We start from the raw sequence: 108,440 nt of genomic DNA on the forward strand, positions 1-108,440 counted from the left end.
GCAATTATATAAAATGAAATCCTTAATAAAATGGGTATGCTTGTGGTTGCTAGAGGGAGTAAGTTTTACCTCCTCTTTCTCTCTCCAAAGATTTCTTGTGGCAATATAGTCATTTGTTAAAAATTGTGAACATTAGAGCAGCTTACAGATGGACATTGAACCTTGTGAGAAGGGAAAAAATAATTACAAAGCCTTAAATTTTGTGGCCTCCAAGAGAAAGAGAAAGAAAGAGAGAGAGAGAGAGAGAGAGAGAGGAAGTAAGAGAAGGGGAGATGTGGAAGTCTTACCTTCCTTCTTCTTCGCCTACATTTCTGTGCTCTGTCCCTTCCACTCCCTCGGAAGAGGTGGCCGTGACTTCCCTTCTCTCTCCTCCCTCTTTTCCTATATTGCCCAATATGTACATTCCTGCCCTAGTGAAGCAGCTATCCACGTATTCTGTGCATGTCCTATGTTACTACAACATGCACGTATTAGATAAAGAGAATATTTTCCAAGAAGAGGCCAAAGCTTTTACTTACTTTACTTTACGTGTTTGAATCACACAAACCTTTTTGTTCACTTCCTCACCCTTCATCAACTTGAGTGCTCCTCTCCGATCCGCCTCATTTTGCTCCTTTTCTCTTAAATTTTCGATCAAAAGTTTTTTAGGGTTTGACTAGTATTGTGTCTATATCTTGTGGGCCATTTCATGAATGCAGATATAACGGCTTGAGTTTGTTGCTTCTTGGGGTGGGGGGTATAGATGAAGCTAAGCTTGAGAGATCATTGATGTGCATTACGCTAGTCATGGCTTTGCATTGAGATCTGTAAAGGGTTCCTTGAGCACAAAGGTTCCTAAGATATACTTGTGATCCATGTCCTTTAAACAATAATATGCGATTAGAATTTGCTGCTAGATGTGTGCAATTTTGAAGGCCTTTGAGTTGAATATTCCTGAGGGCCTATTTCATTTTTGGGTCTCTTTCTACTGATCTTGTGCTGCTTTACATCTCATAATTTGATATAAATTTAACAAGTATTAGCCAATTAGCATGTGAATGAGTTCTCTCATTTTAACATACATGAAATGGTAAATGGGCATTTTTATTAGTACACATAACCTAATTGCTAAAGATATTTTGCCTTGGCCGTCAAGAAAGGATCCATTAGTTAAATATATATGCATCACATGTTATTTGTAATACTCAAAAAAATCAGATCTGGATACCCTAGATGTTATAATTATGAATCCATGATTAGGTCTGATTATTTTGTACAAACTTGTGAACATAGATCGATGAATGAGATTCCTTTAATTCCAAGTATTACGCGTGTCATGGCACGATTACGGAGAACATGGCAATAAAATGATTTCGTTGCGTAAAAGCAGGGAAACCTCATTGTTGTTTCATTGCTCACCTCGTAGTTCATTGCTCATGGCACCTTGTAATTAACAATAGCTTATGAGTAAGTTAGCATTGATGTAAGAAGTCTAATATTCTCAACAACTTATTGATACATGGTTAAATTGCAACAGGTTAATTACAAGATTTATAATTGAAGTCTTTGTTGGACAAACTGGAGGCTATCTAAGCTCTAAACTTAGGACAACAGATACTGCTTTAAGGAGAACTCTTCTTTGGGATCTTCTTTCCTAGCTGCTGCGTAGAAAATGATCCAACACAATGTATGATCACAGAATCTGCAAACCATCAGATCTCTTGTTACATATTTAGAACCAATTGTACACTCTTTTTTCCTCCGATTTTTCTCATTCTGCTGAATGTGGCTAAATAAACTCACTTGCAGCACTTACTAAATGTTTCTAGGGTGTAACCTTCCTAAGCCTCATTTTCCTTTTGTCATATGTAATGCTGCGGCCCAATTGTTTAGCTCAAATCCACTACTAATTTCCTCAAGACGCATTACTAAGATGTGCAACAATTGTTCTTTATCATAGATTATTATTCAATCTATATATATATATGCCGGTATAACGTGTCCAAGTTCTCCATTGTGTGAATCGGTGATTTTCTTCTAGTCTTTAGACAAGTCGCAGATTTGGATGCATGATCTTTGAATATTAGACAACCTCAGTACGTGGATGGAAATCATTAACAAAAATTTTCTAGCAGGGACCCTTCTGTCATCCTTTGGCATTTTCTTTTCCTGATAATGACTTCAACCTTGCTGAATTTTCCTGGTAGCTAGTGGCAGGAATTAATTTCTTCAATCTGCTGAACTATGAAGAAAGCCATGCCGACAAACACTTTGCAAACATTATACAAACAGTGGTAATATGACGTCATTTTTTACATTGATATAAATAGTTGTGAGATAGAGAGAGAAATTATTAAGAGTTGATAACTTGTCACAGCATGTTAAAAGCATGCATGATATGCATTATTAGTACATCACCTAATGATTTAGGCTAATTTTTAGATAAACTGATTATCTAACAGCCACATGTATGATAGAATTTTTGTGAAAGTGCTTGTAACTATAACATAGCTTAGCTTATTTATTGTTCACTGTTGTTCAATGCCCCACGTATTAATTCTTGAATTAATTCCTCTCAATAGAACCGTCAGTGAGGTCATGCTAATTGCTAGCAATTTACAGCCGGCAATTTAGAGCAACAAATTCCATCACTAACTTTCCTTGAAGCAACCCCGGTTAATTCCAAAAATTGGTGCAATTTTGCTATGTCCCACATTTGCTTACCAGAGTTGAGTTGGCTTGTCGGCCACAGAAGCACGAGGTGACGTAGCGACCTCACGTTTTCTTTTCCATTTCTAGGCCAAGTGAACCGCCGTCAAAATCCAAATCCCCTAAGGTTGACCTCACCTTCTCCCATATACTTTGACCCTTTCGTGATGCCAGGACTATTCCAACTTCTTTCCGCGCGCTAGACTTCGCTATGTATAAAACTATAAATAGAATTCTAGAGCCTAACTTCCAAGACAAAAATCAAGTTAAATTTCTCAAGAACTCGTATATATAAAGTGATGCCCGGTCTTCAGACAGTGGAGGTGATCACCACGAAGATCATCGAGACGCAGTTTGTGGAGACCGACGTCGCAAATTTCAAGACCGTCGTGCAGCAGCTCACCGCGAAGGACTCGTCGACGGTGGTTAAGACGGCGCCCAAGATGCCGTCGGCACGCAGAGCAGGAAAGAAAGTAAGTTGTGCAGAGGTTAGCAGGGGGACAGAGATGGAATGTTGGAGGGAATTGGCACCAGAAGATGCGATGGTGGGTAGTGATCAATTTGCTACCGAGTTGGAAACCAGGGAGCCATGCTTGGATGAGTTGCATGCGATGTTAGTCAGCGAGTTCTCGTAGTGTAATTAACTACTTTGACATATAATTAATGAAATAGTTATATAATTTATTTATTTTTATTAAGAAAAGGAAATTGTTGCATGGGAACATGGCGCAGATCAAAGATCTGGCCTTCTAACTTTGTTCAAGTATTGGGCCGGCCCACATTGGGCGAGCTAGCTAATTTTATGTCTCATGTCTCAAGTACCTCTATTAAGGCTATCATTAGATAGTGTTTTAAATGGGCCACCTGTTTGGTGAGGGAGATTATCCGAGATAAAGCCTCCTCTATCCCAGAAATCTTTGCAAGACTGGTATTAAAAAAATGTAATAAACTATCCCATGTTGTTAGTAGGATAAAGAAAATTGGAATAAGTTTTGTGATGAACTATTAGCCCGACAAAAGGCAAGCTACACGATCATGAGGGTCGCCGGTCAAAACCCCGTCAACGGATCAATTTACTCACAAACTCTGCGACAATGAACGACCAAATATTGATATTTAGAATATTAAAAAATATTTTTATATTTATCTTTTACAGGATCGAATTCATATTAGACTTGTGCACTAATCTATGTTTAAAGCGGGGCCCACCATCCGTTAACCCAATATCTTGTTTCTTTTATCTCAATCTAATTGTTTCGTATGCAGGGTTTCATGTTACTTTAAATTCCTCTCTGTACGGCAACAATCATTCCTCATCGCTATATAAATTTGTTCTCCGTTAAATTGTCTTCGTCGTTCCAATATGAGCGTCTCTTTTGGTAATCTCCTCCGCTCTCTGTAGTTGCTAGTTGATTTGTTGTTCCAATTTAACTTCTTCTGCTTAAATAATCAGTAGTTTATTGGTATGGAGCAGTGGATTTCTCTCGCTCTAGGGTTTTTGCATAAGATTAAGTATTATAGTTCTATTCATGAGTTACAATATGTCCAAAACCTAGTAGTAAAAGTATTAATTTATTGTAAAATGAATTATTTAAGAAGAACTGTTCGAATCTTTGATTGTATACTTGTGTGTGTTTTTTAAGAACTTCAAAGTTTGTAGATTGATTGGATTTATGGTTAAAGGAACATGATGGTAGCATGTGATGAGCGCTTTCAAGAAGTTTTAGCCTAGGGAGAATTTACATGCATTCTTGGTCTTTTCTTAGTGAATATTTTGAGAGTCCGGGACTTTAGGGGTCACATAGCATCAGTAATATTGGGGGTCATGGACTGATCATGCTGAAAAGTAAAGATCATAAATCATGGTTAACATTATCTGTAGAAGTTGTCATCGAGGAGAAAGTTTGACATGAATCAAATACATTAAGAGAAGTTCTGGAAGATTCAGGAAGAGAGGTGTTGGAAGTTCCAACGTTTGTTGAAGTTAAAATATACAGAACAGGTTGAAGTTCTTTTATTTGAATGGATAGTTGTCACTTGCTATCTGGATATTATTTAGTTTCATATAATTAGATTTGCCATCTCCATCATGCAACAGCTCAGTACTTGTGCTATGAGAGCCTGGATAATCCTTTGCTCTTGTTAAATTTGGTAAAGGTGGTTCTGTAGATGGCCTTTAGATCTTTTTGGCACACAACAACCACTGGCTACAATAGGTAGGAAAATCCTTTTCTCTTGTTAAGCTTTGTAAAGTTGGTCCTGTATATGGCTTTTAGATCTTTCTTACACACCTTAACTACAGACTACAAGATATAGACAAAACATTGGTCATTTTGGTACACAATAACAACTGACTACAAGAGATATAGAATAAGTGTATGACGGATTTGAGAACATGCTATGCTAGGGTATAGAGAAAGCTCCATAGAGCACGAGGCTCTTGAAAATGCAAAACAAGAAAAGTTCTGTGAACTTCATTATTGGAAAGATTGTTCCCAAAGAATTATCTTTAACACTAAGTAGAACAAAGCAAATCTTGAGTGAAAGCTAACATAAAAGAGTAGTCGAATAATATGAGTGATTTTATGTTAAGCACGTATTTATGTTTTTTTTTAACTTTTCTATGTTTTCTAGTCATTTCTTCTGTTAAATTCTTGACCAATCATACATCAGGTGTTTTTGGCACTTTGCATGTTTAACTTTCAATGTGTAAAGTTTGTTTTTGTCATTCAAATCATCATTTGCAGCTGCAGATTAGGACACTGCAATCTGAATAATTTGTATGCAAAGGAGGCGGACAAAGAATTTGTTGTTCCTCTCTCTTATAGTAAAGGTTTCACATGGCTACATTTGGAGCATTGGAAAACATATTTTATAATTTGGAAAAACTCCATGCATGTAAAGGAAAAAATGTCCAGGTCTGTGTTTGCTATCATATACTTCATTTCAAATTCTCTTTCTGCAGATATTTTCTTTTGGCATTATGGATGGCATTTTTTGCACTCTCAACTCTGATAGGATTTAGCACTCTTAGTTTAGTGATTTATTTTATGTTTCTGAGGAGGTCCTTTTCTGCTGCGTTAGATCAACACCAACTGGTTCAATGTAGCTGATAAAAATGTTAGAGAGCTACCTGATGAGGTTTCAACTGATTGGTATGAGAGTCCTACTGGTGGTAATGAAGTGCCAGTTGAGGAGTCATTTCCATCAAAGATTAAAGGTTTTATTTTCTTAGCCAAACAAATGATATTTTTGATGATGCCTGATTTCCTGACACCTTTTTGAACTCTTCTATGCTTTTCTGCTAGTTCCCGAAGTCTTTTTTTTATCTGAATATTCCCAAAGAATTTAGTTTGAGCTTTTTTTTTCTTCTTATTTTAGTTTCTTGGAAGTTCTTGCATGCATTAGATTAATGCTACCCTTGGTGGAATTAAAATTACTTCAAGATAAAGGATTTCTATGCTCCTTCCATTCATATGCTTGTTAAAGCCTAATCTATTGTCAACGTTTTGGACTGACATGGTAAAGCAGAGGTACTGCTGGTCTGCCTTCCTCACGGAGTATATCAACATGCCTTTGGTAACTAGTATTGACTCACTCATCTTGCAAATGATAGGGAATTATGCAGGATTTGAAGCATATTACATACCCTGTTCCTAACTGATTGACCTTTTGGCTTAACAGTTCTGTCTACCTATATGTTAAATGTTCGAGGAATTTGGACAATACTTCATCTTTGTTTTTCTTCCATTAGCCAACTCGCAATTTCTGTCAGTTGCATTGGCTAGCAGTTAAGCAACCAGTTATGCACAAACTCATGTTCATTTTAATTGCCTAGCTAGTCCTTGAAGGCAACCGTTCTGTGCTTATCTTTTTTGAATTAAATGAAGAATCCATCGATAGTCTCCACTTCTCTTATCCTAGCTCTGACGGGAGGACTGCACCTTAATAAGAATTAACTTATCATTCCACAATCCCCTCCTTCCTCCATGTTTCTTTTGTAATATGTAATTTATTTAGGATGTAGGCTCATAATTAGTTATTAACAGATTTCTGAGTGGGGATCCATCGCAAATACTAAAGCAAAATCCCCTCGATTGGATTTGTTCTATTCTCATCTTACATCTGGGGCTGCCAGTGGGCTGAATTAGTTTGTGCATGATCAGGATGGTCATGCAAAGTAGTGGCTGAGCTCAATCCAATACGAAACAAGCCCGACCTGATCAGGCTTGAAGATGTACCAGGCCCAATAGGCAGTGTTGGGCTGGGGTGCTAGTCTGTGCTATAGCTGAACATATTTCTATTCTGACTTTTCAGGCTTCCGTCCGTATTGACACCCTATGTACATTAACTACACAAGATACTAGTTTAGTGCAACTAATTTTCCGGCACCAAATGTCTACCAAGTGATGTAGATGATGCTAGTTTGGGTTTTACAGAAGTCTCGCTGTCACACCATGTTCGTAAGCATTTGCTCTACATGCTTTAGAATTCATTTTGTAATTCTTACCGCTGAATTACTCTAGCAGTTGTTTCCATCTAGCATGGATGTGTCCAATGTAGTTTCTTAGCGAAGCTCTGTCTTTGCAAAGTTGTTTGTAATTCTCATACTAGCTACTATTCTCAGAATGTTGATCTGTTGTGGGCTGAGGTTCATATTATCCTCCTATAGGGCCATAGATGTGAATACTGTTTGTAATTCTCATATGCTAGGTACTATTCTCAGAATCTTGATCTATTGTGGGCTAAAGTTTCATATAATCCTCCTATAGGGCCATCGATGTGAATACTGTTGGCATCCATCCACGTACTTGATCCCATGTAGTTGCAACTACTCCTTTATTTTTTTCTTTTTCTTTCTGTTCTTGCTTGTCGCCGTAGTACATACAATAATGATAATTATATAATCAAGCTACTTCATCTTCATGCAGCAATGTAACTTTGTGGAGTATAAATACGGAATTCATGCATCCACCTTCTTATTCATTTTTGTGATTTTGTAACTTCCTCCCCTTTGACAACTCAATTGTTAACTCACTCATTTAATTTCTACTAATTTATCACATATATAAGAATAACTAATTTATTTAAGTCATGCAACATTTTGTATCAATGAGTAAATCTGTAATCATTTGCTTGTTATTATCATGATCATCTCTCCTTTCATGATTACAGCTTCTCCAGAAATACCGTATAGCTTCAATACAGATGGAATATTCATCGATATTGATGTGACTCATCTAAAAACAGAAATCACAGGAGAGTTTGAGAATGTAGATCTTCAGGATATGTGGAATGATGATGAAGATAATAAACTTGCATTGACTTCATATCACGAGCACAAAAGTAAACTCTATAAGGTAATTTATATTTTTTTCATTTTTTATTAAATAACAATCTTAGTGCAGGTGTTAGATGAAAATTTTCACTTTTAACAGAGAAAACTCTGGCTCCCCTTTATTGCAAAATTGGGACGGTCAAAGGACAACGAGGATGCTTACCATCTTATTGATGTGGGAACACATAATGAACAAGGGATTTCCCCATCATCGGCTTCTACCATTCTGGCCTTCGATGATTCAGCGGAATCACTCTGGGAGCTCTTGTAAATCATCGAGAAGCTCCACATAATTAATATTTCGATCAAAGCTATGATCTCTTCTAGCCTAAAGACAGGTATATCGATGCTGTTTTAAATTAGGTCATGACAACATATCTCACATAGAGTAGTCTGCTGAAATACTAACCGTAGGTGGTTGAGTATTAAGGATATTGTAATACAGGACAAAATCCATATCATTTCAATAGATTAGGTTATTTGGTAGTACTTTTGCTTGAAAGTAAGGCCTTGATGATTAATTTTCGAAGTTGATCTTTGTTAAATTTAGAAAACAACAATGTAATATTGCTTATTGGAGGTGTCTGGTTCCAGGGCCAATGCTAGTTTTCTGTGCATCAAATTTCATCTTGGTGTGCGAAAATCTTACTCGCTTCCAGATTGTGCGGTTGGTTAGGTTGAGAATAAATTCATGCTCATAATCGCAATTTATTTGCACATCACAGTTACATGTTTTCCTTGTGCAAAATTACTCTTATATTTGCCATTTATTATCTTGCATTCCTTTTTGCAAGAGGTGCTATAAGAAATGGCTCCTATCTTAGAATGGATGGATTACAGTATGGCCCTCTAAGCCAACCATTGGCTATGTATCGATGGGCCGCCTCTGTTAAGTGAATCCCATCCCAGCTTAGATAAGAAGATGGATTGGGGCAGGCACTTGCACCACTCATGCCACACCTCTCTCTTTTGTTGTAGTTGTATGTGCCTTGCCCTGCTCCACAGCAAGTTCTAAGAGCATATCTAAATCCTGCAGCATTTGATACAGTTAGAAAGAGTAGATTGAGAGTTTCTTGCAGCAGTGTTCATTGGAGAAAAAAAGAAGAAGAAGATAACTTCAAAGTTCTGAATCAAATGAATGAATTCTGGACCTCCTGCTCCTGGTATCAGTGAGAATTTGAGACTTTTTACAAATTTTAAACTTGTAGAAGATATATGTACTTAATCTTCTATAATCGATCACCAAATTAGGAAACCATTAACCCCGGGCAATTTTCATGACATAATAATCCAATACAAATTTAAAGGCTTTAAATGCTGTCCTAATTAATCTTTTCCAACCGTACACCTCTAACGAAAGCTTCTCTTTTACTTCCACTGCATATGTACCAATAATAACTCATTTAGTACTTTAAAATTTAAGCAGTTAGAAAACGATAATTTTATATTTTTTCTTCTAACAAAAACTATACCAAACCAAAAAAAATTAGGAAAAATAGATTACTATAAACTAAGAGTTGTTACGGTTACTATCTTGAGTCAGATGGTCATATCCTATCTTGGCTGGAACTAATGCCGTGATAATTAAAATTGCGTTATATATATATATAATTGATTTTTTACGTAGATATCATTTTTTTTCCCGGTGCCGGGAGAGGATTGGATTGCTGGGTTTGGCCAGCTCACCATCGCATGTACACAGCTTATAAGAAAGAGGCACTGAGGAAGACTCTAAATTTGACGTTCTAACTTAGTATTCATCTGGAAGACCCATTGAAGTGTAGTAATTAATACTGGGTCAAATAAAATAAAATAAAATAAAAAAACAAGTAGCATACGAATGAAATAAACATACCGAACTTTTGTGGATTTTGCACCATTTCCATGATCTGGTTGTAGAAATCTCCATACATAATCCTCGTCGATGGGTACTTATTTTGTAGCCTAGCTAGTGCTTGCCTGAGCAATGAGTTGTGGTAGGTAGACAAATTGTTGAACCTTCTTAAGCATCCATTCTGGTCATAGTCTCCTTGGTTAGAACTTGGGAACAATGTGAGGTATAAAGGGAAGCATCCAATCGGTAGAACTCCAGGTACCACCAAGTCCACTGCCCCCAGATTAATCAATTTCTGTACACCAAAAAAAAAAAAAAACCGAACGATGAATAATATTCCGGTGATATTCCGGCCTATGTCATGTCGATCGACGATGAATATTATTACCTCGACTCCGTTGGAAATGGCATTGATTACATTAGGCACGTATCTCCTCACTACGTCCGGACTCCGACCGGAGAACACATTAGCATTGTAATCGTTACCTCCGAATTCTCCGACTACGAACAAAGAGTTACGAAGGTACGCTCTGCAGTCTGTAATCAATCGACATCTATTCAGGAGTAGAATTGGAAGAATTAATTGTTGAAGTTTCTAACAGAATGAGAAATAATTCTCACTCACTCTTTGCGGTGGAGCAAATAGAAGACCTGAGTTGCTCGAACCATTGGATCTGGGTGTCCAATGGACCATTAACCCAATTGTTCCGAATTTTGTTACCAAGTCCAATCGATTGGAAGAAGGCAAAATCGAGTGAGGTAGCACCTATTATAGCCATATTTGCACCTCGTTGGAAGTTTTTGCCACTGCCTTTAGATGGTGGAAGTAATGGCAATCCAAATGCCTCCGCTAAATAGTACAACAACGTGCATGCAAAATTATGAGAATATTTATTTATTTATTATTTATAATAAAGAATGTGTAATTTGAAACATAAACACATATAATTAAATTTTTTTAAGTAAAGTTGTTTTGGAACTAGTATCGAATGTAAAAGCTAGTTATTATCCGTTAGATTAAGATTATAAATTTTAAAAGAGTATTAAAATATTTGACTATATATATATATATACATAGGATGACAATGTGCATAGGCAATTTAATACCAAGGAAGTCTACGACCAAGCGGCCATCCGAGCAGCGGCAAGTAGGGCGGCCGAAGAAGGTCTCGCCGTAAGGCCGCTGCGCCACAGTAAGCGACGAAGGCTTTTCTGCGATGCAGAGGTTTCCGGTGTCGGAAATCGAGTCCCCGAAGCTAAATATAGCATTGTAAGTTTGAGAGGAGGAGGGGGCGAAGCAGTAGGAGAGAAGGAAGATAAGTAGTAGGATCCTCATGTTATGTTGTAGAATGTTTTGAGACATCAGAATTAATTAAGCCAACTGCTATTTATATACAAGCAGTACTTCTACTGTTCGGTTGAGAAGTCCTTTTTAATTACGTGATATTCCTTCTTTAGTTATCGTCTTCACCTTTCAGTAAGATCATGAGGGAAATTTAAGATCATCACGTAGTTCTTGGTTGAAGCTGTTAGTGAAGAAAGCTACGTCGAACCAATTAACCAAAGAGAACAGGTGATCGAGTCTTCCTACTTTGACTATGATTGCACGCATGTGGCAACTATAACTCTCATCCTATCTTCTTTTTTATATTATTTATGAGCTCGAATGTAAAGAATCAATCTTCCCTAGATAATAAAGCACTTAGGCTACTCCAAGATTTAGTCCATATAGTAAATTATCTAGTCTAGACTTTAAGCTATATAGTCTAGGCTTCAAGCCATCCTATCTTTTTTTTTTATTCATGAGCCCGAAGGCTAAATATGAGCAAAATAAAGGCTAACCGTTTCTAGATACAGAGGCACTTGGGCCCCACTAAATTTTTAGTGGTCTAGTCTAGTCTTCAAACTATATGCATCGCCAAATAATTAATTCGAACCAAACGTCTTCAAGACTTGCTCCAAGCCGTCTCGCTACCAAGCTATTCCTCCAAACTAACAACACTGTCGAGCCATCAACTGACTCGAGCCAAGCCACCAAACCATCAATATTGGGGTTGAAGTCGAACTCATGACCTCCTTGGTTATACAAAAGGTACCTACCAACTCCACTAGAGTTGCTTGATGCTTCAAGCCATCCTATCTGTTTTTTTTGAATGAATAGCTTGTATTAGCCATGAGTTACTCCATTACTAGCTACGTTGGCAGTAGTCAAAATTATACATAATTCATGGGGAAAAGGCCCATGTGACCCAATCTGGTAAAAGCATGTCCCTCTCTTTCCCTGGCTTGCAGCCTAGTCTGTAGCCATATTACATTCTCTCCTGATATGTTGGACTTTAAATTTACTGAAGTTATTAAACAACACCCTGCATTCTCCCACCAGATTCTTGACTCTCTAGGGGATATCCATCTCTTCGTTGATGATCTTGAAAGCCTCCATCGAGTCAGTTTCTAGTATAATATTTGACCCCCCATGGAGCCAACCGAAGGCCCAATCGGATCGCCCAAACTTCCGCTAGTAGAGCCGACTCGTTGGGACACGGCTCCCAGGCAATTACACTAGCTCTGCCTTGGTCATCTCGGATAACCACCCCTGCCCCACCTTGGTACTCTTCCATGGAAAATGCTCCATCAGTGTTGATCTTAAGCCAACCAATCTCCGGCGGTTCCCCTTTCTTACTGCTCTTGGGCTTGATCTGAGTTCATTTGCACGGCTTGATATATTCTTTAGCAAGATGGATTGCTCTGGCTGTTATCACCTTAGGGCCGACTTTCTCTCCTCGGAACACCTTCTTGTTTCTATGCTTCCATATGCTCCATAGGGTTGTAGCAATCAAACACCTAATGTTAAGGTTCTTGTTTGGCTCCTCATGCACCTCCTCGGTAAGCCAGTCTTGACCCGAGAAGAAAATCTTCCTCGGATGGAGTTGTCTCAGTTCCTCCCAAACTGCCATGGCAAAGCGGCACGTGAAGAGAAGGTGCGCCACTAGTTCACCATGCAAGCTGCAAAGGGTGTTCCTGTCATCCGTTGCCAGCTGTAACGCATGCAGATAGGACATCATCGGCAATTTGTTTCTGCAAACCTTCCAATAGAAAGTTTTGATGCGTCGGCAATCTTTTACTTGAGATGTCATTGAGAAAATTGTATATAAATTTGACTTTTGGTTTTCTTGAAGGATGCATGCACCAAATCCATTTATCATCCAAACCTACCCTTTCCCATGCATAACATCAATCTGAAAGGCTAAGTCATCACCTCCTTTCCGTCCAGGATTAGAAAATGCTAGTCTATGTTGTCAAATCGATCAGATCGATCAGATCATTTGCAGACCTGGCTGTATGAAGTTCCTGCAACTGTGGGGCGAGGCTAGTGAAATCTTATAGCTCTCAACCAATGGCATGTGTAGCATATTAATATTTTTTTTATTGTTAAGGAGCTGTACCCAGCTATGCATTAGTTAGCTGTCGACACGTAACCGCGTCGACAGCAATAAGTTTACAAAATTCTGGGGGTGCGTGGCTTAGCCGCTCGAAAGAGCTAGAGCTAGAGGCCACGCTTGCCTTAGCAGCTGCCCAGTCAGCAACTTTGTTTGCTTCTCTACCTACGTGAATAAGCCTTACATCCAGACATTCGTTCGCGAGCTCAACACAATCCTGCACCAGGTTCCGAACGCGCCAAGGGCAGTGCTCTATCCTCTGCATGCATCTGATGGCCTCTAGGCAATCCGTTTCGATCTCCAACCTGCAGTCTCTTCCGGTCGCCTTCAGTCCTAGTCTGATGACCCATAGCTCAATTTGTAAGGCCGAGCTTCGCGGACACGGCTCCCATATCGCCTGGACAAGCTCCCCGGTTGCATCACGAAAGACACCCGCTGCACCTCCTTGGCAGGCGCCGGCCCTTAGCACGCCGTCGGTGTTGACTTTGATTCACCCCGGTTGCGGTGGTTCCCATCTCTTCCTACTACTCACTTCTTTCTGTTTCTTTTCTTTGTTCTTATGCCTGTACTCCTCCGCTAGCGCTATTTCTCTTCTCACCACTACTATCTCCGGCGTCCTCTTCTCACCAAAAACAGCTTCATTCCTACTTTTCCAAAGGGACCACAGTGTGCAGGCTATCATCCCTTTGATCCGTCGGTCTTCCTCCTTGTTTGAACTCCACTCTCTCATGATCCATTCTTGATCTATCCTTGCGATCTCCACCCCTTCTCTGGTTCGCAGAATCTCCCACACCTCCCAGCTGTATCTGCACGTAAACATGAGGTGGTCGACCGTCTCGCGGAACAGCCCGCACATTGCACACCCTTCCTCTGATCCAATATGAATATACTGGAGATAAGCTCGCGTTGGGAGCCTGCCCCACAGGAGTTTCCAACAAAATATTCTGATCCTTGGAGCTACCGGTAGCCTCTAGAGAATCCTCCACCCTTCCCAATGGTGCTCACTCTGAGGTTGTAGGGAGTGGTAGATAGCTTTAACAGATGGAGTTCCCCTTGGGTGCGGCCACCAGATCCACCTATCCTCACTGGTGGCGGTGCCCATGGGGAAGGTTGATATCTCATATGCCATATTCGAGCCCGCCTCGCTGCACAGCCTCGCGATGGTCCATCGTTGGTTGTTGGTGATGTCCGCCACTCTCAGGTTTTCATCCATTAGAGCACTCGCGAGCTCCCTCGGCTGTCTGCTCCACGGGGCCTCCTGCATCCATGGGTCGTAGGCGGCTCTCGTGCTTCTGCCATTCCCAATCAGCACTCTACAGCCCATCCTTAGTTGCTTGGCTGTTTGGGTTAGAGCACGCCACACCTATGATGCATTTTGGCTCTTCTTTGGTTCCCACAGGTGCAGGCTCCCGTACTTGGCCTGCATTATTCTGATCCATGGGGCCTGCTCCCTGTTTAACATCTTGAAGACCAGCTTGCCCAAGTGAGCTGTTCTTGCATCTCTAAGACGTCGGACTCCGAGGCCGCCCTGTTGCTTGGTTGTGGTAACCTGTTCCTAGTTCATTAGGTGTAAGCCGTGGCCTTCACTATTTTTCCAAAGGAAAGTCCGAGCTTGTTTGGTCATCTCCTCCAGCACCGCGTCCAGCACCCACGTGCTGCCCAGCCAATATGCCGGGATCGCCAGCAGGGTTGCGTTAATCAGGGTTAGTTTGCCGGCTTGGGACAGAAGCTTCCTTTTCTAGTCGGCAAGCCTTTTGTCGATGCGTTCCACCAGCACCTGATGATCTTTCACCTTCATTCTCCTCCCCGAGATAAGCACCCCGAGATATTTGAAAGGCATGGCTGTCACCTTCAACCTAAGCTTCGCGCTGAGTTGTTTGCCCTCTTCCGCCCCGATCCTGGTTGGCAGATACAGTTCCGACTTACTATAATTTACTCTCTGGTTGGTGATTTTCTCATAACGGTTAAGGCATTCTAGGATACTATGAGCACTATCAGTAGATGCCTCCGTCATTAGCAGAAGGTCATCTGCATACAACAGGTGAGACAACTGAACCTCTCCAACCCTATACCCTCGCAGCAGCCCTTGGTCCACCTTCTTGTTTATGATCCTCGTCAGAACTTGCGTGACGATGATGAAGAGATAGGGTAAGAGTGGATCTCCTTGCCGCAGACCACTGTGTGGCGTGATCCAGTTTGTCGGACTCCCGTTGATCAGCAACGCAAAAAGGGGGGACGTGATGCACGCCTACACCCAGTTACACCACAGCGGAGGGAAACCCATCCACTGTAGCGATCCAACCACCGCCTGTCAGCTAACCCGATCATACGCCTTTTCCATGTCCATCTTGATCATCATGATAGGCTCAGCAAGGTGGATTGTCTAATATATAGCTTCTATGTGCTGGCATAGACCATTGTCTAATATATAGCTTAAAAACAGGACAATCCACCTTGTTAGAGAACATCGAGATTCGAGAGTACATATAAGTAGTGAGTCGTTCTATTATTCTAACTTAATTAAAATAGCAATGGAGTCCATTCGTCGGTGCTTAATTTTATTGACCAACAAACCAAGCTATACTGCTAGGGTTTGGCGGAGAATTTTTCTCCTCCCTCTAAAGAGGTTTGTCCCCTTGCCTATTACCGGTGAGGCTTTTCCCACTCCCCTTCCTTAGCCAATGGGCTAGGGGAGGGGAGGGGAGGGGAGAAAATCCCCTTCTCTCCTCTTCTTTTTTTTTCCTCTCTTCTTTCTCTCCCCTTCCTCAAAAGCTCGAGATCTCCTCCCTCTCACCACTATGTTGTTGTCGATCAACTCCGTTGTTTTTTCCGTCACCACAATCCCTTCCAATGTCGCTTTTCGCCACTACCCTTCTTCTTCTCTCCCTTGCCGGATCTGAGCCCATTGCATCCCTACCCTTTGCTGCCTCCCTCATCGGACTTGGATTTATCCAAAATCCCTTCACCATTGCTGTCTTCACTGTCGCCGTTGCCACTCTTCTTCTCCTACCCTCCCTTGCTGATCCCAAATTGGTCTCCACCTTTTCACCAGTGCTTTGCCCGTTCTGCTGCTGGTATTGTAGTGCTGCCGCCGTTGATTCTCCCTCACTCTTGGTGCTCTTTACCCAACAGGATTCACTACTTTGTCAGGGAGATAAGGCCCTCTAGGTGGGACTCGTTCACAGTAATAGACTATGCTGCTAACATCTGTGTCTATTAGGCTACATATGTTATAACTTTTAGTAGTCCTTGACTGTATAACATCATTATGCTTTGTAGTAGTATTAGGGTGTTCTTAGTATTCTTCTTTTAATTTATGTTTTCAGGTGGATGATCTCCGATCCTCTTGCCTTGTGGATTCTTAGAGCAGTGTCTTGAACTACTAGATTGACAGAAACTATAATTACTAGGCTGATAATGTTGTAAACCAAGCGTGGAGCTTGTGTCAAAGAATCATCATTCTATCTCCTTTACTCTTTATGTATCAGACTTTTCATTGTAATCCTTACTCGTTAATAAATTATTTTGAATGGGCTTTCCCTCAAAAAAGAAAAAGAAAAAAAAAACCAAGCTATACAATTATAATGACAGGAAAGTACATCCAAATTAGCAATGTGTTTAGGACTCGATACTTAACGGAATCCAATCCAACATAAAAACATAAAGAATGTAGTGCAAATTAGTATAACAAGGGATCGATCTGAGAGGCCGGCAGTGCCCTGAGCACGAATCTAATTAACAAGGGATGTAAGAGGTGAATCACTTCATGACGTGCAGAGGGCCTTTGATGAGCTGGATGGGCAGCTCAACCACAGCACAAGCAGCATGAGCAGATGACAGCAACAACCAACGCATAACACGTGGCTTCATGCATGATAAGCATTATTATATACGTACTTATAGGAGTACATATGTAACAATAACAGTATGATTAGAGAGTAGAGATTGATGGTAAGACTTGCAGAATTACTTATCCTACGAAGGGGACACCCATCTTTTTCTGCTTACTACTACACATGATTACTTATCCTACGAAGGGGACACCCATCTTTTTCTGCTTACTACTACTCTGTCTCTCTCTCTCACACACACATACACACACAATCGCAATCCAGAAGCTTATTTCTCTCGTTTATACAATTAATCATGTGTATAATGGCACTGTACCTAGCTAACTATAGTTTACTTCAGATTTTTGGCTGTGCTTATATTATTAATTTCCTTGGTTATAGTATTTAAAAAAAGGATATAGATGCTATGTTGTTTCCTTCCTGCTGTTGTGCTGATCAAGAGAATTAGATCAACAAGATTGTAGCTCATTGAGCCATATAATTAGAAGGGTTAGCTCGATCATGTTAGTTAATCTATCTTTCCTACAGGCTCATTATCAGTTATAAATATAAATAAGTAGATTCCACAGATATATATATATATAGAGAGACAGTTAGTGCGAGGCCCACATTTCACAAATGTTTTTTTCAGTCACCGAGCTCAACTTTGCAGCCTAAAAGGTATATGACATTCGGAAGGATTCACTATAAACATATATCTTAAACTTCGTAAAAGATAGTACTATAGAAGTTTTTAATTCCACAATAGTACTATAGCAGTTTTTAATTCCACATTATTGAATTTATTATCAAATTCACAATTAATTAACTTCCAAACACTTGCATCAACTATCATGAAGGAAAAAGTGCCATCACTTTGGCCAAAGTGAGAGTGCACTCCAACTAACATTTGTTAACTATTAGTTTGCTATGAGAGCTTCACGTTTATTGGATACATATGGGCTCCAACTGCTAGGGATCATTAATTGGCAGTTGAAATGAGTGCCTTTTAATTTGCAATTCATAGTTGCATCTGACTTTGAATACTTTAACTTTTATATGTAAATTAAATTATTGTGCAATTATAGATGCTGATGCCACTAAGTGAGAGTTATTAAGCAGACCAAAAACGCTTAACATAAGGACTACCTGCATGCTACATTAAGGCATATATAACTAAAGTCCATGGTTAGTGCTAAATAACTGGCTTTCATGCATAATTTTGATCTACTAAATTTATCGGGTATAGTTGCTTTTCTTAATGAACATCATCTACCTCTTAATTTACTTCCCCAGAAAAAAAAACATAAAAATTAATAAGTTGATGCTTTCCGTGCATAATATTACATGGTAAAAAATAATAATAATAAGCATGGCGAAGAGCTCCAATATTCTCACGCATGCCGAAAAGTTAGTAAAATTTATTAAAATAAAAGCTCTGCTCGAATAATAAGAAAGAGAACATCACACATCACCATATGACTGATGGATATATACTGAGATCTTCTAAGGTACGTAGTCCGAGTTACATTATACCAATCCTAGTTTTAGACACCTTCACATAGCTAATCCGGGAGCCAATACACTTAAAACTCCAATTACGTAAGAGTACTAATCACAAGCAATCCGACCATAACTCTCTCAAAAGAAAAAAAAAAGAAAAAAGAAAAAAAAAGATATATATATATATATAGAACCACTCGGACAACAAAGAAACTTATGCGCTCTAATGGTGCTGAGGGTCCGGGCCGCCAGGGCTCTGCCTCTTTGATTCATCGAAGAACACCTGATCATTCGTCTCTCCTCCCAATGTCGGCATGAATGCCGCCACCGATTCCTCCAACTCTCGGCGGTGAAGTTGGCGAGGCTCAGAGTAGGGAAGGGGTGATAAGAGAAGGATGAGACAAAACCAAAGACATAGTATTGAGCTGCCCATTACTAGTATAGTTAGTAGCTTCACAATGCAATATCGTTAATGGAATAATACAGAGTTTAGGTAGGTATGCGATATTTATAGCCAGGCTGCTCCTCTCTTCGTTTTGAGGCCATGCAAGTGGATCGTTAGAATATATGGTAAACATCTGCCATAATTGCCTCCTATTATTCTCTTAGTGGAAGCATATCACGTGGACTGATTAGTTCTATATGGATATGGATCATATGAGCGTCTAGTGCACGCGTCATACGCTCAAATCTTCAACTGGCTGTGAGCATCGTACGTATATATATATATATATATCAACTCCTTTCCAGAATAATAAAGTAACTGTCTTGGAAATTAATCAACAAAAGGACCTTATTGTCATATTACACTACACTTCCATGTAGTGGATTCTGAACATGATCAATCGAACCCACTAACCATAGTTGCATCGACGAGAGAAGCAATTGCCATTAGAAATTAAGGTGGCAACTTTTTTGATTTTGTTTGTCAAGTAACCACCTACCTTCTGTATATTTAAAAAACAACGCCTCCTTTTCAGGTAACCACCTCTAACTAGCTTATAAGTAATATGTTAAACATGTTCTATCTTCTTTGATTAAATTGTTTTTCTTTTCGCACTATTATCTTATGAAAATATCACCGCACTTTTGTAAGAAAACGGTAGAGAATATGGAGGCTGTTTCTTGTAAATATGTTCATAGAAAAAGAAAAGGAGAGTGTAATGTATAGGTGGTCATCTTGCGAAAGAAACTCTCAACTAATTCCACTGATGAAAGATACCTCGGACGCTTTCTTGGATTCTCAAACGGATCCTGCCATCCTATCTTGGATCTCCTGGTCTCTTGCTCTTCTTTTTCTCTCCACTTGCTCGCCTATTTGACCTGCCCCTCTTCGTGACAAAAGAAATAGTGCAAGTCTATTCACCTTGTTCGTTACGTGGGAATGACTAAAGAAGAAGGAGCTAACTGTACGTGCTCTTTAATTACGTGGCGAGCTCTTCTAAGCATTCCTATTTGCTCAATACAAGCTTTACCTGGTGCCCTCTGGTGCACCTCCACTCACTAGATCGTGTCTGTCTGACTACAATCCATTCTCTCTCTCTCTCTCTCTCATACATACATACTTTCTTTACTTAATTTGCTTATGACTTTGGAGCCAGAGCAAAGCAGCTCACAACTCACAATCTTGTCCGATTATTGGAGGATTGGATTTTTATCCTGACCGAAGAAATTAATAATTCTGGCTTTTAGGAGCACTCGATGGCCATACGCGGCGCAAAGGAGGATTTAGCACTTCCATGCCAAAGATTTGGAATTGGTGTTATTCCTGCAACCGTCTTAATTAAGCACTCAAAAGTACTCCGGCCCAACTTTGTATAGCTAACTGTACATTAATTAGATTACAAATTAATAGACCATTATTTCATATTAACGTTTGTGTAAAAAACCGATTAGGAGTCTCTACAATTAATTAATTACTTTGACGTTAAAGAGCATCCATCCTATTCTTACACAGGAAAAATTTATGGAAATCCTAAGGTGCCGAGTTCTCAGGTGACACCTGTACGTTATTACGCGGACTCCATCAAAACATTTTACTACAAAAACGATCGAATAATGCTACACTTTTAGTATGGTATTCTCCTAATAAAATAGTTTTTTTTTAATTGTCAGAGGTTAAACTTATCCAATAGTAATATAGTTTAGCTATTATCACAATCATCACTGTAGAGAACTCCGATCTAGTGGTTCTAAACCATGGCAACGCGATGATCGGAAGTCCTCCTGCCAATCCGACGGTGGGAGTTACACAAACACTATGTTATGGTGCTACCACTTCCACGTCGCCTTCCTCTTCCGCCACCTAACCACACCCCCCCTCCGTCCACCAAAATCTCCATTACAACCTAATTAAACTCGTATTCTTCACCCAAATACACCACCTGCAGTCATGGAGGAAGTGGACATCATAGAGACTATCCTCGTTTCCCCTTCACCTCCTCCCGTTTCTCACACCCTCCCACTCTCCCACCTCGACTCCGACCGCAACCTTCACGTTACCTTCCGCACCCTCCGCCTCTACTCCCCCAACAAATCCTCCGACCTCGAGCCCTTCCACGTCATCTCCTCCGCCCTCCCCGCCGCCTTATCCCTCTACTACCCCCTCGTCGGCTCCGTCTGCCCCCGCCCCTCCGACTCCCGCCTCGAGGTCCGCGTCTGCTCTGGCGATGCCGTGCCGTTGACACGAGCCACCGCGTCCTTCCGTCTCGACCGGCTCGACTTGGAGAGGCCCGGTTCGCCCCTCCTCGACCGGCTCGCGCCGGACCGGGACGGGCTGGCCCTCCAGGTCACGCGCTTCGCGTGCGGCGGGTTCGCCCTCGGGATGTGCATCCACCACGCCACGTGCGACGGCGCGGGAGCCACCATGTTTTTGTCCCACGTGGCACGGCTCGCGCGTGGTGGAGCCTCGCCGGCTGTCGAACCGATCTGGGAAAGGGAACTCCTCGGGCCGCGGAGGCCGCCACGCGTCGAGATATCATTCGACGAGGTCTTGCGTTTTGATCATGACGTGGCGTCTTATGGGCCGTACTCTAAGGTAGGTGGTGGTGGGGACCAACTAGTCGTAAGGGAATGCTTTCACGTGAGCGACGCGTGCTTGGAGCGGTTCCGGGAAGGACTCGCGGAAAAGGCCGGCATGAGTTTTACAACGTTCGAAGCTTTAGCCGCCTTCATATGGCGTGCCCGGTAAGTACTATAAGCTATGTAGGTCATATTACAAGCTCTAAAATTAAAAGCATGGCTAAGTGGACTAGTAATTAATGAACCAGAGTGAAGGCTTCTGGAATCGAAAGCGAGGAGACGGTAAAGATGGTATACTCGATGAACATAAGCAAAGTCCTGAAACCGGCACTTCCTACAGGATACTGGGGCAACGTCTGTCTCCCCGTATACGTCAACCTCACCGTTACGCAACTCGTAGAGCAACCTCTCTGGGAGACAGCAAGCCTGATCAAGAAGAGCAAGCACGGCGTGACTACCGAGTACGTGAGGTCATACATCGACTTCCAAGAAGTGCACTACGCGGGAGGGATCACAGCCGGTGAACGAGTGAGCGCTTTCACGGACTGGAGAAGGTTGGGGCACTCCGAGTTGGACTTCGGGTGGGGCGGTCCGATTACTACATTGCCTCTCTCGTGGAGGTTACTGGGGAGCAGGGACCCTTGCTTCTTCTTGCCTTATGGGGCAATGGATGGACGGAGGAGCCAAGGGTTTAAGGTGTTGGTGTGCTTGCCTCAGAAGGCGCTGCACTCTTTTAGTCTGGATATGGAAATGTTTGGTGGATGATACGTACGTTTTATTTCTGACATTAATATATATATATATATATTATTGCAATTCTGATCAGACTTTATTGGTCGAGAATACTCAATTTTCACTCGTATCTTTTTCTATATATTTTAAGGACATACTTTTATGATCAGAATAAATAATTCAGCAAAAAGTTAAGATATTTATTTTATTTTTTGTTTATATTTTTTGTTTATGATTCAATTAATTTTTGATTAGAATCGTTATATTAGTTTCTTTTTCAGCAACTATATCATATATTCAAAATAAATTATTTATTATAAAAGTATGCTTTTCTAAATTGTATAGTTTAGCATTATAGGTGAAAAAATATATCTACTTGTTTCTTTCGATGAAAAAACTATTCGATGCTTGCGCTAATAGTTAAAGAATTGAACTCGTCAGCAATTCATTTTCTAAATAAACTACCGATGTAAATACTAACGCGACAGAACGAGACCATTTTAGTAACTAATTTGGTATAAAGAAAAATTACTGAGATATACTAAACTATTATTAAATATTGCAGGTCGCTACGACGATGACACATCAAATTTTTTCTCGAAATCGTAATGCCAAAGTCGTTAGCACTGCCACGTATTAGCTAAGTTATATTCGATAAATACTACTGTAATTATGAGACTTATATTCGATAAATACTACTGTAATTATGAGACTCGAACTTATCTACTATTTAAAAGGTTTTGAGCTTATCTACTGCTGGATCGATAAGTGCTAAAATTGGTATCTACTTTTTTAAATATCTTTATTTTTATTTTATCTATTTATTTAAATAGATAAAAAAATATTTATTAGGATAACTTGATTACTTATTTTTCATATATAATAGTTTGAACCCACTATTTATAAATATATTTAAAATAGAAAAAAAAAATGAGACCAGTTTTTCAGTAAGCGTCAGTGAAGGCTCTTTCCAAGGACTTACCAAAACGTTGAAAAATCACAAGTGGTGTACTTGGTGGGACCCACACGGTTTAAGATCACTCCTCTTTGTGCCGAAAGATTCGCGTCATTTGCTCGTTTTTTTCCAAGCGAATTGACTTTTGAGAGGCAGTGTACCTACTACTAATACCCCATTTAACACGCTCAACACCGCATCGTCCGGTTTCATCACCCTTTGGCCTTTTCCTACACTGCGATCTCCATCACTTGGTCCTCTCAGAGCCGCGTCACCAGTGCCTAACGGTCAATTAAAGCTAACTTTAAGTCATACACAATTATTCCGTCCGAATTCTTAGAAACGAGTTCTAAAAGCATCTTATATGTATGTAGTTCACTCTAAAATCTAAATACGATATTTGTTTAATTTTCTAACAATAAGATGTTTTAGTTTTACCTTCAAGCCAACATTATTTTACATGCACTCTTCAACTTAGTATTAAAAATTGTAAGCAAGCAGACATATATATTCTCTTTTTTTTTCCTCTGTACACCACCTATATATGTTTCTGGTAGGCATTTTATCTTACTGCTAAAAAAGACGTAGGTAAGCCAAAACAAAGAAGAGGTTTATGATATGAACGAAACAGAGGACTTTAAAGCGTTTCCACACACAAAAGAAAACCCTACATATTATATCCCCGACTAACTCTCCAGTTCCATCATCTTGATAGAAGCAGGAGAGAGATCTATAGAGGGAGACGACCATGTCTACCAACGACGGGGAGCAGCAACAGCAACCGAGCTACGCCATGGACAGCAAGGTCTTGCTCACCGCAGTCATAACCCTCTTGTCCGTCGCCATCTTCGTCATCTTCCTCCACCTCTACGCCCTCTACTACCTCCGCCACCGCCGCCGCACCACCTCTATCACCACCGCCAGCACCATCGTCTTCCATCGCTCAGGAACCGGACTCGGCCGTGAAGCCATATCAGCGCTGCCCACGTTCCCATATAAGAAGAGCAGCAGCACGACATCAGAGTGCACCGTGTGCTTGAGTCTGTTGGAGGATGGGGAGGAGGTGAGGTTGCTTCCTAACTGTAAGCATACGTTCCATGTCGAGTGCATAGACATGTGGCTGCACTCTCATCCGACGTGCCCTATTTGCCGGTCCGACGCCGAGGCATCCAAGGTTGTCGAAGAGGCGGAGGTGGGCGACGTGGCGGCTGACATGGACGGTGCATCGAATGCGAAGGAGGTGGCGTCGACGTCGCGGTTGGGCTCGTCGTTGCGGAGGATGCTTAGTGGGGATTGGTCGGGGAGGAGGATGCAACCGGCCGACGGAGTAGTAGAAGATCTTGAGAGAGGAAGTAGTGGATTGATTATTAGTTAATTAAGTAAGTTAGTCTTGGATTAATTCATTGTTTCAAGAATTTAATCATATTGATTGAGATAGTTGACCGGCTTAATGGCTTAATGATGAAGCTAGTGGATTGCAATCTTCGTTTTTCGTTTTATTTATTTTATTTTTCTTGACACGATATTGGACTGGCACGACACTCTACTCGAATATTTGTTTCCGAAGACTTTGACGATCGATTAACGTATCCATTACCAGTGAGACAAGTGGACCGGGCCGGAAAAACGTTACGCGTTTGCACCTTAGGACGGTTGGTTCGAATGGATAATTAATGTCAACAAAGTCTTGCCACTTACGCTAAACTGTGAGCATGCTTAGGTCTATTATAGCATATCTTTCTTCTCTAATAATATGTATAAAAGTACATATACGTGATCTAGCTAATTCAAGTCATGAAGTTAGGCAGATGCTTGACCAAGAAGTACACCTGATGACCTATCCTTTTTGGACGGGGACAAAAATACTGTTTATGGAGATTTAAGAACTAAAAAATAATAATTTTAAGAAGATCTAGAGTTTTTGGCTAAGTTATCTCCTGGAGTGGAATAAGATCAATTTTAGAATAATTATATTAATTTTTATACTAGAAGAGAGCTAATATATTTATAAGTTATTTTAATGTTTAGTTGTATATATTTGTATAACAGATAATAATTATATTTAATATGGTATAAAATTAATATTAAAGTAACAGTTAGGAAATTTTATTAGGAATTTGTGAGGTTTTCTATCAAATAATTAAAATACTCTTGATTGGACTTAAACAAATACTAATACTTAATAAATCTATATTTATTTATAAGAGTGCTGATTATATTCGTAATATGCATGCAAAGCATAAAAAGATATATACTCTTTTCTGCACTACCACAATATCCTGTATTACCTTAGTGCCCACATGAAGAAAAACTTTCCCTGCACCAATGCACGATAATATTTTTGGCACCTCAGTAACACCCACATAATGTTTACCTACACCGTAGATTTATTTTATTAAAATACAGAGAAATAATCACACAATGAAAGCTACTATATTTTCACAATGTGGAGAAATAATCTTATAGTGCTAGTAAGAACCCTACTTTCTATGAATTCGGCATTGCAGATTTATTTCTCGTATTCATTGTAACTACTCAATATTTTTTAATAATCTTAAATAATATTGACAAAATTAAATAATTTTGTTTCATGTATTTACCTTATCTCCAAAAGAATCCTTAAAAATCTTTTAAGATATATTTATATTATTTCTAAACAAATCAATAGAGAATCTTTAAAAGAATATTCTACTTTATCATATAAAGAGGTTTTAATCTAACCTTAGATGACTCATCTATTATTGATGTTATAATCATCTTCTAGAGGCTATTGAGAATCATTTCTCAGCTTTACGCAGAATATGCTAAATCACTCACAACTCCGCATATCTATATAAGATCTTGGAAGAACTACATTTCAAGGTAGATTGAATGATGGATTATTGAGGTTTGAAAACTTATCATGTGAAACTATGTATCACAGGGTCTAATGAACAATGTTGGTACAGATTGAGTCATAGAGATTGGCAGGTAATTTTTGAACTTATTGTAAGTAGCATCGATTTAAGTTTGAATTTGTAGTTTTTTATTCGATTTAGAAAAATTTCAAATAAAAAAATTTGTATTTATGGTTATTATTTTCTGTATATTATTATGGATTACGTTTGATGAATTCTATCTCCATGTTTCTTATATATATTTTTTTAAAAGGATTCTCATTTTTTTTTTCTTAACTCTACATACTTGTAAATTCATAATGTATCGTATAAGTATGCATTGAATAAACAAAAGCATTCACAATAAATGATACAAATAGATCTTGTAACAATGATAGCTTTATAGATGAAAGAAACATATTTAAAAAAATTAATACGGTATACAAAATGGGCTCATATCAGAAATGAAAATGACTTGTGGTTCTTGGAGGTAGCAACAATAGATCTAGTGCTATAACAAAAATATCTTGTTTGAACAAGCAAATGACGAGTGGGTCGAGCTCCTTCCCTGAGTAAATTGTAGGTTGTTCGTTGATCAAACAGGATGACCTCTGCTACCTTTTTCTTGCTTAGTGAGAGAGTAGTGCTCTTGCAGCAAGATTGGTGTTGAAGCCTCGTTGGAGGAGACTGAGTGGTGCGATTTCACCATAGGAGGAGAGAGCTCGGTAGTGGGAGAGTTAAAACGAGAGCTTGTTTGAGGCTTCAACACCCACGAATTCACTAATGATCGGCTTTGGAGAGAAGATAGAGAGTTAATTATAAAATAAGTTACAGATTGAGTGTTGTCCTATCAACCTGTAAATCAGTAATTTATTTTTATTATTAAATTAAATAATTTAGGTGGTGTATAGAGTGAGAGAGGAGATAAATAGAAATTACAATATCAATATAAACCTATGTGATTGTTTAGTTGCAATGCTAATATAAAATATATATATATATATATATATTTTAAAAAGGATTAATTTTTATTGGAGAAGTGAAGGGAACCTAAGTGCGCACATCAAATAAAAATGTATCCAAGATCCAAAAGGCAAAGTGGATAGACACAATTAACACATGCAACCAAATTAATGACGTGGAAAGGGTGAAATTTAATTTGTTTAATTTCCTCTCCAAGCACATGAAACAAATCAGAAGCAAGGTAATCGTGCGCAACGCTGGGAGAGGTACACCGTGCAGTCGTCCTTGGGGACGATGGTGGGCACGTACGCGATCTCATTGCAGCCGTCCGTCCGGCAGCGCTTGAAGTCGATCAGCGAGGCGAAGAGCGCGATGAAGAGGATGAGGTAATTGATGGCGTATCTCTGGCCCACGCACTGGTGGGGCCCCGCCCCGAAGGCCAGGAAGTTCTTTTTGTAGACCCGGTCCTCCTCCCGCCCCTCCATGAACCGCTCCGGGTCGAACCGCTCCGGCTCGGTGAATCCCTGGAACGATGACTCGTACACCGACGGGAACACGATCGCCCCCTTCGGGACCGTGTACCACTCCGTCAGCTCGAACGCCTCGCCGGCTATGTGAGGCACCATCGTTGCCGGCGGCCGGAACCGGACCACCTCCCTCGCCACCGCCTCCGTGTATCGCATCTCCCTCAGCTTGTCGGCGGAAATCGGCTGGCCGGAATCAGGGGACCACAGCGCTGCCACCTCGCGCCGGACTTTTGCGAGCACCTCCGGGTGCTCGTCGAGGAGCACCACGGCCCAGCAGAGGGACGACGTGGAGGCGTCCTGGGCGGCGAAGAGGAAGTCGAACAGGTGACCGCCGATCTCCTTGTCGCCGCTCTCCGGCGGGGGCGGGGCCCCGGCGGCCGCCGCGTCGGCTATCTCGCGGAGGGTCTCCTGCGTCCAGAAGTCGATGAGGCAGGTCGGCTCCCCGCCGGCGAGCATCCTCTTCTTGCTGGCCGCGGCGCATCCTGCGAGGGTGTTCGCCAGCCGCGAGACGGCGTGTTTGGCTCGGTGGAAAGCGAACCCGGGTAGATTGATCGGCATTGCCATGACTCCTACGTTAAATAGATTATAGTATTTGTTGAATCTTCTCCGGGCCTCCAGTGACAGGTACTGCCCAACAAAGACGGTCTGCGAGGTCTCGAGATTCATATCCCGGCAGAACAACCGCAGAGAAATCGGAACAGAGGTAGAAGATTTACGGAGCCATTGCTCTAAATGTGACAAAATAACGCGCTGTTGTACGAGACTATAAGCAGCGAGAGCACGAGGGGTGAAGTTGGGGGCGATGCGGCGGCGGAGATCCTTGTGCTCTTGGTCGAACATGTAGATAAGGTTGTGGTCACCAAAGAGCCTCTTGCCGAAAGGGTGGCCGACGAGGTGGAATGCGTCGGGGCGGACGTTAGAGAAGACTTTATGAGAGAGCTCCGTGGAGCGAATAAAGAGGACGAAGCGGCCGACCATGAAGTTGGCCGAGAATCCGAAACCTGAAGACTTGGCCAGCTCCGCCTGCCGAGCCCAGAAGCGCGTCGGGTTTACGACCATGTGCAGAGCGCCGCCGACGAATGGGACGACGAAATGCGGGCCCGGGAGAGGGCCCTTCTTGCGGAGGTAGGAGAGCTGCTCGAGGAGGAGGAGGAAGGCGACGGCGCAGAGGAGGAAGGGTACCATCGCCGTCAAATTGAGCGCTGGCTCCATGTTAACTCTCGTTGTTACTTACTGTGGACGTGGCTATTTAAAATTGTAGTAGGAGGGGAGGGAGCGGAGGGAAGGAGAGTGCAGGGGAACTGGGAAGGGGGTATAGAAATCTGGGTTTGTCTCAGATTCTGAGTCAGTGGGTTGTGCAGCGAGTGTCGTACTGTGATTGGGTATTTTTGGGTCAACGTTCAAAAAGGGTAGAGCACGGAGACTGACCCAAAACAGGAAAAAAAGGTCAGAAATGGAAGTGAGCAGAGAGTGAGGCAGAGGTCGATTTAGAGAGAGAGAGAGAGAGAGAGAGAGAGGGGAAAAGCATGAAGTACTTACCTACTACAGGAGAGAACTGTGGGCGGAGGAAGAGGAACGAGTCCGAATAAGATCCGTCGGCTTTACAATTTAAAAAACAAAATTTAACTGCAATTGCCAGCTGGCATGGGGGTTGGATTAGTGGTGGTTGGGACCTGGGACCTGGGGCCTGGGGCCTGGGCGTTATAGGATAAAAAAAGGAGACATATGGGGGGTGGGTTATGGGACCACCAGCAGGTAGCTCAATCCAAGATCTAGAAATTACTTCCAAAGTGTTAATTCAAGTTGAGCCTCATAAATTTATAGATATCCACCTTCACTTTAGCTGTTTAATGACAGCATTTTGGTTTCAGACAACTCCAGAATAATCCAACCAACATCTCCGGTTCCTGGATCTGGATCTGATTTGTATAATATTGATAGATTGATCTTTTTTTTAATTCTACACTGTGGGCGTGTTCTAGCTCAGCTTACTCAGCAATGACTCGTTAAATCTTATTGCCTGATTCACGCACAGTCACGGCTTTCTTCAGCTGAGTGAACCTCTATAATAATCTATGATAGAATTGGAAAGTAAACCCAATTATTAGTAAGCATTTGCAATTTTGCATACATATCCAGAGAAGCCATTTCAGTGGCATTGGATACAAGTTTCCAATAGCAAATGGGAGGCAATAAATAAATAAATAAATACATGCCAATAACAGAGAGAACTCAAGAACTTTGAAAGAGAATCCTAGAGGTTCCCACAAAGCCAAGTGCCAATAATTGTTATGCTGATTAAAGAACATGTTATTACTCCATTACTAGTGTCCAGTCTAGCATGAGGAGAATTTCCAACTACCATGGATTTGAGCATGAAATTTAATTTTAATCAGGTTTGGGTACAAAAGTTGATAATGAACAAAATCAAAAATCTAGCTGCTAAACTAAAACAAGAGGCCTTTTGAGTCGCAATATCCCTGCCATTTTCATCTAACATTCAGCATGCCTCATGGAACTAAAAATTTATGAGGCTCGACTTATATTCAGCTAGGGATCACCATAGTCACTTGGCTCCGCTAAACTATAAAATCTGACCATCTATATCTCACAAAATCCAGAAGTATGAACAAGACCATCTTTGAGATTACTCCAATACTTCCCATGTAAACTAGAGTTGCTTGCCGAAACAAAGGGCTCAGCTGAAGAGGCACGGGCCTTTTCTGGAATCCTTCCTCTATGAACATTGCCTACAGGTTGAATTGGAATCCAAGATTCCGAGACATAAGCTGTGCCCGCTGAAAAGAACCTCGTCTCGGGCCTACAAGATGAGGACTCTGTACATGAAATGACATTACTGTGGGAATACTCTGCCCCATACATGGGGCTAAATATAGATGAAATGGGGTCAAGACTAGCATTGTCTCCAATGTCAACTGTGCTGAATGAATCTCTGGTACTCTCAGTGGCAATGGATGATTCATCAGAGCTCGTGAAAAGGGAACAATCGCTTGATGTAGCATCAGAGAACTCCAGGCTAATTGAATCTGTAACTATTTCTTTTATAGGATAGACACTTCTGGAGCTCAAAGTGAAATCTATATTTTGGCCACTAATGCCCCCTCTATTTTCTGGTCTAAAATCATCTCTCTCATTTATCGGACTTTTGGATACAAACATCATGTCTGTCTGTTTTTTGTGGGGTTTAGAGGTGTTCCTCTTAGCAGAAACTGGAGCATACAATGGTGCTTTCTCAATGTAAATCCTCGGAGGCCGCGGAGAAGACCTAAGAGAGGCAAAATGAGAGTAAGCCTTGTGAGTGTCTATACATGAATAATATATGAATGAATTAACCTAAGAAGTTTAAATGTGTCAAACTTTGCTGTACCTTGAATAAAATAACATATATGCCCCTTCTGACATCACTTGACTTAATGGAACGGTCTGCACCTATTGAAAAAAAAAAAAAAAAAAGGTAACCCGAGACAAGCCTGACTGGCAAAAGAGTAAGCTAATACTGATTTAGTTTTTGCTAAATACTGATTGGCAAAAGAGTGGCTGAATGAAGTATGCAGAAGAGTAAACTGGAGCATACAATAGTGCATTGCCAAGATTTAGTTTTTGAATAATGAATTCATCTCATTCATAACAGATCTGATCATTTTTGCTAATACTGATTGATAAAAACATCACTACCTAGTGTGATGACTCTCATCAACATGTATCTGTTTATAGCTATATTAAACAGAGTGCAGATTGCTTAGAACATATGACATGTTTAATCCTAGTCTACTAAATATCTTGTTTCAAAGCACAACTTTCATGTTCTGAAGAAAAGCAAAATTTTGTCTATTAACCTTGTCAATAATAAGTTTTTGCTAACAAAGAGTTATTTAATGAAGAAAGATCTAATACTTTTTATGATGCTGATGTTTTAGTTAAGATATAGTCTAGCAACATGTATTTACTTCTAGAGCAGCATGTAAATTCCGATGCAGATTATTCAGAATATAATGTATTATGTATGGGTAGTTGTCACTCGGACAATCAGCCACAAGCAAATGAATCTATTTTCCCTCCTTTTACATCATGTTAAAGCTTCATATAGTAATAAAAAAGTGCATACATGCATACTTCATTCAGCCACATAATAATAATAATAATAATAATAATAATAATAATAATAATAATACAATTGTTGTGGAAAATATTTACCTCAGAGTCATCAATTCTCAACCATGTTCCTTGCAGATCTTTAACATATGAGACATAATGCCCAGTGAATGACGCATTCTGAGAATCCAAATGTACAACAACCGCATACAACAAATAAAGTGGAGGGCTATCAGCAGCGCCAGTCACAAACGGAATCATATCCAGCATATCAGGGAAAGTAACACATTTATTTATTTTTCCATATTTCCCTGTCTAACAAAGTAAATAACTAATTAAAGTCAATAAGGAAATAAAGCGATAGATATCAACTACACAAAAAGGGAGTAAAATAGTTTTAACAACATAAATTGCTTTGATAGACATATCACTAGGAAGAAATAAAAGAGATGATTGCATGGTTATTTATTTTTCCATATTTCCCGGTCTAACAAAGTAAATAAGGAAATAATGAGATAGATGTCAACTAAACAAAAAGGGAGTAAAATAGTTTTAACAATAACATAAATTGCTTTGATAGGCATATCACTAGAAGAAATAAAAGAGAACATTGCATGGTTATACCATAAGTTTACGTTAAATAACAACCTGGTATTATCTATTTAACTGACTTCAAGGAGCAGAGTAGAAATAAACTCCTTGAGGACACATCAGACAATATAAAAGAGAGAGCGCCCTGAGCATGAGGCTCCCGTCTAGAGAGGGAAGATATACGTAGGATTACCCTCAATTTTGACGAGGTTGTTTTTAAGATTTGAACTCACGGATATTGGATACAAGGGGCATGCTTACCATCACACAATGTGATGCCTTCAAGTTAGAACAACAATATAACAAACTACATACTCATGACGATCTTAATACGTAACATCACAACTCATATAATCAATAAAGTTCAACGAGACGAGCACTTTTGGCATCACAGAGTTACATTTTATACCAATCAGATTAGGGATTTTAAAGTATATTAAGAAACGAAGAAAACTAAGATTCATAGTTCAATTAATATCTAATAAAATTAACGATATTTAGAGAAAAACAAAGGGTTGCGTGAAATTGGGCTGCTAAGAAAAGCAAATCATCTCATAATTCCTCTCAAAATGGGTAATTACAATAGAAAGATCCCTGAAAGATGTATATGAACTTCAAAACGACTGTAAAAAGATGGTAGTTCTTTTGGTTTTCCTGGCACTTCTTTCTGGAAATTGATGTAAAGCCACAGCAGCTATTAGGTGCTTTCCTTCTATAAGAGATCATGAGAATGATTTCATAGCTGAATGCAAGATGCAGCTTGTGACAATCTAATATTCTAGTCCCATTTGTCAGATCCGCAGATCTCCATTTCCTTCTCAAGTATGGGATACGAATTTTCAAGTTCCAAAAAACACATGAAACCTTTTATTTCCTCATGAGAGGCATTACCAGCTAGACATCCCAAAATGACAGAAAATGGAAAAGAAAAAAAAAACACAATCTTGGTGTCTGTTGCACCAAGACATTGCCATATCTGGTTTGCAGGCACGACTACCCACTGAAGGGTCTCTTGATGTGTATTCAGTAGCATCGACAAAATCAGATCATGTAGTGGAAGGCCTAGATATTCAGTACATATAGATTTGAAGTTGTACTAAACACAAATATAATTTGTTGGATTTCTGATAATCTTTGCTTATCTTGGAACAACTAATTCCTTATATCAGATGTGCAGCTACTAGTAAATTAGTCCCTAAAATAAAATAAGGCATATTGGCATGTCATTCAAGTGACGAGAAGTTACACAATATTTTAAGTTGTTTTTGAAAAGATATAGCACAAAATTCTAACTATTTGCTAACATAGTCAAAGTTTAACTCATATAATATGTTCATATCTTGTATGAAATTAAGAGGATATTCAGAAAATCTTGCCCAAAAGAAAATATGTAAATAGAAAAAGGAAGCAAATCATTTCTTCTCACATGGCATGACACAAGATGAGAGTTAAACCAGGAACTAACACCCTTAGATTTCAAGCAAAGACCACATTATAACCTAAAATTTACCTGAAATCTCTTCAAAACAATCGTTAAGATGTTTGGCACCTCATGTACACTCAATTGCTTTCTGGCTTTGACATATGCACAACATCCTCCACATCTGTACATGTTCTCTCCATCTAAATCCTCAGGAGCAGTAAATTGTGTGAGTGCGTCTTCCAAAGACTCAACCCAACCATGTATCTCCAAAGTAAGATCCATTATATTCTCATATCTTTCAGACTCAAGATGGCATCTGAGGCATTTAACCTTGTTCAATTTAGCTAAATTAGTTAGTACTATAAATTGATTGCTAAATATGCCAAAATATCAAACTGAAGAAAGGACATAGCTGAAAGTCAAACCTAGAATAATCACCTTCGATTTAAGGCGACCACCAAAAATCTGTTGTATTAGTGTTGTCTCTTGTAGTCTTGAATCGACTTCTTTTTCACCTCCAAGAGCCTCCAGACATGTAGATTGCATGGACATAACAAGAAGCCTAATGATATATCATTAATTTATATAAATATCAAAGGCATAGACAAAGAAATATATCCAATATAAATTATGGAATTTGACAACTACAATGAACTGATAAATATATGTAGAATCTCGATCTGGAAAAGAGAGAAAAAAACAAGAATCAAGGACATTGCATGTTTAGTCGTTTGACCTTAAAAACTCATGTGCATCTTCCTGACTTCCACCACCCAAACGACATCCGATACTTCTCATATTTGACAGGATCCTGCTGGGAGATAAAGGCCCTCCACCTTCCCGTAACATAGAAACATGTTGCTCAAGTTCACACATGAGGCACCAATCTTTTGCCCAACCTAACGTACAGAAAATAATTAGGTAAATGTTGCATAAAGCATCCAGATAGAAAGTATTACGTATTTGATTGTAGCTAAAAGTATAGCATAAGAACTGAGACTTACAGCTCCTTGAGTGCAATCTCCGAAGAAGGTAAATCATGAGAGGTTTTGTGCAAGTAAGACACTGTAAGACAGCATTAGCATAGCAACTGAAAAAAAAAGAGGTTATGCAAGTCAGATTTAGAAGTTTCCACTACAAAAGCATTTATGTATAGCTCTCACTATTTTGACTTTAACACAAAGTTAGGAAGCTGAATATTATTGAAAAGAAAAAAAATGCTGAATTTTTTTTTTAATTTCCTGCATTTTTTCTGATTCCTGTGACTCTAGAAACTTAATATACATATAAAGGATGATAAGGATGAAGATGATTATAATACATCTAGGCTGCACTTGATCGGCAAAAACCAAAACAGAATATATAAATAGGCAATTTTATCCTCTTACCCGTGGATTCCCTGGAATAGCACATTGTAAGTAAGGGTGTAATGACTCGATATGGGTGTAATGACTCAATCACCAGGTTTGTACCCATAGACAGCCATATTTATACCAGAGGCATTGGTTGGAATCAAAACTTTTGATTGCCGAAGCAACAACTTCTTTAGATGCAAAGCCATGTCCCAGCCCATCTCTCTTTCTCCCATATAAAAAATAATGAAATACTTTAGGGGATATTTAGCATAGAAATTTATATGCTTCTATTAAAGATATGCAATAATTACTGTATATCTTGGCTTTATAATATATGTAACACCACCTACATGAATGCTATGCAAAAATAGGAGTTCACTAATATTTATGAAACTTCCTTGAAAATGCGAAGTCTTGTAGAATGTCATTGAAAAAGATCTGTTTCTGGGGTACCTGTTTCCACAATTAAGGAGACCCCTAGGAGAAATGCCCCACACCTCACACTGGAAGAACTTCATAAGATCCTCATAAGGAAACAACATCTGAATCATCTAAAAAATGTGAAAAAGACAGATCCATTAGCTGTTGCGGTAAAACAAAAAGTCGATGCCTTGACATGTGCATTCTTTTTTAAAAGATCATGTTTCTGTAGAGAAAAGCACACACCTTATTCTTTTTATTATCATTTATCAACCCCACAAGATTCCGTTTAAGAAATTTAGTGGAACCCTTTGAACTTTGAATCTTCAGGTCTCCTTCATATGAGATCCCATTGCCCTGCAACTGGTCGTTAACAGAACCATTCACTTGGGCAACTCCTATGGAACATATAAAAGAGTAAGGAAGAAAGGGCAAGGACAAGTAATATGGCCAATATATATTGCATCACAAATAACATAGCGAGTTGTGAGTGACTTACTAGACTCATTTTTCTTGCAGGCATTCCTTTCTATGCCTTGAGAAGTGTATTCTCTTTTATCTGCTGAGTTTTGTGATCTAAGATCTGTTTGCTTCAATTTATATGGGGGTTTCTTATTCATCATGCTTCCTTTTGTGGAAGATCTTTTAGCTAAGCTCCTATCTACTTTTTCAAGGGTAGAAGAAAACCCACTCTCACAACAATTTACTTTATCTGAAGTGATATGGCTTCCAGTTTCACATCCATTCGTTGTATTTTTATCCAATTGGGATGGAACTGATATTCCAGCCTTTCCAGGAGATGTGATCTGGTTAGATGCATTTCTTGTTTCACTTGCTGCATTCCTTGTTTCACTTGCTGATTTATAAGAGTTCTGCTGAATCTCTTTGACAAAGTCTGAACAGGTATCTTGATTGCTATGAGTATCCCCAAAAGGAGTGAATTTCCCAGTCATTGACTGAAATCATTATGGAGGAAAGCATGGTGATTAGAACTTCTCAAGAAAATCAGTGAAGGATGAATTAAATAAACCAACTAAACTAAATGGAGAAAAAACCTCATGTCCAAAAGAAGCATCTTTTGGGGAAATCTCTGTAAACAAAGTGCTGTCATCCTCACTGTAGTCATTGGTTTCATCAAACACACAAGGAACACTACCACTTTTATAGATAACTTGGCTTAATTTTGTGGTGGCTCTTCTATGTGATAGATTGTTTGTGGTTATTGAATCTTGCGATGTAGCAGTTGTCATGACAGACATATCATCTGATAGATCACAAGGAAGACCACTCTGCTTGGAGTCTTTGGTGTCAATTCCAGGGAACAGGGAATCCAAGTCATTCAATAAGGGCTGCTGTTGTACAGCTTCTACGACAGAGAAGCCAGCAGATGCTTTTACAACACCATCATGCCATTTCTGGCATTCTTGCTTGTGTCCAAGCCTCCAGTGGATTATTTGACATTTCCCAGAACTACAAACATGTGAAAATTCAACTACTGAGATTGAAGTTACGCATCAAAACAGAATCTGCAAATTTGACTTCAAAGATGCCAGCTGTTATTCATTTATTAGTCATGTTAAAGTGATCTCTTTGTTTATCGAAATAAAAGAAGATAGTACTAGTTTCCTCCAGTTACATGACCAATCTTAGCGCATACCTAGCATCTCCTTATGTGACTAAAAGTGAAGAAGATAATTATGACTGTAATAAGATTGAAAATGTAGTCATAATCTCAATATTTATTGTGGAGAAGTCTCAGATAAAGGACAAAATAATGAAGTAGGCCGTTCCAATATATCTTCTTATCATGACTCTCTTTAGGATCAAAAGATAAAGGATAAATAAAGGGGGAACGTATTAAACACAGATTTGGAATCCTAGTTATAAGTTGTGAATTGATCTGAATGTCAAAAGTTGAAGCATCATTATACATGTCCTCAAATTTCAGTGATTCCCCATAAGCTTTACATCTCTTTTGGGCCCTTCAAATGTACAAGTCAAGTTTTCTTTTTCTTTAAGGATATAAGATTAAAAGCAACACTAAAACAAGATGATCCAAACAAGTAGAAACGTAGAACAATGATATGCACCATCTTTATACCAAAAAATAGAATGCCAAGAAATAAATGTACCAAGAAATTTGTAATCAGCAGAGAAACATTATCCCTGAAGGAAAGTAGTTCAGTACTATTAAGAATATTCATAGTGCACTAGGTTTTACTTGCAGCAGAAAGCTGTCATATTGATAACTTATCAGCAAGATATAAGCAACCACATACACAATGACAAAATCAGCATGATCAACAATGCCATTTCCAATTGCATACATCGGTGTTGTCCTTCTTTCCTTTTTTGATATGATAGCACATGCTTGGAAACACTTTTTAGATGCAGTAAACTAGTACTCATACTTCCAATGTTAAGCGGTCAATGGCCTTGTTAGCATCTCTGAAGATGCGAATAAAGGTAATATCATCAAAATAGGTACACACGCGATACTAGTGGGAAACTACATAATGAATTTATTGGAAACAGTGGAATATTTTATGTAGATGCTTCCTATGATTTATTGATGTTGTACTATAATAGATAATCAGACTGCTAAAAGAATGAGGGGCAACATTTAGCATATGATACATTTCTCACTTCCTCATCATCATCTAAAGTCATTATTACATGCAGGAGATATTGAGTTTAGCAGGGTCCACCGACTTTGAATAAGACAGATTCAAAGAGATCTAAATGTGATAACCTGCATGTACAGAAGCGGACCGCTAAGCACCTGCAGTCCAAATGCTGTAGGACCTAGGTGCAGTTGGGCATAGTGAGTTACAGTAGAGATGGAGTGATCAATCATCATACATTATAAGTAGGTTAAGCTTGGATTGTAGATATTAAGCTACCTAAACACTTTAGCTGGCTTTTATTCTGATTACTTGTTGATTCATAATTGTTTCTTGCATCAACTATTTTGAAAGTTTGACATGAACCTTTGTTATATCACAACATTCTATATAAACTTAAGTAGGCTTTAGAAGATCCTTATTTTGCCTTTTTCTCTTCTTGATTCTTTTATTTGATTCATTTTTTAATACATATGTTACATTTTTACCGTACATGTGATGTTTAATTGTATCGAACTAGACCATATATGATGAGTGCTATACAGTACATTGACTGCATGCATACTACAGTTGCCTTTCAGATTATCAGCCTCTTTGTTATGGAAGCTTACTAGTGTTTGGCACCAACATTCTGGCATAAGACGGGGAGAGCCCAAAGTTGTCAAAATAATCGAATCTTGAAGCACCATCATTCTTACAGTAAGGTAAAGTGCATGCAGCCAACTGATGGTTCAATCAAGCAACAAAGAAATTTAAGACTAAGATATTCAATAACAGCAACTCTTATGCCTATTGAAGAGGGGGGGAAAGATGAATCAATAAATAGACAAAGATGCATACCAGTATCTGACAGACTTGCATCTAGAGCAACGAGTTATAGCAGGGGCAAGGCATCTGGCACATTCATGAAAGCCATTTCTTAGAGAAGGCCCAACTGGCATAACATCAGCACATGCCATTGTTTCTACTCTGTGAGCTTCTTCAGCAGCAAGTTGAGCAAGCATAATAATCCTGGCCTTCTTCTTTGTAGCCTCGTTCCATTTGCCGAGACAAATATAAGAGACCAAAGGAAGCACAACAAAGAAAAGAAAAAGGGCAGGTATATTGGCTTCCCTTGGTTGGAGCATGTCCCCACCAACATACTGATGACCTGCTCCGAAAGAGTACTACTCAAATGGTACCATTCTACATCACTAATCGCTTCAAGTTCAGTTTCTTTATGGGCCGCAAGAAGTGATTCAACATCACCCAGTTTTTTACCAAAAGGAAAACTAATGTCAAGATCTTGTACAAATGGCTTTCCCCTTTCCTTTCCAATAAGCTGATTTCACTTCACAAAATCAAGCATTAAGGCTAGTGCAATTCCAGAACTTCACCTCACTGAATCCTTGTCACCACTGAAAATAAAAGGGAAATCCCCTCGAAACAAAACACTTCAAAGGGAAAACAGAAGTGATGAAAGGAAAATCCGACTGGAAACAGCAGCCTTACAAGTCACCATCTTATTTTAGGATCCCATATACAGAAGGTCCAGCTTCATTCACCTTGCATTAGAGGTGGTTCTCAAGCAAAATATTTAAAGTCACTAGAAAATTCTATATTCTGGAATAAATAAGGAGACCTGAAAAGATGAGGAGAAGGACCCAAAATATGCATTAACAAGATAAACATAAATCACAATCTGAAGTTTATAGAGGTAGTAACTTTAAAATAAAAGAATCTTTTTTGAGCAACCTCTCAATCATTTGACCATAAAGCCTACCTCCGCACCAGCAAGCAGTACCAGCGATTTACAGACAACAACTTTAAGATGTAAATTAGCTATAGCCAAGATCAGCATCTCAACATCTTCTTGTGAGAAAAAAATTGGAAAGAAGAACCGGGGCGTAGATTTGGAGAAGGCCCATTTCACCCAGGACCTTTATTTTACTGCCCCAAGTCGAAAAGAATCAATTCAAAGTCCTATCTCCGACAAACCCACATGGTCTCTTTCCTCACTAAAAGAAAGGCTCAATTCCCCGAGCTCCTCTAGTAGCAGTACCAAAATGACAGAGACCCAACAAAGAATATGCCCATTTAACCATAGAACCAGGATCAAACATACCATTCCCGAACTATTTCAGAAGAAAAATATTAAGAAACAGAGAAGAACCCGTAAAAGAAAGGATCTTTCTCTGACCAATCTACAAATCATCCAGCATTCTTTACCAGGACGAGATTCCAACGGGGGAAGTGAAGGCAAGTAAAAAGTAAAGCGATGGGCTTCAACTCTTACCTCTTGATATTAGAGACGCGAAACTAGAAGGACCCAACTCCGGATCTCTCCCTAGATTCGTCCATTCCGCAGCAAGAAAGAAGAAAAGGAGAAGTTTTTCTTCCAAGTGTTCTTCCGCACTCTCTCTCTCTCTCTCTCTCTCTCTCTCTCTCTCTCTCTCTCTCTCTCGCCCCCCTCTTCTGCCCAATGGAACAAAATAACGCATGATAAAAAGAGACACATTAGTAAAGAGATTCTCTCTCTCTCTCTCCCCCTCTCGTTGCTGTACTGCTCGCTAAAACAAAAAACAAAAAACGATATATAATTAATGAATAGAGATCTATCCAGATTCACTATTTACCTCTTTTAAACTTTTCCGTATAAATTCTTGTTTAGTAGTACGACAAAGAAACTTTCACCATTTTTATTTTTGCCCTTCTCTTCCATTAACCTCAGTAAAATTATTACACAAACAGAAATTGAAGAATACTCCCTCTTCTATATTTGTTTATAAACAAAAGACAGAATTGCATAGCCAAGAGAAACGGCTATCGACACGCCTCTTGGTGCAATTTTGGGACAACCATCTAATTATTTTAAACCTCTTTCTCTGACTTGTCGAAAAGTATATGGATTAATACAATGATGTCTATATTAATCTTCATTTCGCCACACGCTTTTAACACAAAGAAAACTAGAATACTTTTAGAGGGTTTCTTCGGTGCAATCGAATTAATTCTTTATCAATCAATTTGATGAAGATCTAACGGTTAAGATCTTTAAGGGTATAATATGAATGAAAGATATTACCGGTTTAGCAGGTAATTTTTTTTAAATATATAATCTTGCACATTATTTTTTAACAATTATATTATCTTAATATTTTATTAAGTAAAAGACATATATATCATTAATTGAGAGTAATGTATATATATTAAAATAAGGGTATTGATGTCTTTTATAATTAACTTGATGAAATTTTAATTACATTTTATCTTTTTAATTATTTTTTATTATTTACATATATCTCCCATTAGTTTAAGATTGATTTAAATTAAATTTTAATAGATAGAGATAGAGAATTATATTTAAATTAAAGTTTATCTCCAAACAATCAAATTTAAATTATTTAATATTAAATGATATCTCCTATAATTAATGTATAATTATATTTAAGAGAGAAATCTTAACGGAAAAAATGTGTAGAGCGCTTCTTCCGTACTTATCAATCACTTTGATGAAGATCTAATGGTTAAGATCTTTAAGGGTATAACAAGAAAATTGGAAAGTTCGGCACACGTAATTAATCTTCTTAACTGATATACTATTTTTCTTACGTAATGTGGTTTTGGAACCGGTACCGGGAAACCGGTACCGGGTATGAAAACTGGCTATTATAGCCGTTGGATTAAGATTATAATTTTTAAAGATGCATTGAAGTATTTGCCATACTTTTATTATACAACTAACCTTAACCAGTTGATATTTTCATAGAAATGCTTGTCTTATACCTTTGCATGTTGGATGCTGCAAATCTTTTATATATTAAAAAAAAGTGATAATTTTTTACCCTTATTATGGGTAGTGATCTGACCCCCTACTTACTTATTCACAAATAACTTAAAAAACTTTTATTTATAGGTGGGAAGATCTTATCATGCAACCAACCAGGACGGTGGAATTCTTGCCCTGTAATTAATAAGTAAAAGCTTTGCAGGAGAAGCTTCTAACTTGGGTGTTTATCCAAATATTAATTTGAGAATAGATGTTCAAATCGGTGTCTACAAACCACAAGCTAATTCAAACCTTGCCAGTATTTAAAACTTATGGCAATTATCTAATGCAACTCGACTCTCTTAGATTAAGAAGGTTATTATATACCATATCACATTGACGACCGAGATCGACACCATTGATGGGAATTTGATCTTATTTTAGCTTTTAGCTCGTCAACGGTTGACGTCGTGATGTCCCTTTTTATTATTGTACACTGATATTAAATTAAGATAAAGTGAATTTGGCCTCTTTTCCTATCTTCATGCGTTGACGTGATACATTCATCTTTTGGATGATTCTTTTCTTCTATCGTGAGGGAGGGAAAAGAGACCGAGAATTAAAAGCTTTAAACTTCCATACCCTTCATACCTCTTTACGTTAACCAATCAATTCTCAAAAGAGACAAAGATGTGAGTGAGCTAACTGCTGTCTTTCATGACCCATGGCCTTTGTCTTTTTAGGGAAAGTTTGATCGATTAATAGGCAATTTGTTCGCCAACCATTGTAGTCTATAACAGAGGTTAAAGCTTTGAATTTGCTTGTGAACATTGAAATTGATTTTTAGTGGATAATTTTTTTTTCTTTTATGCAGTTAAAAAATGAAAAGTTGTTGCAAGGGAAAATCATTATTCATTTGCAAAATCATCACGAGGGTTTCTTCCATGCAATCAAATTAATTCTTTATCAATCAATTTGTTGAAGATCTAACGGTTAAGATCTTTAAGGGTATAATATGAATGAAATATATTACCGGTTTAGCAGGTAAATATATAATCTTGCACATTATTTTTTAACAATTATATTATCTTAATATTTTATTAAGTAAAAGACATATATATCATTAACTGAGAGTAATGTATATATATTAAAATAAGGGTATTGATGTCTTTTATAATTAACTTGATGAAATTTTAATTACATTTTATCTTTTTAATTATTTTTTATTATTTACATATATCTCCCATTAGTTTAAGATTGATTTAAATTAAATTTTAATAGATAGAGATAGAGAATTATATTTAAATTAAAGTTTATCTCCAAACAATCAAATTTAAATTATTTAATATTAAATGATATCTCCTATAATTAAGGCATAATTATATTTAAGAGAGAAATCTTAACGGAAAAAACGTGTAGAGCGCTTCTTCCGTACTTATCAATACTTTGATGAAGATCTAATGGTTAAGATCTTCAAGGGTATAACAAGAAAATTGGAAAGTTAGGCACACGTAATTAATCTTCTTAACTGATATACTATTTTTCTTACGTAATGTGGTTTTGGAACCGGTAACGGGAAACCGGTACCGGGTATGAAAACTGGCTATTATAGCCGTTGGATTAAGATTATAATTTTTAAAGGTGCATTGAAGTATTTGCCAATCATCATTCCTTTGATCATGGGAAGAGTAATGATACAAAAATGATATGGTAAAGCTATATATATATATTACCATGCCAGAACCCACAGAGCTAGGTTGAAGATTGCATTACTCTTTACCCTGCCACTCTTTCAATTATGTCCCATAATTTGGCATTATATCCACTGTACCATTATCCCAGGGTGGACCAATTGGGTTGTACTTTTAAAAGAGAAGTTTTATTATCTTATAATAAATGGGTTGAAAAGGAGACTTGTGATCCATCTGTTTAATTTTACTGGTGGAGAGGAGGAGGACTTCTTCCCTCTAAATAAAGCCCATGAGACTGTTGCTGGCTACATGTTATAATGACAGGAGAATGAGAAGTCCTCATTCTATGGTGCGAGTAAAGCATAAGATAAAGACTAGCAAAAGATGCTTGAGATTAGGTTCAAATGCATTTATTTATGGCCTCCCAATTCTGGACCACTAGCCCAATTTATGAAGCCCACTGGTGTTCAGTTTACCAAACTTTTACTACCTCCATGAAAGAAGTAGACATAGGTGACTGGCAAAGTAACTGTTATAGTTTTCATCTTTAATGCTAACATGATTATACTTCAAATAATCAAGGATAGTCATAATATGTAAGAATCAAAAGCCCCACACCTAAATCTAAGGAGAGACCACAAGTATTCTATATATCGAGTTAGCTATAGTAAGTAGATGGCTCCCGCCAACCACTAATTTGAACTCTAGCAGTATCTAATGGCTTAACTAAGGACATCATAAAATTTTTATTTATTTTCATATGAGAAAATAAAAGGGGTTTTTTTTAGTGTACACCCCTCTAAATTTTATATTTGTTTTAATATCTCTCAAATCACTTGGGGCTTGTTTAGTTTGAGACTAAACTTCGAACTTAATTAGTTGGTCTTATTTTATAGTGTTAATTTCTTTTAAAGTAAACTTTATTAAGTATAAAAAAGATGTTTGGTTATTATATCAGAATAAAGAACCTCGCTGAACTCAGACCAATAGAATCTTAAGCTTTTAGATAGATACCCCTTGAAGCTCCTTTATCTCCCTCTTCTTCTTCTTTTTTCTTTTTTTCTTTTTGTGTGGATACCCTCTCAAACCTAATCGAATGTTAAAATTTCATCAAGTCAAATGGTAAAAAGATAAAATCAGCCAAATTACTTCAACTTATAAATATAAAAAATACAGTTAAGTGTGAAATTTAGAAAGCTACACATAGAAACAAAGGATATACCTGCAGGTGATTCAATTGGTTAAATGGACGTAGTCTTAAATTTATTACATATACGATGGATTTCAAAACACGATCAAGTCATCAGATAATATAGTAGTAGAAGAACCACAAATCCAAAGCGATACATCAGAACCTTTATGAAAATACCAGCAGCGTGAATTCGAATACTATCCCTCAATTGGTATATCTCTCTTCTTATACTTAAAAATTTCTTCCCAAGGGTGACGGAGATCCAAGCGCACTGAGGCGCATATAATGAGCTGAAAGGATCATGAAGCACCAAAAGAGAGATTAATTTATGCATGGGGTACGTACTTAACGTTGAAGGAGATTTAAATTTAAAGTGTGGCATTGATCGTAGATCAATGAAGGAAGGAGTGCATGCAATAAACTCACCAGGAGAAGGGATGGCCTTTCGTCAACGAGAAGGGATGGCCTTTCGTCCCTATGATCAGCCGACGACGGCGCTGTGACATCTAAACTTTCGTACACAGTCATGGCTTTTGGGTAGTCTTTCTGTCAAATATATTGATCGTGAAGAATTTTTTATACCTGGATTTTTACCACCTCAAAATTTCCCTATTTTTACGTATACCTTCCCAAATTTCGTATTTGCAACTATTTGCATGTATACCTCCCCAAATTTCTTTTTAGAGGCTCCAATATGATTAGGCATAAATTCAATTTACCCTCCTATAGTTTTATTTTTGTCATTTTACTCCTTTATAATTATATTTAAACTAAAATTATTATTTTTTCAATCAAATTTGATCAATCAATAAATTAAAAACTTATTAAAGAATACAAAAATTACAAATAATTGGATAAACTTTCTAAAACATTAAATATAATATGGATCAGATGATAAATATTATCTATGAATTTGATTGATAAATTCATATAAATTTGATTGATATTATTTTAGATATTTATCCAATTATCTATGAAACTATATGATAATAAAATAAATTTAAGTCTAATCACGTGTGGGTTAAATATATATATATATATATATATATATATTTTGTATATACTCGTTGATAAAAGGAAAGTATGCAAAAAAGAACGATGGTACTTTTGCTATCTTTCTACAGTTAAATGAATTGAATTTTAAGAAAAAAGATTTTACAAGTACGTACATGCAGAAAGTAAGGTATTTTGTTTGCAATATTAGAGTGGCATAAGAACAAAATGCAACAAGGTTACCTCACAGATCAGTTGTTGGGCTACGAATAAACCCAACATGTTTTTCATTTCACCTTCTTTCATGTAGAGCCATACCTGCAAGTAAGAACATCAACTTTATAGACCTTCTTTCATGTAGACCTTTAGTTCTATATCAAAGAAAAAAGTATGCCAGGGTTTTTGTAACTTAATCACAATTGGTTTTTTTTTTCATTTATGTATCGCATATGTAAATGATGTGCTCTCAATTATAACAAAAATATGTATCAACTATAAAAAAATAATTGCCCTCAATTTTTTTATACTAAATTAAAAAATTTAAGACAGTTAAATTGTAAAAGCTCCTAAGTTTGCTTTGTTGCCTTTAAATATATTCCCTTTTTAGATGCAAAAGTTGAAAATCAGTATCTTGGTTTGTTGTATTTAAAAATGTTATAGTTTGATTATATATATATATATATATATGCATAGATACTGTTCAAAGTTACTGGTTGATAATCATAAGAGGAAAGTATGGAGAAAAAAAAACTATGCTACTTTAATCTCTCTCTTTTTGCCGTTAAATGAATTGAATATTTAAGAAAAGGTTTTTTAGAAGAATGTACATGCAGAAAACCTTAAAAAAAAAAAGGAAGGTATTTCAGTTGCGATATTTGGCATATGAAGAAAATGCAAAAAAAATTACCTCATAGATATCATTGTAGGTTGGTAATTCCTTGGGGTTTAGTAAGCTAGAGAAGAACTGTCCTGGATTATTTTGCATCTCGAGCAATGGCGGATATATTTTGTCACCCTGAAATTAAAGAAGATTCAATTTTATGTATGCGAGTGTAACTTTTTAAGCAAAAAAAAATCACGAACATGAATGCCATAAGAAAGTGGATTAACCTGTAGCACTTGTTCTAATTCAAAGAAAAAGTAAGAGCAAAATGTGTACAAGTTTGCTTTGTTGTAGTTAGACATGTTGCTTTTTTAGATGCAAATACTTACCCTAAAATTAAAAACCATTGTCTTGGTTTGTTGTATTTAAAAATGTTGCAGTTAAGAAATATATATATATCACTAGCTTACTAATATGATCTGGGATCTGCTTAAAAACATAATTAATTAAGCCCCGCATGAGAACTATATGACTCGCTCTACGTTCTTAATCGCTAAATTATATACGAAAGTAGTATTTAAGGAGGAAAAAACTCTATACTATACAACCAACCAAACTATGCTTTTCGGATATCTAAATACAAAATGCACGTAATATTTCCTAATACACCGCATGTTTTAGAGAGAGAGAGAGGGACCTCTTTAAGCTTTACGATCTTTTCCGCATTTGTACGAATCTCATTGATGATATGATCTTTGTTATTTAAATACTCTTTCTGAATTAATCCCAACAGCACACCAAGCATGGCGTTCAACATCGCATTGGAGGTCGGCGGCATGTCCCCACCATTTGCTGCCAGTTCCGACGGCGGCTTGTCCCCACCATTTGCTGCCAGTTCCGACGGCGGCTTGTCCCCACCATTTGCTGCCAGTTCCGACGGCGGCTTGTCCCCACCATTTGCCGCCTGTGACGACAACTGCCGCCGCCACGTGTCCATCCTACGCCACCCTCCGCCGCCGAATGTTAGCTGCCGTGCCTGGGCAAGCGCACGCACGAGGTGGCGCGGGCCCATCTCGATGGCGCGGCCGTTGGGGACGACGGCCACATGGCGGTTTGGAGCGAGGAGGCCCTCCGGTCTCCACGTGGTGAAGTGGGCCGACCGGAGGAAGAGACTGGCTTCCATTGCTATGTCTGTAGTATTCTTTTTCAAAATTTGCTCTGGGTTTCTTGGTGGTGTGTGTGGTTGGGCCGTCGTGGTCTTCTTATAGGAGTGATTGGAGTCTGCCAGGGAGGAAGGCAGTCGATCGTCTACCGACACGGATGCGGGAATTTGATGCAGTTTGGCACACTCTGGTTGGCTACTCTACCAATTAATTTTTAGTTTTAGTTTTAATTTTAATTTTAGCTGGGATGGTTTTGCAGCAAACAAAAGGGTTCGTGCCGATCCTTTTCTTTTTTTCCTTCTTTATTCTTCACAGTTTTTTCTTTTGTTTCTTTTTTCCATCTTACGGATGGCTCAAGCAAGGTATACTTTAAAAATGTAACCTTTAGTTAATTGTATGCAGCCATAGCTAAAGGAAGAAGTACGTGGCAGTCCATCGTTGGCTGTGAATCTTATGCCAGCCAACAAAGGACTCCCAAGTATTTAACAGTAGATTACTCCTACAATCATGGCTGCAGGAAGATCTGCTCGTTCCTGTTTCTTTATGACCACATGGCAAGGTACGTTACTTTTAAAAAATAAAAATTAAAAAAAAGAAGAACATGCCAGATATGTTCTTTATGAAAATTTAATACACCGTTGGAGAACTTTGTCAGAGGTAAATTTTATTAGAGGAAGAATTAATTGTATGAGTTTCAATAAAAGTAACTTCTTAAGTAAGTTCTTTAATGTAGGGTACAAGGTTTCACTTCTCATTAGATTTCTAAAATATTTTCTCTTGGAGATTCAATAGTTAAATATTGCTTATTTTATTTTATGGAAAGCCCGTAAGTCAGTAATTCTATTAAATCTAATCAGATTTTACCAGCATAATACACAAGCGGGGAAGCTCTGCTGCTGTCAGGTAAAATAAGCATCGATCTTTAAGGGCAAATAGAATCTAAATGTGGTCGCATTAGAAGCATAAACATTACTAGCCAGCTAATTGTAACTTCCCCACAATCATCATCATGGACCATGCCTATAGATACTGAGAGAATGTGTTAGGTTTTATTTGTTTTAATATAATTGATAAATTATATTTTAAATTATAATTTTTATTTATGTAATGTGTCTAAATTTTGAGCATATGCATAGGTTATAAGATATTTAAGATGAAAGATTAATTTTGAAGTCAAAATATTTGAGACGATTTTAGAATCATTATTGAAGTACTTAAACAGTGTCCTAATAGTTGACAAAGTATAGATTTTTACCTAAATGCAATGGAACATGCACTCTATATTCAATTATTTAGTCTGTCGTTTAAACATGGCGTTCGAATGCATTTTGGGCCCGTTCGAATGCATGCAGTCATTCGCACCACATTTGCACATATAGAAAACTTATTTTGGCTGCTCGAATACAACATACATGTATTCACACATATAGAAGTAATATTTACATATATAGAGGTTCATATTTAGCCGTTCATAGTGTGTTCACACTTCAAATCACCGTGTACGAATATACTCGACCCGCATTCGAATGCACCAATATAATTTGCAATTTCTAGAGTTATGTAAGGTTTGATGTGACTTAGATTTGGCTTTATCTCTAAGAGAATCTATAAAGAATCTTTGAAAAGATATTTATTTTATCTCTAAAAATATTTATTTTTATCATTAGAAGATATTTATCTTATTTCTAAAAAATATATAAAGAGTGTTAATTTAACCCTAGGAGAGGACCGTCAAGAATTAAATTAGAGATCATCTTCGTCGATCAGTATTGAGATATCTTTTAGAGACCATTAAATATCACTTTTTTGTTTTAAATGAAACGTGTTCACAATTCTATGCATCTACATCAGATCTGGAAGAACTACATCTCGAGGGTCACTAAAACGGAATGATCAACCTCGAAGTTCACTAAGGTTTAAAAACTTATCACTGAAAGTAGTACATTACGAGGTCTAGTGAGCAAGATTGATACAAATTGAGTTATGAGAATTGGTGGATGATTTGTAAGATTCTTGTTAATTGTTACATATTTTAGTGATCGATTTCGATCTGAATTTAGATTCGTGATTTTTTAAATCTAGTTTGAGATTTTTCACGTAAAAAGTTGTGTTTGCGATTATTTTTTTTATGTTTTATTTTTCATATTTTATTATCGATAGATCACTATCTCCTAGGGCATTCTTATATATATATATTTTAATAGGTATCATAGTATATCTATGTATTCTTGTAAGTTTTAGTTTTTTCAGAATGAAAATAAAATAATAAACCAAAATAGTCCAACAACCACCAAAAAGCCGTCATCGCCTTCATCCCTTGTTGGCCCTAGCAAGGAAAGAGAAGGACCAACGATAGCGACTCAATTGAGGTGGGGAGTACAATAAAGTTGTGTAAGGGAGGCTATGTGATTGAAACAAAAAGCACGATAAGTGCGTTGACCGCAAATAGCATAGCATGGGTACAACTATTGGAACCAAGAAGACGATAGTGGCAACAGGGCTATGAAAGCTCGCAAGGTGGCGATGGAGGCCGAGGATGAAAAGGCTGAAGGTCCTTAGGATCAAGGAGCCGACGAATTGATCAGGCACATGACAAGACGCAGCGACAAGAAGGGATGAAAAGAGAAGGCTACGGCGACAACAAGGAGAATAGATAGAAGATGAGAAGGAGAAAGAGAGAAGGGAGGAAAACCCTTTTCCGAGAGGGAGGAAAGCCCTCCCGTCTCTGTTAAAAGGACGGAGATGAAGTTAGACCCGGGGCTTTCTTGGTGTAATGCCCCCCTCAATGTCGTTCTTTGCTGGTATCGAATTATACTTCTGCAGAACAAAAGTTACTTGAATATGTTTAGTGTAAAAGATATAGCATTTCAACAAGTCCACTTTACAACATCTGCCTACACTTGCAGCCCTATTTCAATTCTATTTAGAGCCAACAGGGGAAATATAAGTGCAATCTGGAATATGCAAAAACTTTTGACAAATAAACCACTTATATTGGAGTTATCCTCTTGCATTCTGCCTCAAGTAAGCACCCCAAAGCAAGACTAGAAATTATTGCACATTCTATTACCATCTGAACTATACTAGCCTGTTCATCCATCCAAATGTTACATCTACATTCTTTCCCTCATTTTTCCCCTCCCTTTTTTTACATTTGTATATGAAAAAACTAAGCAACAATGAAAGAACGAGCTATAGGAACAAGACACAAAGTAAAACAATGAGAAAAGGAAAGAAAAAGAGAAAAATAAGGGGACTAAAGGTGTGCAAAATCCTACAGCCAAACAATCAATCGCTACATCCACGTTAACCCTGGAGCACCTGTCCTGGCTCGAGCCTCTGCTAGAGAAACAGCCATGGCTAGCATCATCTGTTCTTCAAAGCTCTCTGGAAGAAGGTGGCCTGGAGCCATGGTAACACTTGGGACCAAAGCTGATGAAGCCCCTAGATCTACCATGACATCAGAGCTGGCATAACTGGTACCAGCCTCTGCCACCTCTGACCACTGGTCACTTGAACACTCACCACCCTCTCTTATCATTCGCCTTCTACTGTTAGTCCAGCTCCCTTGAGAATTATTCTCTATCAAGCTCAGATCTCCAGATGGTAAGTTATCTGATCTTTGGAGTATATCGTATGTTGAAGTACTACCACCAGCCATAGCAGGAGATTCCCCATTCATGTGCTGGTGTTCAGCTAGAGCTGCAACTGCACAAGCAAACCCACTAGAAGGAGATACTTCTACGTTGGAGTCGTAGTGTTCTGAGCTGGACGGCTCGGGCAACATACTGCCAAGACAACCTGGATTTCCCAGAGTTCCTTGTTCCTGTTCAGAGATATTTTCAAAACAATGACATTAATAATCTGGAGGAAAATATGATGAACTATTTCTATATATAGATTCAGGATTATTTCTATTTCCAATATATTATTGTCCACCTTTCTCAGTGGCATTTGAAGCAAGAAGTTAATCAAACAAAAATGCATTTCACAATTTATATTGGAGGTAACACCAGATTTATGGCACAGCTGTATCAGTCAATCATATGACAAATACTAGTATGAGTATGGTGGAAGTCTAAAATGAATTATAAGGTGATGACTGACAAAAAAAACAAGTACATTGGAGAACTCATGGTAAAAGGATTCATTAATCTGAATAGATTTGGCTTAAGAAGTGCTTGGTTGCAAAAAAGGAGATTTCCCCAGTAACTTTTTTCTTTCTTTTTTGGTACTTCTGAAATATAATTATTTACAAAATGGAAAGTGGAAAGGGGGGAATAGAGAGACAATGAGAAAAGAGAAAATTGGAAGAAAAGAGCTTCTCACAGCCTGGGAGATCAAATAACTTTAGCAGAGTGAGACAGGTAGGAAAGTGGATTAACCTACTATTCAACCACTCTCCCCCAAAATATTACACACTGTACAATAGTACCAAAACTCACCCAAATACTCCCTTAAAAAGAAAGGGGAGGTATATAAGATGGATAGAGTTTGCTACAAGGATTTGGAAGAGCAGCAGTGAAATTGAAGTTGTCCTAGATAGTCAACATCAAGTAATGGAAATTCCTGAAACTGGGCCAAAATAGCAGGACTAGGCTTGTCACTAAGATGCACTGTTTGCAATTTCCCAATGAAGTACCACCTCTTACCAACAAAGGACTTGCAGAGATACTGAAAAGAGAAAGAACAGCAGGCAAGAAAATTTCAATATATAGTAAACTCGACAAATCAGATATTTAACTTTGAGATAATAAAACATAGATGAAAAATGCAGCGACCACATCATGAAAGCTGCTTTACATTGTAAACTTCGCAATCAGTTGTGTCAATCAAGCTTTAAGTTCTCAATCAGCTACATCACATACTTCAGTTTCATTCATTCATTCTTTAAGGTAACAAAATGTTTGTTGCCCTAAAAACAGCAACAAACAATTAGTTTCTTTCAATGGAAGGACATGCTTCCCTATCCATGGAAAAGGGATAAGGAAGCATGTCAGCAATGGGCCTATAAATAAAGATCAGACCCAAGTTGCCAAAAGCATGATCAATATGTAATCAATAAGTGATGATTCATCAGTACTAAATAATTTATAGCTACCTATATTATTTACAGTATCCAGGCTATCTGTTCGGTTAGAAGAACACAACGATCAATAATTCCTCATTAAACTAAAGAAAAGCACCAAATCTTCTCAAAAGAACTTCAAAAACTAGGTCAGATTGTCTTCAAATCACCTGTATAGAGAGCCAGATTGCTTCCATAACCATTATATCCTCCAGATCCAGGTCAAAATTCCCATCCCTGCATTCAATAAAATATCGAGATGAAAATTCAATTCCAGTTAGTTCACAACATGTTGATAGTATCAATAGATATTGGATATGCAGCTATTAGAAGATAGGAAAGATGTAATGCATGCAAAACTTCCTAACATTACTGAAGTTGTGAACTGGTGAATAAGGTATAGAAGTACAGAACAATGCAACAGCATATATTGAGCAGAAAGTTAAAAGAGTGCAGGGGCAAATACATATTAGGTACTGAAGATTCTATCAAAATCCAAAAGGCCCCTCTTATTTATTTTGAAAAGTCAAAAAGGCCGATTCTATCAAAATCCAAAAGGTAAAGGAAACATGGGGGTTAAGTTGCAAAGAGTAAAGAGTAACCAGAAAAGCATAGAAGCAAGCAGGCCTTGTCATGAACTGATCATTATGACATTGGAATGCATATTGTTTTTCATTGTAGGCATAGATCAGGGAAAGAAAAAACAGAGAGTGAGGCCTTTTGATTTTAGTTTTGTCATCTTGTAAGAGAGTTGATCATACTACTAACAATTACATTACAAAATTGTGTTACTTGCAGTAATGTCATTATACTCTCAGTACAAAATATTATAAATATGTTATAACAGCTAAATGAAAGTATGATCTAATCAGTTGCGAAAATGAGTATGAAGTGCTTAGATTCGAAACAGAATTTCCCACTGCAAAGCCCTCCAACCATGTAAAGAACGTGTACAGTAATGAACAGAAAGCACCTATGCCAACTATGGGCAGAACTGTAGACTAGAAGCACCTAAAGACTTTGTAGAGTAGAAGCACCTAAAACCTTTTCCCAGCAATATGAGATCACTAGAGTACAGCACATGGCTGGACAAGAAGAATGACAATTTTGCATTAACTCAAAGAAGAAAAACTATGACTAAGGCCACAAGCCACAAAGTGCTGCTGGATATGGCTACTAGTATCAACAGTCGACATGCGTTCCTACCTTGAAAATTGTGAAAACTGGACTACTAAGATGCAATTTTTTCATATAAATATTTAGGTACATCTATATATGAACCTGATGTAATAGATATATTGCAATAGAATATTGAGAAATCTTTATACAAATTAACATCCTCGGAAAATCATAATCTATGATGTATCCAGCAGGAACTCCTGTTGAAAAATGCTTCAAAACTGATATCTCGAAAGAAACCAGTTTAGCATGAGGTGAAATTGAAGGCCTAACAATCCTGCAAGCAAAAGAGCCTGTTGCGCAGGCCCAAAGAGGTATTTAGTAAAATATCTAACAAACATCAACAAGATGGAAACCAAGGATATCAGGCAGCTGAGTATGTATTAGAAAATTTTCTTCTTCTCTGTATTATCTTGAAACTTAGAGAGAAGAGTTTCTATTTGGCTGGTAAGAGTTACAAATTTTTATAAAGAAGAGGATATTAATTGAAAATGAAATGTAAACTTCTGATATTGGAAATCTTTTGTTCTTAACCTTTTGACTAGTTATTATTTGACTACACATGGAGCAAGTACAAGCAAAATATAGGCCTTCAAGTCAAGTTGCAATCAAACCAAAGATAACTCCTCAGATGTCTAGATAAGAAGAATTCTAAGCCAAGAGGGAAGGACTATGTTTTGATTGATATAATTGTCATATCTCAGGAAAAAAAGGAGAAAAGTAGAAATCAAGTGAATGGACTTGCATAGATATAGTTTCATACTTTCATCAACAAAATCATTATTCTTGCATAACAGAATAGTGTGAAAGTAACTGAATATACCTACAAGAACAAAAGAATGTCATATCAAGAGAACAATCCTTACTACAAGGTAATTGTTGTCATGATCACATATGGGTTTACTAACATTGGAACAGAATATAAATGACAAAAGATGAAACTGCACAAATTGATCAGCACACAGGCACGCACCGACTCTGCGTTGTGTATGAAGGCCGTGAACTTGCTGGCGCAGAGAATGGTGGTTGAGATGAAACAAACTCATTCCCTACGGCTGTGCATCTAAATGATGGTGCTGTCAAATAAATATACAAAATCAGCCAACTGAAAATCAGTAAAAGAGTCAACTCTAGAAATACATAAGTCAAGCAAGAAGCAACAAGAACCTGAATGCGAGGTACTACATATATCACGATGTTCCACCTCTGCAGGCATCAATTTTCTGCTTGATGAACTTATAAGTTCTCTCTTCTTCACTCTTTCCACTTCATCTTGAAGCTCTTGCTGCCGCATCCGTATTTGTGCTTCTATAACCCTCTGTTCCTCCTGTACATAAATAGGAAACTCTAACTAAATATGAAGCACCATTCCCCAAATTAAACAGCACTATGGTCCCAAGAGACAACAACAATCGCACGAAACTTACTACTTGTTCCTTGCCCTTTTCCTCTTTTGTTTTCACACCGCGATATTCCACAGCATAGTTCGAAGTTTTACAGAAGGGGCACCTTCCAAGTTAAGTAGCATTCTTTTTCATCATCCAATCTCTGATAACAAAAATTAAGAACAACGAGAAAAGAAAGGATACTGTGTAGGGCGAGTTGAATGAGGTGGTTTCATCTGAAGAAAACACTCTGCAAGAGGCATCCAATTTAAGTAAGCGAAGGCAAATTAGCCAAATCAACCTCATAAAGGCAATCTTTTTTCACATAAAAAATATTAGATTAGAGTAATTTACCAGTGCAAATGCCTTTCATGCAACATTTCGACCGATTAAGACTGGGGTAATGCTAGAGACATCAGAAACAACACTACATATCAGCACCACGTAGAAAATTTAAATTAAAGTATAAATTTACTGTCTTAATGATTGGAAAACTCAGTCAAAAGCACATCAATCCTACTTCCATAAGGTATAACAATTCACAATTTAGAAATCGCAAGCTGAAGGCAACAGTATCAGTTAATGGAAAAGAGGGCCCATACCAGAAAGCAGATAGGGCACTCCTCGAGATCCAGCGCAGAATCCTCCTCTCCCAGGTAGCAAGGAGCCAGCTTGGAGTCAAGAATGAGCTTTCTCAGCTTCTTGTGATCAATGTCGCGGTGCTGATACAAGCCCTGCGGCCTCGTATACTTCTCATCCACCACCTGTCTCCTCCTACCTATCTTATTCCCCATCAATACTTACTTTCAAATCCAACCAGAAAGGGCCTCCCTTTCTTCTCCCTCACTCCTCAAATCCTCCAAAATTCATCTCCACACCTAGAACCGATCTAATTCCTCATCCAGATCATCTCCCCTCGCCCTCTAGCTTCCAAATCTGCAACAAGGAGGTGGAAATCGCAGCCACATCAACATGCCCGAATCGTTTCCTCCGCCATCGAAATCAAGAGGCGGCAAAATCGAGATAGAAGCAACCCTAAGCTCTCTCCCCCTCTCTCCTCTTGCTTCTATTCTCTATTATGTACCTCTGATCTCGAGAGAGAGAGAGAGACAGAGAAGAGGATAGGATAGAGGAAAACGAGTGTACCTCGGAGTTGCTCAGGCCGGACGGAGGATCGTTTCGTACGACCTGGGAAGCACGAGAAAGATCGAAGAATGATTGGAGAAGACGAGACGAAGAAAATTTGAGAGAGAGAGAGAGGGAGAGAGAGAGAGAGACTTAATAAAGAACTATCTCTGGTATCAGAACAGGGTGAGGAGAGATACCACGCTGCACCCACCCCGAGCTCTCCCCCTCTTTCTCGCTCTTCATGGAAAAATGCGGATATAACAGAGTTAGATGATGATGGCTATGAACATTCCATCAACTACCCAAAAATCGGTGCCAAATTTCAATTTTTGAGCTAATAATTCATCTCATGTTTTCCATTTGGAAAATGTTCAATAGGCAGATATTTTTCACTTGTTAAATATATTTTATTCTCCATAACTTGGACCAAAATTATTTTACCCTTCCTTATCCTATATTTCTTAACCAAATTATATCTATTTAGTTCTTCATCCAAAGTTAATTATATATGTGCATTTAAAATTTTAAAAAATATGATCATATTTATTCCATAAAGTATATATTTATTTAAATAAAAATAATATTATTTAAGTAAGTGCAGCACGAATGCTTGGGTAGTTGATGGGCAGTAAACGGTTAGCCTAACAAAGTTGTCTCAATAGATGCAGCTGCATGCTTTTAATTAGTGCCGGTGGTGTCACGCTTTTGTCTTTCACCTCTCCATCTTTATCTCTGTTGTTACTTGTTTGATTCCTTGCGTCCGTCAAGGGCTTCTCTAAAAATAACTCTGATTAAAAACGTTGATAAGTTTTATACTACTTATTCCTTGGACTTATACTCTCTACTCATTAGAAAAGAGGAAATTAGAAATTTTTTTTGTTTTTTTTTTTTGTGGAGGGGGCTGTTCCATTAGACGTGACAACCCAATCACGTGTGCTATATGGGGCCATGGTACTCTCAACAATATATCGTAAATACGGTAATAATGTAATTATGACGTCATTCTTCGATCCTGGCCGTTGGTAAATATAGTTCCCGAGATAGCCACTGGAATTAAATTAATATAGTAATCTATATCGTCTCGGGAAGGAGTGGACTTTGCTTGCGTATAGAAGTATACTTCCTCCTCCCAGAATCCAAAGTGGCAAATCAGGATATCGCTATTTCTCCCTTACTTGGCATGGCATGGCATGGCATGGCATGGCTTCGCTGGTTGTGTTTTGTTGATGATGAGGATTGACATGGCTCATGTTGACATATCTTCTTCTACATAAATATCTACTTGAGATTGTGAAGTAAACCTAAGACTTTAATTGGTACTTGGAAATATTGGGTTCCCTATTGAGAGAGATGGAGAGTTCGCCTTTGAGAGGTCCAGAATAAATGTGATCCAAAATTAGTTTAAACGTTCAGTGCGGGCCGTGCCGTGCCTGACCTTAATCTGGCGGCTCTCAACCTCAAATCAGCTAGATTCAGACTTGACCTGACTTGAGCCAATAATAATAATAAGTAAAAAAAGAACATTCTAATATTTAATATATTTTAAATCTCACCAAAAATGAAAGCACTTGCAAAGAAAACGATTTTTAAATTTTAATGATAAGTGAGATTAGACTTTTACGAGTACCTTTTATGTAAATCATGCGTACTCAATTTTTAAGAACTTAATTTTATTATTCCCTATACTTAAAGAATCTTTTAAGTGCAAATGGGCCCACTGAAACGTAATCCTGAGAAAAAAAAGTAAATTGGTCGGAAGAAAATAATAATGACAACGAGAAAATGATATCACAATTTTACTCTTTGTGAGAAGAAATTTTTCAGGAGATGAAAGGCAGCCTAGTCCGAACTTATTTTGAGTTAAGCCTAATTCACTTGTAGAATACGAATAATTTTTTTTTGAAACTAACCTCATTATTATGTTATAATAATTAAATAACAACTTAGCTTCGTATGACATATTAATTCATGTTTTTTCTCCTCTTATTCTATATAATTTTTTAAAAATAATTTAATAATAATTCAAAATTATCATTTTATTCTTAAATTAGACAACATCTAATTATTACTACTATTCTACACTCAATTAAGAGTATTTTCGTTATTTAATTTAAAATGTCACTAATTTTTAATACAAATTTACTATTCTTTATAATTTTAATATTAATTTTATATTATATTAAAAATAATTATTACACCGTGTTCAGCTAAATAATGTAATTACTTATATTGATATCAGCTTCTTTTTTATAAAAACTTAGACTACTTTTTTCTAGAATTAATATTATTCTATGAGGGAATGTGAGCTAAAAGATTAAAGCCTTTCTTGCCTCCGCCCCAGCGATCTCAGTGTTGATTTGAGCTGCAAGAAATTCGAACAAGTGGTGTAGACTAGAATCGCACAGACAAGAAGAGGGTTGGTTCTAAAGTAACTATAAAGGCTCGTATTTATTGATCACAAAAGATGAACAGTATGGCTAGATTCTATCCATTTCATTAATCTATCAGCATATTATATATTATTCGAGTAGATAAACTAATTGCAACCAAACAGTTAAGATCGTCGAGAGAGAGAGAGAGGAATCTTACTTCAGAAACCAATTTTGGAGATTGCGTGAGATATCCCACCTCAATTCTTGAGCAGCGGCATGGTAGATGGCATCGAGAGCGTCGATCTCCGACTTCTTGTCGAGGATATGGAAGCCGAGCTTGATCGCCGTGCCGCCGCTCGAGGAGGAGGCAGCGCTGCTCCACGCGGAGGAGATTTGAGAGTGTAGAGAAGAGGAGATGCGATTCCCTGGGCTGGAGATCCTTCTCGGCCTAAGGCGGAGGCAAAGGCGGAATAAGGTGTAAGTAAATCGAAGGTTTAGATCGCGAGAGAGAGAGAGAGAGAGAGAGAGAGAGAGAGAGAGAGAGAGAGAGAGAGAGAGGAGAAGGGAAAGCCTTCGGGTTCTCGCCTCTTCCATTCGTTGAAGCCTCTCTTGGAAGGTGGAGGGGAGCGCCATCGTCGTCAGGATCTCGGGATCGGAGGCGGGATGGCTAAGGGTGGTCAAATGCTGCGAGGAGTATTTTGGCGGGAGGAGCGGGATTAGTGGTTAGAGAGCCATACGAACAAAAAAAAAGATCGGCTTTTTTTTTTTATTGGGGGACGATGGTTGATAATCTCGAGTAGAATGTATTGAATTCCTTTAATCACATTGAGATGGTTAGTTTTCGTCATACCTCTACTTCAATAATCTTACCTTTGGATTGGTTGGACAGATATAGGGAATCATATTTGCTTAACAGTAAGGTTGAGGATGAATTAGAATGTATTTTAGCCTAGGCGTCCTTTGAATTGTAGAATAAGCCTTTAAATTGGTTAGATGTGCTCATTTTTTAAACTTGAACTAGAATAAGCATAAAGTTAATTTAATATAGTGGAGATTATACTGATTTAGTATCTAAATAATAATTTATTTTTAAAATCAGTTTAGTAATATTCATTCTTCTCACTATTCTCCTCTTCTATCTAGAATTTTATATTAATGAAAAATATATATATCTTCCTAAATAACTATTATTTCAATCCTTCTCTTCAATCAAGCACTGTATTAACCTAAACTGATTTAAAGGCGTGTAGGACTTTGGAATAATTTCTTAAGTCGTGTTCATTCCGCATATCCTCACTGTACCGAAATGTGTTTCAGATTTCCTACGATATGTTCCATCTCAAAAATAGAAAAAGAAAAAAAAATCCCCACAACGGAGGCAAAAGGAAATAGTGCACGCATGTCCGAGTAGGAAATCCTACATATTGTTATGTACCCCAAGATTATTTTCCACTTAGTATAAAAACAAAACCCCTTGGTAACGCATGATTATTGGAGAGTTCATCTGCAACGCCACTTCGAGGCCATTAAGCACCCGTCCAATTTTCCTTCTGAATTAATACCCATTATTTCTCTTTGAAGAAAAGGAAAAGCCAACAAGACAAAATATTGGCCAAATGAGAATAGAAAAACCAGAGACTCAGAAAGGAAAGAAGGAAAAGGCTGGGAAATGCGATCAAACATCTCAACTAACAGTCACTTGTCAAAAGCTCCACGCTATCACAACAAATATCACATCTCAGACCATAAGTAGAAGGCAAGGCAATGGGATCAGATGCAAATGCAGCAGATGATGTATTAACCAATCCCTACATGGTACTTGAGTCCAATATTTTGATCTGAAATCCGCTAGCAGGCATTAACATTAACGCCTAAATGAGTGTAGCAACAGAAAGATAGAAATCCAAGAGGAATATTTGCAGCATCACAAGTCTTCAAATGTAGGGACCAAAGCTGCCTTGCATCACTGCAGATTTGTTAGACAAAGAAGGACAAATCAGGAAGAGTTGTATACGAGGGGATGGCAAGACAAGCATATGATAGATTTAACAGAAAACGTGAAATTGGAAGAACCAAGGATGGGAAGTCACCTCTGCATCTTCACCTGCAACAGTCTTTCCTGCGCTCTCCCGAATATCTTCTGCAATGATAAAAAGGGACAAGACATCAGTTTAACAATTAAAATATTGGAAGCTTCAGCCTAGACACATAAGTACCTTCAATTGAACTCACGATTAAAGTAAAGATCCACATGGATACCCGTATTGAGTGAAAATACCCAAAAAAGAGGAAAAAATGAAGTTAAATCTTTATAATACTTTCTGCTGGTAGCAGCAGGAACAAGAATTGTTCCATTCGTGAAAGTATTTATTAGATTGGCATTGTTTAGGCATACTAAGAAAAATGCACATATATAATGAATAACTATCTCAGGATACTTCAATCCAGCCACTCAAAAGCTAAACAAGGACATCCATCCCATGAATTCTTTTGAGACATATCTCAACATTTCCCAGAAAGAGCATTGGACAGTAGATAATTTTGTACCGCAATAAAGAATGGCATTTGGATATAAGTTCTTTGAAATGAAAATACCTGCTTGGCCATGAACCCAAAGGAATGTGCAATAACAAGAACCTAGAGTCTTTATCTAGCAGTCAAAAAGTGCAAAATCATTGAATCACTGAAATATTTTCTTGCTTTCAGCAGTACTCATCATCTGGAAACAAAATAAAATTCTTCTTCTCAGAACGAAATGATCTGAGCAATCGAGAAGCCAAAGTTGAAAGGAGAGGAAAGAATCAAGCTAGCAATTGAATGCCAATATCAAATATATTGGGAAGATGACCATGTAGACAAACCAACAATACATAAATCAAGGACTGTTTCATTTTTCCAATTGTAGTTAAAGTCCATTTTGTGCTTTTATTCTCCATATACATAATAAGTTATATGAGGAAACAGAGAACGCAAAATGGTCCCTTATCCCAAATTATTTATACACTAATGAGCACCTTTGTAGCTTAGAAAGAAAAGGTAATAGTGGAGGATACATGAGCAGGGTTATAAATGGATCAAGAGCACAACTACAACCTCCAGAAAAATTCTTCCTAGAAGGTGCAGAGTTAATTAAGGCAGTAGAGAGCTGAAGAAATTATTTATACTCAACCTCAGATCAAAAGGATAGAACAGTTAAAATTCAAATTAATATATGTTGTTTGCCTATCATTAGTCAGGAAAGAAAATCTGCACAATTTAAATGTCTAAAGATGTCCTGAAAGACATGTAAAGAATAATATTAGTCTATAACAAATGAGAAAGCTATTAATGTGTCACCAATCAACAATATATGAACCTGCATGAACCACCAATCCCACGTAAGAAAAGTAATTACCTCCATCCTCAGGGATGTCGGAGGTCCACAAGGTGAGATTATCCCTCAAAAGTTGCATGATCAATGTGCTATCTTTGTAAGATTCTTCATTTAGGGTATCAAGATCAGAAATAGCTTCATCAAAAGCTTTCTTTGCAAGGTGGCACGCCCTAATATAAAGTCAACTAGTCAAATCAGTGTCATCCTGGTGTAAGATTAGGCTAAAAAGCATTTAGAAGATCACCAGTACCTTTCAGGCGAATTCATGATCTCATAGAAGAAGACGGAGAAATTTAAAGCCAAACCCAACCTAATTGGGTGTGTGGGAGCAAGATCTGTCTCCGCCGTGCTGGAAGCAGCCTGTCAGCAGGCTAGACACATTCAGAAGAAGAATTGTAGAAATTACTTTCTAAAGGTGCAATAGCTATTATCTAAAGCATCAACGAGCAATATTCTACATCCAATAAAAAAAAGCATCAATAGAAATACGAGATTTTCATACTTCTGGAAGGAATGAAAGTGACTGACAACCGACATCTAAGAAATAGATAACTGGAAGATTAAACAGAATAAATATGGTACAAACAGACTAGTTTAGATTCGTTAAGGATTGCCAACAGCACCACAGTTATCTCAGACAGGTTTTACAATAATAAGTGGAACTGAGCAAACCAATTTATGATGTATTACAAAAGAAATCGGACATTTCAGGATAAACTACACTTTCTATAGTCCCATGAGTTACTAATTGTGCAATCTAACTTAAGCATCTAGCAATTCATTTAGGATTCTTCTGTCACCCAGGAAAATCAACACCATTATATAGTGCTATTTGTTACTTCAGATCTTTTATTGACCCATCTCACAAATCACCCATTAACTCACTGTATCCTGACACCCTTACTTTTCCTTCACTGGTTAAGCATGATGATAATATGGAAGAAAAATAAGGGTATTGTAGTTCAACGTGATACATAACCAGAGAGCCACCAATACTCTTTTAATAAACTATTTTAATATACGCTGTGGCATTTGTGTACTCCATTTCTACAACAACCAACTGTATTGTAATATGACAAATAAAAATTCACATGCAGAGCAATAACTCACTCTTGATAAGAACTGTTCTCAAATTCGTGAAAAAGATAGGCATGTATCTGGATCTCAAATCCCATCAAGGATCTAAGTGTAGTGTTTGGCAAAGAGGACTACCACTATGTAAATGGTATCATAATCACATCCAAGAGTGCATGGAAGAGAACAAAAGTGCAGGTATGTAAGTCCAATTTGGTCATCTATTTTATGAGTGCTTTTGTGAGACCCATTGTACTTGGGATTTAGTTTGAATGCTTCTTCTATAATCACTTTACATTTAAGTGCCAAAGATGAATTAACTTGTTATATCAAGTCCAATGATTTGCCTTGGCAAGCAAGAGGCATCAGGTAATCTGTGTAAAGAGACATTATTAGGTGTTGAAACTGTCATATCTGTTATGTCCAAAAAACATATGGCCAGGTCAAAAAGGAGGGATATCCCCTTGCATCGGAAATGGATCCACAACATTTTAGTACTAAAGGCACTAGATAAATGGGTTCTCATAGGTTGTCTCGTCCTGAAATTAAGGATGACATCAAATGGACATATAGAAATTATAAAACCCTTCTTACCCTTCTATTACCTCTCTAGGAAAAAGAACTATTTGATTTTTTTTTGACCTAGCAGTTCAATCTCCATATGTTGTTAAATCTATCCCCTCCAAGATGGGCCTAGATTATGATGGAAAGCATTTAGAGATTAATGTCAAAATATAAACAAATTGACAGCAGGTACAGATGCTAAAGAAGAATTTCTTCATGTACCAATATGGCAAAATATTTACTTCTGGAAAGAAGATTGAGGAGCTTTGCATAGTGAAGAGATTTAGTGCTAAAACTATTGTGCATAGTTCACCGTGAAAACCTAAGGCACCTTTTACTACACTTGCATGCATTCCTAGTAATCAAGCACTTACATAATCATGCCTGGATTTAATGTTGTTCTAAAGAAGCCTGCAAATAGATTATCAAATGCAACAAAAAAGAAAACTGAAACGCCAAAATAAACTTGCAATTGGTATTCCTTGAAAGGTGTTAGAGCATTAAACCCACTTTGACATGCTTATACAGTAAAAGGAGAAACAATGAAACGACAAGGGAATATACTTACCAGGTAGAACATATTGCACAAACTGAAACATTGATTTCAAAATGACAAAAGTTATGTACCATATAGATCAACAAGATTTGAGAAATTGATACTGTGCATTTGAGTAAAGAAAGTCAAAGAAGTCAAAGAAGCTCCAATTGCAGAAAGATCAGATCAACTCAACTAGAAACGGATCTTGAAAATAGCTATAGACAATATACCTCATACGCCTTAAGAGACTTATCTGCAACCTCCTTCCTCTCGCTCCCAGTCTTGAACTCGGCCAGATAGCGATAATAATCCCCTTTCCTGCAACAAAAATCAGAATACTCAACTCAACACCTTAAACCCCCAAAAGATCCACCACAAACGAAGTCGGATCTAGCTCTAGCTCACATTTTGTAGTAGAATACAGAGGACTCGGCCGCTGACGCCGAGGGGATAAGATGCTCATCAATCACGACCATGATATCGACGCAGATCTTGGAGAGCTCCAACTCCACCTTCTCCCTGTACTCCTTAATCCTCCTCACGTGCTGCTCGTTCCCCTTCGCCTCCTCCTTCTGCTCGATCGAGGAGAGGATCCGCCACGAAGCCCTACGGGATCCGATCACGTTTTTGTACCCAACAGAGAGGAGGTTCCTCTCCTCCACAGTGAGTTCAATGTCTAGGTTCGCCACCTTCTTCATTGCTTCCACCATTTCTATAGAAAGAGGCAAAGATAAAACCCTAAATCTAAGAAGGGGGAACCTAGGGTTCGCAGAAGCGGAGATCCGAGAGGGAAGGAAGGTTTACCATCGTAGCGCTCGGCTTGCTCGGCGAGCTTGGCAGTGTAGACGAGATCCTCGCGCGACGCCATTAGAGATCGGATCGGAACACCCCCTCCTCCTTTTATCTCTCTCTCTCTCTCTCTCTCTCTCTCTCTCTCTCTCTCTCTCTCTCTCTAGCTTTGGGTTCTAAGCTCGAGAGGGAATGGTGAGAGGAGAAGAGGTTAGAGGAGAAGAAAAGATTCACCGAGGAGCGAGAACGCTATGGACTGAGAGGATCGGCTACGAATCCGATTGCAGGAATCTTGTACGATTAGGGTATTTCGCGATCAGAAAGATAAGGCGAAGAATTTAAACCGACTAAAATCCCAACTGAATTACTGAAGCTCCCAAATTTCTCAAGCGTAGAAATTTACTGCAATCTAGATTGCATACAATCAGATTGAAGCTCTGGCCGGCTCCCAAATTTTTCAACGGATACGACTAGAGCGGTAGGATTTAAGAGGAACGTGGTCGCCGGGAATTTGGACCGTTGGATCTGAACCCGTTCTTTGCAAGAGAAAGAGATATAGTCAATTCTCTTTTTCTGGAAAATAATTAATTATATAACTTATTACTTACCTAGTGGGTTTAGCTTAATTAATTATACACAGTAGGTAAAGTTTGACTTGTTACAACCATACAAATACTTGTTACTGAGAAATGGCTATAATAAAGTCCACCTAAGCACAAAAAGATTTCAGTCCATTTAACTTTGTCTTCTTATTGTCTAATAGAAAGAATAAATAATAATAATAGGATGATATGCTTACATTGTCAAATTCCAAGTCCCATTTTATTACATGTCAAGTGCTAAATCCTATCTCACAACAATGAACTACCTCCTCTGATAAAATTATGAAATATATACTACATATAAGATGTAGCTTCATTGGGAAGTCTTATTCTTATATATATGCAAGTAAGTAACCAAGCTGATGAATAGTGGGTGGGTAGTAGGTAAGGCAATCAACCACTAAACTTGGTCTCCAAAAGAAACACTTATTAGCACATTTTCAAATTGTATGGGTCATTGACTTATTCGAATGTCTTAGCATAAACACCTTGAGCTTCTTATTGCCTGAATAAAGACATGTAAAGCAGTAGTGCTCCATTTATTTTCCTGCCGACAAGATCAAACATTTCTCTAGTTCCCTCTTTATTTTTCCTCTGCTCATAATTTGCTGCGTATTGATGGTGCTGCCTCAGAACAATCCTCACATGCTCATCAGAATCACTAGAAGACCCTCAATTCCAAAAGAAAAGAAAAGAAAAAAGAAGTGCAGTGGTTGAATCAGCTCAACTTGCTTCCTTTGTACAGCCATCTCATCAGGTCAGGTATTATGTTCAGCGATGTCGAACCGAATGCCTTTGCTTTTGTGGTTTTGGATTTGAGGGGCTTGTTTAGGATAGAGAATGACAAATTTACATTAACATAAGCTCCAGGATACCTGCACAAAAAAGAATAATTACATAGCTGTAGAAGCATTTTCTGCAAATTGTCATTGCCAAGGAGATAAAAGTGGGTTTGAAGCCTCACTCCATCAAATTATCACAAATCATAGTCTAATGAGCTACAATGAGTTTCTTTCCTTGAATAACATCCTTACTAAAGATCGAAAAAGAAAAAAAACTCAGGTATAATTTATGGGTGAACCAAAACATAAGAGAAAAGAAAATGTGACAGCTCCTTCTGCATGCCTTGTTCCTTTCACACATAGAAAAGCCTATTTCGGTTGTTGAATGGAGAATTGGTCAATCCTCTCTTTAAAGTTTCTGTAGGTCAGTAAATCACTAAACACAGAAATCTCACCCACCATACTAGTGCAAGACGTGCCCAAGAAGAGCATTCCAATAAATGCAAATAAGATCAAATCATCAAACTCTTCTCTGCAGTCTAACTACTATAATAGAATGGACCGTAATCAGTAGCTTGTTTTACATTTTTAAATAGAATAAAATCAAATTAACTAGCATATATTGACGTTGTGAACTTTCAAAAGCAAGCATCATAACAATTATTGCATTCGATTTTTTTTCCTTTATTTATTATTATATATATAAATTTGGTTGTTGTTGAAAAATCTTTTTCAGCTCTCTTGATCTCATATAGTTCATCTTAAAAATAAAGTCTTTTCCTCAGAAAAGATGACACGAACCATGATTTTTTATATGTAGTTTTGTTTTATTAGCTACTGTTAAAATATACTAGAGTGCTGCATCCATAAGTACCTAAAGATTTGCAGCAATGACTGTACGTGATTCCTGTTGCTTTAGACTGTCAGCAACATGAGCAATAACACCAGCACCAGCCTTGTGAAGCCACTCACGCTTTACCTGAATTATTGACATTTATTTTAGTGGAAAAATCACAAGTGCAAGTTTCAATGCCATCATCAATTGCAAGCGGAAAAAATCATACATTAATATTATTGTGAGCTAAGAAGGGCCATATTGCTGAGTGAAAGCTGACATCAACTTTCAGCCAACTTATCCTTTGCAGACCTTGTATCATCTCCTCTGTTTTCATTGCCAAACTTGTCAGTCACCTAATGAGCTGAAAGAATAAAGAGAGAAACTAGATAGATTTCTGGACCGCGAAGCTCAACACATGCCTTCCATCATATGATGATACTCTGCCGTGTTTTGTGTGTTTGGCGCAGTTTGGGCAGCTTCCTTTGCCTTGGCTGCTTCTGATGGAAAATGAGGACCCTCAGATGATACTGCCCGACAATATTCTACATCTACAACATGCTTGTATCCATCCAAAGACCGTCGTGAAGGCTGCATGTGAAAAATACAAGAGTATCTCAATATGGTTATAAACATCACCAAATGATTGCGTACTAGAATATGTCATAAATCTAAGATAGCTTCTAATTACATTTCTGAGAAGCTTATCGTTGGAACTATTGTAGCGTATGTATCAGTCTATCAGATATGACATTGGATATAATAATTGTCACATGCTCTATAGAAAAACATGATGGACACTTCTTGGTTTACAGAGAATGTGGATACAGATCCTTCCAGAATATTACTTGGATACTATTTAGAGAAGAGTTTATGTTATTCAATACTAATGACTCCTACTAAGAGTCCAAGAACAAAGATAACTCACTCTGGAAAGAGATTATAATCTTCCTTTTCAGTCAAACTGGAAGGTTGTAGCTTATAATTGTGACAGAACATTACGAATTTATGTTATAGGCATGATCAATGTACTTGAAGGCAGCTAGGCTTTGTATACTAACAGCTCTTACAAATTATAGATTGAATTATCCTACTTTCTCTGGTCTCCCAATAAGCAATATCTCACATCACATTTCGACATATCTGACATGAATGTTTTTCTTTTGTTGATGAATAAATTGGAGTTTGATTGGATATTTATAATCACAGTTTACAATAAATTCCCAGCTAAATAAAGGGCAAGCACACAAAAGTGAACTTCACACACAGATGTAGGTAGGTAGGTTTGTAGTGAGTAGTGACTGTGCGTCTCTGTGGTGTGTCCTTATCAAGCATCCATCTCCATGCTTCGTGGCATCTTTTAAAAAGCTTCAATTTAAATTTGAAGTATGTCCTCTTGGATAACTCCAACATTTCAGGTCCTTCCACAATTGGCTAAAATCTTGGAGTTGTTGCCAGAGATTTATCATTGATTGGACCACCTTGTCTATGCTATTATTCATGCAATCAAATTTTCCAAGTGATTATGGTATTCTTTTCCAACATATTATGAAAAGTACCTTAACTAGCTCTGTTTCTCTCCTTATTGAAGATGTTCGCCATCCAACCATATCTGATATTAGCTCAAGAAAACAGAAGTGGAAATGACAAGGACATGATGATGACTATCTTTAAAAAGAAATTTAATTGGCTCATGCATAATAAAGTACTTGGAGGACAAGTTCTTAACAGGGATACGATCATACGAAACATTAGCATACAGAATTCGACTCTTAAAGGCACCAAGAGCAGATCTGCAAAACAAAAAAGAGTATAAGCTTTCAGCAAAAATATATTGAAGAATATTGATTAAAGACATTGTTTCTTTACACTTACTGACTTACATAAACTTTTTGTCTTCATAATCAGATGCCATTTGTAAGAGAAGAGGTGGTTTTCTTGGTTTACCATCCATCAGAAAAAGCTGACGTCCAGTTCTCCCAGCAAAGATCGGAGCTAAAGGTCGAGCAAGTTTTTCCAGAATTGGTACACCCAATAAAAAGGGAAGCTAAAAGAAATGAAAACAGAAAGCAGTTAAGCAATCTTCACTATTCTTCAAATCTTTGAATGAGCTAACTGTCCTTTGCTTTCGGGGATCAGCTCTTCTCAGTTGACATTTCTTCAAGCTTGCTTGAGCACAAACCATAACATTCTACTCTTGCTACTCTTGAGTCTTACCATATCAGATAATTCCTTAAGTCTTGTTCCTTTGTTGATTACTTTTTAACATAGTTTATGGTACTAGTGGAATAATATGTTGAGACATGAGCATCATTGGAGAACAAATTCTTTTCACTGATATATCAGACGCTATAAACATTTTTAGCTGTTTAAACCATACTTATTAGGAACGGACTGAACCGGGTGGTCCAACTGCTGAACCGGTGAACCAACCTCCATACCAGTTCTGTGAATTCGTTGGCACTCTAGACTTTACCATCATGCAACACAATAATATTAGAAAATTTGAATATAAGAGGAAGAAGAAATTTCCCGATCATGTGGCCAAGCAAGAGTTTCATGGTTGAAAAGAGTTAATAGCATATATAACAAGATAATTCCTAACGGATAATTGGCAATAAAGAGCATAATAAAAACAGTGATGGTACATATAAAGTAACAACAATCAAAGATTACCTGTCTTTTCCCTCTAACCCCAAGATGTGGGGTTGCTAAGGTAATGAAATTCATTGGCTCCAGTCCAGCAATTGTACCTAATAAAGAAATGTACATAACTGTGGTTTTTATATTCGAAACTCTTATTTCTGGGTTTGAGAGATTTTGAAGGTCAAGAAATATAATTGACTTAAATGGATGGAGGTATTATATTAATAAAAAATAGATAGGCCTAGAGAGATTCAAACGACCTTTACTCTGATACTATAATAAATCATCAATTACTCTAGAAGAATAAGCTTTTACAAAATAGTTGTTTTTATATGTTATATTCAACAATAGGATTGACAAGATTTCATGCCAACAAGATACAATGTACCTGAAGAATAAAGTATGGCAATAGCATATCTTGCGAAGAGACCGCCTAATGAATGTGCTAAGAAGGATATTCTTTTCAAGCTCTCTGTCTTTTGAACCACATTTAAGATCTGCTTCCACAAGGCATCATTATCACATCAGTGAAACAATATACAGTTAAATCAGCAGGCTACAATTTGACCACAATTGTGTCTAGAATTATAAGTTTCTTAAAAGGATAGATACTAAAGCACATACTTCATCCGCTAAACGCCTTCCAGCCCCCTCAATCCCACCAAATGTTTTGGTAAAAGTATTCGAGGAACTTGCTGAAAGGAAAGGAAAGGAAATATAAATTTGGCCAGAACGCAAATCATTTTCAACCTATATTACTACAGAATATGGCAGAAGACATGCTTATTTCATTCAGTGCACCTCTATGAGGTATCAGGTACTTAACATACTTAGAAGAAGAGCAACAACCACAGCAACTGCTCAAACTAACCTCTGGAGGAAATGTAGCAGTGGCATCATTATTCCCTTCCTAAAATCTGCTACTAAAGAAAACCTCTTTATGGGTATTCCACTCCGTGACAGTCAAAATCATCTAATCTAGGACTAGTAAAACAAAACATGAGGCTGATTTATTTTAGGAATACACCAAGATTTTTTTTCCATCTATTCCAGAAAGTGTCGCAAAGTGTTTAAAACAATAGAAGTATGTGATAGAGCGATACAAGGATCTTTGGAGAAGAATGCAAGTATAGATCAATACACTAAGTTTAAGTCCATCCTGCTGCTATAATAATAGAAACTTAAAAATAGAAGCAAGTATGCATAGAGTTTTACAGTTTCAATGTAATATCCACACAAAAAAAGCGCGCACATGCCTTCTCCCTCTCAGAGACGAGGTTTGAATGCAATTTCCCCAGCGAATTCATCGGGGAGAAGTCATACTCATCTTACTACTCTTCCCTTATAAAGCCCTCCACTCTCCTCTTCTCCGGGGATTGCTCTCTCCTTCTCGTTCTCTTCTTCTTCTTTTTTCTTCCTCGCTGAGGTTCCCATAATCAAATACGGTTGTTGGGCGTCACCTGAGCAAGTAAATAACACCAATTGAATTGCGGGTGAGTCCTCATCCACTGCCTACGAGTAATTTTAATTTATTTGAGTATTTAGTGGTATAGCCTCATTTTTATTTTTGTGGCTTCATTGGAGTGATTCACTTGCCAGTGAGCTCATGTCAATGCCACAATTGCCCATTGTAACTTCTAAAAGTCCCTCGTGGAGGCTACACTATGTGGACACCCGTCAAGCCTTTCCAGTCATGATGGTGATTGCTGGCGTCGATGTTGAATGCGTCTGACTTTTCGGATGAGTTCTCATCGTGAGGGGTCTGTTGGTGTTCTTGATTGGAACCTCATGGCTAGGATCACCGAAGGACCATGGCCTCGGCCATGGAGTTGAGATCGATCGTCGCTGGCCACCTTGGTCGTCGTTTCACCATCTCATATCGATCACCGAAGTCGTGAGAAGGATTTTGGTGTTGATGGTTTGGACTGCTACTAGTAACTGATATGAGATAGTCTTTTAGCCAATCATATTTTTTGCTTTGGGGTTGTAGTAGTTATTTGTTTGTTTGCTGAAGAATAAGGATCATTATCAGCCAACAATTTAGGTCTTGGGCTTTGGCGTTCGAACGCCCTAGTTAGGCGTTCAAACACCAATACCCAAGAGCAAAATTGAGTTTTTGGCATTCAAATGCCCACAGGGCCGTTCGGACACTTGATGGAGAGGCCTCGCTTGGAGTAGTGTTTTTTAATCTTTTGTTAGGTCATTTGCTTAAGAGTATCTAATTATTGTGAGTTGAACCGAACCACTTTGGTTACGCCAACCGAGTCGCAGGTAACCACCTACAAATAGTTGTGGTGCGCACTTGAGCAATAACTTTGGAAATTAATCAAATATTATCCTTGTCTCTTCTTTTTTCTCCCACAATCTCCCTCAATCCAGCCGAGCTCCTTCCCCTTCCGTCTGGTCGCCCTTCTCATCCTTGAGAATCGACCCACTATCTCCCTCCTCTTCTTTGCCTTGCGTAACACCCCAACCTACCACACGCCTCCATTAATCCACCATCACCTACCTTAGTCGAGCTCTACCACATCCATCACTCGGCCCCTCTCACCGATCCATTCCAATAGATTTGATTCTCCATCCTGGATCTATCAAACCCCAAAATATTATTCTGATCCATCTGTTAAATCTCAAGGACCCTCTTAACCTTGAAGGTCCGCGATAGACCTAGATTCCATTCTAGTGGCTGGATCGTAAATCGAAGACTATATTTGGACTCACACCGCTCATTAGAGTAGGAAGAGACATACAGATTACTGATCAAAGGCAGTGTGTATCAGTAACCCCTTTTCTCTTTGCCATCTATGTTTGCTCTCCTCTTTGAGGATAGGTTAGGGGGTGAGTAGGCTCACCCCCAACCCAAGTTGTATTTGAGTTGGGATGAGCGAGTCGGTTAGGCCAACCAGGCCCAACCTACTAAATTTTGTTGGCTGCAACCCAGCTCAAGCTTAGGACTAATTCTAGGTCGAGGTCAAGGGAGCCAAACTCGAATGTTAAGTAGTGTAAGTTGCGAGTCCTGCAGCCAACCCAAGTCTTTGGGAAGATTTAAAATTGTCTTATACTAGAGATTTGTTTATTGATAAATTAAAGTATAAAATACTTATTGTTTAAGGTGGTGATTTTTTTCTCGTATCTGGATTAGGGATTTGAGTTATTCTATAAGTAGATCCATTCACGTATTTCATGCTATTATATCATTATATTATCTTCGTGCTATGTATACTTTGTACCATACACTACTTCGTAAAATATTATAGTTCATGAATTGTTGTTCTTCGTGCCTTAGTATTCATGTAAATGGCAAATTCTTTTATCATGAATAACTAGCGGAACAATAGTTATGAGTAGGTAGGATTTGAAAATAGTCTCAGGCTAAAGATTCTTCGTGCATCTTCTTATAATGATTCAAGTCCACCTTGAAGTCCAGGGAAGAGACATATTCATAATTAGTCTATGATACACGTAGGTAACTCTAGCAAAGTTAGGAAACAATCTCAGACTAAAGCAAAAATCTATCTAAAGTGGCACTAATCTCTTTTAATGATTAGTGAAAAAAATTGAGTGTTTTATCACATAGTAGCACCTCCTGGTAATCCTAAAATGGCCACCTACGAGGAATAATTCTGGTGGCACAGTTCTAAAATGAGACATTTGACATTATTAAGATTGAGAATTTCTGCATAATAAAATTGAGCATGTTATCAGCTTATTAATTACATTATTGTTACTTATGCTTATTATTCACATTGTGGGCATGCTAGTTATTGTTATTAATTGCTGAATTTTGATTATATATCATTTCGTGTAAATTTTGGTTTTACCAGTTTTTGAGTAAATTCACCCACTGAGCTTAATTTGTTAGCTCATTAAGCTTAAATATTTGAACATAGTGCACCGAGACTCATTTACCTCAACTTAGAGTTTAGGCCTTTTTATCTTCGGTTGTAGTAGTGATTTTAGTTTTAAACTTTGGAAATTATTTGTTGCCTTAGTTTCATTTGAAAAGCATTGGTTGTATAACTTAGGTATCTTTATTTCTTTAGGAGCTTTTTATTTGGAGTTATCAAATAAATTTTGAGTTCTTTATATTATGGAATTTAATAGTTACTTTCAAGCCTGTTGGAGTACATAGCCGATCATGATTCTAAAAATTAGGTCATGAGACTTAAACAAAGATAAAGATTACCAATATACTGCGACAATCATAACCACATCTAAAAATATCTTTTTGGCAGTGAACAAGATTCAAATTTCCTTTATGATTGGGAGTCGACACGCGGCGCCAATATCCCATCAGCATAGCAAGTGCTAATCGGCATAAATGAGTGTCATCCCATGCCACTCCATGTCGATGGACATGGGTAAGTACTGGCGGCACACAATGGATGATGCTCAAAACCCATTAAGGGCAAGTCATCGGTAGTAACTTTTCAAAATAGAAAAAGAATTTAGAAAAGAAGAAATAGAAAAGAAATAAATGAGATTTAGAAGGGATTTAAGATTTCTTCAAATCCCATCAAAAAGCAAAGTTTTCTTTCTTCTCTTGAATATTTTCCATTTGGGTTGTGCGAATGATAAATCTAGCTTAACTTGTCTAGATATATCATTTGTAGAGTCCTATATAGATCTAAAAAAAAACCTGCTCTTTAAAATGTAGGAATCAAAGGGCAACTATAATTGCCCAAAAAAAATCCCAAATTTCACAAAATTCCACATTATTATGCCAAATGCAATCAAATTGGATCAAAATTGGTGTAGAAAGTAGAAACATATTAGATTAACTCCATATAAATTGATTTAAGCCCAATTTTAACTAAAATTTTAACACAATTAGAAATTATTTGATATGAGTATACGAGACGTTACAATAAGTATTACTATCAATGGAAGAGTTTTGAGGATTATCAATAGTATTTGACACAATATCCTCATATTATTCTTGTGCCGGCAAATGAAGTATTTGATCATCCCCGTCATGCTATGTTCAACCAAATTTTGATTTTTAATTACTAAATTATTATCAATTAATAAACATATTCAATCATGTTATACATTAAATTATGTTACTACTTAACTATTGTTATGTCTTTAACAAAATTTGTCATTTACAAATTATCTAGGGATAAAAACTCTATTATAAACTTTAATATGTATATATATATATATATATTCAAACCAAAAATTATGTATAAAGACCCTACAAAGCATATTATAGGTGTGTCAAGATGCCACTGATACACTAGCGCATGCTAAGCCGACATGTCCCGTGCCAATAGGGTATCAACATAGCATGCGCCACTGATATAGCAATCCTTGCAATGGACATTAAGTAATTGCAATTGATACTTTGCATTAGAAAGGTGTGCTTTAGCCCACAATGAACAGATTTAAATTAGACCTTAGATACTATATCAACATAAAACCTTTTCCAATAAATATAAAGGCAAAGGAACTTTACAGCATAGGCAATGAGAAATTTTGATTTACATACCATAAATTAACAATTGTATAAGCAAATATTGTCATGCTTCATTTAGCAAATCTCAATAACTTGAATGAGCAAAAAAAGGAATTTATATATAATGTTGAGCAGAAGATGAGGATTATTTTATGGAAAAAGAAACATATAAAGTATAAAAACTTTCATATGAAATACTAAATTGAAGCATTATTATCCCAATTACGAAATACATGTCATACCATAGATGATGAAATTTCTACCCAGCCGTCTTTTCAACTCGGCCTCTGCATATGTCCAGTCACTAGGACTGCATAAATCATATAATAGGAAAATGAGATGTTGTCTTGACCATGGGCTTGTTTTTAGTAACTAAAATTGTGAAGCTTAGCTTACTAAATTCCAAGAGAACAGACACCAAACAACAACTTAATTTACAGCAAATAAGATCCCAAAGTCGTGCATAATCACTACCAAAATGACTGAGTTGCACTAGAAAACTAGTACGGTAGATTGTGAAAAAATCCTGGAGCTACTTCACTTGAAATGTGCTCTAGCAGACAAGCGCATGTGATAAGCATGTTTTTGGATATGTCAAGATGAAGAAGTGAAGGGAGACAAAAAAAAATATCAGGATAGACGGCTGAACACCTAGCGGGTAGGAAAGAGGCATGAATGACAATAAACACACGAATATATATATCAGGTGGGAGAGAAAAACAGATTAGCTTGGAAAGAACGGACCCATTCTGAAGTATATTAGGTGTTAGAATTTATTTCATGCATCTACCTTTATCTACTTTCATTGGGGATTAAAGGCTATCAATGTACATATTTGTTGCTGAACATATACATGTTGCACTCCATTGTCTGTCCATATATCCAATTTCGCATGGCCAGAAAACTGTTTGCAAATATCATTTACCTAGCCAAGATGCCATGGACAAGGACGAGAAGATGATCAGGTGCCTCTTTGATCCTGGAAATGTCCTTGGATGATGCAAGACTTCCTTGACTTATATTCATTGGATGAGAAATAAAATTTAAATTAACACTAGTTGTGTTCAATCCTGCACGGACACAACATTTCCAAGTTCAAAATCTAGTATGTTGGTGATAGCACAATAAAGATAATGCCATTAGTATATGTTGCGGAGCTAAAAAGAGAACCATACAGATTATGAACTTCATCAAACACTTAATGCAAACAATATTATGCAACTAATTTACAAATCATTTTAACTGATATTCGCCTTCTGCATCACCCTCCCCACTCCCTCCATGACCAAATAAAGGAAACAGAAAGAGTTTACAGCTCTAGTGAATTACACTACAAGGAAAAAGTTAGCTGAAAATGATAATCTAATCTTCTGCTGATAAAATTTTATAGAAGACCACAAAAGGGTAGATAAAGCTTCAACTATTACCATTATTGCTATAACACCATGGAAGGACATATATATCAACAAATAATAGAGAAGAAACACAAAACTAACAAGAAGAAGAGAGTAGAAAAGAAATACTGCCACTCTGTCAGATGAATAAGTAGCAACAAGAGAAAACAAAAATGATTAGAAAAGAAACCAACTAGTAGCCCTAGAATCATATTTTTCGCAGATGAAACCTGCCCTTCCACTCACTTGAACTTCATGAGTTCTTTGTCTTTTCAAGTGGACTTCAGATGATATAAGTGGTTGATAAGCATATTGTCTGTAGTTGCAATTTGCAAATCAGGAGGAAGGAGAAAAAGATGAAAAGTTAAGAGAAGTAAAGAAAGAAGAAAAAGCACATCAACAAAAGCTGATGAAGTTCAGTTCTCCTAATTTTAGTTGAAATACTATTTAATATAGAGGATATTTGAGGGAATAACTTTTTTTCTCTTTCTCTTCAAATTAACACCGAGTAAACCTTTTCCATTTCTTTTTGTTATGCAAGGAGCTCTCTCTCTCTCTCTCTCTCTCTCTCTCTCTCTCTCTCTTCTTGTTTTATCTATATTTAGGAGTTGTGCTATATCCTTTAAAATTTATAATTGGTCAACTTCCAACAGCACTTATAGATGGCTATTCTTCTCTGGCACAGCTCATTTATGTGCGTAGTATGGACCTTCTGATCCAAAAGTTTGATCCTATGCCCTTTGAAACTTACATAAGTGTCAAGACATGGAATAAAAAAAACAGAAAATTCAGTGCTGACTATCTTTGTATTATTTTTGAAGCATGAAAGACAAAAACTTAGAAATATTCCTTAACAGCAACCTTAACAGGATAAATCACATTTAGCCTGTTTATTATACTTTTTACTTCCATTTTCCCATGTTCTCTTTTCTTTTCTTTCTCTCTAGCAAACACATTCAATTATGCGTAAAGCATGTTACCTTAGGTTGAGCGATAAAAAATCTTGAAGTACAATGCTAGGTACTGCAACACTTGTACAAGTTCTCATAGATATGCAGTGGCTTGACCCTAGCACACACAGTGAGTGATTTTCAAGAACATTGATTCAGATAGCTACTTCTGTTGGTCTTTGATACTACAGAGACCCACTTCATTTGTTTTCTTCAATGATCTTGGGTCTGGGAAAGGGTTATTATGCCAATCCCAAAGATGAGCCCATCAAGTATAGCTCATAACATTAATTTGGTCTCTGGTGCTACAGAAAAGGCACTCCGTTGTTTCTGACTACGATCTTTGGGTCAGGGAAGATGGTATTCTGTTAGTTTCAAACCACGTAGCAACGCAACTAGGTGAGCAAATTAAGGAAAAGTATCATCCTGGGTCTAGAATGTTGTGATAGGAAAAAAGAAAAAGGTCCTCGTCATCAACTACTCTGGTATCGACATCACCGTCCTAATCCTTCGAACAAGTTTTTCCCTCTTCTCAAAGGGAGACAGCCTCTAAATGCAACCAAAGTTCACCATTATGGCAAACTGAGTCCATAATTTGCCAATAAAAATCAAAACTTTGCGATTCGCAAACATGAATTAATAGAACCAGATCACCGGATATTCCTACCATCCCCAAATCCCTAGCCAAGAAGGGGGAAGATAAGAACCTGAGGAGTTGCTCGGAGAAGAGAGAGGAGCCCAGGAGAGGCTGGAAGAGGAGGAAGGAGGCGACCCACCATGCACCAGCTTGACTCGTGGCGATAGAAAGCGGTAATCGCACCGGGGGCAGTGGCGATGAATTAGGGATGGCGCGCACGCCATCCTATGTTCTCTTTATATATATATAAATAGATGAGCAGAGGAGGAGGAGGAGGTCCAGAAGAGCAGAGTAGAGAAACGAGGTGATGACATCATCGCCCCACGTAGCGGTCAAATGACGGCGCCGCTCGCGGCCATTACCTCGCCGTTGCGATGACCGCCACGCGCCGAGGTGTGAGCGGGGAATTGTGGTAGCGTCCGAAGTTGCTTGTTGTGAGTTGGTATATGATGCCGTTGGCTTGCGTACAAGTGCAGAGGAAAGCCAAATCGATATCTTCTCCTCTAAACTACCCTCTCTCTCTCTGTCTGTCTCTCTCCCTATCATTACGAAGCTTGGGATTATTACATCTACTCCCTTTCCTTAATGCAATTATCAACTGAAAAAAAGGTTAAATATATTTTATCCTCTTAAAATTACTTTACTTCACATATTTTAAAAAATATTAAATCAGTTCTTATACTTATAACTAAATTAAGACTGTTAATTTTTTTTATATATCTTTTCTAACAAATAGGATAAAAGTATTTTGATTATTTTAATATTATTTAGTTAAGTTTAATAAAAATTAATTAATTATTTTACTTTAGTTAAGATTGACTTGAAATTTTTTAAAATACAGAGAGGTAAAATAATTTTAATTTAACTTAAAAAAAAAAAAAAAAAAAAAACTTTGAGACGCCTCTTGTTCAGTTGCGACTTAAAACATCTCACAGCTACTAGCCAACTTTCAGACGCTTCTTCATTATATTAGCATTGTCCCGCCCAATGCCACACACCAAGCTTTATCCTGCTTTTAATTATTAAGATGATAATATATTGTATCTCTTCTCTCAATCATTGGATGATGGGTCCTGATGTCTCAAACTACGGCCCCAGAATAATTTTTTTTTTTCAAGATGCATCAAAACTCTCAGTGACCATCATCTACTCCAACTAGAAGACCAACACCACTGTAGCTTAATGGTCAATCCTATTAATCTGTAAGTCTATAATAACAGCCATGAATTTAAATCTCTCAGTAAAGTTTAGAATTAATATTTGATAACATTTTCATCTGAGTACTATATACATATAGTTTGTGTTTATTGTGAATCCGTTTTTTATTCAAAGAACTAACCCATCACATTCAGACTAGTCTTTTTGAAAATTTCAATCAGAGGGAAAACAAGTGTCTCCATGCTCCCCAATAGATTTAGCACTGCAAAGATTCCATAGACCAGAATGCAGATGGCGCATAGCAAAGGAGAAGAGAGGAGGATATTTCCATCCTTTTTCAAATTACATTGGATATATTTTAACTACTAATTCGTAAAAATAGTCATGCAAATATCAAGTTTTAATGATGCAGAGAGCCCTTTAAGATGATGCTACTATCTACTAATACTCACTGTTCAAAGCATGAGAAGAATTTTCTTACAGCAAAAAAAAAAGGAAAAAAGAAACATTCATAAGAGGAGCACTTTAGTTAGTTCGAAGTCATCCAGCCGAGCTTTCTATCTCTGAAGAAGAAAACAAACACCATAACTAAAGCACAAAGAAGTAACTCGCTAGAATATTTGGTGGTTATGTACATGAAGAATAATAGAATATATCTAGTAGAGTTCATGGAACCTCTCCAGACTATTATCAGGAAGTAGGCTTTGTTGTTCCTTCATCAATGATAAGTAATGTTACTGAAGTGAGATATGGTCAGGAAAATTCATTTTAACTCACTTTATATGACCAAAAACCACACCTGCAAAACTTATAAAAGAATGAAAAAATAAGCAATTAAAATTATGCGAAAGAGAGAAAACTACACTTGACCAAGTATCTCTGATCAGCTTCCAAATACTAACTAATAGAAGCCTTCTTACTTAAACATCTTTTGTCTCAATATTGGACAACAGCTTGTCTACCCCTTCTGACCTTTCTGATCATGCTGACTATGCAAAACAAGTTAGATTTTAAGTGACATGCGCCTAGTCTGCACAACTCCTACAGCTTCAAGCATGCTTAATAAGACAAATGAAAATTACACTTCAGAATGGGAGACAAGTCATGTGGATCAGCAGTCACAATTTAGAAGAGTGGACAAGTTATGTAGATCAACATTCACTTGTGAATGTTCCTAAATGCAAATTGAAAAGATTTGTCTACTGATAAAAGATGTCAATTGCTGTCTTTACATATAGGTAAGCTACCAAAGATTAAAAACAATGTATTCAAAAAGAAGAATAGAAGAACCTTCTTCAAGTGTTTCACATATCTTACTATGCCCCGTAAATTCCCATGATCATATTGAAGTATAAAAGTATAAGGAACAGCATGTATCCAAAAAATATTACATGATTAAAAAATCTTAGGCACTCCAACTCAGCCTAGAAAAGTTTAATCACCAAGTGTTGCCTCAGCAACTGGACATGGTACAACACTCATAAGTGATCAAAAAAGGTAACATCTTTGTGATATACTTGCTAGGACCATATCTAATCTCCAACTTCAAGGACTATATTAGTTGAACTGTCATGCTTGGGTTTATGAGATCTCTCGACCTCCTCAAATTACCTCTTATATGTTCCATCAGATCTCCTCTAACTCTTTATGCAATATAGTGAATATATCTAACTGAGCAGTTCACTGTATCCCCTCGACACCAACTTCATCAAAACTTAGATTTCCATCACATTACAATTAACATCAAGCCCCAAATTAGTTAATATAACAGATAATGTAACTGAATTACATAGGCAGATTAGTTTGCATAGTAAACCAACTTGCATGTCGTCATTTAGTTTGTTCCCCCAAATCTCTGTGGCTAGTCTATTGTTTATAAGGTTAAAATTGTCGACAAGTTATACCAATGGTTGTTGCTAAATTACTATACTACTTTCGAATTCTTTTAGCTCATGGTGGTTTGTCAACTCTTTGCTTATACCATCTCAGTGGTCAAAGTAAATCTCAGCTTTCACACTTCTTTTCTCAAACTTCCATCAACATCAAGTGAAGAAAAAAAACTATTGGACGAGCTTAAACTTTGAGGATTACAATCAACACGAAATTAAAATATTAACAGCAAAAAGTGCAACATAGGCAAATGCAATACCTCTTATAATAAGGTCAACTTGTCAGCATAATAATGAATCACAATCTGCAAGACTAACCTGAAACTCTGCCAGTCTACATCTGTAACCCTAGTATTGTTGGCATGTTCAAGAATATAATCAAATCTTGCCAGTTTGCAAAAGCACACTATTTACCTAGCAATTCAAATCCAACTGGTGTTAAACCACAAGTATTGATCTCACAACCTGTCTAGAATGTATCAGCTTAGTTGGAAATTTGCTCCAACAAGAACATATATAGATAAGCATGTCAAACTAAATGGGAGGAGACCCAGAGAAAATGAAATGTCAACTTCTAATTCAATCATTGGCCAGAACATCTCTATAATATGACTGGCTGACAGCATACATTTCAAAAGGGAGAAATCCGCATCAATGAGTTTAACAGTGCACAGAAGTAGAGTATTCAAATATACCAAAACATCTAAAGCATTACATACTATAGCAAGGTTCAAACAAGACACCAAGATCATCCCATCCTTCGTACCTCAAGAGAAGAGAATAGGAAGAGCTAGACAATATCCAAGCTCATCAGCATCAACTCGCCGGGCTCGCTTGATCTTTTCGAGCTGGACCTGAGAATCCACAAACATCTGCATCCTCTGAAGCTCTAATCCCTTGGCGAACTCCATCCTCTGCTTCTCCAGCTCCACCATCTGCTGCTGCTTCTCCTCCTCCACCTTCTCGTACACCTCCGTAAACCTCTCTATTGCCCGCGCCAGCTCCCGAAACCCTTCACCCTTTTCCTTCCTCTTCCTCTTCCTCCTACTACTACTACCTGAACCCGAAGACCTAGCCGAGGAATCCGATTCGCCCTCTTCCTTCTCCGCCGCCGCCGCGGCGGCAGCAGCCGCGTAATTCCTTAAGTAGAACGAGTTATCCACAGGCATCGCCACCGCAGGGCGCGAGTTTGGAAGCGGGAGCGCGAGAGGCGGCAGCGGCGGCGACGGCGAGGGCAAGGATTGGGTTTTCTTGGCAGAGGTAGGGGCCGCAGCGCCGAGGAGATCGTGAAGGCGAGGAAAGAAGGGCCACAGGCTCCCGGCGGTGCCCCCGGACGCCTCGACCTTCGCTTTCTCGACCTTGTACTTCTTCTTGAGGGTGTCGATCCGGTTCTTGCACTGCACGTCGGTGCGCGACAGTCGCGTCGCCCCGCCAGGCCGCGAGTTGACGGCGGAGGCGACCTCCTCCCACTGCTTCTGCCGGAGGCTGCCGCGGTTGACCTCCAGGAACCGGTCGCCCCACGCCTCGATGAGCGTGGCCGTGGCCCCCTCGCTCCAGCAGTCATCGCGGTACGGCATCGCCGGATTCGGCGGGGACCGCCTCGGCGGCGCCGCAGTCGTCTTCTCCCTCAACTCCATCGGATTCCTCTCCCTATTCCGATCTCTATTCGAAACCCTAGCGCGCTACTCTGGCTTCCGAGGGTTCGATGGTGGATATAAAGGGGTATCGCGCATGTGAAAGGTGGGGGAAGTCGCCGGGGGCGCGCGTGCGCCGACGTTTGGGAGGGATTAACGACGTCAGTTACGTCAGCGCGCATCGTGACCGTTGGTTTTCGCTCGCGGGGGAATTTGACGGCGGAAAAGAGGGGCGTTACACGACGATCTGCCGGATCCGGAGACGGACGGGGTTAAGGTTCGAAATGACGAAATTGCCCCGGGGACCGCAAGCGAGAACGGAAGGTGCAGTCAGAGAAGAGAGGGGTAACGATGGGATTTGGGAAAGGTTCCCTTGTTTCCCTCGCTATCGGAAGGGGCAAAAGACGGCTAGGCCCCGGTTGGATGAGTTGGATAAAGAGGAAGGATCGGAGATTTTCTCTTTATGAAATATAAGGTTGATGATATAAGATTAACGTTAGGAGGAAATTTCTCAGGGACTCAAAAGCTTTATTGTTAATAATTTAAATAAATAGAATGTGAAAGAGATTAATGTACTCGTAAACACACATAAATTCATAGTTTACTGGCTTAGATTTTCCATTTGAATGTTAATATCTCATATTTAAGAGTAAAAACGAATTAGATAGTGTTCGATCCCTATTTGAATCGATATTTTTTATTAAAATATTGATATTTGATAAATACTAAATTATGATTAAATCTTAAATAGGTTCAAATACAAATATTTAATTACCTATTTGAATCCTCAGTTAATTAATAGGAAAATGTGGCTTATGAAAAGAATGAAATAGCCAAACGATTATAACAAAAATAATTAGGAAAAATAGGAACTCCAATGATTTACTAGTGGATTCTGGGTATATAATACCGGAATTTCAAAACACATATCTTTGTCATTTTCGAATATGCTCCTAATTTATTAGAGAGTAGGGCTATCAAGTTTGACAGGCAACTCGGGCTTAGCTTGGCTCGGTTAGAATTGAGCCAAGCCTCAGTGCTAAAATCGGCTTGAAATTAATATCGAATTGAGTCTGAGCTAGAGCTGACTCACTCAAACTCGGCTTAATAGACTTGGTATAAATGGGGCGAGCTAAACCCCAATCTCCTAATTTCCGCCTCCTCCTCCTCCGCCACGGTGCGCCTCATCCTCCTTCACCAAGTCACCGCGGTGCTACCTCCTCCTCCTGCGACAGCGGCAAGCCGCCGCGGAGCCCTGCCTCCTCCTTCTTCTTCTTCAGCTCGGATAGGGCTCAATTTAGCTTGGTCCAATTTAATTTGAATGAGACTTAATGATAGACTCATTGTAGACTCGGAGCACTCGATCTAAGTTGAGCCTTAATTCCAGGACTATTTTACACCATCTTTAGGAGGGATGAGATTTTCTACCATGGTCGGGTCAACTAAAACTCGTAAGATATTCTCACCGAAGGTCACTGCATCCCCTCCTCATCGGGATAAGGAATTGGGGCTGGTGCATCAGAAGCAGCGGCCTCCGAACTAATCCAGCGAGAAGGTATTATAAGAGCGAATCAAGAGGAGATCGTTAGATCGATTGAACATTCTCTTAGATTTTGTCAAAAAAGGGCGGCGATGCCGGTGTTCAAGACCCCGTTCAACGGCTACGCGGTCCGCTTCAGCCCCTTCTACGAGTCCCGGCTCCTCGTCGCCACCTCCCAAAACTTCGGCATCCTCGGCAACGGCCGCGTCCACGTCCTCGATCTGCATCCTTCTTCTCCTTCCTCCCCTTCCATCAGCGAGCTCGCCGCCTTCGACACCTCCGACTGCATCTACGACGCCGCCTGGTCCGAATCCCACGACTCCCTCTTCGTCGCTGCCGTCGCCGACGGCTCCCTCAAGCTCTTCGATTCTTCTTTGCCACCTTCCAACAACCCCGTTCGCCACCTCCACGAGCACACCCGCGAGGCTCACTCCGTCGATTGGAACCCCGTACGCCGAGACTCCTTCCTCTCCTCCTCCTGGGACGACTCCGTCAAGCTCTGGACCCTCGACCGCCCCACCTCCCTCCGCACCTTCCGCGAGCACTCCTACTGCGTCTACTCCGCCGCTTGGAGCCCCCGTCATGGCGACGTGTTCGCCTCCGCCTCCGGCGACTGTACGCTCCGTGTCTGGGACGTCCGCGAGCCCGCCGCCACCCTCGTCCTCCCCGCCCACGATCACGAGATCCTCTCCTGCGATTGGAACAAGTACGACGACTGCGTCCTCGCCACCGCGTCCGTCGACAAGACCGTCCGCGTGTGGGACGTCCGCGCCACGCGGGCGCCCCTCGCCGCGCTCGCCGGGCACGGGTACGCGGTGCGGAGGGTGAAGTTCTCGCCGCACCGGGAGAGCGTGCTCGTCTCGTGCTCCTACGACATGACCGTCTGCATGTGGGATTACCGAGCCGAGGACGCGCTCCTTGCCAGGTACGATCACCATACCGAGTTCGTCGTCGGGGTCGACATGAGCGTGCTTGTCGAGGGGTTGCTTGCGAGCGCTGGGTGGGATGAGCTCGTCTATGTCTGGCAGCATGGGACCGACCCGAGAGCGATGCCGTGAGAATCTTGCCCTGGTATGGTGTTCTTGTTGCAGTATCAGTTACAGAATAATGATGAGTTTGTCTTTGTCTGTGATACTTTTGCAATCTGAAAGATCTGATTGAATAGCTTTGGATTGTGAAATAGTTCACTTCTGTTACATGATGCGTATATTAGTTTCTTTCTGTCTCAAATCTAAATTTTAATCTGTTAGTAGAGTAAGAAAAGGTTTCTTCTTTCCTTTGAGTTTGAGAGAATTGTGACTCTACTGGAAGTTTGAGCGATATTTCAATAAATTTAGCCTATGGGTCTTTTATTCTTTCTTGAATATCTCCATTAAAAATTAAAAATCAGTCTAAACTCTAATTCTGGAATTTCAATGTGGAACTTAATTGAATTTTGAATCTAGTGGGTTGGGAATACCGGAACAGAGTAAGAGCAACTGAAAAGGGGCCTAGGTGAAGACAACTTTCAATAAGGCATGGTCTCAGAGTTAGTTTTTGCCCAATTAACAGTGTGATTATTGTACATCTATATCTTACCTTCAGCTTCAGGACAATGAGACTACAAGAGATGTCTTTTGTTGCAGGAAACCTTCGAGATAACAATAATATATTGTGGATAAGTGAGCAGACAAAGAAATGGATAGAGAGGAGGGAGAAAGTCTCATGGCAGTTGGATTGAAGTAAACAGGTGAGGAGGGATTTGTAGGCAGTCGTGGTCTCTCTATTCAATTCGTGACGATCATAAGTGGAAAGTTCATATTCTTCAGTCATTGATAAACAATTTGAAATAGAGTCAATCACGCAGTCTCTTATTCTCCACTTCTTTTCAGTTTGTTATTCTGCTGCCAAAACTTCTGCCCTCTCATCAACTCTGCTATGCCAAGTATAATTTTTTGACACATGTACTTTATTTTGCTTTCCAAGATGTGCAAGTAAAGAATTATTCATCTTGCAATGTGCTTCTTTATATCCTTATCTTCCACCAACTTCATGTTATTGCTGTCACCCCCACAATATGTAGTATCTACTAATTATTTAGGGATAGTTTTATTTCACATCTTAAATTATCACTCATTTTTAGAATGATCCCCTCAACTTTTTTTAGTATAGACCCCCTAAACTATCAAAAGTACTTTAACGTCGTTGACATAATCGATAGATTGGTCAAATTGTCCCTCTACTTATAATGGCAGGATAATTAAGTAGCTTAGCTGATATTAAATATTTTATTTTTTTAATTCATTTTCCTCTGCCCTAATCTCCTTTCTCTCAAAATTCTTTCATTCCTCTCCTCTCCGTTTCACCTGATATCTCCTTCGAGCACATCCCATGCCCAACCCATGCACCTCCTCTCTTTTTCTCCTCCTCTCTTCTTCTCCTCTCTATATGGCCGTGCTCCGGATTCTCTGCAACAATCCCATAAAAAATAAAACAACCAAGGAGAAGGGTGCAAACCCACATCCCCATCTCTATGCCCATCCCTCTCGAGATCTCAATCTCTAAAAGGAAGAAACCTAAGATTATGAAGAAAAAGGCAAATTTGGGTCTTGAAGAATTTGATGAGAAGAGGTTAAAGGTTACCACTTTTTAGCTTTCTATACCAAAAGGAAGAAAATTCTTGGTGACAGGTTAAAGTAGAGTTCCACCTAGCAATCTTTCTTTCCCTACCTGCCTTGCTCTTGGCACGCTTAGCTTCAAATTGATCAAACAATGTTTTTTCTTTTACCTTCTCAGCTTTAGATATGTGAATGCTCTCCATCAACACTCTCTTATTCTTAAAGACATTAACTTTCACTTTCTCTTGTACTTTTACGCTTACCATAACCAGAATGGCGCCCTTTTCTCTTGGCCTCCAAGGCTCGCCTTGCACAAGATCGTTAGTGAATTCTCATCAATTTCTTGATGATGAATCCATCCTTCATAAGCTTTTGGATATTCTGGCATGAGTTGGCCATCGAGATCTCATTAACCTCATTGGGATTAAACTAGAACTTGCCATGGCCGCACGTGAGAACGCTTGTGGCGAGACGCTTTTATTACTTGAGCCATCAGCGCCTCTCCTCGATCTTGATGTCGATCACTCGATTTGGTGGAGGAGAAAAACAAAAAGGCAATGGAGGGTTCTCTCTAAAGTATTTCCTTGAAGGAAAGTTGCTAGTTTTTTCTTCTGTGAGCTATTCCTACTCATAGTTGGTTGGATGATCAACCTCAAGATTGGAAAAAATTAGAGAAGGTGGTGGGATGCAGCAAAGAAGAGGAGATGGATTTTGGTCATGATAAAAGCTTATTTTAAGTTATCACCTGCATATAAAGGTATTCTAACCATTTAGTTATCATGTGACTAGCACATGATAATTTATAGACGAAAGTAGGTAACAAATCCCTAACAAAAGATATAAGTGAGATATTTTTGATAGTTCAAAGAGTCTGTACAAAAAAAAAGTTGAAGGAATCATTTTAAAAAATGAGCAGTAGGTCAGGGAGTGAAAAGATAATTATCTTAATTATTTATGTTGTTATAGTTCAAGCATTCCATGCTCCCATTAATTGATGTCAATCGAGGTAAGTTATCGTAATCAAGAAAGATTTTGATACCCAGAATAGATGAGAATACATAATTTAGTCGACCATGGGGCTGTTCAATTCAACTTTTAGATCCAAAAAGTTCTGCTTGGGGAGGCTGTAATTATGTATATGTTGTTCCTGAGTTTCAATTCTTGTTTTATAATATCAAAGAGTCTTTGGAAGGATTAGAGTATACTGGACTGTTAGAAACACCAACTCAGTGAATATGTAGTTTTATATTGGTGGAACAATGTTATTATATCTTTTCATTTTCACTTATATTTCACCAGATCCTAATCGAAAAGCAAAATGTGCAAGACTTCACCTTTCTAAATCACCTTGGAAAATTGAATAAGGTGAAGATAGATATTTATGACTTTCAATGAACCACTAGGACTCCCCTGCCTTCCTCTCTATTTTCTCTTTTGTTGTGTTAACCAGGTGTGCCTCCAAAAACTGATATGGCTGAAAATTGCCACATCCATCTTATGACTTAAATGAAGCAACACAGGGAGTGGGAGTTGGATTGTCACAGACTCATATCTGTTTTTGTCATCAATTCAAATATGTTATGTCTAGAATAAGACTCAACTAATTTTTCAGCAATACTAATGTTTCATATTGCTTGTTGTCGGGTTATTTGTACGTTTGAGATGAGATCCCTGCAGTAAATATATCAGCATCTGCTTCTGCAAGAAAGGTATACTCTCTAGAGGAGCTTTTAGATAGTCACTCTTTTGGTTGAATGAGGGAAAGCTGCAACCTCTTAGGTGGTAACTCTATCTATCAACTAGCCTTATTTCAAGCCAATATTATGTTCCTCTTCTTTTCTGATGTATATATACTTCATCAGCATTCGTACACTATTTTTGGAGAAAACAGCATTGCTGCACTGTTGTTCAAGGGTTTATGTAAGTTTACAGTTGATGACAAATTTGTGAGTTCTGCTAGGAGCCTTATCAAATACTAAGAAATGATTCAATGTTGTTGAAACTTATGGTGCTGTAGAATAATGAATATCTATTTGGATGCTTGGAGTTACATTATTTCCAGTGTTGGTGATAATTTAGACTCCGTGTTGCATCACTACACCAGCAATTATCTTTGTTTTTGTGGAAGCATATTACTAGGCTAAATGTGCCTTGTAAGAAGCTTATGTCAGTGGATTTGGATAAAGAACAATTTCTAACTGACTAACAAACGGAACCCCAGAATATCCTGCCATTAGATTGCTTGTGGATAGGCCTTTGAACAGCATCCATAAAAATCTTTGGCTTCGAGGGTGGGTGTTAGATATCTTTTTTCTCAAAAGAGTCAATTTCTGGTTATATAGGTCGATGGTCATATAGTTCGCGAAATTCCAAGTAATATATGATGGATACCAGAGAGCACCTCTAATGGCCTAAAATCTCTTTCTGTGCATGTGTGCAACTTATTTCTGGTAATCAGTATTTGGTAAGAGAGGAGGGAATGTAATAATAATATTTCAATCAAATCAATACCGTGGAGATTTGAATTCAGACACGCATAAAATATTTTAAAAGATGGCCGTGGGTCGTGAGCGGTCATCTTACCGTCTAACGCAACAAGACGAGTAATAAGACAGTTTATTATTTTTAATATATATATATATATATATATATATATATATTCATAGCCAGGTTCGTACCGGATCTAATCGAGTGCTCTTGTTGACAAACAAAAACCGAACCTGAACCTGATAGGCCTGTAAGTTCGACAACACGAGCCGGAGATTAGGAGAGTCGGGAGGTAGGGGTGGCGTCACGGCACTGTGCACTTACTAGACGCGTGCGGTCTCGTCGCGCGAGCCGAACCCGAACAGCCGCAACCATAAATGGAGGCCTGTTTTGGCGGTCACTATGCCCCTTCCCTCCCTCCCCTCCCCTTCCCCTCTCCGATATGGACCACCGTCACGTATCTCCCGCCTTGCAACGCCTCTGGGTCGACGAAGTCCTACATCTCCACTCGCTATGGCATCGCGGGCCCCCTCAGCAAAACCCTAGCCCTAACCCCAGTCTCCGACCGACGAGCTCTGCGGCATTCAAAATGGAATCCAAGAAGAAGAAGAAAAAGAAGAAGAAGAAGCGCGAGAAGAGGGATACGGCGCCACTCGAGGAGCCGCAGCCGTCCTCCGGGAAGGAATGGCCCTTCGCCCCGGAAGCGGAGCCGAAACCCTTTCCCGAGACGTGGAGCGACGTTGCGCCGCCGCCGAAGCCTCGCGCCTCCGCCGAAGAGGCGGGGCATGCCGCCGCAATCTGGATGCAGCAGGGCGGCTTGAGGGCTTGCGAGAAGTTCTTTTCGAAGAAGGACGACGAGGATGATGACGAGGACGAAGAGGACGGAATGGATGTGGAGGATGCCGGGCAACTGGAAGAGCTCGAATTTTTCCTGGGAATTTTTGAAAAGGACGGGGCTTTGAGGGAGTACTACGAGAAGAATTGCGAGAAAGGTGAGTTCTACTGCTTTGTCTGCGAGGGGATCGGTGTAAAGAAGGGCAAGAGATTTGGGAGTTGCGTTGGACTCGTGCAGCACTCAAATTCGATCTCCAAGACGAAGAGGAGAAGGGCTCACCGGGCGTTCGCTAGGGCTATATGTCGAGTTCTTGGGTGGAACATGGAGAGATTGCCCAGCATTGTTCTGGATTCTGGTGTCTCTCTTAGCCAGTCATTAGCTAAAGCATCCGATGCAAAGGTGTCCTTTTTATCATGCTTATGACTCTATATTCCATTGTCCAGAATCTTGTATACTTTGGAAGATAATAATCCTTTTACATAGGAAGCTTGTGTTGTCTTCCATTCACTTTTTTTAAGTACAATGATCTTCAATTTAGAAGTAATTTAATTGGTATAAATATAATTTTGGACAAGCAGGAGATTCCACAGAAAAAGGATTCAGGAGAAGTTTTTGAGAACAAAGAAGAAACCTGTAAAGAGGTTGTAGAGAAAGTTGGTACTGATTATGATGTGGTGGAGAGTGTTGAAACAAGAGAAAGTGAAGATTTACCAAGTGTAATGTCTCCTCTACTCTTCTTCCATCTACATTCTATATATAAATGTTCATGATTAAAAGCTAGTTGGTACTAGTGTCAAATGTTGAGGGCATATTACTGTTTGAAACTATGTTTCACTTTGCCTAAACCAGCTGGCTTATTGTTATAATGTTGTAAGCATGACTAATGTATATTATGGTTGAGTATTACTTGTTCCTTTGCTCATAAGCCCTAACCACTGAGCAAGCAGAGTACTCCAGTCTTTTTCATATTTAGCTTCCAAAATTCTAGGTACTTAATTGTACTAAAGAAGTATGAATCCTTTTCGACTTAAATGGATGCTTTAACTTCTTAACTATTTTCTGAAAGTTTTTGCTATGAAGCTCTTGCACTAAAGGATGACTATTCCTTGCTAATTATTATTTGTGTTAGATAAATTTAGCAACCTTATTATAGATAATCTGATCTGTTATAACTGTTTCAGTAATAACACCGTCTTGGCAACTTCGTCCATCTAAAATATTGTATTCATCACATATGAAGCAGGAAAATTTGCAGGAGCAAGATTGTGCTGACTTGATTGATTGCATGCAAATAAGGGAGATCATGGGAACGCAAAATGTATGTAATCATGAAACTTGCATTCTTTTGAGTGTTGTCTAGTGTGGAGATTCTATCATTATGGTTTCCGTTTTGAGATATATTGGGTTCTTCGCGTTTGACTTCATCATGGCATGCAGGAAGAGGATGTCACTGATATTAGAGAGCTTGCTGATGAATCTGCTAAGGGCCTCGATACTGATAGTGTTAACCTGAGGGAAGAGTTGTTGGAGGTAAAAAATTTAATTCCATATTTCCTACTTTTATTTGTCTATCCATCATATGATATAGAAAGTTATTCAGAATGTGCATGATACACGGCTTATGTCTGATTTTCTATCTCGCTCAGTCAGTCTTAATTGACAAATGGAGGAGCATGTCTTCCCTAGAACTAATAGTTGTCCCTGTGCAACAGTAGTTTCAAAGATAAAGAAATGACTATAGATATTCTTAACTAATGAGAGAAATTTGCTTTACCTTACTGCAATAATCAATTATCTTGTGTGCGATAGCGAACTGCTTATTTAGTGTCGACCTCTTGCTTTTTCCTTGAAAATTGATATACTACTAGTTCTTTCTGAGTTCACTTCTAAATTTTGAGTAAAATAATTATGGTTAGCACATGCATTTTTGAAATACAGGAGAACAAAGAAGAAAATAATAGTGCTGACTAATGGGGACATATACAGAATCAACTGCATTGGATCATCAAGAGACAGAGTGCAGAACATTGTATATTCCAGCTCCGCAGTCTATATTTTCATCACTCATTTTTGCCGTATTATATGTTCAGCATCGCTTATGAGATGTAGTTTCTATTTCACCTCTGCTGCTTCAATCTCAAGTGACCTATATGAGACACTATGACTATGTGGTCCTTGGCATTATAATATCTTTCTGTATTAGTCAATCTAAGATTACGTTTTTGAGTAATAATTTTGTGCTTATGCTTTGGTATGGAAAGAATATTTTAGGCTCCCTCTGTTTAATCTTTGTCCACTTGAGATTAAGAACCTCTTCCTTTCTCAGGGATCTCAATTTTGTCTCCTATTGATGTGCTTTCTTTGTTTAGTACAGCATTACAAAATTTGCGATTCATAATGCATACGGGAACTTCAGAATTCAAATACATGTGATGTTTTACTCCATGATGAAATAAGGATGTCTGAGCTAAAATATTTTATGTTGCCTTATAGCTTGAATTGGAAAGACTATCCTTAACTCCTCAGATCATGATGGTGAGTTATTTATTGTGTCCTTGTAAATTACTTTTGATAAGTTGAATGTTATCTTTTAGCACAAATAATTTGTCAGGTATAAATCTCCAGGAGAGATTCGCTGGTAGAGAAGGATTTATCCTCTTCTAGTTCTAAGATGAGGTGGCCCCCGCCGTAACCTAGTTATCGGATTCGGATTTAGAACCGGTTTCGCCCGTTTGGCTATTTATATAGATAAGAACGAAGCTTGCCCGTAAAGCAAAAGCAAGAGATTTGTTTTTCTCCTTCTAAAAATCTCCTCCGACTCCGCGCGAGCTTTTCTTTTCTTCCCCCAAAAGCCCCGCGACTCGACCGCGATCGCAAACCCTAAATCGCCTAATCCGATCGATCCAAAAGGAGACGGTAGAGGATGGCAGGGATTGGGCCACTCACCCAGGACTGGGAGCCCGTCGTGATCCGGAAGAAGGCCCCAAACACCGCCGCCAAGAAGGACGAGAAGGCCGTCAACGCCGCCCGCCGCAGCGGCGCAGAGATTGAGACCGTTAGGAAGTGTATGCAATCTCAATCCCTCTCCCTTTTCCTCTAACCGCTCGCTTTATCTTTACTTGATAGAAGATGTTATTCTTTTCGATCGATATATGCGAAGAAATTAGAGTCATATGATTAATTGTGATTCGTCTCCTCTGGCACCAAAAATCTAGTGTAAACTTAATCCGGACTTGATTGGTTGACGTTAGCGTTAGTTTTCAATGATGAGGAATTTATTTTCTGATACCACGTTAAAACGTTTCTGTTGGCCTTTCCTTACTAGTTCTTCCATTATTCTGTGGATCAAAATAAGTAGTATAATATTAATTGGTAGCGCTGCTGCCAAAAATCTAGTCCGAGTGGACATAGATACCTAAAATAATTAGGTTAGATGCTTACAAGCTGAGAGTTGGATTTCTCATTCCCTTTATCCAACATTATCATTGATAAGTGGATGAGGGATTAGCTTAAAGTAACTATCATCTGTCATCACTTACCACAATACTATAAATTACTTCAGATGATTAGATTTCTTCTGACTACTTCTGTAAGGGGCTAAGGGCTTTCATCCATTCAGCATGCATAGTTATCATGGCACAGTTTAATTAGGGATTTCTTGTCATGATATATTTTGGCTAGTGCTTAGAATTTTGGAATTTATAATTTTTGACTCTGTTTTATTTGGTAACTTGCAGCTACTGCCGGAACAAATAAAGCTGCTTCTAGCAGCACATCACTGAATACAAGGAAACTAGACGATGAAACAGAGAATCTTTCTCGTGAGTAACTTATTATATTATAATCCATACCTTGTATCCATCTGCTTTCCTATTGTTTAATATGGTTATTCTCTTGTACGATATAATAAACTCTGAAAGAGATTATGGCATTGCATGTTCACATCTCTAATTTGGTTTTAGTTTTTAAATTAGCCGCTATACCCAAACCGAATATTTGCTAAAGTAAATACTACGTTCCCTCATGTCCCTATGCCAAGATCTGTGGTAAAGGGAAGGCCAGTGGCCTAATTTCTGGATCTCAGGAACAGGTCTGCCAGAGTGGTCCTTTTATAGGATACTGAGTGATTCTTTCTCTAATTGGAACTTGAGGATCATTAAGGTTACATTAGAGAAGGAATAGACATATATATTCTAAAAGATTTTGAAAAGATTCTAATATGGATAAGATTTGGTCTCCAAGATTTATATTTAAAGATGTCAAAAAGATTTCAATATGATAAGATTTGGTATCCAGTAAGATCTATTCCATAATAATGGTCATGTATTATGATAAGATTTTGAATTGGAAATAGGATATCCTAATAGCCATATCTGATGCAAATTTAACTTAAAACCCTTGTCTACAAGCTGATATAACACCTAAAACTTGTCAATCTGGATATCTACCATATCTTTGTTTAAGTCAATTTGATGGTTGGCTGTCATACTAATGAAAAATAAACTTATAACTGAAGACAAACTAGTTTTGCCTAACTGCTGATCGAACAAAAATAAAGTCATAGTTTGATGCTTCCATGGCTACATCAAGTCTTCACATAAGTGGAGACATCATAAACAATTGAAATGAAGAAAGTGACTGATTTGGTTCTGTCCTTCATGTGATTGTCGTCTGGTGCTACAAACAGCATAATCACGTAGGACGCAACATTGCTTTTCCACTGATGGCATCACCAGCAGTTCCTCAACTAATGCATTGTTACGAAATTCGGAAGAATTATGTTTACCACTCTTTGACAAGGCTGTATATTGTTCATTTTGTGTAGACTAGTTACCTCTTCTTTTTTCTGACAACTACAGAACCATCCATGAGTATCACAAATTTGGATAACCTTTCTAGTTATCTGTGCTGTTGGCATTTATTTCCGGTACAGTAATTACGACGAATTAATTCTATGTTCATTTTGAAGTGATCACCCTTCACACTTCCTCAGCTGAGGAAAGAATGGTGGTATTTACATGTTATGAGTATATGTTGTACAATCATCTACTATATAGTAATTTCTTCTGATCCCCTTGTTAAATGTTTTATGAGTATATGTTGTACAATCATTTACTATATAGTAATTTCTTCCGATCCGGCCTTGTTTAACTAGATGAGCGAGTTCCGACAGAGCTGAAAAAGTGCATCATGCAAGCTCGAATGGATAAGAAGTTAACACAGGCACAACTTGCTCAGGTAACTTTTCTTGTTCACAGGTCTGATGTGCTTGTTGTTGCTCTGTACTTACAAGTATAGTATGATGTCACAGTTGATCAACGAGAAGCCACAAGTGATTCAAGAGTACGAATCAGGCAAGGCTATTCCCAACCAGCAGATCATAATAAAACTTGAGAGGGCTCTTGGCGCGAAGCTGCGTGGTAAAAAATGAGAAGCAATAGAGATGGAATTGCCTAAAGGAGCCTCTGGTTATGCAAGTTTTATGTAGTATCTTTCAGTTTGACCAGTAACTAGCGTAAACAATAAAGTGATAAACAATGGAAGCTAGCATTGTCAAGAGTACTTGTTCTGTGAAAGACTGTACTATGTGTATTGTATAAAATATGCGAATACAAATGCCTAGTACTAAGTCATTTTTCTCGCTTGTCTTGTATGTGCTTCTGGTTGTTTATGCATTCACAGTGCCAAAAAATATCATTTCCCAGGAGTTATTTGGATTATATTACTTGTTCAATCTAGTGTACTCAGGTTTAATGACCTTGACATGTAGTTTAATGGATGTTTTTTCTTTACATATTTGAGTCAACTAAATGTACATATCCAGCGAAGTGTTCCCGCAGGCATTTCCCAGCGTATAACAGCCAATTTATGTGTCAGCTACTGGAACCTGTTAGACTACATCCTTGATCGTTAATCTCAAGAGAAAATACAAATAGCAACCTACATTTTGACTTTTAAAAATAAAGTCATTTTTTTATTTATAAATATAGCCCATGTACTGTCTGATAATATTAAACTACACCATAGCATTTGATAGATAGATGTAAATTAACTTGTCACCGTGACTTAATTCTAGAATCAAATTTAGCCTCCAAAATAATCTGGAGATTAACCAAAACACGAATTCACAATAAAATATAATCAAATTAAGCCTCTAAAATACTAAAATCATAACCGAATACTGAATCTCACACAATTGAACGAATCCAAAACTAATGTTATTTATTCTTACAGGTCATATACTACAAAAATAAGAATAACTTAAATATATATAAAAATATATTCTATTTTTAATTCAATTCCCTCGGATGTTTGTTAAATTAAACCTTTTAACTCAAAGGTGTTGCTCATATATTTTTAGCTAATAAAAGGATTTAATTATAAAATAATAAAAAGAGAGGACTTTATTTACAACATAGTTAAATTATAAGATGCTATCTGTAATTTTGTGAAAATAATCCTTCCCGATTAATCCAGGACCAGGACCAAATGATCACCTAGGTCAGGTATAATGTATCACGAAGGTAAGCACTTTGTTCACTGTTCATAGTGCATGCCACCCAGTGGTAGCCATCTCCGAAACTGCTGAATAGAGTATTTTACAGGAAGAGTGGAAGAGCTTACCAAAGAGAATTTAAAAAGAAAAATTATAACATCTATCCAGCAGCGGGATGCTTCTATTCACAGGCAAATTTTGTGCCAAAGCTGGTTAAGCAGATAGCAAAAGCCTGGAAAGCGGAGAGTGGTTCCCGGTAATCCATGGTGAACAAATCATCTCCAACTTTACCAAACTGAAGTAGCACAGTCTCTTCATCTCCTACCCCATCTGGTTGACTTGGATCCATCATAGCTACGAGCTGAAAATTCTTCACTGAGGCAACTGTCACCCTACCGTGAAAGTTCAAGCACCAGCATTGTAGGTGATCATGCCATCTTGGAGCTTTGTTCTTCAGAACTAATGATCCCATGCTATGGCTCTCAAGCTGTGATTCTTCATCTGAAGTTCCTCGCATCGAATGACACTGTAGTATGCACTGCATTCTTCGAGGGCCTCTTGTTTTTAGAAGATTCAATTTGTAAGATACCTGACCGATTTCAAGATTATCAGCTGGGACCTGTGGACTGATCTGCTTGCTGAAAAAACGGCGGCTTGCCTTAATGCTTGATGCTCTTGCCCCGTTGAATAGTGGGTTGCCATCATAGATTGTAAACCTCATACCCAGGAAATCTGATCTGTGAAAAGATGAGTGGCAATAGCTTAACATCAAGAAAGGCATATACTTAAGCAGATGTGTACATTATCACAGTGAATATCCCAAAGGTGGTGTCTTCTTGCAAAAAAGAAAAAGAGGGCTAGTCACATAAAAGTGATATATGAGTTACGTGCCATCCTACTAAGATTGATGTCTTTGGTGCATGTGCTGGTGATGATAAGCACATCCACCAAACTTGAAAGCACAGCTGTCCCCTGATAGTTCTTATTTGATGTAGTATGATAAGCCTATTCCAGACTCTACTTCCAGTAAGGAAGAGACCGAGGAGATGCTGGAAACTGTGCTACATAAGTGTGCATAAATAGTACCTTAACTTTCCCACATATGCGTTACTTCCTTGGGTCGGATCATCAGCATCAAGTGAGATTATGTACTCTGTATAGGCACCATATTTATACTTCCGCGCTGCTAAGAGAAACTTCCCCTTATCCATGAATGCTGCACCAAAGAATGGGTAAGTTGACTTGAGGGAAAAAAAATCTAAGAGGAAAGCCCTAAGATATATAAGTAGTAGTCATCGATAAAAACACATGAATAATCACACACCTACATATGCACGAACTATTTTCACAGTCATCATTAGAGCAAAACAAAACTCAGAAAAATCAACATTTCAGTATACAATATCACAAATCTGAAGTGTTTTAAGGAATTGCATGCCAGTATTGAACGAGTAACTTTCATATCCCAGTGAACTGAACAATGAAAAAGTGTGAACTAATCTCCTCAAGCCCCATCAATTAAAGTATCAAAGCATTTAAGCAAGCATCTCAATAGACTAGGCCTCAATCAAGTAGTATAGGCAACAAGTAGAGATCATAATTTGCCTTACTTTTGTAGTTGTTTCTTCCTAGACTAACTGTCAGCTTTATTGAAATAATTCTAAAGTGAAAACAGTGATGTAGTTATAACAGCCACAATTCATTTGTCCAGTATTGAGATCAAAACAAACTTCTACTAGGTTATTCTGAAAAATGAGATTATTATAATCTGGTCAGAACTTATAAGAGGGTGAGTTGTATGAACATTACAAATCAAGGCATGTAATTGAAGACTTTATAAATCAATACCTTACACATGCTCTAAGGCTAAAACAAGAATCATGCCGACAATTTTAATCATCCGTCTTCTTATTCATAAAAGCTTACTCCTTTGGTCGGCAAAGACGAAGAGAGTAGGAAAAAAGAGATTCATAACATTCTCCTTCTATGTTTTTAAATGGCTCAAAATATCAGTTTCAATCCCGAAAACCGAAAAGTCCCTGAATTTCAGACCCCAAAATTGTATGTACTAGATATGACCGCCTGATATCAAATTTTCATCTTTGTTACATGCTACGTCACAGGATCAAAGTCAAACTTGGACGCTACTAAATTCAAATGTTATCGTTTCTTCACAGAAAAAAGCAGCAATAGAAGACAAATAGGTTCCTAGAAACAAGCACTTGGTCGCCATATACTTACTCTGCGTCAAGCTGAGGTAGAGATAGAAGGTGGAGTTCTTCTTGTTCCTCTTAATAAAACACTGGATCGGAAGGTCCCTCGTCCCAGGCTGCCATTAGCAACATAAATCAATTGAAATCCCTCTTAAACTTTCCAAAACAAAAGAGAAAGTGCAATATGAACAGAATAAAAGTAATAATAATTAAAAAAAAAGAAATTGAAAGGATTGAATACAAAGTACGTGTGGTTTTTGCGACCTCTAGAAGCGGCCTTACGCGCATAGTTTCATTGTATTTCATCGTTATTAAATAATAATAATAATAATTTTAAAAAAAGAAGTTACTGAATAGTTTAGTTTGGCATAAGAATTTTTTTCGACCAATTTCAAAACTAAAACTTAAACAAGTATTCCCATCAAGATAAACCCCTATTTGGAGCTCCTAAGGTGATCCATCTCAAATGCATTCAAAGAAGCGATCTTGAAAGGAAACGAAGCTAAACAATTAGCAAACAGAGAGAAGAAACCCTAACTAATTTACCTGCTTGAGGGAAGAAGGGAAGGTGATCTTTCCGGTCTCTCGCGGCGGCCCAACCAGGGCGATAGCGATCTCCCGCCACCGCCGGCACACACACGCGCACGACACAAGGCTCTTCCGCCGCGGCCACCTCTCCTCGCTCGCCTCCACCCTCCTTATGATATTAACCATCAAATCTGGGAGCATCCCCGCCCACCTCTCCTCCTCCTCCCCTGCCGCCGACGGCGACGCACCCTTCTCCTCCTCTCCTCCGGCGAATCTCGCATCTTCCTCCAAGATCTCCGACGAAGGCGAGATCGAGCGGCGAGATGAGAAGCTCTTCCCCAACAGAAACGCCCATCGCTGCGACATCTCGGATGAGAAGAAGAAGAAGAAGAAACGGATCGGGGAATCGGAGGGGAATCGGAAGACTTTCAGCTCCAGCAACGGGCCAGTGCCGGTTTAATCCAGGGAGAAATGTTTTCATTGAGCTTGATAAGAGTTTTTGACCAAACTACCGGCCTTTTTATTATTATTATTTTTTTTTTTTTTTTACAGTGTTGTACTGCAACTCAAAATTATTACAAAATGGAGTCTATTTTATTGCAGTTATAATAAAAATCTAAACTAATTAGCATCTTTAAAAATACTAATCAGTTTAGTATTTTTATTATCAGATAATTTTTTTCTTAACTACTAAAATATTAAATTAAAATAATTTATATACATAAAATACTAATTAATTCAGCGTCTTTAAATCAAACAAAAATGTTAATCATACTTAAGAATAAAAACAAAATTAGTTCGGTGTGTTTGTTAGAACTACGATTAAATTAGATGACATTTGATAATAAATTTAAGATGTTATTTATTTTGGTAAAAAGAAATTGTAAGAGAGCTATTTTGGTCAAAAACTCGCTTGATATTACCACTCCTTCTAGTACTGTAGTGACGTGATTGATGGCGATGGGAAATTGAAACGCGAATGGGAAGTTTACGAAGGAGAGCGCGTGGTTTATCGCCGTATTTAAGGAAAGGGTTAATTGTGGATTAAATATGGGGACTCTGCTCTTCTTTGACTGCTACCTGGTTATGAATTTGACGTTGATTGGATTTGAATCTTAATCTAATAATTAATTGACAAATGTATACATATCAAATAATTAGAGGTTGGTCACATGCATTAATATTTTTCTTAGGGTTATATATATATATATATATATACTTTCCTTCAACTTTAACTTAAAATGAGATAAATAACTTATATGATCCTGTTTTCATTAAATAGAGATGTGTGTGAAGCCGTCGAGTTTGACCTACCAAAACTCTTCATTTCCTCATGCTAATAATCATAATTGTGATGTCTCAACAACAATCGTCTTAGAGTTATCTACTAACTTTCATTAGTTTTCTAATCAAGTTGCTAATAGGTTAAGCCCATCAAGGACAGAAGCGGAATTTCCCCTCTACGTGAGTAGAGTTTGTTCTATCAGGGTTACTAGCTTCTTACATGCATACGAATACTCTGGGTATTTTTCTAATATGCGAAGTATTTTTGTGCCGTAATATAATTATCTTTAGAAAAAAAAAATGGTTTAAAAAGTAAATTAATTTTTATTTTTTTAGAGGAACACAGCAGTAAATAAAATAAAGTTCAAGAATTAAAAAAGTGATTTGCGTCCTAATATTATATGATGGAAACTATAGTTTTGCCAACAATTACGGGATCAAGAAACGTGGGCACATGAACGTGTGTACATATGTGCGTGAACATGGCGTCTGACACTAGCACGTGTCCCCAATTTTGAATTTTTTTTTATGAGAGTCAAATAGAATATGGGAAGGGAAGGTGGGAGATGTATGAAATCAAACTTAGGGTCCACTAAACTAATTCAATAACGTAAACATATTTTTTTTCAGACTCCGAATCTACCCCTAAGAACCATAGAGGTCTTAATTTTCTCTTGTTTGATTTAAGGCTAAGTTTTAAAGCTTAATTAGCTGGCTCTATTTTTTTATTTTTTTTGAATTAGGCTAAGAAAACATGATGTCTAGTTGTGAAGTAGACTAAAATGTAAAAAAAAAATATTAGTTTTAGAGAGAAATAAATAACATAAATTAATGGACTAAAATATCTTTTCACTTTAATAATAAAAGTGATAAATTTAACTCATGTTAAGAGTAAAATTAAAACTAATTTAAATTTATATTTTATTTATTAGGAGGTGAAGTTGGTTATGAATAAAAAGATGAAATAGGCTAGCAGTTGTTGACCAAGTTCAGAGACACCCTTGAACTTAAAGCAAACTATGAGGGCATTCCAAAACAAATGTTCGATAGCTCGGGGAGTGGCAAGGAAAGCGACGACGTTATCTCGAGAGTACTTGAAGGACCCGGTTGAGGTGAGTCGACTCATGAACCTAGCCATCAAGGTGGCTTGGGAACCGTCGTCGCTGGTTAGGTCAAAATAAATGTTGATGGGTCCATTCAAGGACGAAGACTACCAAGGCGGCGTAGGATATATCATTTGGGATGAGTAGGGAATTTACTAAGAACTTCGACAGAACCGACCATTATTGAGTCAGCGAGCTACTATGAGGTTTAGGCTATGAAGCCGCCTTCAAGAAGCTATGGGGAGGTGGGACCAAGTAATAGTTAAGTCTGATGCAGGATGTGGGTTCGCGGTAGTTAACTATTATAATATTTTAGCTTCTTTTGGAAAGGTCAAATTCCCCCACACCTATATAGAAGGAAATAAGGTGGCGGATTGGTTAAGCTAAGTTAGGAAGGAAAACGGCCGGTCGGAAATATTGGAATAAAACTGATGAGCCACCTATGAGCTAAATTTTTGGTACTTTGATAGGATGGGCATAGAGTGAGCCTGAGATGTAAACAGTAGCTGATTCGATAGCTCTATCTAGTCGAAAAAAGAAGACAAGAAAGAACTAGCCCAACTAGGGCTTGGATGAAATTAATCTACCCCTAGTTCAAATGATGCCTCTTTAGATAAATTATATATATATATATATATATATATATAGAGAGAGAGAGAGAGAGAGAGGGGGGGGGAATGAAGCAGAAGATGTTATGGTATAATAGAATAAATTAAGTCATCTTTCTTTTATCACTTTTAAAGTGTTTAGAATAATTGATGAGTTATCGTACTGAAACACCCACTTCCAAAACTCACGTGTTCTTCACGTGGGTATGTCCACGTGATTCCCACGTGACCGGTCAGTGAAATATTCTCATTTTAAACGAACCAAGCAATACCATAATAAACCAACAAAAGTCCTGAATTAATAATATCACAGGCCTCAACAAGTCTCTAGGGTTACAAGTTCTTCTCTAACTTGCTAAAACATAAATACCCTCGCAGGGGCTAAGTTTACTGAAATAAATAGAAATAACAAATGCAGGAAAAATAGGGAATTAAATCTTCTACTCCTCAATGTCCGCATCCTCTACAATCATCTCTGAAATAATTCCACCAAAAATGACGGTGAGCACAGGGCCCAGCAAGTAGAATCTAATAACAATCTAAGAAATATTACGTGATAAGTAAAAATGCAGCTCATACATGTCAGGGTAAAGTACTTGGTGATTTTTTTATAGCTTTCATCATCATAGCTTATCTTGCATAGAAAAATCCACACAGGAGTCGAGTCACAATAACATATCTCACACAGCATCACAAAAATCGAGGACTAGTCAACTAGCGGTATTATCGCCCATACATGCCTGGCGACGCTGCATATGACTGGTTGTCTGTGGCCATCAGACTAAGGACCCCAGTCGTAGGCCCATCAATACCGTTCTAGTAATCATCGCACAGAGCGAAACCATCACAAACGGCTGAGAAGAGCACATAGCTCAATAAACGCCCTGACCCTGCGTCCTCGGGTACCGCTAGAACTACAATCCCAATCTCTCAATCATCTTTTCTAATATCATACTAGTTTAGTCTCCAATTAGGGCAGTGTAATCACCTGAATGCTCCACCTACTACCGACCTCAGGTGTAGGCCGCTAATATAATACCATATAACATACACTCTACCCCTAACCCCGGGTTGAGTAGGTAAAAGGGCACTGCCTAACTGAGACTTGACTAATAGTGATACGTGCACGTGGTGTCATGACATCTATTATTTATTTAACATAATCATTACAATAGCAGTTATCATGATCAAACATGGGGTCAATCAATACTTGAGCATTAAGTGATAAATAATACAAAAAGAACTGACATGTAATTAAATGCAAATATGAGATGTCATATAAAATTCATATGTAAGAAGCATCATTTAACTACCACGGGTAAGATATGGCATAAGCATGCAATTTAAAGACTATTATAGAATTCTACTCGCTTTGGTGTATTTCTCGGAATTTGTCTTACTCTCCTAATCGATCGGCTCTCCCCGAATTTCAAGATCCTTCCCGCACAATCTTTGAATCTAATAATTTATAAATAAACATAAAGTTAATGGACTTATAAACTAACCGTGTTGTTGTGTATATTAAGTTTGATTTTCTAGGTCCGAGATATTATTTGTCCTAATTACTATAATAATGGTCATTAGAGCGATTCGCATTGTAAATGTGAAGATAATAGAGAAGACTTAATATTCAATATTATTTTGATCTTGCGAAAATCACTAATTTTATTAACAACATGATTGAGAAATTATAATAATTACAAATTGTGCAGCTATCAGAATTTAAGAAAATAACAGACTCAAAATTAATTAGACTAGGGTTAAAGAAAAATGTTAAAGGTTGGGGTGAGCCCAAGGCCCAAAGCAATTTAAGTGAGGGTGAGAGGGAGAGAGTGGGGCCGACCCACCCGCAGCCCCACCTGGACCCCAGTAAAGGGCTGGGCTCCAGAGCCCAGTCAGGTAGGGGGAGTTGGTGGACTGGCTCCAGAGCCCAGTCCGACAACAAAAAGGAGGTGGGCTGCGGGGCCCTCCGCAGCCCACCAGAAGCTAAGGGAAAGTGGTGGACTGGGCTCCAGAGCCCAGTCCACCGAGACCCTTAGAAAAAAAAACATAAGGGACTGTGGACTTGGGCTGCAACGCAGCCCATGCCACAGTCCAAGGGAAAGAGAAACAGAGGATAGGGGTCTTGCTGCCGGCGTTCCCTGTCGCCGGCAGCCCCCTCCCCTCCCACGGCTCTAGCAGCAACACCCCCAAGTCGGCGTGGCGCGAGAAGAGGAAAGAACCTCAGGCTAGTGCGGCGGGGTGTGAGTTGAAGGACTCCATGGCCGGCGGCCATGGAGTTCTCAACCTAGTGCAAGATGGGCTCGAAGCCCGATCCTCGGATACCCAACCCTTCCAAGTGAAGAGGTGGGTCAGGCGAAAACGAAGAGCGAGGCCACCACCGCCGGTGGTGGCCGCTAGTGCCAAAGGATTTCGACGGTGGGAGGCGACATGGCATCGCCTCCCACGCGCCCCGTGGGTACCCAATTTGGGTACCTACGGCTAGGAAGAGACCAGGGAAGCTTCCCGAACCGGTGGTTTGTCGACCCGAGGTCGCCGAATGGCGAATTCCCGGCGAAGGTAAACTAAAAATAAAATCCTAAATACGCATGCTTACTAAACTATTTTCGAATTAAACTAGCGAGGGGTGAAGGCCGACCGACGATCGAAGAGGGAGGGTTTTGGTCGGCCGCCCGGCGTTCGGTGGCTCGTTGCCGCGACGAAGACCTCGGCGGCTCGGAAGAGAAAAGGAGAGTAGAGAAACAATGAAGATGGGGAGATTCCGCAAAAGAAAAAAAACCTTAGGGGAGAAGGGGGGTTAAATAGAGGAGAGGGGAGAGAGAATCGGAGTGGAGTTACTCCACTCCAGCGATCTTCTCTCCCACCTCTCGCAACTAACTGCGAGAGGTGGGGGAAAGGGAAGAAGGGGTCAGCGCACGCGCTTGGCGCGTGCGCTGCGGTTAGGGTGCACGCGCATAGCACGTGCGCCATTTTTTTTTTTTTTTATTTACGGGTGTTACACGTACCATCAAAGCAGTGGTGTTGAGATTAAATTTTACAAGAACTATCTATTATTTGAAGGCAAATATAAAACTTTCACTCGTTTTAAAAGTAACTGGACGGACTCCGGTTGCTGCAATTTATCTCTAAAACCCGATTAATTATACTTATTTTTTATCCTTGAAAATATATGCTTCTAACCTGGTTTATTTTAATTGGGTATCTGATTCTAAATCGTAGATAATAGTGTTATCGTTATATGCGATAAGACATGCATTTCAAATTAAAGTGTTCCTAAAACAAGAACAAAAGGTAGGAACTGAGTATAACTTATATAAATTAACACAAATACTCTTATCTAATGGATGGATAGAGAACAGTAAAATAATATTATTAAATTTACCCATCACGTCCTTTAGTTTTTTGTTTTTTTGTGTGTGTGGAAAATGTGAGCAATTTATGATCTTATTTTATTCATTTAAATGTTTATGACTACTTAATGCATATATGTAGGTATGCAATGTTTGCTTGTAGATACACAATACCTACTTTTAGATACACAATGCTTAGTTGTAATGTATATCTCTAGATAAGCAATGTCTGTATGTAGATATGTAATATAGATTTGTATGTAAGAAATGCATATTTTAAAATATGAAATAGTAAGTCATACGGTTTCTTATCAAGAATCAAATAAATTAATTTACTTTAGGCCTAAACACATTCCAAATTGGAAGAAAGACAAGGTTAACCTATATTCCTGTGTCATTTTAATCTTTTTAATTATTAATTTTAACCATAGTTTTACAAAAACTGATATTTAGTTAAGGCTAATTATACTATATACTTGATTTCATTCAATTACATAAAACTCTATTATATTTTTACATTAAGTCCATCATATTTGATCGACCTAAATGTTGAATTTAAATATTCTCATTACAAGTAAAATTGTATAGAATTGAATCAACTTTATATTTTATATGATTAAATTAAAAATATAAGGAATCCGTACGGTTAAATGAAATCAAGCGTGAGTTCAATACATCTTCCCATTTAAAAACTAGGTTAGCGAACATTATTATTATTTAATATATTTTATCATCTTATATTTATATATACAATCACTTTATATTTTTATATTTTAAAAAGTTTTAAACTAGTCAATATATTTATAATCAATAGGAGACGTTTAAATTTTGTATTCAACTTAACATACCAAAATAACTAAAATATTCTCATCTGAGTTTGTTTAAAAAAATATGTAAATTTTTAAGATAATACTGCTAAATAACTTAAATAGCTATAATGTTTAGTTAACGCATAATAAAGAAAAATTAATAGTGTCAATTTAATTATAAATATAAGAATTAATTTGAGATAAAACATATTTAACCTTATTTAATGACTCATCGTCCTCATTCCGAAAGAGTTATCATTCCAAAAGATGCCAAGCTATCTCAAGTTTCGAGAGCAAAAGAATCTCCAAATAAGCTCAAGTTTCGAGAGCAAGAGCCATCAAACTCTTGTTGATTCTTTCACCGTTTCTTTTCACCCCCGCAGACCCACACCCACACATTGTTTGAAAAGACTACACTCACCATCTACCCACAGAGTTAGTAGAAAAATTCGCTTAATTAATCATGTCTCATCTGATGGTCGAGGCCATCTCCTCAAAACTTTCCATGACGTGTATGCTCGTAGATGACGATAGATTCGTGGGTTTAATTTAATGGCTTTTAAATGGTTCTCAATAGTAGGTTGTATGTATGCCTTCATTTGAACTTTTGTTTTAAATCATTTTTATTTACTTTTAAATAAATTTTTTTGAACTTAATTCTGCCTCCTATGAATGATTCCTTTGAAATTCGTAATTTCCACGTATTGCGAATGCTCTATTCTTTTGTATAGAAAGAAAGTAGCTTATGAATAACTCAGCTGAACTGTACTCCTTTTTATTCTTAACTCTGATTTTTCTTTTTTTTAATATAATTTTTATTTAACATTCTAAGTTAATCAGAGCTAAACGGAATAGTAAAAATTAAATTATCACTATCTCCTCTGTCATCTCATTCTCTCTCATCTTCTCTATCATTCTAATTATCTCATCGTACTTACCTAAGCTGAAGATTTTGATCTCCAAATTAGAATCGATCGAGATGTTGACAAGAAAAAACGGTGGCAACAGCAGCGACAATGAGATAAGGTGATTTGAAAAAAATAAAGAAAGATTGTGGATGGGGTAAAAATAGAGGAGGTATTTTAGTAATTTAGTTAATATTAATTAGTTAAAAAAATATGTGAGGGTGTTAAATAAAAGTTATAGTAAAAAAAATATAGCGGATTATAAAATGGGTATATAAATTATAAAATAGATAAAATGTAGTTTATAGTGTAATTTATAAAAATTTCTTTAAAAAAAAAGAAGAAGAAGAAAGAGACCGAAAATACACAGGAGTGTAGACAGTTTAGTCT

The 108,440-nt window shown here is 38.1% G+C and overlaps 15 protein-coding genes across 18 annotated transcripts; 6 read left to right on the forward strand and 9 right to left on the reverse strand.

Annotated features, from left to right (window-relative positions):
- The first annotated feature begins 3,826 nt into the window (after positions 1 to 3,826).
- On the forward strand, positions 3,827 to 8,750 carry LOC140796852 (uncharacterized). Of its 2 annotated transcripts, XM_073150002.1 has the most exons (5): positions 3,828 to 4,067; positions 5,436 to 5,606; positions 5,773 to 5,908; positions 7,864 to 8,048; positions 8,127 to 8,750. In XM_073150002.1, the coding sequence occupies exons 2-5, from the start codon at positions 5,529 to 5,531 to the stop codon at positions 8,295 to 8,297; spliced, it is 570 nt and encodes a 189-aa protein (XP_073006103.1). In that variant the 5' UTR covers positions 3,828 to 4,067; positions 5,436 to 5,528; the 3' UTR covers positions 8,298 to 8,750. The 2 variants fall into 2 exon arrangements, 1 of the variants encoding a protein (XP_073006103.1); XR_012110546.1 differs by lacking the exon at positions 5,773 to 5,908 and having other exon boundaries at positions 3,827 to 4,067.
- On the reverse strand, positions 8,719 to 11,200 carry LOC140796842 (GDSL esterase/lipase At5g45910-like). Its single transcript, XM_073149991.1, has 5 exons — positions 10,968 to 11,200; positions 10,486 to 10,710; positions 10,249 to 10,397; positions 9,882 to 10,155; positions 8,719 to 9,056 (listed from the first exon to the last, which is right to left on the reverse strand). Exons 1-5 carry the CDS (start codon positions 11,194 to 11,196, stop codon positions 8,842 to 8,844), a joined length of 1,092 nt encoding a protein of 363 aa, XP_073006092.1. The 5' UTR covers positions 11,197 to 11,200; the 3' UTR covers positions 8,719 to 8,841.
- A 9,733-nt stretch (positions 11,201 to 20,933) lies between these two features.
- LOC140794593 (3'-N-debenzoyl-2'-deoxytaxol N-benzoyltransferase) lies at positions 20,934 to 22,467 on the forward strand. The gene is made up of 2 exons (XM_073146686.1): positions 20,934 to 21,816; positions 21,900 to 22,467. The coding sequence occupies exons 1-2, from the start codon at positions 21,023 to 21,025 to the stop codon at positions 22,414 to 22,416; spliced, it is 1,311 nt and encodes a 436-aa protein (XP_073002787.1). The 5' UTR covers positions 20,934 to 21,022; the 3' UTR covers positions 22,417 to 22,467.
- Positions 22,468 to 23,781: 1,314 nt separating this feature from the next.
- Positions 23,782 to 24,797, forward strand: LOC140794890 (RING-H2 finger protein ATL2-like). Its single transcript, XM_073147164.1, has one exon. The coding sequence runs from the start codon at positions 24,087 to 24,089 to the stop codon at positions 24,711 to 24,713; it is 627 nt and encodes a 208-aa protein (XP_073003265.1). The 5' UTR covers positions 23,782 to 24,086; the 3' UTR covers positions 24,714 to 24,797.
- Positions 24,798 to 27,269: 2,472 nt separating this feature from the next.
- Positions 27,270 to 29,605, reverse strand: LOC140783156 (cytochrome P450 710A11-like). Its single transcript, XM_073129960.1, has one exon. The coding sequence runs from the start codon at positions 28,914 to 28,916 to the stop codon at positions 27,408 to 27,410; it is 1,509 nt and encodes a 502-aa protein (XP_072986061.1). The 5' UTR covers positions 28,917 to 29,605; the 3' UTR covers positions 27,270 to 27,407.
- Positions 29,606 to 30,046: 441 nt separating this feature from the next.
- Positions 30,047 to 40,703, reverse strand: LOC140798312 (ubiquitin C-terminal hydrolase 15-like). Its single transcript, XM_073152130.1, has 13 exons — positions 40,506 to 40,703; positions 39,071 to 39,851; positions 36,662 to 37,076; positions 36,106 to 36,562; positions 35,853 to 36,004; positions 35,640 to 35,737; positions 34,836 to 34,921; positions 34,568 to 34,730; positions 34,270 to 34,393; positions 33,919 to 34,161; positions 31,920 to 32,132; positions 31,093 to 31,154; positions 30,047 to 30,990 (listed from the first exon to the last, which is right to left on the reverse strand). The coding sequence occupies exons 2-13, from the start codon at positions 39,355 to 39,357 to the stop codon at positions 30,306 to 30,308; spliced, it is 2,985 nt and encodes a 994-aa protein (XP_073008231.1). The 5' UTR covers positions 39,358 to 39,851; positions 40,506 to 40,703; the 3' UTR covers positions 30,047 to 30,305.
- Positions 40,704 to 44,906: 4,203 nt separating this feature from the next.
- On the reverse strand, positions 44,907 to 47,988 carry LOC140781702 (uncharacterized). The gene is made up of 5 exons (XM_073127811.1): positions 47,375 to 47,988; positions 46,762 to 46,869; positions 46,098 to 46,172; positions 45,288 to 45,407; positions 44,907 to 45,151 (listed from the first exon to the last, which is right to left on the reverse strand). The coding sequence occupies exons 1-5, from the start codon at positions 47,858 to 47,860 to the stop codon at positions 45,059 to 45,061; spliced, it is 882 nt and encodes a 293-aa protein (XP_072983912.1). The 5' UTR covers positions 47,861 to 47,988; the 3' UTR covers positions 44,907 to 45,058.
- Positions 47,989 to 50,881: 2,893 nt separating this feature from the next.
- On the reverse strand, positions 50,882 to 56,906 carry LOC140794609 (E3 ubiquitin-protein ligase GW2-like). The gene is made up of 9 exons (XM_073146711.1): positions 56,619 to 56,906; positions 56,075 to 56,408; positions 55,827 to 55,878; positions 55,677 to 55,722; positions 55,515 to 55,596; positions 55,255 to 55,414; positions 55,061 to 55,163; positions 53,079 to 53,145; positions 50,882 to 51,666 (listed from the first exon to the last, which is right to left on the reverse strand). The coding sequence occupies exons 2-9, from the start codon at positions 56,264 to 56,266 to the stop codon at positions 51,136 to 51,138; spliced, it is 1,233 nt and encodes a 410-aa protein (XP_073002812.1). The 5' UTR covers positions 56,267 to 56,408; positions 56,619 to 56,906; the 3' UTR covers positions 50,882 to 51,135.
- Positions 56,907 to 60,742: 3,836 nt separating this feature from the next.
- On the reverse strand, positions 60,743 to 65,667 carry LOC140801191 (14-3-3-like protein D). The gene is made up of 7 exons (XM_073156193.1): positions 65,326 to 65,667; positions 64,927 to 65,233; positions 64,752 to 64,839; positions 62,596 to 62,705; positions 62,367 to 62,515; positions 61,063 to 61,112; positions 60,743 to 60,938 (listed from the first exon to the last, which is right to left on the reverse strand). Exons 1-7 carry the CDS (start codon positions 65,387 to 65,389, stop codon positions 60,936 to 60,938), a joined length of 771 nt encoding a protein of 256 aa, XP_073012294.1. The 5' UTR covers positions 65,390 to 65,667; the 3' UTR covers positions 60,743 to 60,935.
- Positions 65,668 to 66,318: 651 nt separating this feature from the next.
- LOC140801182 (uncharacterized) lies at positions 66,319 to 79,168 on the reverse strand. The gene is made up of 13 exons (XM_073156186.1): positions 78,685 to 79,168; positions 76,559 to 76,703; positions 75,876 to 75,943; positions 70,800 to 70,870; positions 70,564 to 70,672; positions 70,206 to 70,282; positions 69,413 to 69,576; positions 69,267 to 69,322; positions 69,089 to 69,141; positions 67,952 to 68,120; positions 67,759 to 67,856; positions 67,569 to 67,673; positions 66,319 to 66,787 (listed from the first exon to the last, which is right to left on the reverse strand). The coding sequence occupies exons 1-12, from the start codon at positions 78,836 to 78,838 to the stop codon at positions 67,569 to 67,571; spliced, it is 1,269 nt and encodes a 422-aa protein (XP_073012287.1). The 5' UTR covers positions 78,839 to 79,168; the 3' UTR covers positions 66,319 to 66,787.
- Positions 79,169 to 82,216: 3,048 nt separating this feature from the next.
- Positions 82,217 to 83,814, reverse strand: LOC140801201 (trihelix transcription factor ENAP2-like). Its single transcript, XM_073156203.1, has one exon. It carries the CDS (start codon positions 83,296 to 83,298, stop codon positions 82,429 to 82,431), a length of 870 nt encoding a protein of 289 aa, XP_073012304.1. The 5' UTR covers positions 83,299 to 83,814; the 3' UTR covers positions 82,217 to 82,428.
- Positions 83,815 to 84,721: 907 nt separating this feature from the next.
- Positions 84,722 to 86,831, forward strand: LOC140783398 (peroxisome biogenesis protein 7). Its single transcript, XM_073130283.1, has 2 exons — positions 84,722 to 85,906; positions 86,461 to 86,831. The coding sequence occupies exon 1, from the start codon at positions 84,928 to 84,930 to the stop codon at positions 85,891 to 85,893; it is 966 nt and encodes a 321-aa protein (XP_072986384.1). The 5' UTR covers positions 84,722 to 84,927; the 3' UTR covers positions 85,894 to 85,906; positions 86,461 to 86,831.
- A 2,888-nt stretch (positions 86,832 to 89,719) lies between these two features.
- On the forward strand, positions 89,720 to 93,040 carry LOC140783384 (uncharacterized). 2 transcript variants are annotated; one of them, XM_073130261.1, is made up of 5 exons: positions 89,720 to 91,153; positions 91,333 to 91,470; positions 91,995 to 92,072; positions 92,192 to 92,284; positions 92,693 to 93,040. In XM_073130261.1, the coding sequence occupies exons 1-5, from the start codon at positions 90,362 to 90,364 to the stop codon at positions 92,723 to 92,725; spliced, it is 1,134 nt and encodes a 377-aa protein (XP_072986362.1). In that variant the 5' UTR covers positions 89,720 to 90,361; the 3' UTR covers positions 92,726 to 93,040. The 2 variants fall into 2 exon arrangements, with proteins under 2 accessions (XP_072986362.1, XP_072986371.1); XM_073130270.1 differs by having other exon boundaries at positions 91,998 to 92,072.
- On the forward strand, positions 92,715 to 96,387 carry LOC140783408 (multiprotein-bridging factor 1b). 2 transcript variants are annotated; one of them, XM_073130295.1, is made up of 6 exons: positions 92,715 to 92,783; positions 93,248 to 93,289; positions 93,380 to 93,819; positions 94,492 to 94,575; positions 95,910 to 95,992; positions 96,066 to 96,387. In XM_073130295.1, the coding sequence occupies exons 3-6, from the start codon at positions 93,678 to 93,680 to the stop codon at positions 96,183 to 96,185; spliced, it is 429 nt and encodes a 142-aa protein (XP_072986396.1). In that variant the 5' UTR covers positions 92,715 to 92,783; positions 93,248 to 93,289; positions 93,380 to 93,677; the 3' UTR covers positions 96,186 to 96,387. The 2 variants fall into 2 exon arrangements, with proteins under 2 accessions (XP_072986396.1, XP_072986404.1); XM_073130303.1 differs by lacking the exons at positions 92,715 to 92,783; positions 93,248 to 93,289 and having other exon boundaries at positions 93,366 to 93,819.
- An 811-nt stretch (positions 96,388 to 97,198) lies between these two features.
- On the reverse strand, positions 97,199 to 100,482 carry LOC140780701 (tubby-like F-box protein 1). The gene is made up of 4 exons (XM_073126414.1): positions 100,010 to 100,482; positions 99,492 to 99,579; positions 98,337 to 98,466; positions 97,199 to 97,987 (listed from the first exon to the last, which is right to left on the reverse strand). The coding sequence occupies exons 1-4, from the start codon at positions 100,355 to 100,357 to the stop codon at positions 97,432 to 97,434; spliced, it is 1,122 nt and encodes a 373-aa protein (XP_072982515.1). The 5' UTR covers positions 100,358 to 100,482; the 3' UTR covers positions 97,199 to 97,431.
- Positions 100,483 to 108,440: the final 7,958 nt, after the last annotated feature.

This window comes from Typha latifolia, chromosome 1, assembly GCF_019914945.1.
Source record: "Typha latifolia isolate L0001 chromosome 1, TyphaL0001v2, whole genome shotgun sequence".
NCBI classification, from domain to species: domain Eukaryota; kingdom Viridiplantae; phylum Streptophyta; class Magnoliopsida; order Poales; family Typhaceae; genus Typha; species Typha latifolia.

Bases quoted from the DNA above. Each gene is read 5' to 3' on its own strand.
- LOC140783398 (XM_073130283.1), top strand. From the start codon at position 84,928: ATGCCGGTGTTCAAGACCCCGTTCAACGGCTACGCGGTCCGCTTCAGC.
- LOC140801191 (XM_073156193.1), bottom strand. From the start codon at position 65,389: ATGGCGTCGCGCGAGGATCTCGTCTACACTGCCAAGCTCGCCGAGCAA. The intron at 65,234-65,325 runs GTAAACCTTCCT...CTCTTTCTATAG, and splicing joins GCAAGCCGAGCGCTACGATG to AAATGGTGGAAGCAATGAAG. The intron at 64,840-64,926 runs GTGAGCTAGAGC...TTTTTGTTGCAG, and splicing joins TCTGTATTCTACTACAAAAT to GAAAGGGGATTATTATCGCT.
- LOC140781702 (XM_073127811.1), bottom strand. From the start codon at position 47,860: ATGGAAGCCAGTCTCTTCCTCCGGTCGGCCCACTTCACCACGTGGAGA. The intron at 46,870-47,374 runs GTCCCTCTCTCT...CTTTAATTTCAG, and splicing joins AGATCGTAAAGCTTAAAGAG to GGTGACAAAATATATCCGCC. The intron at 45,408-46,097 runs GTAACCTTGTTG...TATATTTGACAG, and splicing joins CCCAACAACTGATCTGTGAG to AAAGACTACCCAAAAGCCAT.
- LOC140783408 (XM_073130295.1), top strand. From the start codon at position 93,678: ATGGCAGGGATTGGGCCACTCACCCAGGACTGGGAGCCCGTCGTGATC. The intron at 94,576-95,909 runs GTGAGTAACTTA...TTGTTTAACTAG, and splicing joins TGAAACAGAGAATCTTTCTC to ATGAGCGAGTTCCGACAGAG. The intron at 95,993-96,065 runs GTAACTTTTCTT...ATGATGTCACAG, and splicing joins CACAGGCACAACTTGCTCAG to TTGATCAACGAGAAGCCACA.
- LOC140780701 (XM_073126414.1), bottom strand. From the start codon at position 100,357: ATGTCGCAGCGATGGGCGTTTCTGTTGGGGAAGAGCTTCTCATCTCGC. The intron at 99,580-100,009 runs GTAAATTAGTTA...TGCTAATGGCAG, and splicing joins TCCCTTCTTCCCTCAAGCAG to CCTGGGACGAGGGACCTTCC. The intron at 98,467-99,491 runs GTAAGTATATGG...TCTTTGGTGCAG, and splicing joins CTACCTCAGCTTGACGCAGA to CATTCATGGATAAGGGGAAG.
- LOC140801201 (XM_073156203.1), bottom strand. From the start codon at position 83,298: ATGGAGTTGAGGGAGAAGACGACTGCGGCGCCGCCGAGGCGGTCCCCG.
- LOC140796842 (XM_073149991.1), bottom strand. From the start codon at position 11,196: ATGAGGATCCTACTACTTATCTTCCTTCTCTCCTACTGCTTCGCCCCC. The intron at 10,711-10,967 runs GTATTAAATTGC...TGTACTATTTAG, and splicing joins CTTGGTCGTAGACTTCCTTG to CGGAGGCATTTGGATTGCCA. The intron at 10,156-10,248 runs GTAATAATATTC...TTTGGTGTACAG, and splicing joins CCATTTCCAACGGAGTCGAG to AAATTGATTAATCTGGGGGC.
- LOC140798312 (XM_073152130.1), bottom strand. From the start codon at position 39,357: ATGCTCCAACCAAGGGAAGCCAATATACCTGCCCTTTTTCTTTTCTTT. The intron at 34,394-34,567 runs GTCAAACGACTA...ATATATCATTAG, and splicing joins GATGCACATGAGTTTTTAAG to GCTTCTTGTTATGTCCATGC. The intron at 34,162-34,269 runs GTGATTATTCTA...AAATTGAACAAG, and splicing joins GTGGTCGCCTTAAATCGAAG to GTTAAATGCCTCAGATGCCA.
- LOC140783384 (XM_073130261.1), top strand. From the start codon at position 90,362: ATGGACCACCGTCACGTATCTCCCGCCTTGCAACGCCTCTGGGTCGAC. The intron at 92,073-92,191 runs GTATGTAATCAT...CATGGCATGCAG, and splicing joins AGATCATGGGAACGCAAAAT to GAAGAGGATGTCACTGATAT. The intron at 92,285-92,692 runs GTAAAAAATTTA...TTTGAAATACAG, and splicing joins TGAGGGAAGAGTTGTTGGAG to GAGAACAAAGAAGAAAATAA.
- LOC140783156 (XM_073129960.1), bottom strand. From the start codon at position 28,916: ATGGAGCCAGCGCTCAATTTGACGGCGATGGTACCCTTCCTCCTCTGC.
- LOC140796852 (XM_073150002.1), top strand. From the start codon at position 5,529: ATGGCTACATTTGGAGCATTGGAAAACATATTTTATAATTTGGAAAAA. The intron at 5,909-7,863 runs GTTTTATTTTCT...TCATGATTACAG, and splicing joins ATTTCCATCAAAGATTAAAG to CTTCTCCAGAAATACCGTAT. The intron at 8,049-8,126 runs GTAATTTATATT...CACTTTTAACAG, and splicing joins ACAAAAGTAAACTCTATAAG to AGAAAACTCTGGCTCCCCTT.
- LOC140794890 (XM_073147164.1), top strand. From the start codon at position 24,087: ATGTCTACCAACGACGGGGAGCAGCAACAGCAACCGAGCTACGCCATG.
- LOC140794593 (XM_073146686.1), top strand. From the start codon at position 21,023: ATGGAGGAAGTGGACATCATAGAGACTATCCTCGTTTCCCCTTCACCT. The intron at 21,817-21,899 runs GTAAGTACTATA...TTAATGAACCAG, and splicing joins GCCTTCATATGGCGTGCCCG to AGTGAAGGCTTCTGGAATCG.
- LOC140794609 (XM_073146711.1), bottom strand. From the start codon at position 56,266: ATGGGGAATAAGATAGGTAGGAGGAGACAGGTGGTGGATGAGAAGTAT. The intron at 55,415-55,514 runs GTAAGTTTCGTG...ATTTATGTACAG, and splicing joins AAAAGGGCAAGGAACAAGTA to GAGGAACAGAGGGTTATAGA. The intron at 51,667-53,078 runs GTGATTTGAAGA...ATCTCTGAACAG, and splicing joins CAATCTGGCTCTCTATACAG to GAACAAGGAACTCTGGGAAA.
- LOC140801182 (XM_073156186.1), bottom strand. From the start codon at position 78,838: ATGGCGTGCGCGCCATCCCTAATTCATCGCCACTGCCCCCGGTGCGAT. The intron at 75,944-76,558 runs GTAAATGATATT...TGATTTATGCAG, and splicing joins GTCCATGGCATCTTGGCTAG to TCCTAGTGACTGGACATATG. The intron at 68,121-69,088 runs GTACTTTTCATA...TTTCACATGCAG, and splicing joins GAGAAACAGAGCTAGTTAAG to CCTTCACGACGGTCTTTGGA.